The sequence below is a fragment of the Colossoma macropomum genome, unplaced genomic scaffold (assembly GCF_904425465.1).
Source record: "Colossoma macropomum unplaced genomic scaffold, Colossoma_macropomum, whole genome shotgun sequence".
NCBI lineage: Eukaryota > Metazoa > Chordata > Actinopteri > Characiformes > Serrasalmidae > Colossoma > Colossoma macropomum.
In genome coordinates, this window is record NW_023494787.1 from 42481159 (window position 1) to 42621731 (window position 140573).

The 140573-nt window shown below is 37.9% G+C and overlaps 1 protein-coding gene across 3 annotated transcripts; it reads right to left on the minus strand.

Moving 5' to 3' along the window:
• Nucleotides 1-4658: 4658 nt before the first annotated feature.
• gcgra (glucagon receptor a) lies at nt 4659-93536 on the minus strand. Of its 3 annotated transcripts, none has more exons than XM_036567426.1 (14): nt 93229-93536; nt 29080-29238; nt 27159-27255; nt 24976-25083; nt 23588-23691; nt 23083-23189; nt 21190-21355; nt 19282-19450; nt 17404-17464; nt 14075-14144; nt 11679-11767; nt 9919-10066; nt 7503-7544; nt 4659-5494 (listed from the first exon to the last, which is right to left on the minus strand). In XM_036567426.1, exons 2-14 carry the CDS (start codon nt 29131-29133, stop codon nt 5138-5140), a joined length of 1572 nt encoding a protein of 523 aa, XP_036423319.1. In that variant the 5' UTR covers nt 29134-29238; nt 93229-93536; the 3' UTR covers nt 4659-5137. The 3 variants fall into 3 exon arrangements, with proteins under 3 accessions (XP_036423319.1, XP_036423321.1, XP_036423320.1); XM_036567428.1 differs by having other exon boundaries at nt 19282-19441; nt 93229-93534; XM_036567427.1 differs by lacking the exon at nt 93229-93536 and adding an exon at nt 32126-32212 and having other exon boundaries at nt 5138-5494.
• Nucleotides 93537-140573: the final 47037 nt, after the last annotated feature.

The following is a 140573-nucleotide window of genomic DNA, read 5'->3' on the forward strand; positions in this document are numbered from 1 at the left end:
AACATTGTGCAAATAGTCCATCTGAGTCACATGCCAACTATTTTCATTGTCCTCATCCTCAGTTTGCTGATGAATGTGTATGTCCTGGTGCAACGAGGAGCAACAGCTGCTAGTTTCCATTAAAACACACAATATATGCGTTAGTACTGCATCCATGTGTTTGGACTGCAGTGGATCATTTGATATAAAGAAAAAATGTTTTGATCAACTTCATAGTGTCGTTTGTTCAGATGGTTCTTATCAACAGTTCTCAATCACCTGTACATTGCAAAAAAAAGACATCCTGGCAAGCGAAAGCATCGTAAATGTAGGGAATACACTTAGAGATGCATGATACCAGAACCATATCAGTATTGGCAGAAATTCTTATTAAAAAATAATTATCAGCATCGGACAGAAGTGTAAATTTGAATGATATGTAATGATATATTTATTGTATGGCAGAGAACCAATATATTTAGGTGACACTAAGCAACTGTGCTAAGACACTTGCATTAAATACTTTCTACCACCTTTGTAGCCCTATAGAAATAAATGTTTTATGCCATGCTAAATCAGGCAGATGTATCAGCACTACCTACCAATGGCATCAGCAGATATGTACATAAAAATATCAGAAACTGGTACTCTTTCCATATCAAGGAATTACTACAATATACAGACCCTTCTCTCATAGCATTGTAAGAATTATTAGATAATTCAAATCTTACTACAAGATAACTGTGATTGTGAAAAAAATTAAAAAGTAAAATGATCTGACACAGCTGTATGATCATTTTACTTCAAGAAATAGGTTTAATCATTTTATAATATTATTATAAAAATGTCATGATTGGAAATTTTAGATGTTGTGTACATTTAAAGTCAGAAATGACCTTTTTCACCTTGTCAACTAAAGCTATACTATGTAAGATTTGGGGATTTGGAGACATCTCTGGTGGAAATGTGTACTTGCACGTAAAGTTTGGAAGAATGTTGGTTGTGAAACTGATGGTTGCAGGCAATGTTGAAAGAGTATTTAAAGAGAACTTGGCAAAGGACGTGTCTTCCAAGGATGCAAGTTAATTATCTACTATTGTCATCAAATCTTTATCAGTATATTGTTGATTTTGCATTTGAAACCTAAACACTGAGCCAATTATATGTAAAGACGTATGATGTGGTCTGAAAACCCCCAGCGAAATCTGACCCGATGCCTCTGACTTTTAAGTTATTATTTCAGGCTTTACAGGGTGATTTGTAGCAGCATATTTTAGCATGTTTTCTCCTGACTCAGCTGATCCCGGTAATATTAAGCACAATTCATCAAATCATATCATTTAAATAACCAAACTGTTTTTCTGCGATCGTCCATCAAAATGTAATGAATTTGCTCGTCACCATGCACCAGCAGGCAAAGAAAAATAATATTAACCAATATTATCATGTTTCACTTTCTCCGCAGACCCCACCTATCCTATCACAAAGAGAAATCACTCAGCTAGCTCAGAGACCCTCTCCGATATTGTGTTCCACTCGGAAATAAGTAGAGAAGAACACGTTATGATTTCCCGCACATGTTGACTTTAAGATACTTTGCTTTGCCAAGATATCATTTTTTTGTAGCGTAAGGGGTCTCAAAGGCTCTGTACCTGCATTAGAAGTCTAACTAAGACATAAAAATAGAGAAAACTGCTAAAAGGAGTTGATTATGGCACTAATCAGCAGCTCACATGGCATCCTAAAGCAGAGTAGGAAGAGATAGTAGATGTAGGAGAATCTGTGAGGTGCCTCCAAGTGTGGAGGAACCTGATCTGGCATGATGCCCCACTAAGGCATTGAGTCAGGGCTTTTCCAGCTTTTACATATTTGTATATTCCATGTGTCTATTTTTACTTACAACGGCAACATGTTCTCAGAGAGAGACGCTTGTATGCCAGTTGGCACATCATTGTGATTTACAGTGACGCATTAAACGTAACTTGAGCTTGAGAGTTCATATTAACCAGACTGTTTAATAAAAGTGTGGCAAATTGATCACAAATGTATTGTTTTTTTAAATAGCAGCTGTGTGTTTGCATTTGTGTAAATGTACATGCATGTGTTTGAGTATTTATAACTGCATGGAATTCTTTTTGTATTAAAGGAGGATGTATCATTTTTATGCCTTCACACAAAGAAACAGATGGGCCAAAAATCTGCTGCGTATGATTTTCTACCTCAAGTGCAGCAAGGTCAGTTCTAGGTAGTAAACGTTAGCCGTTAACGTTTCATGGCAGGGCTGCACAATATATCATTTGTAAGGGTGGAACAATAAGCAAAACTGAAACATAAATCGGGCCAAAATTGTCAATTATAAGAGATAGGCACATTAATTAAAACTGCATATCACAAATATATTTTCAGTATAACTAGGACCGTTTCCAATTGCTTCAGAGGGGGGGCAACATAGCCTTAAAGATGTTTGACACCAGAGTATTTAGAAAAAAAAGAAAAATGTTCTCAGTGCTTGGTCTTTCACACCAGAGCTCATGGTCTGTCCTGATTTGTCCGCTCCTTTAACCCCTTAAAATCCCAGGTTTATTACATACTAAGGCTTATTATTCAGTAACTACAGGGCCAAGCTATTCTTAGATTATAGAAGTGTGTAATAAAACTTTGGAAACACTGGTGGGCTCAGGCCATTTAAGGGGTTAATGTGAAGGGGTTAATTTGAGCTTAAACAGTGCCTTTGAACTCCAGTTGGTTAGGAGTTTCCGTGTCTGTTGGAAAAAGTTGGAAAAATTTGCTGTTTATCATTTTTAGCAGAATGGGCTGTTACCTACTGTCTGCATCTTTGAATCAAGTTGACTAACAGAAATACACTTTGTTGTCATTACTACTCTTTATCCTTTTTGTTTTTTCCCATGTGTTTAATAGAATTACATTGCACTTGTTGGATGTTTTAAATGCATTAAAAAAATGCATCTGTTTTTTGTTTTCTGTAAAAGACTTGGTGTGAAAAGACCTTATGACACCTAAATACTGGACTATAATTAAGAAAGGAAAATACTACTTCTGATGGCCCTAATCCTTTATTGCAACACTGATCTTTGCAATACTGTTATCGCTGAAAGCTGCTCTATACAAATGATGCCTCTGTGCCCAACCACAGATGATCCAGTGTTTCTGGGTGATGCATCAAGGCATTTACATGAACCAACAAGTGAAAACCATTTTGGTCAATCTTTAACCACAAAAAGGATTCATTAATGTGTTGTTAAAATACTGCAAGGCACATCGCAATGTATAGCAATTTTACATGCCCATATCGTGCAGCCCTGCCTCATAGCAAAACATGTCAAAGACATGAGCCTGTAAACTGTCACACTTGAGGAAAATGAGATACCACGTAAGACTTTTGGCCATATGGAGTATCAGTTTTCACACATCTTGAAAGAAAGGCACTCTTTCTGAGCTGCTTGATCATACCACCCTGTAGTCAACAATCTGAGACCTCAACATCACCGGAAAACAACAACACAACACAATAAAAGAACAACAGCAAGAATTAAATCTTATGGGCTTCACAAATACCGAAATCTTTCGGACAGTAAGGACGACATTGAAGACAAAGCTAAAATTGAAGATAGCAGAGACGGTTCTTTAGATGATTCGAGTCCATAGACATGAGTTCATGCTCATAAATTACTTCTTCAAATCTTCAGGAATCATTTAAGCTTTTGTACTTGTGAGTCTTGGACTTCAGGACAATTGTAATGTCAGTGGGAGTCAAATGAAGCCTCTTCTGAAAATCACTGAGTGAATATCTTCTCTTGTCCCCTTGTGCTTTGGCATCTGCATCAAGAATTCAATCTAATTTCCTTTATTCTGGTCTGAGTGTAAGTGGTCGGTTAGGCCTGCAGTCTTCCATACCTAATAAACTGTTAACCATTAACAGTTTTAGTGAGGAAAGGTAAAATTCAGGTTTCTGTGTCATTTGAGGTTTCCCCTGTAGATTTTCTCTGTTAGGGTCTGGTCAGCACATTGCTGCGTCCAGATCCATGTGCCGAGTGCGTAGAACACACACAACAGGTTAAACTTAACACCTTTCCACATGAAATGAACAGCTGACCATAATGTCTTTCACGCTGAGCAGCAGAGGGGCCACAGAGCTCTCTCTCTCGCACTCACACTCACTCATGCATACAGTCATATACAAAAGTTTGAACACCCTCAGTTGAATTACATTTGTTTATTTTCTAAGAGTAATTTAGTTAATAACTTAAAATATGGCATTCGTTCTTTTGCATGCGACTATACACCAAGACTCACAGATAAACACATGAGCACAACACAGCACTATGCAAAAGTCAGAGACCCTTCATTTATTTAATTTCCAGTCAAAATAGCAATTAAGGACCAACACTGGAGTTCAAAAAGAACTTCCACTGTGAGAAGACAGCTCAACACTATGAGTCTGAAAGGATGTGTAGCTTTTAAGAATGTGTTACTGAGAAAAGAATGTAGACAAGAAAGAAGAAAATTTGCAAATCAAACAACAAAGGTGCTGGTGTTCTCAGAACAATGGACTGACCACCCCATAGTCCAGACCTCAACATAACTGAATGTGAGAAGCAGAAAATGCAACCAACTTCTAAGACTGAACTTTGGAAGTGTCGGAAAATATCCCTGCAGAATTCTCCTGAAGAGAATAGAAGCTGTAATAAATGCAAAAGGTGGACACACTAAATAGTAAATAAATTAATATTATATTGAGTTATTGAGGCTTCTGTGTCATTTTCTGTTACATACATGTTTTCCTAAAGCTGGAAAAATGAATACTTTGTACTTAAAGTCTGTTTTGACTGGAAATCAAATAAATGAAGGGTGGTCTCTGATTTTTGCTTAGTACTGTGTATATACTCATGCATACACACATACACTCTCAGACTCACACACCCAGAGAGTGGCCACAGAGGCACGTGCACACACATTTGCACGCATACATACACAATCATTCAGACTCCTAGTCACACACGCGACTGGGATTCAGACTCACAGTCACACACGTGACTGCTGCTCGGACGGCGGGCTCAGGACCGATCCAGACTGAGTGAGACTGGAGCGTGGGCCGGGCAGGAACCATCACTGCGATACTCACGCACGCTCCTCCTTCTCACAGGTTGCTCTCATCATTCCCCTGGGGTGCTTTGTAACACTGCACTCTATGAGCCAGCTCAGGGTCCTCTGGTGGGCCACTGTTAGTGGCGCCCTCGTGTGGCAGGGAGGTCAGGGGCACCCTCAGTTGGAGGTCCAGGCCGTTCTGGCAGCCGATGGCCAGCAGATGCTTCTCCTCAGGGCTGGAGAGCGGAGAGGCCAGATGGGCGATGTCTGGCAGCCTGGGCTTGGCCGAAGCATGGACAGGCATGCTGTTGGTGACCTGAGCCGTGTTGCTATAGGTGTGGCGATACTCCTCCTCAATGTCCTTCCCGAGCTTCCATCGCTTCCATCTCTTCAGGATCTCAGACTGCACCTGAACACAGTGAAGACAAAAGGTCAAAAGGAAAACTGTTCTGAGATAAAGCCAAAAAAGCTGTTACCACCGTACACATAAGAGAGAGCAAGGATCAGATGGTTAATAATAATAAACCAGGGTATGTGAGTGGTGTGGAGCGGGAGCAGAGCAGCAGATTTTGCCTGGAGCAAGGAGTGGCTTTTTGGAACGTCAGAGCAATGGTGTTCTGTCATGCTCCTAGATCGCACAGATACCACTACATTCCACGAGCATAAGCCTTTTATTTATTTATAGCTCTATAAATCTAACTCTTACTTTCGCCATGCTGTTGTATCTAGCATGCAGCAAGCTGTGAAGATAAATATAAGCAACTGTATGCAACTGGCTAAATCTGTAATGTTTGTTGCTCCTCAATTAATTAATTGATTAAATAACTGTTTTACTAGTATGGGACAGATACATTATTACAACTTAATTCTATTACACACTAAATTCTCTATAAACATTCTCATTTATCCAGCTGTAGATCAGAAATAACAGTGTGAAAACAGAGGGTATGTTGTACTATTGATTTATGAGGCTAAAACTCAAAAATGCTAAAAATCTGTTGAACTGTAATAGAAATTTCCTTTCTATTAACAGCTTCAGTATATCTCGAAAATCCACACTTACCTACAATAAACTGGGTGAAACAATCTTCCTCATTTTTGCTGTTTTTTTGTTTGTTTGTTTGTTTGTGTTTTTGTTGGCATCCTCATTTGAATATCAAGGTCAATCTCTTGTTTGAATACAGAGGTAAACACTTGTTGTTCTTACAGACCATGACCAAGTGAAAACTCTGAACATTGACATGGTGGGGTCCTCTGGAGGGATGACAGATTGCAAGATGCGTTGCTGTAGGCACTGTATCTAAAACGTTTCCTATCTAAAACTAGTCTTTATTATAATAATTACAATAATTATAATAATAATAATAATAATAATTAATAATTATAATTATAATAATTATAATAATATAATTATTATGGGCTCCTGTTTCTTCTGGGCTCAGTTTTCTGGTACAAAAAATGGAAAGTACTATTACTAATGTTGATTCAACATAAGTAAGCACATCATATATGGCTAATGTAAGTCTTAGAGATTCATGAAACGTCTAGATTGCCCTTGAGGTATTTATAATCACCTTTAGCAATGTTGTTAAATGTGTAAGAAAAAATACAACATTTTCAGTATGCTTTTTTTTTAACAACAGTGTACAGGTATGTAGCTGTCGATTTCATAAACTTTACATATTTTTTCATAGTACTTATACGGTTTATTAGTATATGATTATATTATCTCCAGTTGGTGATGTAAGAAAAGGAATTTTTTAAGACACTGATGCAGTGCTGTAAATAAACCCAAACTGTCGCAACACCCTCCTATGACCACTGTCACAAAATCTTTGTGTTTCGTTTTAGACACATTGTGTCTCCTTGAAAATTTGATGAGTTGCTGTCTAAATAAGAGTGCTTAGGCAATGCTGTATTCGCCTGCTATTGTGAGCATCTGCTAAATGTGTAATTGTTTACAACAGCTGTCAGGTCTGTTTTACTCGTCTTTACAGATTTAACCTGACATACGCTCACTTACCTCATAAAATGGATAGTATGACTAGTGTACGAACAGTCATAAGATGTGAACTTGTTTTAAAATTTTTAAAAAGCCTATTTGTATCAGTATGAGCCACAACAGCGTGCTAAATATTGTTTACTGTTATCTTTATTTCTGCTTCCTTTAAACTGCTACCCTTTTGTTACTGTTCTTGTTACTCCCTTTAAACATGCAATGCATCACCCAGAATTTAGGAGACAAAATCATACAATACAGTACAGTAAAAGAATACAATGGCTCAAAGCTAAACAACTTTACACCTGTATTGTGCTCAGCATAGCTGTATATACAGTAGAGCTGATCCCAGATGTGCATACTTCCCCGAAGATTCTTTACCCGCATAAACACTGATGTTAAAGAAAGCTAGACTCACCTCTTTGTTGACCAAGCAGTACAAGATGGCCACAAGCAGCCCCTGTGAACACATCAGAATGTGAATCAGTTGTCATCACTTGTGACCCATTCTCAGAGCTATGTTAGAGTCACTGCCAAACAACAGCTAAACACTGCACCAACTCAGGCTAGGACAGCTGAGGAACGACAAACCTGCACTGTCACTTAGCACTGTCAAGCTCAGCAGATGAGAGTTATGAAGTGTGTGTTGATGACTGTTTTGACAAATACAGCTAACAAAACAGACGGTTAATATTTTGTTTTGAGTTCAAAAGGTGAAGCTGGTAGATATGTGAATTTGTGAAGAGTCAAACACTGGGCACGTTCCTGTGCATGCAAGCTGAACGACTCGAACCATGATGAGGGAGCTAAGTGTGCACAGATGGACCCTTAACAGTCCAAATGATTCATTTTTCTGACATCTCTCTCACTCTTTCTCCCTCTCCATGTTGCTCTCCCTCTCTTTCTCCCTCCCTCGCTAATTCTCCCCGCTCCTCTCTCCCTCTGATTTGTTAGGCGAGCGAAGCTTCATCAGGACAATTCCTCTTACTCAGTGATGTGAGCTTGACGTGCTGCAGCTGTGCTCCATGTGAGTGTCACTATCAGTTTGTCATGGAATGAGTCAGCGAGATCGCGATGTCTGCTCTTTTACTGGAATTATTTGCGAAAATAAAAATAGTGACACATCCGTTCTTTATTCTTTATCTGGAGGTGCTGGCAACTGAGCTGCTCTAACTGCTTCTGGAGGAAGAGGCATTTGAACATGAACATGCCACTGATTCATGTGTTTGTGATTCATTTATATGATTAGAGCTTTAAATCTTTCAGCAGTGCTTACAGTGTGCCTGTTAGCACAATGCTTTGTATTTATTGTGTAGCTCTATATTGCTTTTGGTAACACTTTATAATAAGGGCCTTATAAATAGCAACTTAACCATTAATAAATACATAAATAATTATCATATAATTGTTATTTGTGCATTTATAAGTGCTACCATCTGAATTATTAACCATTTAGTTAGCGACATAAAAGTAATTAAAGCACTGTAAATGTTATTTCCAAAATGTAATATTTGTAATTTTGTAATACAATATATCTTTTAAAATACATCAAGCAGTCACAACTTTGTAATAGGGGCCTAATTAATGATTGCTAATGTTTTAAAAGAGTATATATAAACCCCTGGACATTAAGTCAAGTGTTTGCACCACAAAGTGGCAAGAAATAACTACTTAATCATTCAAAACTGTGTAAACAATTAATTAATCATTTTTATTAACTGTTTTTATGCAGCTAAGTTAATGCTTAGTGTTATATAATATATAAATGCTAAGCATTATATATAGTATTATGGATGCTTAGTTATCCACGAAACGCTTAGGATTATATACTATTATCAACGCTCAGTTATATAACTTATGAGTTATGAGCATCAAATAGCTAAGTCATTATTAATAAACTATAATAAATTATTAGGTTTCAACACTTCAGATGTGCTATTTATTGTATGTCACTTAATAAATGGCTACTAATTTGAATGATACCATTTAGTGATGCATATGTAACAATTATATAATCATTAACAGTAATTAACAAACTATTAGACATTTAATATGTTGCTGTTTATTAGGGCCTGTTATTACAAAGTGTTATAATTATGTATATTATAAAGTGTTTATATAAATGGCCCTGACTACTTTTATTACACACTTCTATAACTTAAAAATAACTCAGTCAGTTTGCAATCCATGTAGTTACTGTGCAATAACGAGGCTTAGAATATATAACAAGCTGTTGCAACAAAACCTCACATGTTTTTTCAACTTAACAGAAGAAGGAAAACATTCTTAATTTCTAGCAGAAGTTGTGTGCCAAAGTTTGGGAGACCCTGACAAATATCATGTTTTGGTGATTTTCTAAGTGAAAATAAGTTCTAAAATTAAAATATTAAAATATTAAACATAAAACTGCAAGGTTCTGTATGTGGGTTTGCATTTAGATTCCTCACTCTTATAACTCCATAACATACATATTAGTGTCTTCCGAGCTCCTGAATATCTGTAGTAGTATAGAGGTGTTAATATGTGTAGAGTAACTTGGGGGGAATAAGCCCCCAGGGCAAGAAGGCTCTGTTCTTATTTTCTGTCCTGATCAAATGATGGGTTCACATCTAATTTTGGTCTAATTAATTCAAGTTAATTAATCTAGACTGCTGCACCCCTGGGATTTATTCCCCTAGAAAATGTTTGTGGTCAGATACTCTAGTTTTTAATAATTGGACAATAGTGATCTATGCTTTTATATTATTTATCTTTACAGTAAATGGTCATTGTTGAGACTTCTTCCCCTATTTACTCCCTACATCCCAGAAGCCTTTAGGGTCTTCCAGACTGACCTGGAAGGAATTAAAGAAGAGGTCAATGAAGAGTTTGGTGAGGCGCAGGGATACAGCGCCGTTTGAGGTAGACTCATCAGTGACGAATGAAAACAGGACCTGATGAATGCCAAGCAGAGGGATCAGAGTGAGAGTGGACTTGGCAAGCCTGCAAAAAAAAAGACAAGAGGGATGAGACAGAACAATGAAAACTGGATAGAAATACATTGTTGCAAATATATTTGTGCCCAATTGACCTATCTATGGTCACAAAGACACTCTATCATAGCTACTGTTGCTCGGTTGGAAAAGCTTTACAAAACACTGGCAAAAATCTCATTTAACCAAATAAGAAACTGTAGCACACAACTATGTGAATTATTCACATTAAACCACTACAGTATTTGTTTCTACAGTATTTGAGTTGCTACATAATGTGGTTTATAATTCTGGTTACACTACCAAGCTGGACTGTGTTCTTGTAGCCAGGGGCATAGCTATGGGGGGGCCTGGGGGGGCCTAGATTTCTAACTGCTTCAAAAAAATCTCTTCCAGTGACATAAAAAATGTTACAAAATATAATTAGTCTTGAGCTTTTATAATAAAGAATGAAACCAAAGGTGCTGAGTTCTTGCATCATTGTGCTGTTTTTCCACCCTAAACAAATAAAAGTGACCTCCAAAGCTCTTCAATCACCATCCGCTTTCACCATGGCAGTACACCAATTCTGCAATTAAGCACTTTTTGTTGCACGCATGTGCTAGCCTGCTGGACCGTTTCTGCAGATAGTATGAACGTAGCTGAGTTGTGCTAGTTCCTAGCTAAGGCTACTACCAAAGTCTGAAAGTCAGTCCACTTGACGGCCATGGCTGCAACTCCCCTGGGCAGTTATTTTCAGTTATAAAAAGCCAGGCTCCTATCTCTTTGAATGGGGAGAGGCCTATCAACCTCAAACTAAGAGCAACATCAACGTCTGACAAAAACAGCATATATAGTTTGTAGCATACCTCCAAAATGAGGGGGAGCTTTTCCCACTAGCAGCTTAACCAGCTGTTTTTATTGAAGGGCAGGACTTTCTCCGGAAACAGAAACCGTGTTCAGCGCTACATTTCCCAATCATTTTCCAACCAGTGACCAGTCTCCTTCTCCTATGGTCTCTGCTACTACTCACCTAGTCAGCAAGGTCCGTAAGTAGTAAAGCTGACCACACTAAAGAAAATTATTTAAATACTATGAAAAAAGGATGAAAATAATTGCAGTTTTCAGCCATTCACCCCAGTATGATGCCAGTTATTACAGTAACCAGGCACATAAATGTGAGGTCAACAATCTTTGCTGTGTTTATAATTTGTTGCTGGTTGTGGAAGCTATAGTGAAGTAGGTTAGTTGGTAGTTGTTATCCTCACTACAGCTATTTTTCTGGAACATAATGCTCTTGCTAGCTGGCCCTCCAACCTGTAATCAGGCCCTCCTAAAATGAAATTCTGCCTCTGGTTGTAACAAATCAAAAGGAGGCAGGTTGGAAACAACAACAATAGCTTGATTACATGATGTGACTGCATCCAATCTATCCTAATGTGACCTTTCACACACATAATATATTTTATTTGAAGTTAAAAACAGCCTCTAAATTCTGATATTCAGCCCAAAACTGAGGGAAGCATTAGAACCTTTCATAAGGTTCAATGAGATGTTTGCCAAGTTTATCCAACCTCACAACAGTTGCTACAAAAGAATGGGGCATGGATAAGTCCATTGTTTCAGTGCATGAGAACACCCACCGGAACTTGTAGTCGGAATATCTCATTTGGTGAGCCCTCAGTTTTGACACCAGGATTTTAATGATGTGGATGAATATGAAGAAGTTGATCTGAGCAGAGAACAAAGCAGAATCAAGGTTGAACATCTCCATGGGTTGTTTAGCACTATAATGCCACATTAAAGATGATACAACTGTGCAGTCTGTCTCCTCACAGCATGTAGCAACAGTCCAGGGATCAAATGTTCAGTTGCAGAGGCATGAAGCAAGAGGGGAAAGTCAGTGGTGTTTCATTTAATAATGTTTGAAACAGCCAGGAACCAAAACATCTCTGACACTGCAAACGCTCAAACGCAGTCATTTCTGTCAGATAGCGGGCATTTCAGATCGGAGCAGCTGTGTGTGAAAGAGAACGAAATGTTTTTGCCAAATGCTGCTCCAACCCATTATCATTCAGAACCAAAACCGGCTCTAATGTGAGAGCGGTCATTATCTATAATGTAGTGAGCAACAAGAGTGAGCAGTAATTATGATGGAACATGGTTTAGGGACAATTCCTAGAAATCCTGTCCATTGAGGAATAAAAATCCATTAAAAATGACAGCGTTAAGATTTCCTGAGAACAGGTATTGGTTCAGATAATGGAGATCACTTTAATACTGGATGGTGTTCAAGCAGGGCTCTCAAACTTAGGGGCCACTAGCCAGGTGTTCTTCTCTAAGGGGGGTAAGTTGAAAAAATGCAAGTGTCCCAAGTTTAATTACATATACTCATTGAAATGCGTCTTGTTTATTAGCAGTCTTCTGTCACCACAATCCACTAATATATTAATAATGCAATGATAATAATAATAATAAAATTCATAATAATAATATTAATAAGAGAAAGAAGAAGAAGAAGAAGAAGAAGAAAAAGAAGAATAACTAATTGTGGTAGTTCTAGTAGTTGTAGCTGTAGTATAAATACATAGTATTTAATAGATGTGCTTAGTATTCAATTAAAGCATGTAAACGTATGTTAAACTGCAGAATTATATGGAATATATGTTATATGTTATTGTGATAGCACCTTTGTTTCGGTTAAACCGGAGTTGTTTTCCACTGTACTATGCAATTGTATTCTGTGTTGTCAGAGGACAGTGAATGAATCTGCAATCTCAGTGGGTTCATTTAACTCCACTCCTTTCTTAATTCTGAATGAATCCACACATACAGATTTGGCTAGTTTACAGTATAAATTAGGATAGTAGCTAAGTTAGTTATAACAAAGAGAGCTATATGCTCAAGTCTTTGTTTGAATGGTCCATCTTACATGTAGTGCTCTGTTTTTGCTTTAAACAATGTAAGCACCACCCTAAACTGTTTTTATAGCAAATGTTAGGTTACTAGTCATAGTCTCTAAATGTAATTCTCTGGAGTATATTCCCAGAATTAAAGCTATATAAGAAAATTATCTTCCACTAACTGAGCTGTAAGACATCACAGGAGTTTGCAGTGAGACTGCTTCAGCTGAGCTAAATGTGAGCTATCATATACAATGTAAATATTTAGCCACAGAAAAAAAATAAACAATGATATGAATTGTAAATGTTTGACAGACCAGATGTAAGAAGAAAGTTGTCCTGCAACCTGGTAATTAAGACCCATGTTTTAAAGCATTGCAAGAACTACATACAGTTGCATGCAAAAGTTTGGGTGCCCCTAGTCAAATTATGTTTTGTTGAAATTCACACATCTTCTACAGAGAACACACTTCTGTACATTTTAATGCACAGTTACTGTTTATTTGCTGAATTTTACATACTGCATAAAAATAAAACATAAAATGTGCCATTTAATACAACTGATATTAAAGATGTTGTGTTTTTTTCCCCTATATGCTGAAAATAAATAGTCACTAAAAATTGCAGAAAAATGGCATATTTAAGTTTGTTCACTGTAGATAATGTGTTAACTAATCACTAATTCACTTAGAAAATCAACAAAAATTTAATTTGACTGGGGGTGTTCAAACTTGCATACAACAGGTGTGGCACTGTTAACAATGCCAAAAAAGACCTGTTAGAAATATTTCACTTAACCCTTAGAAGTCACAGTTATCGCCAGTGACAACAAAAGCATGTACCCTTATGCACAGTACTTTTTGTCTTTTTTTTGTCAGGATTTATGTTATTTATAATTATATAAAATTACATTTAAATATAGCATAAGTAAGGACAGGAGAGGACACATTAAGAGAAAGGACATCAAAATCACAGAGACAGGAATGGAGTCAGAGCTCTGCTAAGAGAGGTGTTTAAGGGTGAGGATAAAGTGGCTTTATCCACTGGCCCAGACAGAGATCAGTGTGATCCATACAGGAAGCTGAAGGAGAGCATGTGATTAAAATAGAAGTTGAAAGAAGCAGAGAGGCTCTCACCAGCACTGCCAGCAGTATGGGGGAACGGATAATCCACCAGTACTCCATGTTTATGTTCTGCTCCCAGCACCTGGGGACAGACAGGAGTTGAGAGATTACCTGAACACAGTGCTACACATAGTATCTGACCACAACATTTACAGTTCCAGTTTTTTTTACTGCCTCTAAATCATCCAACTCTACTGGGGCATGAAGATGGCACAAGGTTTAAAAGGCATTAGCCCTTGCTCCATGTAGTGCACCACATATGGAGGCCATTTAGACTGTCTTTTACACACACTAGATCAGTAGTGTTTTCTTTGCAAGACTGAAAGCGCATGGCTGTATAGATAAGTTTTCTAGAGAGAGCCAGTCTACGGCTGAAGGCCACAGAGGAGAGAAGCCGAGGCCAGGCTCATCCAGAGGGATAAATGGATGTTTTATCAAAGCAGAAGTCCTGAGAGCAGACAGTTAGACTAATAGAGGAGGGGAGCTTGTCCTGGGATATGTGCTGTAGTTGCGGCAGGAGAGCAGATACGGGCAATGGGTTACCCATGGCAGAGGGAATGCAGCATGCCATTTACAGCCCTTACATAACAGCTGAAGGTGTTCCAGAATAGCATTAAGCTGGCTGGCTCCAGTCCTCTTTTATTTGATAGAGATGGATAAAACTCACTTTAGCACTTAAGGAGTGAGAGGTATCATACTGACAATGTATATTCTGGAAGCGCCCATACAGAATTTCTGGGCCGATAATAGTAACCAGTAATTCATACCTCATTAATTCATACCGATAATTTTAACTGGAAATTAATTCACAAGTTTACACTATAATCCATAATACAGTTGCTGATTATTTTTACTTAACTGTGACATTTATTGTAAAAAATTTTTTTATAAAAATATTTAACATTATTAAGCAGACACTGTTATTCAGAACTGCTAATTGTAAGTGAATGTAGCATTACACCGAATTCACACCAGATGCGACAGGTTAGCTTCATGTTAGCATAGCGTAGTGTATACACACTACCTGAGACTCATCTACATCTCTTAAACACTTCAGGTGGGAACGTTCGCTCTTTTTGTCCTTTTCTTTTTAGAAAATTAGAATAGTTTCATAGCAATTTTCAAACTTGATAGCACAGACAGCAGATTTGTTTTTTCCACTGTTCTTGTCAGATAAGCTTCCACACACCATTAGTACAGCACAGGAGCTGCTGGTCAACTATCAGGGTAACAGGATCTTCACAGTTTAGTAAATTATTATTTTAAATATAGTTTAGAAAGTGTGAGTGTGTGTTTTGACTGGTTCTCTATGCAGTTTACACTTCACTCATGCATGCAAATAAAAAAACAAGGCAAGTTGGGAGGGCTTGCATTTTGACAGAATTAAGACACGTCTAGCAGTGTGGATTGAAATACTAATTACAATGGAGGTGTATCTGTTCCATCAGGCAACTAAAAATGCCTCAGAAATTCTTCTGGCACAAACTGGCTGTTAGAGGTCTTACCTAAACAGTCTGATTTTTGTATAGCTGTGGTATTATCTACTATGCAATCCACAATCATTTCCAACTTGAGGCTCAGAGTTATCAAATGCCGTGAATGTTTGAGAGGAGGACAATGCCTAAACCTACTCCTCCTGCAATCTAAAGCCCTTTAAATTTCCATCTCTACCTTTTGTTTCCCACTAAGTTTTCCCAACCCACTACCAGTCCTACGTCTGTTCATCAAAAAGGTTGGAGTCTGTCCTTCTAGCTCAAAGCAGAAGTCGCTGAGCTCTCTCTCCCCTACAGCCATACAGTCTCTTCTCATATTACAACCATATGCTGGAAGCATGGTCCAAACTAGCAGACTATATTGTAATGAATGATATATATTTAAGATCTTGTTCATTTTAATCTGGAAAATCATGATAATACAATATAACATACTATGATAAGACAATATAACAAATAAATACATTCAGGACCAAACAAATCTATTGAACTGTCTTTATAAGTTTAAATGAAAGGAAATGACCTATGCATGTATTATCGCCTCTTATTCTAGTATTGGCTCCATAAAAACAATTATATTACATAATATACTGTCCACTGATGTTTTGTGCATGCCTACTATATGCCTTACTGACAGTAAGGAAAAGTGCACGTATTGTTGTGTGTAAAACTTTGGGAGCCCTCGGTGAAATGATGCTTTGCTGATTTTCTAATTAAAAATAAATGAACGCATCCTTTACATCCTAATTTGCACAGATCGTATTTTATGTTCTTTTTTTAATATGTTAAATTCAGCAAATAAACATAAACAGTGCATTTAAAAATAATTTGGCCATAGACACCTGAATTTTTGCATACAACTGTACATATTCTACCCTTAATGTCATGTAAAAGGGTAAAGCTTCTGATTTAGTGTATTTTAATACAGTGCTGTAGCCTGCTTCGTGTTATTTTTCCAAAATAATCTCTTCCACATCCCCAAACCCAAACCCTGGAACTGCTCCCATGCTTGCTTATATTGTACAGATATTTTAAAAACCTGTTTTTTTTTTTGTTCCTTTTTTTGGTGACTGATAGAGTAAAGGAATTATGATCTTTTAGAGTGGCCTGCTATAAATCACAGAATGCTCTTAAAGGAAACAGTGTCCATATGAAGAATGCTGCCATTCATCAGTGCCATTAATCAGAGCAGTGTACCTCTGGCATATTACATCATAAAATACCTGAAACTTATCCTTATTTATAATACTACTAAGTAGGCAGAGAGTGTGGCCATCGAGTGTAATTTACTTCTTGAAAACCATCCAAGAAGTAACAGAGACCATGTGATCTATGCATTGCAAGGCAGGGCTGCATCCACACAGCGTAGAGCATAGGCTACTGCATGGCTAGAAGAAAACATACCGCCATGTCTGAGTTGCTATTGTAAGAAGCGAGAACACGACACATTTTTTCCCAGCTACCACTTCAAAGGAAAGCAGCTCATCTGCGTAGCATCACTGTTTTTGGCAGCATGGTTGCAGTAGAGAACCTCGCATTCTCATTCCATGTTTGTCTCTTATGTACTTGATTTGTTATACAACAGATGCTCAAGAGACAGAGTAATCACCCTCTGCCTTTCGTCTGCTACTAGGAACGAAAACACGCCGGATATTGTATTAAACATGTTCGGCGTCTCTCTCTCAACAACTCTGACTGTGATATGTCATCATGCTCGCAACTTTAGACCTCGCAAATGTTATTTTAGCCAGAAAGCATGCAGAAAGCACAAAAAGCATTTGAGTAATTGGTGACATTCACACTGCCATGTTACAACAATCCTTGCTTGTTATGCACTGAGCAACTTACTCCTCATTCTCATAGAGGTATTTCACGATGATCCAGGGCAACACAAAGATCAGTGGCGCTCCTGTTGGAAAGAGAAAGAATGTGAATGAATGAGACAACAGAAACCGCAAAAACACCGTTTCACATCACACAAGATGGAAATAAATAAACTAATAAAATAATCTACCAGTATATGCAGGGAAAGTTAACTGAACTTGATAAAATGCATAGTAAGTTCATATGTAGTAAAGAGAACCCTTAATTTCCAGTCAGAACAGCCATTAAGCACAAGTTATTCATTTTTCAGCCACAGGAAAAAAGCATAAAACATAGATTAAACAGAGAATTACACAGAACTAGATATATAACTAGGTATAATATCAATTTTTCCACTATTTAGTTTGTCCACACTTTGACTTTATTAGAGCTTCCACTGAACAGCAGTGAACTCAACGTGATTGGCTGAGAGGACGTCTATGAGTGCAAGTATCTGTCAATAATGTAAATCTGACCAAAGCTTTTTAAGACATTTAAAGGCTGGAATTCCACAACTACTAGAGGTCATTTTAAACATTTGAATTGTACATGCTTTCTTATACCACAAAAGAGAAAAACTGAAAAATGAGAAATGTCAGAAACAATGAATGTAAATTGAGTATTATTTATTTATTAATCAATAAGCATGTTGTCCTGGATGACAGGTTATACAAATAATATTAACAGTGTTTTTCTATGAGAAAAGCAGTCTGTACTGTCTGACCCATCCTATTTTACCGTTATTGTTTTACTCTGTTCTGGGTTGTACTTTGTAAACCATTTGCTGGTTCTTTCCAGATATTTTGTGAGGTAAAGGGTATGAGACGTATAGGCTACTGAATAACTGCTGCTAAAAATGTCTGACTTAGACTGAAATAGGAGGACAAAAGAGCCCATGCAGACAAAATGCATTCTACCATTTTATTCTAGCCAAAAATGGACGAGGAGAAACTCATCAATGACGTGGAGAAAAGATCTGTATGACCCAGTTGAAAGGGGACACTTAACAGGGAAACTTGGAAGTTTCAGGTGATGTTTTTTTTTATTTGAAGTCAGCGACAAAAATTACATTTAAATGTGTTACAGAAGTGTTACCCATAGCAAGTTCAAGTCTCGTTTCCTGTGTAGACATCTAAAAATTTTGTGACATGATGCAAAACTTAATTTAGCAGCATTTATATGCAGCAATGGTTGCATATAGGCTAAAGTTATTTTTAATAGTAAAAAAAAAAATAATAGTGTAATAATAATAGTGTAAATAAACTTTCTTGATAATTGGTTTCTGTGTCATCATTGTCTCGAAATCTCACAATACATATCAATAGTGAAACTGTGGGTTAATCGCTATAATGCACTTAAGGTCATGCAACACCATGAGGTGCTGATCTTTGTATTCAGCCTTAAAGCCTGCAACTGCAGCACTCCAATGGCAATATCTCACAGTATAGCACTCCCTCTCGTGTATTACTGTATACTTCTTTCCAGGAGACTTGCAAGGACCTGCACGGATATTTTTCCACACCTCCGAAGTTCAAGTTGCATCTTCTAGTTCTCACAATTCAAGTAAACCCAAATACATTCAGTGAGGTTAAGGTCTGGACTCTGGGGTGGTCAGAGAGCAGCTTCTTCGTCTGATTTGTGAAATCTTTGTCTATTTCTTTTTCTCAGTAAGAGACAAAGCTCTCCTGAAAAATAAACAACTTGTACTTAATGGATGTTTTGACTGGAAATTTAACAAATAAAAGGGTGGTCTCTGACTTTTTCACAGGTGTATTCACAGACATAAAATGAATGGTGTTGAATTTTCCAGGTAGGAGAAGTGAAAGCTCCCAGCCTATGCACAGATAGATGCTGAGTCCTCACCCCAGCCTATGCACAGGTAGACGCTCAAGTAGTTCCCCTCAGTCAGAACCGTCACTGCCAGCAGGTTGTGCAGGTAAATGCCTTCCACCAGCAGCCAGTAGCTGTTAGCAATGATACTGTACTGCATCATCACCATGGCTATCCTGCAGCCGACGGCAGTCTGCAAAACCTAACATGTTAAGCGATATCAAGCTGCTTTATACATAAAACCTTATTTACAGTGGACATGATGCGACCCTTTTTACCACTTTTTACTCAACTGCTGACAAGATAGTATAGCAATATGATAAAAAGCAGAAAATCCATGAGTCTTCAGTAGATCAATAGTAGATAAACTCATTAACTCATGACCATACACTCTTAAAAAGAGTCAAAAAGGGTTCTTTGAAGAGATGTCACAAAGGAAAAGTCTCTAAAGAATCTTCCAATGGGCGGTAGAAAAAAGAACAATTTTTGTAAATGAAACCTTTGTGTTATATAAAGGTTACATAAAAAACTTTCCTAAAACTGTACATGCAAGGTGAGAACCAGGGCCTAATTTATTCTTAAACAAGCCAGATATATAAAATAAAAATATGATATGTTTTACAAACAAACTGATATATATATATATATATATATATATATATATATAACAAAATGTGTACAAATTAAGTCTAAAGTAGCATGCTGTGTCACCTCATGCTATGACATGTATGCACTTTCATTTTCAACTCCTGCTTGGGGGTGCAGTGATAGAAATGGTACTGATGTTGTTTATCACTCACACTACTTCTCTGATTGTTCATCCCTTAAAAGAGCTGTATTCATGCTTCCAGTCCATGTGTGTTTTTGATGGTCTTGAAAGAGATTTTTTTCTGTGATGTGCTGTTGTCCTACTCTGAAATGCTTAGCAAACGTCTCCTAGCTTTGGTTACTAGTTAAACTGGAATTTTGATTGGTCAATATCAAAAATAGAATTTGTAGTAGGTACATATAGTGGTGTACAGTAGTGTACATATTTTGTGAGTTTATTTTTATTTGTTCGGTTTTTATTAATGAGACTTTTATTTGGATGGGCTAATGACAAAAGTGACTAGGCTTACATTGTTGTTACATTGGTGTGTAGAGTCAGTACAACTTAGAAAATATAATTTTAATGGATTATGGTACAATTATGTTCCCTGACTAAAGGTACTGAGATGTACCTTTGAGGGTACCACCCCAGTGACAAGAGGTGTACTGCCCCAGTGACAGTTTAGTACCTTTATTTCTGAGAGCGTAGGCCAACTGGGCCCGATTATACTGCCGCCACTGGATTGTGACACAGATTTATTAACTACTCATGCAGAAGCTGTTGTTTAGGCCTGGGAAACCCACAAAAGAGGAGAAGAGAATGTTTGATGCTTAAAAGCCTTGTTAATATGTTACTTGTATGGTCTAATGTTATTGAAGATGCTTATGCTGATGCACTTTTTTTTACCCCAGGACCATTCCCCACCCCTTCGACCTGCCCCATTCATCACTACTCAGTGTTCTGAGACCTCATCATTTACAAATTAAGCCCTGCTGAGAACCATTTAGGAAGCTTCATTTTTAAGAGAGAGAAGCCAAGTTCTTTGACTGCTGACCTTAAACCACTACAACAATTCTAATAATATATCTAAACCTATAATTTATAGCAGTTTTACTCAAGTCCCTGTCTCAGACTGCAGAGATATGCCTGATTCTGCACAGCTCAGGACTCAAGCTCAACCAATTTGACCAGTTTGTAAGATAATTGCCAAGCCTTTCACAGGTTTCTTCAGTCTCAACACAGCACAGCAAGTTAAGTGAAAGTAAAGCTTCAAATTCTGCAGAACATTCTTGGACTGGTGCTGGAAAACATTATACTAAAATGTGCAATAGAAAAAACATCTGGGTTCTGACCTCGTTCTTGACGAGCCACTCCATCTCCAGGTCCGTGGTGATGCCAGGGTCAATGTTGAAACTTGGCCTCTCCAGCAAGGCGTCTTTGATGAGAATAGACGAGGCTCGCAGGATGAAGGACGCAAACAGGTTCATGTGAATGTTGTTCCTCATGCAGTGCAGCTTCCTACAAGTATGAAAGCAACAACGAACAAATGCTAGTGAACACTTGTGACTCGGAGACAATTAACAGCTAACAAAACGGTCTAAGAGAGAAGAAACTTGAGTAAAGATATAACATGGGGAGTATTACTCATTGATTACAGATTACTAAGAGCAAATAAACAATCCAAAATAAAACTGAAGGTGAAACTACAAAACAACATAGCCATTAGCTTTGCCATTACTTGCTTTCAAAACAAGTTTATGATAAAAAAATCCTCAAAAAGTCAGTGAACAGCTGTTAGAACAGGTGTAATATGTTCTCTCTTTTTGTTTTTGTAAGCAATCTGTCTTCTGCATTCTGTGCAAGTTGTAGTCTGTCTTTGTTATTTTAAGCTCCCAGTTAATAGTGTGTAACAATAGTCAGTGCAAGAGAAAATAAAAGCCTAAGTCAGCTTCCTAGTGCTATGCATTGAAAGGTATGATCTAATTTTGGCAATGTTTCTAATAAAAAATATATTTTTATCTTACATTACGTTGGTGAAATTATCAAAGTGACTTAAGGCTTCATTTGAGGAGCCAAACTTCCTTGTGCACAAACTACTTTCTCTTTTTCTGTGCTTGAACCCATAATCTTAGCGTCTTCTTTATATAATTTCAGGAAATCCATCCTATATCATTTCATATAAACCCCCCTAAAAATAATGCTTAAAGACCAGTTCTAGGTCAAACAATATTAGAGGTACCCAACAGTGCCCAGATACATATAATTGTATTTTAACTGAATAACTAAGGAAGTTGACCCATGTTCGCTGATTATATAGCACTGGCTGTAAATAAGAGGGAACCAAGAGCAGATCCTTGGGGTACACCACATAGAATGTCATGCCTAAGAAAAGCACTGTTACCAAGACTAAAAATGTTTTATCTTTCAGTTAAATATGTCATAAATCAATTGAAAATAGTACTAGAGAATATTCTTTTCAAGTCCATTTAGCGCTATATTACTTTCTATGGTGTCAAATGCAGCATCTAATAAAACAAGGACTGAAATGTTATTCTCATCAGCATTTAGTCTCAGATTACCTACACCAACTTTTGTGACCCCTTTTGGTCAAATAGATTATGTTTCTTGAGTAGCAGTCTAACTACTGGTTTAATTTGGAACAATGCCAGTTTCTGAAAAGCAGTTGCAGCAGCAATGTTTGATACAGTGCCAAATAGACCATCAACTACCAAACTATCATACTCAACCTTGTTTACTTTACTAAAAGCATGCAAGGTATTTATCAGCTCTACTACACTGTTAGAAATAAAGATACTGTGAAGGTACATTTCTTGTTCCTCAAGATACAAACAATGTAAATGTTTTCTCAAAGGTACAACAGTGGTTTTTAGGCCCAATTGTGTACCTTAAATAAGTTTTTTCCAATGGAAATAAATACATACTTGTACCTTTTCATAACCTAATATTTTAAAACAGAACACTAAAATAAAAAGCCTGGAGATGAGATGGGGTGTAAGAAGTCAATATATATCATGTCAATGGATTATGGTACAATTAATGTTCCCTGATCAAAAGTACTGAGATGTACCCTTGAGGGTACTACCCTAGTGACAAGAGGGGTACTGTCCCAGTGACAGCTTTGTTATTTTTTTCTGAGAGTGTATGGGACTGTTTCAGAAGTCATGATTATATGGCCCAAAGTCCACCACCAGTAGTCAGACTGAGTGTCAGAGTGTGACTGTTACCTGAAGGCCACCAAGATGCCCAGTGCCAGCACCAGCGCTCCAAGGGAGAGAGAGTAACCCACAGTGTACATGGCCCTGAACTTACTGAGGATCCTTCCATAGTGCTGCTGTAGACATACAAGCATGAAAGAACATTTTACAACACTGTTTTCTCTAGTATGTCCATCAGAGCTTTGATTCTGTGTTTTACTTAGAGTGGGTGATACAACAAAAATATAATATCACAATACCTCAAGAACTTTTTACGATATACAAAATGCTATGATACTTAGTTTCTCTGACATCTGGTAAGTTGGAACAAAAAAATACTGAAAAAATACTGCAAAAACCATGAATGATCTGTATTCAACATTTTACATTCTGCACCACTCTCAATCTAACTAAACAGAACTAATTATGCTCTTTTTATTCTGAAACATGCAGTCGGTCATTGTTCGTTACATTCGCCCAGCTCTAGTTTTATTATATCATCTGTACCCACCAATCAAACAATTCTCAGACATACCGTATCCCTCTGGTCTGGGTCATTTGGTTCACACTCACTAGTGTTCTTCTTCTTGGCCCACTGGCCATCTGCATCACACTCCAGATATACCAAGCCATGCTGAACTGTAATAAACATGCACACACGCGATTTTATGGCTACACTCTGTACGGATTCTCCACTACGTATCAGAAAATGCTATCTATGAAACTGAACAACAGTTTATTAGCTGAGCTGCATAAACATTCAGAATACTCCAAAGCAGCATTTCCCTACTCCACACTACTCAATATTTTCCACTTTAACATGCTAAACCTTGCAGAGATGTGGCTCTCCAGGACTGGAGTCTCCATCCCACAGCAGCATTTTTCCACACTCAGCACTAAACTACAGCCACAGTAGTTTATGTCCATGGTTGTTTTGGGAAATCCAAGTATTTCGTTAGCCATTCATGTCTGGCAACATGCAAATTCCGACATTTTCTCCAAAGACCTGCAGCAATAGACCTGATATGCTCTCTCAAAAGTATGCTACACAGTGTACTTGGCCTTGGACTTGCTAATGATCCTACCATAGAATTGCTCAAGGTGCACACTGTCCATCATATTCTCAGGACACCTTGCAGTCTTGCAATTTAAACTTACTGTTTAACAAGGTTTTGTATCTGCTAGTACTTTTATGCTAATATATTGAGTATATTTAGCTTCAACACTTCACACTTGGTGTCAAGAGCAGATTTTGTGTAGAATTTATGTAGCACAGGACATGCTGTGACCTCAACAATTTGTCAAAGCATTTAATCACACTAATATGAAACTAATAGGAACTGAGAGCGTTAAGCTCCACTAAACAGACCAGACTCAATTTTCATTCAAAAACAGCTCTGAAAGCTTTATATTTTAAGATGTTTTATATTTGAATATTAAATGTAATTTCAATGTGACTATTTTAATTTCCAAACAGCAACAGCTGTTCATCATTTTTAATCAAGGATTACTGGCTCTGTCATGTTCAAATGCATATGCATATCTTTTAATTGATGTTTATCACAATTGGCTATTTCTTTCTACATTAATACTGGGTTTTATCTCTTGCTTACCAGTTGGCAAAGGTTTGTGCTGATAAAGTCATGAGTAATGAGATTACTTTTTCCAGTAAGTAATGTAATCTCATTACAGTTTGAGAGGAGTCATTAGAAATTTGTGATGGATTCCATTTTGTGAAAAACTACCCCAACACTGTTCAACACTGTTCATAACATGTTAAGTTATTGTATATTTATAGGTAGAGGTAGATGTACCCAATCTTTTGATGAACAATGTACAAAGACACTGCCCCCCCAACACACACACACACACACACACATTCATTTTCCTTTACATCCCTCACTATGTGGTTTGGATTCTCACCTGTTCTATGCCAGGGCAGGTACCAGGGGCAGGGCACACTCACAGTGGTGTTGGGCAACCCATCTGGCCAGCAAGCGTATTTATCAAAAGTCCTATTACACACAAGACCTGGACAACAGAGCCATTCACAGATCAGAAGAGACAACAGAAAATATTTCAACATCAAAAATCCCCCATTATACCTCCCCCTCCATGGTTGCTCCACTGAACCAGAGCGAAGCAACAACATTACTATTTTCTCTCTACATGAGGTGTATCCAGGGGTGGATTACTGATGCACCCATTGAGGCTTCTGATTGACAGGATTATGGGTCTTGTGGTGTTAGGACCCCAAGAGTGGCTCAAATACTTGGGAAAATACATTGTAGATGAAAAGATTAGATGAACAAGTAACTAATGAATATGTACAAATGACTAAATAAATGAAATAAATTAAGAAATGTTTTCAATTTTCAGGCATGTTATCTGTTTTCAGTCGGATCGGATATTGCCTTTTGCCATTCAAATGGGATGTTAGTGTTTACTCTTCCATGTGTGTAAGACTACTTCTGTTTCTGCATTATGACTTGTTTTGGTGTAAAAGAACACAGAAATCTCCAAACTGTACAAATGTTTTCCAGTTTTACTCCAAATGGATAAATATAGAAATTTTATTACACATTATAGTTAAATGGACCTCCAACAAAGACTCTTGCGCCCAGGTCAAGAATCAGTTTTCTATTTTTTCTTTATATCCTAATGAACATAACTGTATCCTTTAGCCCTACATTTAAGTTATTCATTTGTTTTGCTATACTATTAAAATGTAATGAAATAAATATGTTTAATTACACAAAACTTTCTGCAATAAATATCATTTACACTCAATATACATTCTGTATCAACAGATTCAAGTTTGCATTACGTCTTTTTTCTGTTTGTTGACAAAAATTTGTTAAATGTAAAAAAAAAAAAATTCTTTCTGCAAAACAAGACTGTACACAGAAAGTTTGCATCAAATTTAATTCAGAAGAAAATATCTCCTCTTTTACTTACAAACTAGAACTTAAAATACTTGCTTACACTGGCTTGGGTCAGGTTGGGTTGGGCCCACAAATAACCTAAATTAGCTTAAAAGGATTGCTTAAATTATAGTGTAGCATCAGTTATAACATTATTAGATCACAGATAAATAAAATAAAAAATGACATAATATAATACATTACAATAATCATCTGGCCAAAATTAAGCTAAATTACAGGCATGAGATTAGGTTTGGGCATCATTTTTTCCAAACATGTCGGGCTCAGGCCAGGTTCATATTTCACGTTGAGGTTCTCACAGCCCACCTCCTACTTTTAACAGATTTTAAACTGCATTTCCTGCTTTAGTTTTTCTTTATTTATTCTTCCTCTCAATATTAATTTCCTTAAAATATTTTTTTGATCTGGCATTTGGCATCTGGCATGAATTTAGACCCAAAGGACCCACACTTGTGAGAAAATGAATGTGTGAAGAATAAAATAGTGTATTATAGAAAGTTTAGCCAAACTACAAACCTTTGAGATGTTGATCAAAAGTGGAATTTAAACTTAATTTTGGACAGTTGACTATTTTAGGGTATTATATTATTTTATATCATATATTTTTGTTTTTTATATTATGATATTTTATATTATGATAATGTTCGAACTGTTATAACTGCTGTGCTGTAATATTAGTTATCCTTTAAAGGCAATTTAAGTTAAATGTGGCTATCATCACAGGGCAAGTTCAGAGCAGTTTTGGGCAGAATTTTGCTGTACCCAGGTCAGTTTGGGATTCAAAACTTAATAATGTGGTTTCGTCAGAATTGGACAGAATTCTGTTGTACCCTGTGGTCGAGTCAGACTGTGACAAAACGACACTGCTTGTTATAATGAGCGACAAGTGAGAAATAATTCATATCAAATCACTCCATGCTTTTTTTAGTGCCAGCAACAAATGACTTTGAAGGTTTAAAGAAGACCCTCTAAGGGTTCAGAAGACCTGAGACCTTCTGTCTTGGCTCTAATCAGTGGGTGCTTTCATCATGGCCATAAAGGCTGTGGGGTGATATGTTGCTGCATGCAGTTGATGACCAGTCCTTCATACAAACAGCAATGAGACTTTGATCTGAACAGCGCTCACACTGCAGCTATGCACAGCTCAGTGGCTCTGCTCACCTGTGACCGGTGGTTCCCTGCTGTTGTTTTGGATGCATTCATTTTTGTACGTCATCCATCTTGCCATTAAAGTTTTCACGGACAAAGCAGAGGACGCCTACAAGAAAAGCAGCGATGACAACAGAATGATGAACACAAAATTTATTTAAGTCCTCAATAAACTTACACTTATTATCTTTAGTCCTAAGTTCAAGAAAACATTTTTCACAGATTCATAATACAGCAAATCCTATCGTAGGAATTATATCTTATCTAACAGTGTCTTATCTCAAGTCAGGAAATCTTAAACTATTCAATTAAGATTGAAAATCAATTGTTATGCCTGTTCCCAAGCAACCAAAGATGCGTGCAGCTGAGACATATACACCTAATCGAAATAAAGTAAACAAAACAGAAAAACAAAACCAAGTGTGATAAACCGGAAGTTCTAGCAACCTTTGTTGATAAAGCTATGAACACTGTGGTCACCCCACCCCATGCGCAAATTCCCCTTATTGTGAATGCAGTTAGACTCTGCGAAGTATCAAAGAGACTCGCCTGAAACATTCTTTATGTTACATCACCTTCAGTGTTGCTAAGCTCCAGATTGTGGACATTCTCCGAAGTAGTCCATGAGTTAGGATAAATGTATTGTTTTGGTTGTGGATCACAACTGCTGCACTAACACCATACTGCACGTAGACTTTTCATCATGTTACCTAAGTGAGTAGAAAAGGCTTTGTTTGGACTGCTCGATCTGCAGGGGCCTCACTGATTACACAGCCTCTAAACACTAAAGCTACTGCTTGCGCTCTTCTGCAAGGCTCACATGACTGTGATGACCACACAGAGGCAGGTGTGGGGGACATGCTACTCTGTACTGTGCTACCACTTTGTACTCTCCCTCATGCAAAAGCAAACAAAGCAAAAAAGTGTGAAAAACAGGTAAAATATTTGAGCACCAGAAAGAAATTTACACAGCCGTGTGATTATAATTTAACATAACCTTATTTTTAAAAATTGATACCAACACTGATAATGATTCTGGACCTATACTTTTTTCTATACCTTTTTTTTTATTTACAAACTGGAAGTGGGTGTGGCTTAAGTTGGAAATGAGTTTGAACTGCTGGAAGTGGATAAATTTTGTGCCTTTAACAGATTTCAGACTAATCAAGAAGCACTGACGTTAGAAGGGAATCCCACCGCAGTCATTCAGACTGTTTTGATGTGAAATGGTTCATTGTAGCAAAACTTACAAACTCAGTGGTGGTGAAAAGAAGCAGGAGTTGTGAAGTCTACAACGCAAACAAAGTCATTTTATTTACTATCCAAACCACCAGTGAATTCTATCACGTCTTGTAAGTTTATGTAATGTTGATAAAGGTAAAATAATGATTTTTTTGCCTTACAATATCCTGCATGTACCTCTCCACCATAAATAGATTTCAAAACACATTAATGGCCAAAACTTTGTGTAAATCTATCATAAAACAATGCATCAGATATCAGGCAGCATATTCATAATCACTTCATGTAAAACTTTATATGTGGGAGCTTTTAGAGGCATTAAACTTTAGCCGTCTGGTTCTTATCACCACCACTATGAATAATTCTTACTTTGTGAGTTTCTCTAGAATTATACATTTCACATCAAACCACTTTGAATGACTTTGTTTACATGAAAACCATTTATTTATGGACTTTTGAAAAATCAGTGGAATTCCCCTTTAATAAACATGCATGCAGAATGTATTTCAGGCAGCCAATCAGCAGTCCAAGAGACAGAGAACGAGAGGGGTAGATAGACAGTTAGAGAGAGAGAGAGAGAGAGACAGACAGACAGGCAGTTACAGAGAGTGAGAGAGAGAGCCACAGAGCTAGAGACAGAGTGAGAGAGAGACACAAGGAGAGAGAAAGTCAGACAGGAAGAAAGGCTGACCTGGATGCAGGAGGAGAGTATGAGCAGGCTGAGCAGGATGAACAGCTTGGACATCCCTCAGTTGTGCAGCTGCTGCTGGCGCTGGGACAGGGGGGCTGAGGGGGGAGGTGGAGCTCACCTCATAGGACACCTTTACCTGGGACCACCACACTGCCTGCACTGGACACACCACATACATCACACACAAACACGCACACACGCACAATCACTGAGGTTATATTTATACTCAAGACCTTCAGAGAAAGCCTAACGACTTATACACACTAAAAATACTTTCCACTTTTATTTCATAGACTAATCATGGTTGTTGTTTCTCATAAGGTTATGCAGTAATAGTTTTACCTCATTGTTAAGTTTTGGTTGCAAACAAAAGGGTTGTAAACTCCTGGTTAGGATTCCAGAAGTTTAACTGAAGGTCTGACGTATCAGATTAACCAGAAGCATTATTAGAAAGGGACTAATCACATTTTGATTTTCTAATGAGTGGGAACAATTTTGTGACAAAAAATAAAAGGCTTCCAGAAAGCCTAAATACATTACTCACTGTAAACACCAGCAGTAGCAAAACTCTTCGGTTTCGGTCAGAAAACAGCAGCTCTTTACGGAAAGATTCACTGCAAAACTGCTGTTTTCAAGGTTAAATATACGTTAATCTCTGCTACAAGCTCCAAATAAAACATGTGGAATGTCCTTTACAAGCTTCATCTATACATATTTAAATTAGAACTACCAAAAAATATGTGCACCACAACAGGCTTGGTGTTAACATATCAAATCCCACAATTACAGTAGTGTTATTTCTAATTTGACCAAGTTCGGGCATGTATGGTCTTTACTCAAGGCCTAGCAGTTTGCATAAATTAGCATTACTAATCAATTCCTATTACTACTATTATACTATTATTAGTATTATGAATTAGCATTACTACATCACTGTTTTACTCACTGACTAGAAGGTGTAGGAGCATTCAGAATGGTGAAAATACAGCACACATTGTTGCCACAATGATACAACCACACAAAGTGTTTCACACTGACTCTAAACAAATGCTCTCTGGTGTTGCCTCCCAGACTGAATAAGACCCACACAAAACAACCAGTTCATTACTGCTTATTCAGATGTCCAGCAGTGCCAATGCATGGGTCTAAATAAGGCCTTTACAGGTCACAGTTTGCTGACGGTGCCTGTCTGTTTATAAGAGTCTAGTGATTATGCTGGAGGCAGAGGAAGGAAGAGGACACACTTTGTCCCTGAGTGCACTGACTCCAGGCCAATTAGTGGAGAAGAACCCGGAGAGAGCACAAGAGACATAGCACTGCAGTACCAGCAAAAGAATCCTGTTTATACCAGCATAGAAAGAGATGATGTTCAAAGACAAGTGAAAAAAATGCATTTTTGTGTGTGCTTGTTCATTTTTATATATTTTCATACAATACTGTGTAAATATCAGAGACCATCCTTTTGGTTTTTTATATTCCAGTTAAAATGTTTTTTTTATGCAAGCTATTCAAATAAAAATTAGAAAACACGGCTGTAAGAAAAACATATTTTCTTTTTTTAATGAAAGAGATGAATGTAGTATGTAAACATTGTTAAATGTCCATGTCCATGAGGTCCATATATGGAAACTAAACAGCAAAAACAGTTTATTATTTGACTGATTCATTGTTTCTGTGATGTCATGAAAAACCAAAATATTTTGCCACATTAAAAGGATCATTTCAGTCTGAACTGTTTTTAAATGAGGCACAAAACAAGGCAGTTCATCAGAACAAAGATCATTTACATACATCAGTCTTAAAGACATAGTAACAAATACAGCCTGTTTAACCCTTATGTGATATTTGGGTCTGTGGGCCCCTTTTTAATGCTTACCAAAAGAAAAAATGGTGCAATTATTATTTCAACCCCAGACTCTTTGGCCTTTGGCCTTCCTGGACTTTTGGCTCATTTTCTTCGAGGAACATATAAAATAACAAATTTTCAATGACTTCAGACTGTTCACCCCCTACACATTTATATTACATATGTGGTGTTCAGGTGAACCCATGGGGAATAAAAGTGTTGAGGTGCTGTGTCCCTTCACTCTGTTCTCCTACATGGCCTGCTGTTAGTGTGTGTGTGTGTCTGTGTTTGTATATGTGTGCATGTTTGTGAGGGTGGACAACATGGGCAAACTGCTGACTGGCTACAGCTGCTAAAGGAGAACCCTACGCTGGCCACTTGTAATATTTTAAACATCTGGTATTTTTACATAAATTGTTATGGCTTTATTTATTTAAAAAACAATAATGCGATGGGTCCACCAGACCACTGAGTAACAAAAACAACAACACCACACAAGGGTTAATTCTAAGCGCTACCACTCATTTGGTACCTAAATACCCACATAAATGCCAGAAATGGACCACAAGGTCAAAAATAATATACAAGAAGAATATCGGATATGGGCCCTGCAAATAATCTTCTAATATTCTTATAACAATTTTAAAAAGAGATGTATTAGATATGTTGACTAGATTTAAGATGATTTCACTTGCCAAGACATTATTTTTTACAGTGTAGATGAGTGCAACACTCGGGAGCCCAATTTATTCAAAAATGTGCATCTGAGCGCCATGTTGTTTTTCCTAGAACCCTAGAATCACTAAACCCAACCTTGGTCAAGTTCTGTGATTAACTAAAATGCTCCAAAACATCCCTGCCAATTTCTTTGAAAACCTGAAGGAAGTCTCCCGAAAAGAATAGAAACTGTAATAAAGGTAAATAGTGGACAGTTTAAATACAGAAAAATTTTATATTATATTTAGTTGTTGAGGTTTTTCCTGAAGCTGACAAATTAATAATAACTTATAGTCTGTAACTTATCTTGGCCATTTTGACTGGTCTCTGATTTTTGCACAGTACTGTATTATGTATACATATAGGCACTTACAAATTATTACACATACTTGCTAACATATATTCAATACACATAGGACAATTCATCACACAGAGGTACTGCCATGTTGTATTCCGTTGCCATGTAAGCTGATGGTCACTCACCTGCACATTGATCCACAACGCCTGCATCCTGCTTCCTGTGAAGTCGGAGAACGGAACGAAATCTGAAACGTTTCTGCAAAAAACACCTTTACCATGAAAACATTTTTGGCTAAAACGTTTCAAATTCCATTCTGTTCCAGTCTCTGGGCAGGACGGGGCAATTGGAGCAGCTGAATTAAGTTGTTGTTTAATACAGTGATTAAAGACACATAAAACAAGGCTTTGAGTTGTTGAGGAAGTCGTAAATGAAGCTAATCCTGACGGCTTATCTATGGTATGTGGTGGTCATACTCATTAAAGTCTCAGTTCTATGAATGCACTGACATTAACAGTGCTGTGCTGCGATGAGGCAAGCTAGATCACAATCAGAAGTTAAAAAATACATGTCTGTGACAAAACTGCCCTTTCATTAATGACCACATAACGTTACCATGTGTGGTCTCTTGTTCTGTGGAACCATGTTCCTGAAAGGTTCCTCTACAGTTTTTTTTTCCTCTAATGTACCTGGTTCAGTTCCCAAGGGTAGTTAAAAGGGCAGTGAGGAGGTTTGGCCTTCATGTCCTTCACTTTTACTCCTGTTGGACAGACTTTTGGTTTCACGAATTGCAAAACCTGGCGTCATGAAATCCCTATCCTTTTGTGTGTGTCAGGGCTGGAGTGGAGCATGCCGGCTATAGATGACCACTACTTTTTGCACAGTACAATGTGAAATTATATTGTAGCGTCGACACAGAAGAAGATGCAGATGACATTGTGTGTACAGGTAAATGCTCTTTTATTTTGAAGTGGCGGCAAAATGCCCAGCCCAGCACTACCCCAACACAAAACACTGGGAGGGTGTAACGTGGGAGGGCACAACACACAAGGGTGGACATACTCACACTCAAAGCCCACTCTCCTTGGACACAATTCCATAAACAACAACATCCTTACTAATAGCAATGACAACAACAATAACAAGTGTCCTTTTTTAACCAGGAGTGTGGAGCATGCCGAGAGCCACTTTGCATGGCCACAACCCCTAAGCTTCCCACGCAGTGCGGAGCCTGTGGCAGACGCCACAGTATAATTACATTTGAATGGTAGAACAAAAGGAATAAATTTCTGTCCATACACACACAGCCCTAACCTAATGCACTAGCGGTACATGTCCACTGAACATACCACAAATAGCTTTCTCTGCTTCCTTCACCAGAGGCTCATCACATTAGGGGGTGTGTCTGTCAACACAGGATGTAAATAAACCTGTGAATCATCAAAAATGTATATTTGAAATAAATGGCTTTCTTATTCAAGTAGGCCACTCTCGCTTACTCGGTCCTAAAGAGAGACGCCTTGAAAATTCCTCATTTAATTATTGCCTTTTTACAATTGCCAGTTTCCATGGTTTAATTCAAAAGCATTCATCCAGATGGAACTATCTAGGCACATCCTCTTTGCGCATATACACTGATCAGGCATAACATTATGACCACCTCCTTGTTTCTACACTCATTGTCCATTTTATCAGCTCCACTTACTATATAGGTGCACTTTGTAGTTCTACAATTACAGACTGTAGTCCATCTATTTCTCTGCATACTTTGTTAGCCCCATTTTACCCTGTTCTTTAGTGGTCAGGACCCCCATGGACCCTCACAGAGCAGGTACTATTTGGGTGGCGGATCATTCTCAGCACTGTAGTGACACTGATGTGTTGATAGTGTGTTAGTGTGTGTTGCGCTGGTCTGAGGGGATCAGACACAGCAAAGTGCACCTATATAGTAAGTAGTGCTGATAAAATGGACAATGAGCGTAGAAACAAGAATTATAATGTTATGCCTGATTGGTGTATACAAATAAGTGAACATTCGCTTTTGTCATTACCAAATTTGAGCATAATTCAAAAATACTAGCCATGACACAGCTTTGAATAGTTGTTCACACATAAAATCTCACAGATTTTTTTTTTCATTAAAACACAAAAAAGCTCACTTAAAAAGATTAATTAACTGCAAAAAATAATTATTTTGGGGACCAACAGGACTGACAATCTCAAGACCAAAACTGGACATGAGTTCTATAACACTACTGCCAAGACAAAGTTCTAAACAGTTCTCATAGGTGCCTAAGACTCTTCCACTGCAGTGTACCTAATTACAAACTGAGTTACACAATGAATGAAATTACATTTGTGTATTTATTCTGTATCGAAAGATTCAGGTCTGCACTTCAGATTTTGTTCTGCGATGTCAATGACAAAAATGTAAAGGATAGGATTTGTTTCTGCAAAAACGAGACTGCATGCACAAGAATAACTTATCTAATTAAATGAAAACTAAAATCTGTCCTTTTCTATGTACAAACACAAATGTGGTATAGATTGAAAGATTAGCCAGAGTAGTAGAGCCAGATTAGTATCACTTCTGACTTCTGTTCTAACTGCAACTTCTAAGTGCAAGAGCAGGAAGTGCTCCTGTTTGGGCATGGAAGGTCCCTTTGAATCAGATAAGTTCTTCCACCCAGCCCTCACCAGAGCACACTACACTCCTTATCACAGTCCACGTTTACTATTAATATCTGTGACTAAAAAGGTAACTCCAGCAGTCCACCTGGCCAAGGCCTCACCTCAGCCTGGTATGTGTGCCAGGGAAATTAATGGCGATATGAGTACTCTCTCAGCAAACGGCATATGCCAACAGCGCGTGTTGACAGGCCTCTCCTGACTTTTTCATAAAACAAACATACATTCTACAATATACTGAGTGCTTTGATTGCAGGGCAGAGGAAACGGTGGACCATGCCAAAATTCACTGAATGAATGAAAAGTACAGTTCAGTTCTGTAAAGTTCAGATACAGTAATTTTACATTTATACAGATTATGCTTTGTTACCTACTATAGATAGTTAAGACTGTTGGTGTCAACTGTATTAGTAATCAAGTAATCTATAGATCATTTTCATCTAATCATTTTTTCAACCTAACAAAAAATGACTTATCTGAGCAATAACAAACCATGCATAGCTTTCAAAATTCCAAAATACTTTATTGAAAAAAAGATAACTACATAGCTTATAAAAAAGACTTTACTAAAAAAAATATACAGCACTGTATACAAGTCAGAGACCTTTCATATCATTTCCAAAATGGGCTTAAATGACAAGTTTCCTAATTTTTCAGTATCAGGAAAAAAAAGCAGCAAACATATTTAACAGCCAGAAGTCTCATAACTAAATATAGTATCACATTTTTCAGTATTTTGTATGTCCACCCTTTGTCTTTTCAGGAGACTTGCTTTTTTCAAAGAAATCCGCAGGGATATTTTTCCACACATCCAAAGTTCAGTCTTAGAAGTTTGTTTTATTTTCAGCTGCTCACGATCGAAGTAATCCCAAACACATTCAGTTCAGGTCTGGACTCTGGGGGGGTCAGTCCACTGTTCTGAGAACACCAGCAGTTTCTTTGATTTTCTCAGTTATTTCCTTTTTTCAGTAAGGGCTTCTCCACAGCTACACATCCTTTCAGATTCATAGTGTTGAGTTGTCTTCTCACAGTGGAAGGATGGACAGAAACACCTGTGGATTTTTTCAGATCTGAAGCAAGAGTGGAGCTTGATTTTCTCCTCTCTCTCAAAGATGAAAGCATTAAGTGCTGTTTATCTGATTGGGACAGTTTTGGTGGTTTACCAGGTAAACACACCCATATAGCCACATATTACGTGCTCAGACAGGCACACCTTGCACTAGAGGTGGGTGATTTGGCAAAAATGACAGCCTCACCTTACAGTCAAGCTTATTCAAGCTTGCCATCTGGCAATGATTAATCAGTCAGAGTGAGGCATTGCATAGTTTCTCTAAACAGAGGGAATAAGGTGAATCTTTAATCCCAAACTGTGATCACTGGCATGTTCACCTATAAACGAGGCTCATTCATAACCAGATTTACGAATACTGGTCAAGGACAGAGTCTTTTATGATGTAACACATAACTAGGGCTGTTACATATTGTAATTTGCTGCGCAATAGATTGACTCTTTCTGCATTTTAATCTACTCTTCTGAATTAATGACATGATTTCTCAGCACTGTCACAATTATTTTGATATTTGAAGAACAAAGTTAACAATTTCTAAGCTTTTATTTGTTTGTACCGAACCTACCATTTTGAGCAAGCAAACACACAAATAAGTATATGTTCCATGTCAGTCACCTTTTATACTACTCTGTTTCTGCCATGGCCAATATTGAGATACAGATTGACAAACAATATTTTGTGCAGCTCTACAAGTAACACAGAAACAAATAACTCATGAGGGCCCCTTCAGTTATAGACATCCATCCATCCATGATTCATAGAGATTGAAGAATCACAGTTTGCATACAAATCCACTTCACAGGAAATGTATCACTATGATATGCATACTATTTGGAAAAATAACACGTGGTGATAACTTACAATTGACACAGATCTGTTGCTAACTCAAGAAGAATAAATGGTAGTAATATTGCTGGTGCTTTAGAGATTATTAGCATAATTTTTTCTTTCTGAAACAGTCACATCACGGCTCAGATACACTGATGCTGGCTGATGCAGCACCTGAGGGCTTGCCTCAACACCGCATTCCAGCATCAGATGATCAGAGCTCAGTCTGCTGTTGAGGTAGTCGTGTGTGCCTGAAGAGAAATTTGTCAAAAAATAAAACAAAATAAATATATATTTATTATCTCTACAATTGTCTGCAGGATACAATTTAGACCATCACATAGACCACTGAACCCAATTAATCTAATCTGCTCATCAGCAACACAATCATCTCCAGCCTAAACAGAGAGAGAGAGAGAGAGAGAGAGAGAGAGAGAGAGAGAGAGAGAGAGAGAGAACTAGAAAGAGACAAGGAAAGAGAGAAAAAGGAAGAAAGGAAGACAGAATGAAAGAGAGAGATGAAGAGAATGTAAAAGAGAAAAAGAAAGAAAGAAAGAAAGAAAGAAAGAAAGAAAGAAAGAAAGAAGGTGGAATGACAGAGGAAGAAAGGGAGAAAGATAAAATGGAGAAAGAGGGAGAGAGGGAAAGAGAGACAGAATGAAAAAAGATGAACAGAAAGAACAACAGAAAGAAAGAAAGAAAGAAAGAAAGAAAGACAAAGAGAGAGAATGGAGAGGAGAGGGAAGGAGAGACAGAGAGAGAAAGAGAGCATACGAGAACTAGTAAGAGACAAGGAAAGAGAGAAATAGAGAAATGGAGAAAGAGAGAGAGAAGAAATAAGACTTTCAACCTCCTTTATTTAAGCATTAATAATTAAAGGATGTTACATCCTACAGTAAAGAGCTAATAGTTATATTAATAATAATGAGGATCCCCAAAGAAAATCCACCCATCCACAAAGATTCACCAATGAAATGATATCACACCCAGATCACTGCCAGATACAATACTTTCACCAGCACACCACTTTTTCTCAAAACAGGAAATGTTCTGAGTACTTTGATAAAAAACAAATTCAACTCTAATGCGCGATTCCACTAGAGCTCGAAACAGTTTCAAAACATCCACCTCCTGCCCTTCAGACATCGACCTGAAGGACTTCCACACTGATAACTTAGCTTGTCCCACTAAAAAGAAGAAAGGAGGAGAGAGGTAGAGAAAATGAAACAGAGACAAAGACAGAGAAAGAGGTGGAATGAGAAAGAAAGAAAAAGGGAGAAAGAGAAAGAGAGATAAGGAGAAAGAGAGAGAGAATGGAGAAGAGAGGGAGAGAAAGGGAGACAATGAAAGAGAGAGATGAAGAGAAAGTAAACGAAAGAAAAACAAAATAAAACCGACGAAAGAAAGAAAGAAAGAAAGAAAGAAAGAAAGAAAAGAGGTGGAATGACAGAGAAAGACAGAGGGAGGAAAAAGAATGGAGAAAGAGGGAAAGAGGGAAATAGAGAGGGCAAGAGCCAGAGAAAGAGAGAAACGGAGACAGAATGAAAAAGAGCAGTAGAAAGAGCAAAGAGAGAAAGAAAGAAAGGAAGTGAGAAAGAGAGATAGAAAGATAAAGAGAGAGAAATAGAAAGAGAGAGGGAGAGAAAGACAAAGATCCATAAAGAGAGACAGAGTGATAGACAAAGAAAAGAGAATGGAGAGGAGAGGGAGGGAGAGACAAAGAGAGAAAGAGAGTGTATGAGAGAACTTGAAAGAGACAAGGAGAGAGAGAAAAAGAGAAAAGGAGAAAAAGAACAGAATAAAGAAAGAAAGAAAGAAGTGGAATGACAAAGAAAGAAAGAGAGAGAAAAAAGAATGGAGAAAGGTAGTAAGAGATAGAGAGGGCAAGCGACAAAGAGAGAGGGAAACTGAGACAGAATGAAAAAGAGAAACAGAACAAAGAGAGAGAAATAGAAAGAGAGAGTTAGAGAAAGAGAGGGATGCATAAAAAGAGACAGAATGAGACACAAAGAGAAAGAATGGAGAGGAGAGGGAGGGAGAGAGAGAATGAGCACATGAGAACTAGACAGACAAGGAGAGAGAGAGAAAAAAGTAGAGAAAGAAAGAGAGAGAATTAAAAAGAGGAGAAGAGAGATAGAGAAAATGAAAGAGACAAAGATAAAGAAAGAGTTGGAATGAGAGAAAAATTAAAGGAGAGGGAGAGAGAGAGAGAGAGAGAGAGAGAGAGAGAGAGAGAGCGCTGCTAATACAGCACCTATTTAATCTAATCAGGATCATTGCCGGCTAAAAGAAGCTGATCTCGGTGTGTGCGGTGGCTTTTTGATTTAATTAGCGGAGCAGCAGAGGGCAAATGGTTCATGGAGCTTCTTCTGAAAAGGGCAGCGCAATCACAAGTGTATGGCTGCTCAGGCACAGGCTCACAGGCAGGAGGTGACTAGCGATACAAACAGCACAATTAGCGTTGCACATGAATTTCACACCTCGCAGTGTATTCCCACAACGTCTGTCAACACAAGTTTCTCACTGCACACGTGATACTGTGAAACAGAAGACCGAGAGGAACACGGATATGGGTATTAACACGGCTTCCTTCTCCTGTTGGGGCATTTGACTGGGATTTGACAAGTAAGCTTCTGACTAGATCTCTCTTTAACCTAATGCCATACCACCAAGAAATTCAGTGAAGGGCAAAGAGGGGTGGGTGTTGTTAGGCACAATGAAAAGTGGAGCAAGTAGCCCATTTTTATAAAACTGGCAAAATACATAGAAACAATGTCCAAAATTTGTTACAATAATTCATTATTACAGCGATGGCTGGTTTCAGTATTCGGGCGATGTCAGTAAAAAATTCTGGACTGAATATCAGGAGAAAATAAAAGTATGAATCCAATCCAATCCTTTACCACATCTAGCACAGAATTACTTACTGCTGCACAACTTGAAGAAAAGTGAAGTAAATTACATTAAAACCGCAGTAATCACATTATAATGCTCTGTGGTAACAGTAAGAGTGGGAGAGTAGAGTGTATTAGCAAGACGCAGTTTATAAACATAATATTCACAAAATATTTCATTTTAAAGCTCAGTAGTTAAACCTTTTCTTCCAGTAGGCATAGCATATGTGGCAGACTGAGGTTTGATTCCCCGCTTAGGTGAACACATCATGCTACATCAATAAGATGGGCAAGACTCTTATTGCTACATTTGCATACATCTGTAACATGATCAAAATTGTGAATCTTTCTGGGTAAGAGCACCGGCCAAATTTGTACATGTAAGCACTGTAATTTCTTGATACTAGGCTATGATTGCCAAGCAATGTGACGGTCAAAGCTTAATTTATAAAAAATAAAATATTAACGCAAAATGTATGTGTATATTAAGTATTTTTACAAAGGCTCCGACCATTTCTAAGCCTATAGGCTTCACAGGATTGTCATTCGCTAACAGTCTCTATCACGATCATCAATCAAGTTGGCGACTGACAATTTCTGATTATTTAAATGTCCTAAACATGCTGTCTGTGGCTTTGAGATGCTCAAAAGCACTTTGTCTTGCAATCAGTTTTCTTTTCTTCTTTTCTTGCAATCGAGTTTCCTCTTAATGTTTAATATTAGTCCGTCTCCTAAAGCAGCACTGATGCTGTCTGATGTTGTCTGGTTTTAGAACATACAGCCCAAGGTAGACAATGATAATAATAATACATACATACATACATACATCATCTAAACCGCTTATCCTTCTGGGTCGCGGTGGGGTGCTGGAGCCTATCCCAGCCGTCATTGGGCGGAAGGCAGGAATAATAATAATAATAATAATAATAATAATAATAATAATAATAAGTTTGATTTCTATAGTGCCTTTCTCATCTCTAGATCTTTTTCTCTTATCCATGCTCATGCTTGTTAAACTGATAAAGCTATACAACAGCCTTCCACACTTCCCTCATGAAACATGATTACATGAGTTATTAAAATGTTAAGACATAGCTACAGTAACAGTGATGTTTAGACTGCTTTAGTCAATTTATTATTTTAAACAAAAAACGATTTATAGGCGGTAAACATGTGACGTATTAAACCTATAGCAAAAAAACTACCAAACTATGGCAGGACATTCTGACAATGAACAAAGCTTCTGACCAGAAATCTTTTTTATGACCGGTTTAAGCAGGCAGGGCAGGTAATGATGTGTTACCACATAACCGGGCATGCTGAAACAGCCTCTGGAGAAAGGTGCCACAGATATTGATTAAAAATATCCTTAGTGTGCCAGCCTAAGGAGCAGTCTATAGTCAAAGCTTCTTTTTTCTGTGCACACTGAAAATACGCTTAGATCATATGCTGATGGAGCAAAAAAGGAACATTTATAATAACCACAATTAATGACATAATGATCCTGAAAGTGTCCAATTTGGCTAATTAGCTATCTTGATTGCCAGTTAGCTTACCGTATTGGCTACGAAATAATTTGCTGCACTGATCTGCACATGTACTCACAGAAATGTCTATATTAACAGAGAATCATGTGTAGAATCAAGTAAAGCTTCAGTTTTTCTCAGTCAAGTGTGAAAATAAGATCAACAACAGTCATTCTGTGGCCACTAGTATAAATTCTAATAGTGTTAGCTTCTTATAGCTTATGTCACCTTATGTCGAACTCATGAAAGATTCACTAAACTGTCATTCAGCTGCAAGTGTTCCCAAAGACAGTATTCCTCAGTGGGTTTTAATACTACTTATAGCAACTCTAAATTAATTGTGTACTTGGGTATGTTTGACATTACAGCCTCAAACATGTATAAAAATTTTACCGTTGTTGCCAATGTTTTGTCTTTTATGTTTGAATTTATTGTAAATTGTACCATATATCGAGTTGCTTCCATGCTGACTGAATGCAAGTTATCCACTCAGAACTATGGCCAACATGTTTACAAATATTCTAATTTGGTCCATTCTTTGGGACCATGAGCCAGATCTGATACTGGGCATGGCTGGGACTAAAACCTTTGGTACAGCCAACGGACAAACTTCAGGATGTCTGAACCAGTCCCTATATCTCAGCCATTTTAGTTTTGATGCCTCTTTCAAAATATGAACACTATTTTGACTTGCCAATGCACCACTAAATCCAGCCCAAAGCGTAATTACAGGAGATAATGATGATGTCCCTCAACGGAACAAAGCAGCGACAGGCAGAGAGTGCTTTGGTTAACCCACGGGTGCAGCATGACAGCCATTGACTACGTTCGCTCAAGGGCTCTCCTTTCTTTAGCGGCTGCTCATAACAGGGATGATAAGTGAGATCAGAAAGAAAACAAAGCTCTCCGCATCCAACCGCACAATGTGCCGCTGATATGGAGGGTCTATTCACTATTGCTTTTACAGGCCCGCACTATGGTTGACCCCAGCACGTACAGCTGGGTCATATGTAATTACATCTATTTATTTCTTGTATAGCACTGCCTTGAGTGACATGCTTGAGTTATGTCAAAAGCTGAGTGAACAACACTGGCTTAGTCCATCGATTCCTGCATAACAGTGACACTGGACAGATATTTTACAGAATGTATGAACTGAGACATGGGGGATGTGTGATCATACCACATAGGCCTGATTAGGGGCTACAAATGGACTAAATCTAGAATGGTAAAGTAGTATATTATTGTACTGTTTGTACTGAATGTAGGAGTGTCACAATCCAGTTTTTTTCATCCCCGATCCCAATCCAAGCTGTCCAGTACTGAGTATCTGCTGGTTGTCACATCTCAGCCGACACCCCTCCTGCTTTCGACGTTACTGGCCTACTGATCACTAGCTCCACCCCTCCTTCTCTAGCTTTCATACCTATAACTCATTATCTCTCCCCTTTAAAATTCCATCTACTTGGTGAAGTCTCTTGTTTCCTAGTCAAGTTTCTACTTATATTATGTCTAGTTAATTTTAATTCAGACCTCTGCCAGTTTGTTCAGTTTACGAGCCCATCTTCCCTTTAGTAGCCTGTTTGGCGAGTCTGAATCTGGACTGTGTTTTGGTTTATGGTTTAACCGTGTCTATAAAAACACCCTGCAAATACAAGTATCTACCTCATTCGTGACAGAGTTCAATACAGTTTTTATATTTTCATGCTAATACTGGTGCATGCCACTAAATTTACATTCATTAAAGTTAGTAAAATCAATCCAATTTAGGTAAGATACGCTACTTTAAACTGCTATATTAAAACCACTTCATGTTTATAAATGGTGTGATATACTGTGGTATAAGTCCAATATAATTCGGTTTTTTGGATACTTTTTTTAAATTACTATTTTATGTTGTCTTGAATTCACTTTTGTATTTCAATACAAAAATGCTATAACATGTGCAAAGTACTCCTTTCTAAGATGCACATCCACATTTTACCAGTAGCAAACCAGTACTATTAGAGCTAGGCCTTCAAATGGTGGCATAAATGTCAAACCTAATTTCTGCTAGTGTTCCTGTGAGGTTCTAGTTGTGTGTTAGTGCTAAGCTAACAGCAATTCGAATGAACATTTTTTGGCAATTTCAGATTAAACACAGACATTTGAAATCTTTAAAAGACATATCAACATGCATTTTACTTTGTAGCAGTGATTTCTTCAGTAAAGAGCCGTGGCATAGAGCTGGCATGTCACCTTATCCAGTTCTTACTACTTAATAAAGCCTAGTTAGACTTCTGCTCGTATTCAGTCATTGACACATCAAGAACTTTCAGAACTAGTGATCAATCTTATCCGAAAAGGGCTGCTGTTGCCACAGGTTTTCATTCCAATCAAGCAGAACTACACCTGATTTTACTTATTTACTTGATTAGCCTCAGTTTTCAAACAACTAATCACGTGTGCCCTGCTTTGCTGGAATAAATACCTGCAGCCACACAGCAACAGCAACTGTAGCAAACAGCAAAGTTAAGCTTACAGTTACAGGTGGGTGCAAGAGCTCATGGGAGAATGCAAATAAACTGCTGACCTTGCAAAGCTCAGGGTCACCAAAGTATGCTCCGTTTGGCTTTGATTGAGTCGTTCTCCCTGGAAAGGAATGACTGGGGAGATGCTAGTGAAAAATGCATGAGCCACAAGTTGTGGTACTTCAAAAAGAGATGCTGGATCAAACGCTTCATAAAATCGATTTAATAAATAGCTGTAGCTTAGACAGTTTAGTCTCGAAAGGATACGATGGGATAACAGCAATTCCTTCCTCGAGGCTGATGATGTGACCAGAAGGCTGTCGGTAGAGAGGTCTATGATCTGATTAGGAGGTGAAACAAAGTTCAGGGATGCTGAGTCTAATGTTCCAGCATGCTGTCCAAGTGGTTCTGCAGCTCAGAACGCTATGGAAAATGACTGAGAGTGCTGCTGCCGCTGACCTAACTGTCCTGATCTGACTCAGGATTGGCCTGGCTCAGTCTTCGCACTTTTTTCTCACTCACTGCTTTATTTTCAGGGCAGAAACTGGGGGATGTGCACCATCTCAAAAAGTATTTTTATAGGCTTCTTAAAGGAGCTGTGCAGTTTTGGAATATGTCAATTTCAAAATTCAAAATTCTTAAGTCTAAATATTTCGAAATGATTATTCAAATAGCACCAAGGTGGCACAAGTCGTGGCTTTAATGAAGCCTACAAGAAACACTGTCATGGTCTATCAAAATCATATGACTTGCAAGTTCTAAAATCTCTAATAGGCCTTTGGATATTGGCTGACAGCAATCATCTTAATATGAAAAAATCCCAGGGTGCAATGATACTATGGAGAAACTCTTCACGTTGAGTTTAGAGAACCTATTAAACTGCTCTACCAGCTCAAAAGCCTTGGTACTTTCTAGAGCGTCCTTCCTAGACCATTCAGGAAAATCCATTTCTCTCATGTATGTACATTTTGCAGGCTTCGATTACTTGCTGGTAATTCTGATCTATCTATATATTCATTCTCAAAATTACCTATAAAAATAATCATATTCACATTCCATAATTAACCCTGATTTTCACTTACTGCAGTTAAAAATATAAGCCTAGCTGCTTGTGCGCTGTATATTGCTCTGACAGAATCTGTGATCACAGCTGACATTCAAATATAGTTTTTATGAGACTTGTATAGTGTTCATGAGTCATGTATCTAGATAGTAACACTAATGAATTAAAATAATTGTTTAATTTCTCACCATCACGGTTTTCGTTTGTTGTTTTTATTTTTATTAGTTATTTTATTTGGCTGGTATGCCATTTTTTTATAATAAAAAGTTGTAGTGTGTGGAAGATTGGGGAGCTTTTGGAGCTACTAGCAAATGTGAATGCGAGGAGGACCACCCTGGAAGTGGCATGCGGCCTAAAAGGTCGCTGGGTAGAGTGAACTTCACCTCTGTGATAGACTACTCTGCCCGGGATCTCTGAGAACTCACCTATAATTCACCTTAACAAGCAGTTTTAAGGCTCTCAGCTTCTTGGTTTTAGCATTACCGTGAACAGAGACTAGTGGTAATCACTTAAGTATCAGTGTACTTATATATTTGAAATGATTCATCAAAGCTGTGCGTCTATGGTATGCACCTAGCACCTAGTGAATTCTTAGGCATCTTTGCTCTGTTCGCTTCAGTTGGCACGTGTAATGCAGGTTGTTTAGCTTTGAAGTGAGGTGATGTGAATGCCTAGCATGCTTGGCATTTGTTCTAAGCATTTTCGATATAATAGCAATAACTGTTATATTTAAATGCCTGTTAAATTGCTGGTGAAGTGTGTTGTTGTTTAGGTTACAATTTGGGTTACAATTTGTGTGAAAAAAAAGACAAAGCTCCCAAACACTAAATATAGAATCGAACACTAATGTACTAAACCAGTACTCGAGTATTCACATTATTCGAGCCAGCCCAAACAAGAGCTTAAAGCTGATAAGCAACAGGTGATAAAGTTTTCATCTTATTTCTGAGCTGTTGTTGGACCACATGCCTCCTCGCACTGCACATTTTACTGTGTTCCCTGCTCACTAGGCTTGATAATTAGCTAAATGATGAAGCACATTAAACCACAGAAAGCACAACACTATGCAGGACTTGGCTGTAGGCCCACAGCCAGACGCACTCCGTCACACAGGAGATACAAGACGAAATAATCATGGATCAAAAATAACAGAAAAACCTTAATTTGCTCCCAACAGCATCTATAAAGATGTTGTAATTTGTTTGCTGTACAAAAAGCTCTAGCTTAAAAAAAAAAACTATTAATATGTTGGTTAGAACAATACAGGAAGAACACAGGTTTGGTTCTTGACTTTGCAGTGAACTCTAGCCAATGTATGTACTATATGCTCACTGTAAATACTATGATTCCTTAAGGAGAGATCTGGAAATGGTTCAGCTAACACTCACACAAAATCACATTGTATTGTTTATTTATTTGTACTTGGGGCTGTGACCACTTATCAGCTTATTGGTAATTATTGGTAACAGCCTTGTATTTGATAAGTATAATTTATTGTTTTTTTTTCTTTTCATTTTTTTTCCATGTGCATTCTGTGCTTCATGATCTGAAACTCAAGTCCATTTACACACAATCATAGCCCATTCTGCTAAACTCACAGAGGAGCTCTTCATCTGTGTGATGGAGTTTGTGGCTCTGCTTCAGGTCAGAGTTCCAAGCATTACAAGGAGCAAACAAACCATAAGATCAACCATTACTTCTCATGTGAAAAACACTATTATTGTTATTGTGACAATGCTTTTTGACAATGTTTTTTTTTTCTTTGTAAGATTCCAAAACTCAAACGTAATACTGTAAGAAATTTGATAGTATACCTGTAGTTTTACACATTGAAAATAGTTATAATTATATATTATAATGGTTATAATCATTTATCAATCATTTTTATTTGCTTATCATCCCAGCCCTACACTGTCAGTCAAAGGTACAACACAGTCCTTAGGGTCCAAATGTGTACTTTAAATGAATTTTAAGGGTACATTTCTTTCACTTTCCCATGGCAAAGGGGTACATTTGTATATTTTCATAATCTAACTTTTTAAAAATAAAAATAAAAAGCCTGAAATCAGGTCAGTGTGTACGGAGTCAACGTAATTTAAAAACACAACAACAGAACATGATACGTTTTTATTCTCTCGCTAAATGTACTGAAGACTTGTGTGACTTCTGGGCTTTTTTGTTGATCACTGTGAATGTGGGAGAGATGGTGAGTCAGATGTGCATATTTAAAAAGGTGGTATGAATTTCCATGTATTTTCACAGGATCAGGATTTCTACTGTACTACATAATGGGCACTTTTCAGAGCTTTGCTCATTGCAGTCACACGGTTTGATAGTTCTCCGGAAAGTCAAAGGACACAAGCTAAGCAATATTGAGTCTGAAATTGATTGTGCATGGATGTGGACGACTCAGGACAAAGTGGGCTTAATTTCCTAATTCAAAACTATCCCTCTGTGAGGCTCTTCATAATAACACAGCAGGACTGTCACAGTCGATGTTAAAAATCAAAGAATCTTCTTATTCTTTTGAAGACTCTTCAATTTAATCAAACTAAACAATAAAATAGACTTAATTATCATCACGCAAGCACTGCTTCATCAAGAAGAGACATTTTAACTGATTATTTTTTACTGGACGTACGCCCTTGTAATGTGATCTTTACAGTGCTTGGCAAAAGTATGTTATTTCATTTTCAAACAAAACTGTAGTTAAGTAAAAGTTATTCAATCAAACAAAGTAAAAAACATATTTAACAGAAGCCTCAACAGCCACATATGATTTTTTTCCCTGTTCTTATCGTGTCCGCTTATTGTTTTTATTGCAGCTTCCAATATTTTAGGGAGACTTCCTTTCAGTTTTTCATTGAAAAATCCGCAGACATATTTTTTGCATACTTCCAAAGGTCAGTCTTAGATGTTGGTTACATTTTCTGCTTTTCACGCATTGTACAAAATACATTCAGTGATGTCAAGGTCTGGACTCTGGGGTAGACAGCTTCTTGTTCTGAAAACACCAGCAGCTTCTTTGTTTGATTTGCAAGATTTCTCCTTCTTGTCTGTTTCCTTTTCTCAGTAAGAGCTTTTTGACAGCTACACATCCTTTCAGATTCATAGTGTTGAGTTGTCTTCTCACAGTGGAAGGATGGACGGAAACACCTGTAGATTCTCTCAGAAGCAAGAGTGGAGCGTAATTTTCTCCTCTCTTTCAACAATGAAAGCTTTAAGTACTGTTGATCTGAAGAGGACAGTTTTGGTGGTCTACCAGGTCTTGCACGTTTTAGCAGTCTGTTTTTCTTTGTGTCTTTTAGTGCTTTTTTTTTTAATTTAGTTATGGAAATTGCAAATTTTTCTTTTTTTCCTTTTGACTTTTCCCTTCTTTATGCAAGTGGATTATTCTATCTAAAAATATCTAAAAATATCTTCTGAAAAATGAAATCATTTGTACTTAAGGCCCTTTTTGACTGGAAATCAAATGAATGAAGGGTGATCTTTGACTTTTCCCTAATACTCTATGTGGCTGAATCAGTTCAAAGTGAATGAGAGAACTCTTCACTTTTGATACCTTAGACTGAAGTGTGAGTGTGACTTTACTGTTCTGTCAGCTTGCCAGTGGGGCCTCATGCTTATCAGCACTTTAATACAGATAGACTGGCTTGTCAAGGTGAGTTGCGTAATCCAGAGAGCTACACGTACAACATAAATCAGTCAGGAGAGGCCCTCTCACAGTTATTAAACTGTGGTATTTTGCCATCAAACCAATCTATGTAAACAGCTTAATAATAGCAAATGAACATTACATTTTGGAGCAAAATCATGGCCACCATATCTTCATCTCAGAGTTGTGATTCAGACCATGTAGCAGGTATGGTGTATCAGGGGTGTATTTTTCAGAAAGACTGCTGGGTCATCGGGTCATTAATCTCAGCTCCATGCCAACAGAATGAAAAGCTGAATTCCTGATACTCACCTACTGGTCAGACGTGACTTTGCGAACTTCAAGGGCAGACTTTTTGTTGTTGTTTCCTCATCATTAGCCAAGTGTCAAATGTTCTTTCTTGAACTGGTTCATAAACACCCTTTTTTGTTTCTGAGGCTCAAACTGAGACAAAGACAAAATGGATCAGTGAGCCTCTGGGATTGATAGAAGAATGCAACCCATAATGCCTGGCTAATTATGTGGAAACTGTCTGGGGAACCTGCTGCTTCAAAATATAATAACAGTGCTGAGATCCTTTGACTTATATGACAGAGCTTTCACTTTTCTTCTTCATTAGTATGTGTGAAGAAAGTATCGGAGGAATCATCCAGATATAAATATACCTGGCAATGAGTACAGATGAGGCAATAGACTCGTTTCAGCAGACACTGTCTCACACTAACCTTATACACTGGAGAGGAAGCTGACATCTTGGGACCAAAGATAAAGACATTACCACGAAGATAATGTGAAGGCACTGTATGAGTCACAAGTTCCAAGTGACTGCGCACAGAGAGGGCATGTGAGACGGAGCCCTGACACTGTCATCCATTAAAACTTACAGTGCAAATGCTGTAAAGTAATAAGGAAAGAATGAATATAGAATTTCTGAGCCAATAACAACTAACAATACAGATACAAATAACCAACAATCTGACATTTTGTAAAATTTACTGTCTATCTACACATGAAGAGCAGTAAGTAGAGGAAGATTACATTTCTAATGGTTCAAATGAATCAGTTATATAGGAATGATACTGATAAATAAGTCATGGCAATGTATTGTATATTAATTATTAGACACTCTTATCCACAGCCAGTCACAATGGTACATAGGGATCTGAGCCTGAGACAGGTGAAAATGCTTCTATTTTGTATTCTTTTCTAATTTTAGTTTTTTTTTTGTTACAAATGATATTATCAGCATAACAGTTTGAGTGAAAGCTTTGCAATATTTACATTAATTTCAGAATTTCTTTGTATTTGGTATGTCCCACTTTGGCTTTAACCAAACAAGGCAGACCCCAAAAAGTGGCTATTTCAGCCATTTAATCTGCTCTTTGTCTTTTTACTAATGTGACTAACGTGTTGTTCATTTGATATGTAAAGAATGTGATCTAACAAAATTTTCTAGATTTTTTTTTTGTCTTACACTACAAGGAAGAATAAACAAGAAATATGCCTCACACACCAGTCACATTTTATCTACTGTAAAATACTACTGAGTCTTGAATATTGCTTGTTTATTTTACTTTTTTTTTACATTATTTGTTTTAAGATTTTCAAAATGATAAAACTTTCTTTCATTTATATTGGAACAACAATGATGCCTAGACTGTGGATCAAATCTCTGTTCTGCCAGGTGCTGGTATTGCTGTTATCCAGTATGTCATTTCACAAGATTATATCAAGTGGCCGCTAGTGACTATACGTACATCACTGTGTGTGCTAGCACAAACGAGGCACTACATTAATGTTGTTATTAAGTTATAATTATCAGCTGTAGTTGTTTAATTTCCTCATTTATCGGAAATAACGCATCAGCAACCAACATAATGTGCATTCCTGAAAAGAGTGCTTATAAGAAGTCTTTAAGAAGAAGTGCTTCTTTTTTTTTTACAAAGAAGTAGGATTCTGGGTAAATGGGAAAATGGATACTGTGGCAAGCTAATTTAACTTAATCACAGTAACTCTCTATTACGTTAATGTGATACAATTACAAAACGTCTTTTCAAAAAGTAAGGTTTTTAATATAATTCATTTTCATCTGTTTTTCTCATTTTTCCATTATAGCAGATATCTCTGTCTCTCTTGTGCTATTACTGTGCCACTCACTGAGCATTTGGAATTTGAACTTCTTGGAATGTGGCCTATTACACACTCAGAGAAATACACTAAACACCCAACTCTGCTGCACAGCCCAGCAGATGCTCACTCAGCTGCTCAATCACTTGGTTACAGAGAACAATATGTCTACATTGTCATGAGCCAACTACTGCACTGGAAATAGAGATTTCACTCTGTTGGTTAATTTGTGAGCTGCTCTGCTACACAACTACTAGAGGCCACCACATACTGAACGCATTGCGTCATGTCTAGCAGAATCATGAAGTAGGTAGTACAAAGTGCAGCTATACCACATAGCATATGTCAAAGTGAGAGTGTTTGTTTATACTCTCCTTATATGGATTTATTTCAATAAAACTTAAATCATCATTTAGAGAATGTATCAGATTTGGTATCAGCTAACTAACTCCTTACAAACTCATTGTTTTTCAGCTAAAAGATTCAAGGTCAAAAAAAGAAAAGGCTAGTAAGGTTAGCTGAGGTCAGCACTTGCTTTTTTTATTTTAAAGACCAACTAACTGCCTTTTGTGGTGTAAATTCCAAGCCACAAGTTACCTAGGATCGATTTCTGTGGTCTCGTCCTGGGTTTAATTTCATGCAGTAATAGGAAATTGCTGAGTGCTGTGCAGTGGCGCCCAGAGAAACCAAGCAGTGCTGGAAGTCACTGAGCGGCCAAACATCAGCTGCAGTGTGTGCACCTTCATTAAAAACAATGGTTTCAAATTTTTGGACTTACATGACAGAGCATGTCCGGTATGTGGTAGCTTTAAGAGTAAACAGATATCAGCTGTCAAGCACAGTCACCATAAGTGTGTTTTTGCATTGCAACTGTTGCTAGGTTAGACAATCACTATGTTCTCTCTCTAAACTAACTACTAACTTCTTTTAAACATTATTTCAGGTTTTTATGGCTGACTCTGAGTATTTACAGAGAAATTGACCAACAGCCAGTTCCACACTATGTGGGCTAAATGAACACATAAAACACACTAGCACATTTGTCCACCAGTCCTTTTTATTAGACAAAGTAACAGAATAAATGATACCAGTTTGTCTTTAATGGGCCAAACCGGCATTTTAAACTCTTGAAAGACATTCATTAAAAACAATTTGCTTATTTAAATTACACTGAAAGTAAGAAGCAACTGACTATTTAGCACAATGAGTCAAGCATAATTATGCTTCAGCAAATTGCTATAGGTGTAATGGCAGGGGCATTCAAACACAGTGTGAGTACACTTACTAATATAATTAATAGACCTATTGCTGAATGTTAGTTTGGAGTAAAAATCTGTGGATTCCAGTTTTGCCTGATTCCAAGCATGCATCCCTATATTGTGTTTTTTCTGTGTGCGACAGGCCACACAGGACAGATCATGTGAAGTTTTCTTTGTCAGCACAGTGGCATAATGTTGTTCCTGTTTCCAATCGGTATAGTTCAAATTAGCTACAACAACATAGTCTAGCTTGGTGACATTTTAACCTGAAAACTCAACATTATGTAGCAGCACTAAACAAATATCATAGCAACGTGATCTGAATCATTTAGGTATTTGGATGAAAATTTGTAAGGCTGATTTCAATGCAATGTTCTATGAAGCTTGTCCAGCCTGGTAACAGATGCTGTTGAATGTAATTGTGGGCAAAGCAATGATAAGTGCCTTCTTCATATAACCACATAGTATAGGTAGAACAGTATATACAGTATGATTAAAATAGATAAATTCTGAATGCCTCACTAGCATGAATACAAGAAATAATGTAAATACTGTGACACTTGAATTTGAAATCTTGCAGTTATACCTTTGTCTGCTACAATCCATTAAGGACCCTGAGGCAGTTGCCATCTGTACTTTCTAGCCTGCAGGCCTGTTAGCATGTCAGCCCCAGGTCCATAACTTTGCACAGGAGGAAGCGCCAGCAGCCCTGCTCTACTGAATGGATGTTCCACTGACTTAGTATTACACAACAGCCCGAGTGCTTGATTTCAGAGTATCTGTCTACATGCTTCTCTACAAACACATAATACATGTTTTACTAGTAATATACCAATACAACATCTCAAAAGCTGACATTCTTTATATCAGTTGATAATATAACAATAAAATGGCAATTTTGCTAGTAACACTAATCATTTTAACAACATACATTGTATCAACATTACATACAGCAGTTGAAGGGCAATACTAACAATTTTTCAAAATGCTGTTGAGATGTAAACAAATACTTTCAGAATGTTTTGATGTAGAAAAGGTTGTAAAAACTTGTAGAAAAACTTATCAGCTCATTTCTTTTCAGTGTTGATGAAAGGAGCTGGGGGCTGGTATGTCTACAGTGCAAATATAGCCATTTTATGTACTATATAAAATAACCAGTGCATTTACATGTATGTTATGTTGATAATGGTTAAACAGTGGTATATCCAAAAAGCTAAGTTTTCTTTGGGGACTATTTTATCTTACAATGCCATGCATGCACCTCTCTGCCATGAATGGCCTTTAAATAATAAGCTTTAATCCAAAATCTTATCTCAAAACTATTGTAAAGCAGTGTCTTACGCATTAGGCAGTGCAGTCGTAACTATTTTATGTAATAACATTGTGAGGAAGCTTTTAGTGGTTTTAAACTCTTTGGGCGTCGGGTTCCTATTACCAACACTGTGAACTCAGAAAGTTTTTTTGGAATGGCACATTCCACATCAAACCATTCTGAATGACACTGCTTTTAAAATCATTTCAATTACCCTTTAATTCTAAACACACACAATCTGATTGGTTGAAAAGAGCCTGGAAGCCACTTGAAAATGCTGAAAAACTGTGTCTATCTGTGTTATAACAGCATCTTTTGTTCTACCACACCCATATCATCAAATCTGACTAATGGCTGCTAAGTAAAAAGAATTAGTTACATTACTTTAAGCATCTACAACTTTTTTGGTGTAAAAAATTACCAGCATTAAAGAACACACCGTTGTTGTGCTCTGTTGCTTAATGTTCACTGAATTTCATTTCTACGAAACTTCCATTAGCTTGCGGCACTCTCTTAAACACAAGCTGCATTCCGTGTTTGTTAATGTCCTGAAGGAACAGTATCTACTAAAAAGCATTTGATTATTTATCCACACTTTCCATGTCTGTGCTCGGGTTCCAGCTATGCCATCACACTCTCAGCTCAGGGACGGAGAGGTTTGCTCAGTTCGTGTCTACATATCAATATTTATCTTGGTCTTTCCATTAACCTCATTATATTCCCACTCCTCTTGAAAGTAAATTATGAACAGCAAGTCTAACATGGATTTATGAAGTGAATATTCCGAAGAGTAAATGTGTTTGTGTGACAGTGAGCAAGCAAGTGAGTAGAAGAGGTGAGAGAAACAGAGATGGAGAGCACTCTGAAATTACGTTAAGTGGCTCTCATAAGCTTAACCATAAGCATCTGCCCACGAGCATCTGTAGCATATGGTCAGTTACCACAAACAGTGATGTTGACATGTAGTCCTGCGTAGGGCTGGGTATTTAAATTCAATGGTACTGACTAAATGACTTCAATACTACTGAATACTGAATGATTCCCTGTTATTCACTACTAATTTTCACTACCTAAGTAGTCTAGATTGCTGACTAGCTATTTGAATTGCATTCTGTAGGCATATTATTAATGTCAGTGCATTTTGAATTCAGTGAAGTGCTAACATAAATCTGCATTGTACAGTGTTGCCATACAACGATGACTTGACTACAATATAATTACAATATCATTTCTTCTACAGCTAATTAGTAGTGAGAGGTATCTACATCACAATATAACTACATTTTCTGATGGTTTCATATCAAGGCTCATGCTTACATCTAAAAAATGTCAGACAGAATGCTGTTATTTGGTAAATATTACAAGTCATTTACGCTATCAGTAACAGCTATTCAGCCAAAGATTCTCAGCTAGATGTGAACATGGCAGGCACTAACCCCAGGAGATTTGTCATTCTTTACGTATTTCTCACTAATGTCCACTCCCTCAACAAACTGGTGAGATGTTTGCATTTTCATGTTATTTTACTTAACAGTGACTGAAACATCCCAGACTACGTTCAGCTAAACAGAACAACCTTTGCATATGGTACACGCTTATCTAATCACATGCCTTCCTCCTTGCAGTCTGTACTTCTTTTTTCACACACAAATCACATGACAAAGCCCTTTCAAAGTTTGTGTATTATTCAATATCCATACACAATAAATTGCACACAATTATCTAATTAATGTAACAATTTAATTAGAGTTTCATCAATAAAAGCAGTCTCAATATCATGAGTTCAATAAAAATGATAACATATAATTGTTGCCATGTGGCAACAGCATATGAAAATTGCCATTTTCAGTAAGAAAAAAAAAACTTTTTTTCATGTGTATTTCACTGTGGCTGTCGAATGCTAAGAACATTTTTATGGGGCTGGAGGGAGAGCACTACATTTATTTGTCCATTCTGAGAGAGAGAAAGAGAGAGCTCTCCAAAAGTCAGATGAATACTCAAGGTACAAGGTGCTAGAGCAAACAGAGTTTGCTAATAAGGAAAAGGTGATTGAGGACACAGTGTCACTGATGTGACTGCTTCCATGAGGTGCTTCAGTCCAAAACCTTATATCTATTTGTATCTGCCACCACACTGCATACATAAATAAATATGTATATTTTATTGTTCAATATAGGTCTACAAAAACTAGTCAATTTATATTTAACTACAGTGATGCAGATTTGTTGTAACAGCATTCAGGAGCAGGAGCCATTACTGCTCATACATTTTACTCTACAGTCTATACATTTTACACACAACACTAGCCACATTTATATACATCCTAATAATCCGTTAATAATCCGACCAATAGCTCAATCAGAATAGACTTTTCCAACTGAGGCCATTCGAAATACAGTTTCTTTCCGATTGAACGAGGTGGGTAATCCTGCAAATAATCTGTTTAATAGAAGAATAATAGCCATGTAAACACCTGTGTCTGATTAAATTTTCAATCGGAACGTGTAAATACGTTTTGCGCATGTGCGTTGCGTCGTAGCGAAAGTTTATAACGTTTAACATGGTGGAGCAGAAACTGGTCTGCAGAGGAGACGAAGTTTATGCTTTGAGCTTTAAAAGACAGCGGCGGGATGGGCATCCAGCTTATGTATCTCAGAAGACGACGTCTTCCTCTCGGCCTTCTTTACAGGTGAAGTACGTTTTCCTGAGCCTGACATAATTTTGAAGTAAATAAAAACACAAGCGCGCCAACTGAAAACTCTCATTCTGACTGGACCTCATGTGATGTTCGCTGTCATGGTAAGGTTTATTCTAAGTGGTACTCCACGCATGTGCGTCATTTTGGATCAGATTACTTGTAGTACGCATGTAAACGATGATTTTCCATCAGATTGTTGAGTGGAGTGAGCATATAAATATAAATAAATAAATATAAATATATTTAAAATACAGTTGAGTTTATCATGCAGCCCTAGTGACTGTCCAAGGTGTGTTTCTGAAACGTGAACATAAGCATCATTAGCACCATTAATGAGGCTTTACACAATACCACAACAAATACTTGAGCTTGTTTTTTGCATGATAAATCAAGCCCTCATCTGGTGTAGCATGTGTTGTCTGGCAGTGTGTCCGTGTCCACTCTTTGATGTGCCCTGATTTGCCGCTGAGTGGGTAGGTCCGATGTAGTCACTCCACTGCAGCATCTCATTAAATCAGCGGGGCAACCCTCCTGTTTCGTGACTGACCGACTGAAAAAAAGACATCAGATGACCGCGCCAAGAGGTGACTGTGGCCTGTTGAGTAATAGTGGCTTGTCTACCACCCTGAATGACCAGAGTCTTAACAAAGACAAGATGAGGCTTAGGCATTCCACAGAACGCTCATTAAAATGGATTGGATTTTGGTTTCGTCAGAGCACATTAAACCCATCGTATAATTACTTTCACAGGTCAAGTAAGTCACAAGTCGCTTAAATTGCACCAGACTTATGCGGTAGAAGGCCGGGTTGAGCGGTTATGGTTGAATGAAGAGTAATTAGGGGGTATAATTACAAAGGAGTGACCTACACCAGGCTTACAAATGAAAGATGAACCCAAGGCAACAGAAAGTACGTCATCTCAGGTGTCTTTCCAAGTTGTCTCATTTGTCATCATTCACTCTGTTCTTTGACCTGTGCTAAAATTACATTAACTGAACATAAGCCTCATTTTGGACAGAATTAGTTTAACCTTGTGAGGCTGAGCAATGCCATTATAAATTGAGCAGTTCTGTAATTGTACTACCATGTGAATCAGTTGTGTGCTGATGTGGGAATCATGGGCTGATGCTGATATGCAATATTTTCCATGCACATCTACCAATGCTGTTACATGAACATTAATACGATGTAGAAGTTGGGACTAGATCTACTGAGATCAGCATTACAGAGAAATATGATACTTATTTTTTACAAGTATAGGATTACACATGCAGTAAAATGAATATAACACAGACATTTTAGCACAGAAGCCCAGCATCACCTAAACGTTAATGCTAACACATCATGAAATACTGGTTTGAAATATCAGTCAAATCCAAACATCTGACTCAACTTATTTTTAGCAATTATCCGCAAAAAACATCATCATGCATCCCTACTGTTGTGCATCTGGATTGTTTGGCCATGAATTATAACTCTTAAGCCCTTGAAAAAAATAATGACTGATTCATACAGGAGAAACATAACAGGCCTACTCTGGCAATAATTACATTTCTGGATCATTAAGACAATGAAAAGGAAGTGTCAAAAGCACTTTGATTTTTCATGTTAACTCTAACAGGCATTATGCACAGAAATGCAAATGCAAATGCACATTTTGCATTTGATTTAAATTATTAATTTATCTTTAATAATGCCACACTCACATTGGAAATGCAATTTTAAATACACAATTGAATAAGCATTTTCAAATTTGCATTTGAATTTTCAAATATGCACTTGAATTTGAACAATGTCCGGAATATGCTGCCATTATAAAAGGCCACTTTGTCAAAAGGTAGTTTATGACACAAAAAAAAACAAAAAACTTTGGCTTCGTTAGATCATGTTCTTTACATATCAAGTAAATGTGTGACGAGGATTAAGACATCATATTATTAAAGCAATGGTTCGGCGAAAGATGACATTTACACAATTTTACACTTACCGCAGATGTAGTCGATCAGCCAAGACATACTCAGTGTCCAAATTTTTCTTATTTGGTTTACATCTGGAGCTACAAAGCTAACATGGCTAACAAACACTAGAAGTAAACAGTCACTCAAGTCTTTTCTATAAACACATCCCCAAAACTTCTCTCAATCCGTTCAAACTATATCCAGGTCTCCATCAAGGTTGCACAGACTTGTCTATGTGGTTTAGGACACAGTATGACTTCCTGTGAACTATAGAAATTAATAAAACATCACTGTATAGCTGAACGCTGCAATCAGCCACCCTAGACAACAGGTGTTGTGAGATTCACGATTTCTGTTGTTCCTTTTCATAAATAACTGAATTTTGAACGTTTTAACTAAAGATTCATGTTTAAAAACAGAAACGCTGAAATCGCAAACCTAATCTAGCATCCATTTGCTTGCATGAAGGATGTGCACACAGGGGAGGCAGAATTTGTCACAACACTGTTTTAACAAGTCGTTGCCCCCAGCATTGAAGTACACATGAAGTCCTCATGAACTTAATGAAGACCTGGATGTGGTTTGAATGGGTTGAGAGAAATTCTGGGGAGATATCTATGGAAAAGATTTCAGCGTATGTTGACTTCTAGTATATATAGGCAACAATAGTCTCGTAGCTCCTTCCAACACTAAAGTAAAGAAGCAGAATTTGGAAATGCCAAATAAATAAAACAAACATGCCAAACTTGGTCCATCACCTACATCTAGGGTAAGTGGAGATTTGTGTAAATTTGATTCATTTGTGTAAATTTGACCATTTAACAGAAAAGAGAAATATCTACTTTTTAAAGCTAAGCGTGGTCCAGCAGGTCTGTAAATTGAGATTGTGTTTGAAAGAACCACTTTCAAAAGGAGGTTTGATTCTGGTTTTAGAATTGCTAAACAGTCTATTCAAAGTTGCAGTACAACGCTGAACACTTAACGAAGATTCTCCACTCCTGATACTAGCTGTACTTTACAAAAGTAATATTTTTGCAAGCCAGTGTATCTTCCCTGCCTCCACTAAAGTCTGATTTATTCATTCAGCACAGTATGCCTCTATTAACCGAAATGTTCCCTGAATTCCGCCTCTGGTTGCCTTGGATCCAACAGCTACTCAATTCCAGCTCTACCCAAGCCAGGGGCCACTTTATCCTCTCATACAAGACATCCACTGGTTATTCATGCCAAACAACAGAGCCTGATAATGAAAAGCAAAAGAAGAGGTTTAAAATGTCTGAGCCAAATGGTACTTGGGCTTAATACAAACCCTGGTCCACTTAACAGCTAACACCTAACATGCTCTTAGCAGGCAGCACTGGTGCTAAAATTGCAAGTATTACACAAGTATAATACTGTTGCACTAAAATAAAAAGTACACAATAATACTTCTATAAAGTATAAATCCCAATTAGTGGAAAAAACAGAAGCAGCATATAAAAGTTTTAATATTCAATTTGTAAAATTCACTTATTTCATTCATTTTCTTCACAATAATTCAGATTCCCCTCAAAGGGGAATCAAGTAGCATTTTTGTGCATCATTAAAAGAGACCCACATATGAACCCACACCAGAAGAAATTTGTGTATGGTTGCGGTCGCAAGCTGAGCCTACACCACATGACTTTTAGCCCTATTTGAACCCCGATTTGCCCTTTCTGACAAATATTCACAATCTGAAGCGATTCTCCAGGTTAGAAGCTCAGTCTTTAGCCTTTTGATCGAATTCCGGAGAGATCAGAGAGCTTCCAAAATTTTCAAATCAATTTTTGATCTTTACATCTCAAAATATTCATGAGTGCTGTAGTTTGAAACGTAATTTAACAAGTGATTCAGGCAACAGCCAATGAAAGCTAGAAGACAGAAAAAAGGTGAAGAGACGTGCATGCACGTCACTGTGTGAGCAGCAGACTGTGGAGAGAGAAGAGCTGCTTGTTGAACAAAAAGAGTAGTTCTCTATACAATAAGCCAGCCCTCAGGTTGTAGCAAAATATTTCTCCAGCTAACACTGTGACATCAGTTTCTCAACCCCATATTCATTCCCAGTTTGCGTTTGCACACAAACAGATCTGGTTCAGTTTGTGTCATGTGATAACAGAGCAGATTTTGAGTGTTTTTTTTATAGCTGAAACTCTTCATGTATCTTATACTCTTTCTCTGCCTAATCATGCACCTAGTGAGCACACCCTCACCAATCAGAAGAACTTTTGGGCATTTTGTGCATCTCAAGGCTCTTTGTTTACAAATATTTGGATTTGTTATGTGGTATTCAAACTACCTGATGGACTACAACTACCACAAATGCACTACAACTGAATGTGCTTCGCAGCTCGCATGACTACACAGATGAGATGGCTTGGGCAGCAGGGAAATGATGTGTGATATCGCATACAGTATAGTGAGAAAGCTCTTTCGCGCTTGCCTGCCTTAGTGTCAGATGTATGCACATGAGAGAGTGCAGTGGAAAATGTGCCTCAATGTGCTGACAATGTGTGCTCATAATGCATATGAAAATAAGGGCTACACCTAATCATGCAAATTGCACAAGGACTATCTACTATTTGTGCTAAGCATGTGAGGTGAAGGGTTAAAAAGGTTAAGCTTAAAAATAACAGAGAAAATCTAAATTCAGCGGGATTAATTTCATTTTCAGGTAGAATGTGTCCTATTTCCCCCAAAATCTGGTGCAAAAACCTTAGTACATCTGTTCCTGAGTCATCTGTTCTAACTCCTCTTTTGTAATCAGCGGAAGGTTTTTACCTGGTGACAGCTGCACACAAAGCTTCAGGAGTCACTGAGTTGAATAAGCACAGGCTAAATAAGCACGTGGGTCCTGTTTTCTCTGCAGTACAGTTAGTCTACACCTGCCTGTACCTGCAGCATCTGAGGAACAGCTGCTCACCACTAAGCACTCTCCTCTCTCACTTTCTCTTATACCTCTGACTTGACATTTAGAAATCTGGGATTTAGTGATGACAGGGTGCAGTATAGTCCAACCACATCTTTCTTGTAAAAGATTATCAAATAACATGGCCGGCCACGAGACCACCTATATCACTAGTACCCCAGCAGTTCAAGTACAAGTACTATTTTAAACAGACGCCACAATTAAGTCACATTAAGACAATTAAATGAATTCAAAGACATGATTTTTCAATATTAATTATTTCTCACAAGTAGACCCTAAACTTGTAATCAATACTACATTTGTGTTTGTAAGCAGAATAGGAGATATTTTACTATCCATTACATTTTTGCTAGCAGTGTCTCATTCCGATCCAGTCAACTGAGATCATTGCCAATCTAGGCGTACTCTATTTGGTCAAAAGTATATGGACACCCCACCTTATTATTGAGTTCAAGTGTTTCAGCCACACACATTGCTACTAAGTGTATAAAGTCAAGCACATAGCCATGCAAACTGCTTCTGGAAGTAACATCAACACAAGAACTGTGCAATGGGATCTTCATGAAATGGGTTTCAATGGCTGAGCAGCTACACACAAAAGTGGGAGAAAAACAAGCCAGTCTAGAAAACTACATATACTTAATTATATAAATGATTTTACTGTATAATTAATTAGGGATCAACAATAAACATTTAGAAATTGTGGAAACAGGGGCTAGATCTACCTGGATGTAAGCTATTTGATGTTACAAACACAATAAAATTAATAAAATACAAATATTTTAGCACAGTACCCCATCATCACCTAAACATCCTGCTCTTTAGGAAAACAGTGAATACATCATCAAATATCAAGTTGAAATATTGGTCAAAACTAAACATCTGTCTGATGCTGATATTTTTAAGCAAATATCCAGGAAGAACAATATGCTTTCAATGTCATCATGCATTTCTAGCAGTGAAGTATGAAGCAATCTTGCAAGGAGAACAATGATGATAATACTGTAGGCATTATAGTGATAATATACTTTAATATAGATAATTGAGACCGCTGCTTAGCTTGGTTGCTCATGTGATGAAGAATTCAATGCACAAGAACCCTGTTGAACTATGGCCTATATAACAGTCAACAACATGAAAGGCTCTTTTAAGGAGTGCACTGCAATTACCAAAAAGAAAAAATAAAGAAAAATAGAGACACTCAAGCATAATGAGCCTCGCTCACAAAAAAAGTCATGGAGTCCAAATCAATTTTCAAAAAACTCCAATTACTCATTGGGAAAATCTGCATGGCCTTTCGAAGAAAAAGGCCACCGATTTTTCAAAAGTTCACAACTCCTCAAGTGTATTTTAATGATTCCATGCTTTCTGTGCTCTACCACTTCCGGTACAATTAATGAAGGGCTCGATAACTGGTTGATGAGGATGATCATTGAACTGAGTAGGCCAATGGTAGCCATGAATGGGTACTAAGTAGTGCTATACCGTCCCTTTTCTGTTTGACTATAAGTGGAGAAATTTCCCTTCCTACCTCATGAACCTGTTCAACTGGAGTAGCTGAAATCAGTCTTCAATGCTACTAGCAGTGCTGCTGCTGTAACAGTGGGTCTGGGTTTGTGTCAGAAAAGATATTACACTGCTCCTGAGTGTTTGTTTTAAAGTAAATGCCACAGTAATCCCCTGCTCCACAGCACGATAAGGCTGGTGTTAATCATACTCGAGCTTGCTGCTGGGATTGTTGAGGAATAACTGAGGACAGGGGTCCAAGCACTCATCTCCTCAACAGTCTACCACATACTAGCTCTCAGCAGGAATGGAGTGTCATAAGAAACAAAAAAAAAAAACCTGAAACAAAAGGACATGGAAAATAGAATAACACTTCAGGTGTGAACAAGGTACATAACAGGCATGACGCAGATGTCTTTCCATAACATTTGGGCCCTTTCTGTTTAGCACGTCACATAACAGAGAGACCCATTACCCAGGAAGAGAGCAGCTTTTTTGGACATTCTGATTGAGAAAACAGCCAGAGCTTCATCAATATAATGATGGACAAGCCTGGCTTAAGAGAACAGACAGTGATTCCATCGATAAGGGACCACAGTGACAGTAGCAATATTGCAAACAGAAGCAATAACTCATCTAGATCTTTCTATTACTGTGTACGTCGGAAACATCCTGAGTGAAGCTACAGAGAATCTAATAAAGCATGAATGAAACTGATATATTTTACAGTTTATATATTCAAACATATCATTATGAGGCTCTACAATAGCTACATATATAGAATACACAGGAGAACTGTACTCACTAGTTGGCCCATACTACTGTGAAAGCCCTGAATATTAGGTGTAATGTAATGAAATTTCAAACAAGTTTTGGTCAGGAAAAGGTCAAAAATGGCACCAAAAAAAGGACTAAAGGACTACAATCCAAAAGAATTAAATAAGCCCCAATGACGTATCAGAATCTAACAATGGATTTAACACTTCTTTTCCTACTAAACTTCTATTATTTACTTCTACTATGTCTCCTCCTACTGAACTTCTATTACTTACGTATGTGCATTTACTATTGTTTATTATTTACTAATTCTTTTTCCAGAATTTTTAGCTCCTTCATTTAGTTTTATTTATTTATTTTATTTTATGTAACTATCACTGGAGTCTACCAAGATTGATTGATTGATTGATTGATTGATTGATTTATTTACTGGGGTTGGGTGATAGTGAGTTGGGAATGGAGGTTTTGAGGGTGTATACGTTATTGTGTATTCATGATGGTAATTTTTCCTATCAAAGAACAAAACTGTGAACAAACAATTGTTGAATACAAATGAAGCAGAAAGGAAAGTCCCTGTGAGCATGCTGACACCCTCTGTAGTCTGTAGTTCTGAGTGGCAAAGTGCAAAGTATAGCTAAAAAAATAATAGAATCCGTTGCCTTGAATTACAAACTGTTCTCTGTTGCCAAGGATGCTGGATTTTGTTGGCACATACTGTATCCTGCATACTGCAATAATAAAAGAGTTTATTTCATGTGAACTGTTTTTATTCATTGCTAATTTTGATTAATTTTATCAGTAATAGAAGTGTTCTCATAAACCTGCAGTGTTTTATGTTACATTGAAAGCATAAATGAATTTTCATTTTGATGCATCACTATTTAAAATGACTATGGCTGCCACTATGAATTATTTTGAGTAATTGTGACAGCTCTAAAATTACCATCAGCTATTTATCTCCACTACACTCACCCTCTATAATTTCCATTTCTTTTTTCTTTATCTGACCTTTCAGCTGACATCATAATCTAAGTGGTCTCTTTCATTTCTCTCTTCCATTTGCTGTTTCTTTCTCTGATCATTTTTTCTTGAGGCCTCTCTACCTCTCTCAATCACTCTGTCTCTGCTTTTCTGTTTCAGACAGTACTGCTCTCGGAGTGATATGCACTCCAAAGCCCTGCAGGATGCTCTCACGCATGCTTAAGTAAACAAATTTGCCTCAGGTTCCTTAACCTCTGCCATTATTTTGGGCAGTGTGGTCTCTGTTGTTGATGGAGAACAGAGCAGTCCAGGGTGAACCAATATGCTACTCCTAGAGATTATATTATGTGTCCTCAAGCAATGCACCCAGGACACAAATAAATCAATCAATTCTACTCAGAGCTTGAAAGATAAGCTATAGGAAAGCCCTTGCCTCCTTTACCATGAAGTTGAATCCACTTAAATGAATAGTTTGAAGATGTCTGTATGTCTAATAATGAATGCTAGTGACAGCAGAGCAATCGAACCACAACAACCTTATCTGTCCAGCCGTCAACATAATCCCTCCCACTATACAAATGGTTTCAAACAATAGTGAATGGGTAACGCCTTTAAACAAGGTGAGGGCACAACAAGAGAGCCCTCGATACATGGCCTATATTACTGCAAGCTGAGCTTTGAAATTTGGCTTGAGCTTGTGGGTACAGTGCCAAGCCGCATGAGCAATCACTCGTTCCAAACCAATCTATTTCTATTTCACTGTGTCTGACCTTTGGGCCCTTGTGTACTTTCAAACATTGTCTATGACAATCTGTTACAGCTCTTGTTGGACAGGCAAAAAATGAGCCTGTCCTACAGTGAGGGGGCCCAAACTCTTCAAACAGACAGCAGGAGGTTTCTTTATCCATTGTCACATGCACAGCGATCTATAAATTACGATTCAGCATGGTGAGGTGAATCTGCTGGAGGTGTGGAATCCTTGAAGGAATGTAAAAAAGTTTCTAGAGAAGGTCACTGAGCAGTCAGACCAGTCATTCATAAGAGGGAATCGGCTCTGCTGCAGTGTGCTTTAGTTTCTGCTTTTTTGTTGAAGAAGTAAAAACTTACTTTTTTACCTTTGTGTCTATTGTGTATGGAAGTGGAGGATTATCATGTTAGACTTAATGATATATAAAATTCATGTAAACAATAGGCTACAATGCTCGGTCTACTCAAACACTGTAGCTGTGGTGAACTGGACAGGTTTTTTAACAGGAGTTTAGTTTTGTGCAATGTAAAGCCTGCAGCTAATAACAAGACTAAACTAAAATTCTCTGCTAAAGACTCAACTTCTACTCACACCCCAGAGGCTAGTGACTGAACATCTTTGGCCCAAAGACATACTGAGCATAGCCTACTTAAGATCACAGGTTTGCCATCTAGCTCAGCTCACAGTATTTATAAATTTTTCACTTAAGGAATTCACTAAAAAAAAAAACTGAAACATGGAAAGTAAAGTATATGTTACATTGCATGGGTTACTTTAAAAATGAATTAATGTAATCTGACTACTTTTCATTCATCTTTAAATAAAGCAAAATGGAAAAATGCAGTATTTTATGACACTACATAATACATTATTAGGTAACCACCAAAACTATGTCAGCGGTGGAGTCATCAAGTCCCTGAGACATAGTTATAGTGACCGTCTAGCCTACTTCACTGTAGATTCCACTATCAGAAAGAAAAAAAAAAGGAAAGTTTAAACTGCTGACCTCACATTTAACATACGCAGCACACCATGGCACATAAAAGCTAATTATCCACAGTCCTACCTTCTACAGTACTAGCCATAGATGTTAAATGCAAAAGGTTAAAGAATGCAATCGTCGTTTTTTTACCCAGCCCTGTTACATGCAGGTCTTACAAGCTACAAATATCAGCTAAATTTATATAAGTCATGTTTAACGCAATGAATGTTCCACACTGTTAGCCTGGTGCTAATATACATAACACTCCAGAAACTAGGATTATTTTACTGGATTTTGGATCTGTGCCATCTTTGATTATTTTTATCCAAAAAGACCAGAGTTTGTAACAAGTTACACATTAATGCATTTTCTGATTTTTCACTTTGGTGATTTTCTTACTCACACCTGGCTCAGCCCATCTGTTAATTGCCAGGTGTGTTTGGGCATGGAAATCACCAAACTTTGCTGGATGCAGTCTCTGCAGGTCCAGAACTGGAGGTGGCTTTATTAGTTGAGTATCGGCAGGGCTGAAAGAGAGATTTAGGCTTTGCAAGACAAATTGGAAGTGGTACATTAGAACATCTGATGAAGCAACATAATCTCCTTTAGTGTTTCTACCCAGAATGGTTGTGTACCATTAACTGAATAGACCCCCCTCATAAAGAAAGGTAGTTTGGACTAGACCACTGGAAGTTCCTCCTTACCCTGGTAGTGTGTTTATGAAGGTCCATAAAGGCCTGCTTCACACAGCATGCATGGAGGGCACAGACGGCATGCAATGATGCAAAGCAGAGCGTTGTTCATGCATGAGGCATGAGAGAAGAGAGTAAAATAGCCCAAGACCTGTTTATTTTCATCTCTTCTAATTAGGACATACTCTTGAGCATAGCCTTACAGCCTGAGAAACCTGGGGAGGGGCCAGTTACTAAGCACTTATTCATGAGGAGAATCTCAGCATCTTGACACACAGGAAAATGACAGTGGGAAAAGTAGGAAACGTCAGTAGGAACACCTATAACATCTTATTGTAGAAACAAAGGCCTCTCTTCATTCTTGGCATTAACCGTCTAATGCAGAGGTCTTCAAATCAAGACCTTAAATCCATTTTCTGGTCATGGATTTTGTAATCAATGGTAGTTAACGGAACTGTTGATGTAACTGATTGACCACCTAGGTTGCAGTGCACTCCTCTGTTAATCAAAGTGAGTTTTTCCACTATAGGCAGTATGGCCTGGGTTTTGCTAGTTCTGAGTGTGGATAAGTAACTGTACCATGCTGCACCACACTCTGGCCGTTTATACTGGCCATGCGGCAAGCAGTATGCGGAGCACCATGGGTACCGCGTGACAGCTGTGAGAGCCTTAAAAACACGTAAATAATTGTTGTGTTGGGCTTGGGGGTGTGTATATTTGCTACTTATGTGTTAATGTGCTGGGCTGTGAGGCTGGTTGGTTGGGTTTAGTGTGTACCATATATGTGAGATGTGCGGTAGCAGGTGACCTACCCTGCTTCCTGGCTGTTAAGGTATCACTGAGCAGTGGTATTCCCTGCTGCTGTGTTAATAAAAGGGCACTCATTTATAACACTATGTTTCCCACTATGTTTCTTCTCTGCCAACGCCACAATATAACTAATGAATTTGCTATTTCACACGTAGACATGTTAATATGCTAAACCCCAGGTTTTTGCAGATCATTCCACGCAGAAGGAGCACTGTAACTAAAAGCAAAGCCCTGCCATATTCAGAATGTACTATCGAAGCGTCCAGCTGAATATGAATATTATAACGTAAATTATACCAAGACTTATTTGTTGATATGAATGCAGAAAAAATATAAAGGAAGCTGACCAATGATCACTTTATAGACAAAAAATATCCAATGAATTTGTCTTTGCACTGAAAGTGAAGGCCATCCAACCATTTCATAGTTCGCAGTGATAAGCTGAATATCTAGCGCTTGGTATTAATCTTAATGCTGAATGATAAACAGAGTCCAATGAATGTACTGTTGTCTTTGAAGTATACCTATAAAAATATCACCAGAATCTAAAATAGGTAAAAAAAAAGGTAGCTTCAGCTATTTTTTTGCGCCTGTCGAGTAAAGCAAAAACTGTTCTTAAAATAAAACTTCTTCTTCATCAATTGTTCAACATGCAATTTAAAAGTATTTATAAGATTAAACTAATTCTATTGGTCTGCCCAGCATTGTGTAAATTTATGGCAAAGATGATCTCTGCATCAAATTTTTAGAAAATAACATTTTGTTTTTTGATCATTAAGAACAAGCCTTAGAGCTAAGATTATGCTGAACAGTTACAAATGCTCCCTGTAAATATGAAAGAGCCTTTGCTGGTGCAGAAGCAGAAGAATAGATAATAATAGATAACTCAACTGCATAGAAATGCATATCAGCATTTAAACCAGATGTCATTAATGTATAATGTAAATAATCAGGGCCCCAAAAGGGAACCCTGTGGCACCCCAGTTCTAATAGCAAGCTTCTCGACAAAAATACACGCAGTACACGCTGACATCTGTTACTTAAATAATTTTTAAACCTTATGTGTCAAAACCTTTTGATACATCTATGAATAGTGTGCTGCATGATTTTCTATTATCAAGAGCATTTTTTTATGTCATTAAGTACTTTAGTGGTAGTTGTAATAGTGCTATGTTTTTTTTTTCAAAAACCAGACTGATAGTCAGACAAAAGATTATTACTATTTAAAAATTGCTTTAACTGATCACTAACTAGAGATTCCAGAATTTTAGCCAATACCAACAGCTTAGAAATTGGGCGACAATTGTCTAATTTAGATGGCTCACCATCTTTCAACAATGGCAACACAGTGCACGTCAATGTTATATGTACACTGCACATACAGTCAATATACTTGTGAAAGGGAATGCCATTTTTTCAAGTCAGAGTGCAAACAGATGCAGGTAGATGTTACCATGGCTGAAGTGGGGTTAATTAAGCGGCTAAAGTGCAGATTCAACACATATGGGCTTAGGTCCCACTCTCCACCTGCTCAGTGAGCATGCAGAAGTCTGGGAAATTAAGCATAACATTGACAGGACATGAACAGCTCCCCAGAGAATCCCCACTGCAGGTCACAGAGGTTAAACCACAGGACAGTCTTTTAAAATTTGATTTTCTAGAAGCAAGGTTGACAGGATCTAAATGTACAATGGTGTCTGCCTCAGGGGAGAAGCTCTAATATCGACTTCTAATATCAAGTCTTTCTTAGAAGCTTTGTGATCTAAGACTATGTGCAGAGCAAAAAGGACATTTAAGTGTCTTTAAGCTGAGCTACTGTTTAATTCAGAACGCAAAATATCTTAAACAGCAGAGAAAACACTTTTTGGCAGGCAGCAAAACCAAACCACTCAATAAGTTCAGGAACAGGGAGACATTTTTTACTGCGTCAGTTCTTGTCTTCTCTTCTACAGATCTGAGTCCCTGTAATCTATTACGATAAAATGGATAATTCCAGTTCTAAAATCTGAATTAGAGAACCACATTCAAAACATTTGCAAAATACTCAACATATATATGACAGTACACATTGAATTTTGTATTAAAAAGGGTTAATTATTAAAAACCATTTTGCTTTTAATAGAATAATCTTTAATGATAATAACCATAGTACTTAACAAACTACACTGCCTGGTAGAAGAATTGTTCACTGTAATAATTATTAATAATAAATAATTTCTTGAACATTAGTGCATTTTATCATATTAGCATATTGTTACTATGTTTCTTTTTTTGCATGAATTTACCCTACAAACCTCCAGTTCAAGAAATTTGAATATTTTTAAGATTTTGATTTAGGCTTCTGTTTTTTTTTCTCTATGCAATTGAAGTTTGAGGTGTTGAGAAACACTGCAGAGGGGGCAGCAAAGCACTGCTGTGTTTGTGTCTGACAGGGTTCAGGGTTCAGACAGCAGCAGGTGGGGCAGCGAGCAAGGTCACGGCCCTTTGTTTGTTTACACAGTAGTTCAGGGCAAGGGTCCAACCACAAGGGCCAAAACCACTCTGACATCAGCTGCACTCTCTCTGATGACGCAAGTCACAGTCATGTTTTTCAACCTAGCGCAGAGAGCTGCTCATGGAAACTCGATCGGGTAATGACCGGTTGTGCTCTGTGACAGCAGTACTTCAAGCCATGCAAAAGCTAAAAATTCAGGCTTTATGTCTGCTGGAGCGCAGCAGTAATTCATATAATTAGCAGTAATTCAAAGATAAAACTTTCATCTCAAGCTGTAGGTGAGTTAAGCTGTTCATGTATGGTTTATGTATATTTTAGCTAATGGGTTACATCGTATAAAATAGGGCAATCCAATGAACTGACATGATGTAAAAAGATTTCCTCTACTTAAGAAAAAAGTGTTTAATTCATGAAAGTATTTGTATGAAAGAAAATGAGAATCTTCATGCCAAACTTAGTCTCATAAGAAAACAAATTTCATTTAATACTGACTTCTTTTTAATGTAAAACATCCAGAAGATTCAACTGACCCATTAAGCTCTCTGTGCCATACACACATACAGACGAGTGACAAATTAAAGGAAAAACCTGACCTATGTGTAGATAAACATCATGAATGTTAATGCTTCCAGACATGCTATACTGCATGATACAGGTAAGCAATTATCATCCTACCACACTCTGTGGCATGTACAAAAATGCTGAGCAGGACCAGCTGACCTCCTTGGATCAAGATGGCAAGAGGAAAGGATCTTGTGACTTTAAAAGAAGGTTCATTATTGGGGCACAGATAGCAGGACCTTCAATCAAAAAGACTGGTTAGTGTTTCAATAGCAACAGTGACTAAAGTGACGCATGCATTTAGATTTATAAAAAAAGGCAACCAGTAAACAGGGTTAAAAAAGAGATTGGAAGTACAGCTGTTCCTCAGATTGACTAGCATGAAAATAATGTAATTTATATACTATATCGCAGTCATCAGATCTCAACCCAATTAAACACCTATGGGAGATTTGGGACGGGCGTGTTACACAGCGCTCTCCACTATCATCATCAAAACACCAACTGAGGGTGTGCACTGACACCTTACAAGAAATTTCATGTTGGTTTATCCTTTGTCACTTGTCTGTGTACACTCACCAGCCTCTTTAGTAGGAACACTTAACTTGTATCTGCACTCACTGCCCATCTCATCAGTTCTACTTACCCTATAGTTGCACTTTGTAATTCTACAATTACAGATGATCAAATTATCCCTGTTCAGTGGTGGTGCTGTGGGGATGCCGGCCGTTGATGAATGGAGCAAAGGGGGGCTAAGAAATGAAGAACAGATTAACCACAGTCTGTAACTGTAGAACTACAAAATGTGCCTATATGGTAAGTGGACCTGATAAACTGGACAATTAGTGCAGATACATATCGTCACTGTTGGAAAAAAAATCTCCAGAATTGCGACTTTTCAGGAGAAAGAAAAAATTTCAGAGCTTATAATGGGAATTAAAGGAGGAGTTAAGTCAAAATCACATCTGATCCCTGTTAGATGTGTGTTGGATGTTTATATATCAATAGATACAGTTTCAAAAAAATTTTGTTTCATTTTTCTCCAGCAGTGACTGGTTTGGAAAATAATATAATCAGAAGGATTTATCCTTTTGCATACACTAATTGACTTGTCAACATCAATTTCCTTATGTATTTGAATACTGGGCATGTCTTTCCACCTTGTTTACCCTACCGTCTGTGAGCTGTCGTTCTCCCCAGTCAACCACCCCTTTGAGTGTCCTGTTTTCAATATTTTGGTAACTCATCAAGTCTCAGTCAACGCTGATTTTTGTTTATTAAACTCAAGTGTTGAGGGAGCTGAGTTGCCATGTTCCTGCCTGCTGAGTGGGTTCTGTGGTGGCTGGACACTGCAGTGACTACTTCTGCAGTCTGAGCTGAACTGTCAGTGTCTAGCAAGATAGTCCAGAGTAGTATTAAGTTAAATTGTTTTTAAAATGTTTGTGCCATACAATATGAACTCCTTTTTTTTTTTTTCTTTATGAACGAAACTGGGTCCAACTTCCGTGGCAAGATTGTAAAGGCAGCGAATTTAAGATATTGTGACACACTTACCAAGCTCTTCATTAGGAACACCCATACTCATTCATGAAATTATCTAATCAGCCAATCGTGTGACAGCAGTGCTGTGCATAAAATCATGCAGATACAGGCCAGAAGCTTCAAGTAATGTTCACATCAACAATTAGAATGGGGGAAAAATGTGATCTCACTGATTTGGACAATGCCATGATTGTTGGTGCCAGACACCTGTACAACTGCTGATCTCCTCTGACATTCACGTACAACAGCCTCTAGAGTTTACTCAGATGTTGCAATAAATAAAAACATCTAGTGAGTGGCAGTTCTGCCAACAGAAACACTTTGTTGATGAGAGGTCAACAGAGAATGGCAGACTGGTACGAGCTAACAGAAAGGCTACAGTGACTCAGATAACCACTCTGTACAATTGTGTTGAGTAGAAACGCATCTCAGAATGCACAACACGTTGAACCTTGAGGCAGCTGGGCCACAACAACAGAAGATTACATCGGGTTCCACTTCTGTCAGCCAAGAACAAAAAGCTGAGGCTGCAGTGGGAAAGGCTCACCAAAACTGGACAGTTGAAGACTGGATAAACATAGCCTGGTCTGATGAATCTCAAAAAAGGCACAAAGATGGCAGAATGAAAATTTGGAACCACCGGCATGAATCCATCGACCCAACTTGCCTTGTGTCAACAGTCCAGGCTAATGGAGGTGGTGTAAAGGTGTGGAAAATATTTTCTGGGCACACCTTGGGCCCATTAAAACCAGTCAATCATTGCTTGAATGCCACAGCCTATTTAAGTATTGTTACTGACCATGTGCATCCCTTCATGGCCACTATTTACCCATCTTTTAATGGCTACTTCCAACATGATAATGCACCATGTCACAAAGCAAAAGTCGTCTCAAACTGGTTTCATGAACTTGACAAAGTTCTTTAGTGGCCTTCCCAGTCACCAGATCTGAATCCAATACAATTGGATCCCACTGAATGGGAGGATAAGCGGTTTAGATGATGTGTGTGTATGTGTGTGAATGGGATGTGGTCAGAATTACTTAACTGTATTGAGTTAGGACAACTATTACACATAAGTCCAACATACTGAATCATTTTAAGATCAACAAAATGAGTGGAGGTAGTACAATTTACTTAAGTGTATACAACAATAAACAGGAAATTATTTGATTAGGAAATTATTCATGGTAAAATGATTTTAATCAGTTCCCTCAAACAATTTAAATTTACTTCACCCATCAGCTTTTGTTGCAATATGAGGTGCATTGCTGTTGATTGTGGAAATGCTCCTATGAGAGCACAAATGGGTATTCATTTCCACTGAGATACAGAGACTTGTGCAAATTATGGCTATAAGTGGCACAGTACACCTGAAAATTGTATCGAATCCGATATTGATGATTTAGTTGTCATGAAATTTTAACATAATACAAAGGACAGATGGTCTTTGCAAATTCTTTAACATGGAGATATAAAGTTTTTATAAAGAGATATAAAACACACAAACAAATTGAGTATCACAGAACAATAAGCACAAAACAATACAATACACACCATAACCATCCTTTTAAATTCAGTATGAAAATTTTCTTTGATGTCTATAGGAAGCTTTTTTCTAAAGCAAGCCTGCAGAATATAAAAAAGTATTCTTTCCTGATTATGTCTTAAACCTAAACGGGATAAAATGTGTGAAGCTTCCTTGCATATAATGAACATAAGTGCCTCTAACCATAGAAAAGTAGTTTGTTAAGTACTTTGGGGCTCTATTATTACAGTTTTATAAATCTTAACATATGCAACTCTCCCTTCCACTGTTAACCAATTCACCTACCTAAAGTAAATAAATTCTAAACATGTACGTGGGTGTAATTTTAAAACAACCCTTAAGAATTTATTTTGAGCATTTTGTAATTTGTTCTTCAGTTTCTGAGTTAAACTAGTATACCATGAGGTGACTGCATAATCAAAGTGACTCTGAACTAGAGCTCCAACCAACACTTACAAAGCTGACATGTTCAAAAAAGCAGCTTTTCTAGCTTTTTTGAAAGAAACACCTTTACCTGATAGAGAACCATCTAATTCACAGCCAAGATAAGTTTACACCTGTTTTTGTGGTAATGATATGTTCCCCTACTTTTACAATTAACCCTGATGATTTACCTAGCTTTTTTTATAACAAAAAAAACTCTGATTTTCCAAGATGTAGAGATAATCTATTATCTGATAATCATTTGCTTGCATTTTGAAGTTCTGCACTAAGGATATATTCAACAATTGCTTTATCCTTATGAGACACTAAAAGAGCAGAATCATCTGCATATAAGAAGATGCTACATGTACAGACTGATTTTAGATCAGTGACATGTAATGAAAAAAATAAGGGTCCCAAAATTAGTATTATGCATATGGCAGCTGAAGTTAAAGCAGGGGTGGAAAAACACTCAGTGTGCAGTGTCTGTGATCTGGGCTTTCAGGCTTCCCCTCGAGTGAGTGCTGTAGAGCACCACTTAACACCCTAACAAACACCACTTCATCCTGACTGAGGCTGGCACACTTAGAAAAAGTCTCATAGCTGATCTCACCCAAGGACATAGGTCAGGTCAAATTACTGCAGTTTCGTACAGTACGGTAATACAAGGCACAATCGTCAACAAACGTTCAAAAAATTAAAAAAAATCGCCTTGGGTCCACATGTAGTTCCCTGTAGTTTCTAATTGAAAGCCTTCACCAGGGGTTTATTCCCTGCCCCCTGTGCTGGTATACCAAAAAAGGTAGTTTTAAAAGAAGAAAACTCCACTACACTTGCCTAGCACTGTAAATCACTCTCGGTGAGAGCATCGGCCAAATACTTAAATGCAGTGTTTGCTGACATATCTGTATATTTAATGTACAGTACTATTTTGTCGCTGGATGGCTGCAAGACAAAATCATATACGTGTTAGTGTAAGTGAATATGTGGTGATATCAATAAATAGTACCATATTTGTAGCATTACCTTCATTGGCAATGTTAGGTAAACTAGCCAGTGAACTGTGTGGACTGTGTGCGGAATTATGCAGTCATCATTATGATTTGTTTTAACAGCTTTTGCATTCATGCATTTAGTAAATGCTAACCTTAGTAATACTGCCAAACACTGAAGTTATTGTCATATTGTGTAGCTTAAAGGGTCCATATCCTACATTTTTGTAATTTTTTTTCCCCTAAAGCCCACTTATGGCATGTGTTTGGGTTTATGTTACTAGCAGGGTGGGGTAGTAATGAAATATATGTAACGGTGTTACCTAATTAGAATACAAAAAAGTAACTATTTAGTTACATTTACAGCAACAGTTACAGAATACAGAAATCAGACTACAGTTACATTAGAAAATCAGGGTGATTATCAGTAGGATAATCACACATACACGCAAACTCACCGCCTCTTGTCAAAATTTGCAGTAAATGTCACATGAGTCATTCAGATTTGAAGAGTTTCTGAATTTGGGGAAGAAGAGGGTGGAGGAGGGTCCGGTTGCCAGGTGAGATTACTGAAGAATCCCTCACAAGGTTTTATTCAGCCAATAGAAATGTTACTAAGTAAAACTGATTTTATTGGCAGAACTGAGATCTGCATCACTTTCCCAAAGATATTTACAGGCATTTAACTCTGGTATTACATACTGCCACAGTAAACTAATCTGATGTGGCAGTAAACTCTTTATTTGTGGTTGTTAGTATGTAAAATTCTACAGATGACTGGACATAAATCAAACTTTCCATTGCATGAGTTGATATTAACTAACAGTTCAGAAAACATGAAAACAAAGTATCTCATGAGTCTCATGAGCAGTGAGGTTGGTTTCATTTTCACATGTTTAGTTTCTTTAAACAACAGCTTTTGAATGATGGGCAACATTTTAATATGTGTAAATTATCATTATTTGTAACTAAGTCAATCAGCTCCCAATCATGCCTTTTTAAACTCATAGTACACAGTGATTTCTGTGGGCTGCTGAATACACTGAAAGCTGAGAGAGCATCTATAAATTACAGTCATTTAAGTCTAAGTACAATGCACTAATATGAAACCATATGAACAAGTGGGAGCCTTTTAGCAGATAAAACACAAATGATGTTCAATCAGAGTTTTGAGAATGGCCTCCACTTCTAATTACTGTTGCCGAGGTGTCTCAAAAGAAGATTTCTACCTGATTGGTCATTTGACTTTGGTATAGTAAGCAACAGATTTTTAACAAATGAGGCAAAATAAGAAAAGCAGTGTAGTTTTTAACTATTTATCAGTTGCATGTTGAACTCAATGAACTGGATCATTCTACAGCAATTACTCATTTGCCTGTGTTTTAGTATCAGAGCTTTTAGACTCCAAAAATCTTCTTTTTCCTGTTAAAATCACTTAAATTTTCTCCTGAGGAGCTGAGCCTTGATTTCTGAACTTGTCAATGTTGTCACTGCTAATGAGTGTACATTAGACATGTTAACTTAAACAAGTTGTACTGTACAAATTTGTCATCTTCTTGTTTGAAATATTTCTATGTACTTAAGTCACCTATAATCTATCATTCTGTTTCATAAACCGGTGCAGTTTTCCTGTTTACCTTGTGATACTTTAAATTCTTGTTGAAATGAACTTTCTCTTGTCTTTATTTAGTTATATGACTTTAAAAAGACAAGTAATCCAAAAGTATGGAAGGAAAACTATGTTACTTTAATACAGTAATCTTTTGAATTAGGTTACAATTAGATTTTTTAATAGGTAATCAGTAATTTTTAATAATACATTTTTAATGTAACATTGCCAAACTTGGTAACTAGTCATAATTATTTTTTTTTTACATAACTATTTTTATAGTTGGATATTTTTTATAAACAGGATGTTTTTAATGCTGCTCCTTTAAGACTGACCTCTGATTGGCTGCCCTGTGTTTATGGCTCATTCAAAAATCAGTCCAGGCTGAAACACTCCTCATAACAGAAATGGATGGGGCTAGACTGCTGTAGTCTGAATAAAGGGCTATTTGTAAATGAATTGGTCTTCATGACATCACAAGAACAATGAATTCAGAAAAAGTCATTTTTGCAGCTTAGTTCTCATATATGGACTGTGTGCAGAGTTTTTTTGCATACTACACCAAACTCTATTATTTCAAAAAAGTTAGTAAAGTTTGTTTTCCTATGAAATGGGCGCTTTAATGTTAATGTTTTTGTTTTTGTTTGTTTTCCCAGCATATATAATCTGATAAAGAAAATGTCAGTGTGAGATAACACATGGAACAGATGAATAGATTTTTTGTCCACAAATGTTTACTTTTGTAGCAACAGCTGCTTGGTTAACCCATTTGAAATTAAATGCACACTCTAAGTTTAGGTATTTTGAGTTATGTGCAGTTCCTCACAACCTTGAACGTCCTATCTTCCTCACAGGAATGGAAGAACAGCCAAGCAACGCCAAGAAATGTTCCAGCTAAATGGGCTTTTGCGTGGCTTGCACAGCAGAGCTGAGAATTGTCATTCAAGCATGTTAACATACTCAAAAATGACAGTCAGTGGTTGGAAAATATGCAGCATGAGGATTTGTGCTGTAGCACAAGGCATATGTCGGCTTTCGCCCTTGGATTAGTGAAGGTGCCAAATGAAATTGGAGAGATTGCACTAGGAACTGGATCTAAACAAACTGGGTAAATAAACAAAATTGTCACAAAAACAACAGAGGATTCTGGGTAATATCAGGGGTTTTCAAGTATTCTCTGAGTTACATTGAGTGTGTGTATGTGTGTGTGTGTGTGTGTTGACTACAGCATATTCAGAGGTGTAAAGAGTACTGAAAATCCCTGCTCAAGTACAAGTACTGTTACTGTAGTGATAATTTACTCAAGTACAAGTAAAAGTATTAGTAAATAAAATTACTCAAGTAAGAGTAAATAAGTAGTTCATTAAAAAACTACTTAAGTACTGAGTTACTTTTCATATTTCTGCTATTTTCACAACCTGAAAATATTTCTGAGCTGACTCTGCTACATCATTGGAAATAATCTGTACAGAAAAACACTAAAGCAAAAGTTCTGAGAGCTGAGACTGATCACAGCTCGCTCAGCTACTGAATATTTACACACCTTTCTGTGAACTGTGTAAGGAACAAGGTTTACAGTAAACTGCATGCATTTCATGGTTAGATGATTATATAAGATGTCTTAGTTTATCTGTTTCCAGTAAAGTATTTTAGAGTCCCTGAAAGACTGTGCAGAGGCTGTTACTGTTCAATTAAGTTCATTTAAGAGAAAAAAACTGAGTCAAAATTATGAGTAAACTGCTTAATTAATAATGTAATTTTAGTGAGAGTCTGCTGCTCATCGGCTCCCTGGACACTAGCTTACGTTAATAGGTGTGAACCTGATATCTGTTCTACCATCAAAATCAGCAGCAACATCAGCAACTTACCCAGCTTTGATTTTTACTGTAATATATTTCACTAATCATGCTGATCACTTCATACAGAATCAGACATTATTACTGCATTTCACAGTTAAACAGCTACACAGTCTCTCACAGTTAAAGACAAACACCAAGGCAGAAAGAGACAGAGAGAGAGAGAGAGAGAGACAGACAGAGAGAGAGAAAGAGAAAGAGGGAGAGAGAGAGAGGAAGAGACAGAGAGAGATAGAGAGACAGACAGAGAGAGAGAGAAAGGGACAGAATCACTGTGCAGTGTTGATGAAGAGCCTGTATTAGACTAGATTTCTTGTCTCACAGCCGTAAACGACCGTTTATCTCCAAAACAGCAGCTAAACTAGGCTGTATAAATGGGTAAACTGTAGTCTGTAAGCGATTAAGTAGCTGACAGACACTTGTAATAAGATGTACGCAACAGATTTCCAGTGTAATAAACAGGAGCATTATAAAAGAAAGAAGAAAATTGTAAACACATTACCTGTTTAGCTCAGGTCAGCCAGCTTGGCTAACGCTCCGTCAGGCTGGAGTCGAGTTGTAAGAGCGGATCTCAGCAGGTTTCGTGTTTGGTCGCTCATAATAGCGCTGTTTTCTTTAGTTCATGTTAAATGAATACAGATGACCATTTGGACGCTGTCTGTTCCTCGTGTGTTTTGGTCAAGTTTTCCTCCGTCCTTCTCCACTAAACTGGACATCTCTGTAGTGTTTTTCCTGCCGGCGATGCGGTTTTTAATTGGTGAATCTTTTAAATTTAACCGCCCTTCGTTCGTATTGGTGTCTGAGCTGATGCGCTCATAATTTATTTTTACTCTGTAACATTACGAAAATTAAAGCAGCGAAGTAAAAGTATTTCATTAAAAATGAACTCAAGTAAGAGTAAAATGTACTATGATTTAATTCTACTCAAAAAAAGTACTGTTACAGGGAAAACTGTACTCAATTACAGTAACGAGAAAAAATGTAATTTGTTATTTACAACTCTGAGCATATTGAATCCAGAGCTGTGATCATATTTGTTTGCGCAAACCTCAGGTACCGTACTGGACCCCTGATCTGTACACTGCATGACAAGACTGGATACATCAGTTAGACTCTAAAAAAGTAGAACAAGTTCAACATCTTTTATCCTCAAAAAGACAAAACCTAATCCTGAACTCCTATATGCCTCTTCTGCTTTCATCTTTCAGTTTGTCAGCTACAGACTTGGCAAAGAACTACAAATACAATATAGTGGGCTCACTTTTTAACCATCTCCTGCCACTATGTAATTAGCACAGTAATGTTATTCTTTAAAATAAAAAAGCTGTTTTATGCCACATGCATTCAATAGAACATTATTTTTAAATACAGCAGCGTAAAAGTATACCAAGACAGAACATTTGTTAGAGAAGAGAGCTAAAAGAACGATATACCAACATTATTTTACCTGCACAAACAATTCTGATACGCTAGACCCACTTAATACTGTTCTTAGTTCAATCTGTATCTTTCATAATATTTGCTTACAGGAAATCTCCCATTAAGCAGTGATCACTATAACATCTTAGTTTTACTATGTGGAGAAATGCTATCTGTGAAAATGTGCCAAACAATCTTGAAAAAAATAAAAATCCTCACAGCAACACCAGGATTCAAAGTAAGGACTTCAGCAGCATCCAAAATATTAAAGAAAGCACACAGAAAAAAATATTCTGGAGGCTCAGTGGGGTCAAGAAATATTGATTTTAGAAAAATCTTCATATCTGCAACTCAAAGGATGTGTACTATTGATTTGAAGCCATCAAGCATAGCACTGATGACAGCGGTCACATGACCTTGGGCAAGATGCATTCATGCCAGTTCTTGAAGATGGCAGCTAGAGTGAGAACCCAACAGTGTCATTCACATGCAAATTGCTTTCAGGCACACCAAAGATTTCACATACTGAGTTCTTCCACTGTGGATGACTCAGTCCTGTTCTACTCCTATTTAGTCTAAACAGCAAGCAGAAAGACTCACAATGAAAACAATTAAGTCAGACCTTGTGTGATTTCACAAAACAAGTATCACTGTTTACGTAACACATTGCATCTTGAGTTGGATGGAGTAATATAAAACAAAAACTACAAATAAAGGACAACATGAAATGAACCATTGCAGGTGGGTTAATATGCCGGTTCATTTGGTATACTGGATGAAAGTCTTCGTAAGGTTTGTGTTTTGTCTTAAGTTATCGCAATGTAAGCATGAAAAAATATGGAGAAATAAGGAAGGAACACCTAGTTATTGTGTGTTAGCCTGCGGCACTGCCTCTGTCTGTCAGCTGTATCAGATGACACTGTGGTCTCGGGGCCTGGTCCTCACAACAGGCCGCTTTCAAATTCGAGCCATGTCTCACAATCGTCGACCCCAAAATGTCTGCTCACTATGACGGCTTAAGGTAGCAATAAAATTGACCAATAAATTGGCTGTTTGGTCAAGTTGGCACACATAGATCTGTTTCTTCACAGCATATTAAGCACAAATCTTTTACGACTTGTGTCACGGACAGAGGACGCCTCCTCTGTCTGCTCCCTTTCTCCTGCAGTCAGTTGAGTCCATGGGCTGTCTAGAGGACTCCAACTCCCATGAGTCAGTGGGTGATCACATGACTCTTCAACCATCACCATCTACCAATCAACATTCATTCCAGCGCTCCTCCTCACCAGAATTCTAATCATCACCCCTGTTTGTCATTTAATTTAATAAGTCAGTTAGTATAAAAGCCTTGTCTTTTTATCTGAATCTAACTTTGTAACAACTTGAATACTAAATCTGTCCACCCTCACAGATCAAGCCAAGATATTAAAGTCAAGCAATGCTATTTCCTCTCTCTTGGATAAGCTGCAGGTCCTAAATATGTTATTCAAATACACAGATTATGATCAGTACAGTCTCAGTTTGTGTAATCTGTTAGACTGTGATTTCGTTCTGTAGTTGGCTTACATGTTCAATAGTCTAGAGCGCAAATTGTGTGTGTGTGTGTGTGTGTATGTATGTATGTATATATAGCTAGATAGATATAAGCACAATAGTAACACACACACACACACACACACATATATATATATATATATATATATATGTGTATGTATATATATATATATACACATATATATGTGTATATATATATATATATATATATATATATGTGTGTGTGTGTGTGTGTGTGTTACTATTGTGCTTATATCTATCTGATATGATATATATTTATATATATCATATCAGATAACGAAACAGTTACCGTGATATACATTTTTACTAGATTATTATTAGATTACTAAATTAATTTAAGACAAAAACACATGCAGAGAATTGTAATGAAGAATCAACAGTAAAGTTTGTGCACTTTCTCTCCTAAAAAGAAGCAAAGGAAACTATCCGGGACTGACAATCTAATAAAGAATGAATACCGCTTTCAGCGGTTCCAATGGTGACCAATAATATTTCTACACAACAGAGGAAGAAGCTCACTGTACCAAGTCATAACTCACATATATAGAATGAAGACTACAAAAATGCAAATATAGCACTGGGAAACAGCACTTTTGCACATAAATAAACAATGAAACACCTCTAGATTGGTATTCAGGGGAAAAGCGCTTAGTAAGCGATGTGACAAACCCAATTTTACTTGATCTGACAAACAAACCAGACAGAGCAGTCCAAGCAGCTTCTAAAATAACTGCCTGTGACCTCCTGTAGCATCAGTCACTTCCAATTATGCGGCCTGCTTAAACCGAAATGCTGTTAAGGGTTTTTTAGTAATTATACCCACCCTGCTTTTCCTTTGTTTTTGCCTCTTCCTTCCGAAAGAAGGCAGAGGTATATATAAAACTAGCAGTGGCGGAAAAAGCACTTATTCGGAGGCCAACTGGCTATGACTTAATTCTACTCTAAAGTTAATATAATATATGACATATATAATACATATTATTCTACAAATTATAATTCCCCAACAACTAGAATGAAATCTTTTGCTGGATGAGATGTGTATTTGTCCAGTGTATGCAATGTGTATATGCTTGTTATCTGTGTTTATTATTATTGTACCTGATCTATTGTATTTCTGTGCCTCTGATGAGATTACAGCACACTCCTAACAACCCTTCAGGGGCTGGTTATGGTAATAAAGTTGACTTGACTTGAAGCACATCACTAAATGTGGCTGGAAAAGTCATGTCCTTTCCAGTTATCTCCTAATGGTGACTGGACCAGGCAGACTGCGTTCATGACCTAAGAGACCTAAGAGACCGTCTGCTGCCCTGCAGGACGAAAGACTCTAAGATAATATAATTTACAGGTAGGTAGAAGAGCATGTGTGTTAGAGGGGGATTTGTTAAACAGGTGAAACCACATCTAAGTGCACGCACACTGTTTCGTGTACTTTCACAGATTTAATAAACTCAGAGCTAATCCATTTAACACAGCTTGTGTAGAAAAGGGGGCTTAATTGTGCTATAAAACTCAAGCTTGTAAAAACAGAGCAGTCAATGCTAATTCGATAAGCTGCTGATAAGTGTTTCCTACAACTCCCAGGCTGTGATTCCGCTCTTAGCACTACATGTAAGTGCACAACACACAGGACAAAAGAGACAAGAGCACATATGTGCAACACACACAGGCACAGTGTATAAGTGCTATTGCACGTGTGACTGTGGATGACTGATGTCATAAAGTGCTTGTTAAGCCTCATGACTCATGTATGATCTTTGGGCACAAGCCGAAGGCAACTACCTGCTCTTACATAGCGCAGTAAACAAGTCAGAGACCATCTTAATTTCCAGTCAAAATCAACGTTTAGTAGAAGTTCTTCATGTTTCAGCGTGGAGAAAAGCACAAAACATATTTAACAGGAAGGCTCAACAACTAAATAATACATATTTTTTCAGTATTTAGTGTGTTCACTCTTTGCCTTTATTTTAACTTCTGTTCTTTCCAGGAGACTTGCTTTCAGTTTTCTGCAACTCATGATCCAAATAGTCTCAATTACAAATTTAAAAAACCTAAAACCATAAAACCTTACTCCACATCTCAGATGTCCAGTTTCAGTGTTGTAGCCCAAACTTTCCTCTTTTTTGTCTATTTCCTTTTCTCAGTAAGAGCTTCTTGATAGCTACACATCCTTTCAGTTCCATAGTGTTGAGTTGTCTTCTCACAGTGGAAGGATGGACAAGAAACACCTGTGGATTTTTCAGATCTGAAGCAAGAGGGGAGCTTGTTTGTGTCCTCTCTCTCAAAGAAGAATGCTTTAACAACTTAACAACTGAGTTTATCTGATGGAGACAGTTTTGGTGGTCTCTCAGGTCTTTCACAGTTGTTAGGGGTCCCATTTTCTCTACAATTTTAAGAATGTTTTAACTCAAGTTTACTTATCTTCCTTTGACTTTCACCTTCCTTATGCAAGTGGAGTATCTCATATCTAATATCCTCAGAAATGTCTTCTTTAGCCATTTAAGATGCACATGAGAAAGAAATTTGAAGGCAGTTAAGGAGAATTTTGGTGGTTGCTTGTTTAAATGTTAGTGTCTCTTTGAAGGGGAACATAATGTCAGTGATTCCTTTGAGAACAGGTTTTGTTAAGAGGACCAGTTGGTTTTAAGATTGGAAGGATGGAATGGTTAAAGTGGCAGTATGTGCACAAAAGTTAAGAGTGAAAAAACTAAATACTGGTAGATTTGATATTACACTTGGTGACCTTCAGGAGGCTTGTGTGTAATTTCCGTTTTTTGTCTAACACTGAAAAATGAATAACTTCATAGCAGTTTCAACTGGCAATTAAATCACCTGAGATATGCCAGTTTTAAACCAATTTGCAATAAAACAACCTAATAGTTTTATATGTATGACATGGTGCTGATGAAGAAGAGAGTGTTTAGGGTCATAAAAAAGAGCAATACAAAAATATATGAAACTTACATGAAAGGCGTGAGGTTAAAACAGGCAGCCACTTCCTCTGTGTGTGTATATCTGCGTGCGTGCATAAAAGCATGTGGACAGGCCATTAACCCCTATCATCCCTATGGCATCTCCACTCTAAGAATAGTTGAGGTGCAGCTATTGATAAAAAGCTATTCTTAGTACGTGAGTCTGCACAATCTAGTTTTCTGGTTTTCGACCCTCAGCCTCTGTGCCTCCTGAACCAGGACAGCAAGGTTGAGACGGATACGGTTTGCATCTCCCATCATCATACTGTGAAGCTGAAATACTGTGGCCAGCTTTGTCTCTTGTTACATCATATTATCATTGTACACCAGTTAATTCTAGCCACACAATCTGCCTGGTTGAAACGAGTCTTACAAGTACTGTTTTTACAGGTATTTTTTTTCCTGATCACCAGCTGCAGAGTAACACCAACAATTGCTTTGCTCTAAACCGCTGGATTTGTTTTGTTGGTGGAATAAATTGCCAATAAAAACATATCGGAACTGATGTAATAAAACTTCATATCTTCAAAATGGTGGAGTGCAAAAATATCATGGAAACGGAAGCTAGATATATGGAATTTATAGTACATTAGATTGGAAGGAGAAGGAGCAAGCATGGTCTTCCTCCCAAATGTCATTTAATGTATTTTGGGACATTAAAGTACAAAAATAAAAAGGCCATTTCTATTGTCCCATTCCTCATGAAATGTACGTTTTGAAATGATGTAAAAGAGGCTCTGAGATTTTGAAATGACAGTGATGATATACTGGAGACAATGTTAGGTTTTCTCTGCTTTACTTTTCCTTTACTTTTCAGAACTGTTGTATTAAAATATAGAACTATTGGATTGTGTTTCATGAATAACATTATGGAGGTAATTTGGTCATAAACAAAAGGTCACTACACACTGGACACACCATAGTATGCACAGCGTCACGTAGCCAGGCCCGGATCCTCAATTTATGGTCCCCTGGGCACCTATGGTACCGGCTTTTTGGTTGGTCCCCTGGGCATCTATGGTACCGGCTTTTTGGTTGGTCAGTGATTTTGTTATGACATCACAGAAAGTTAAACAAGGCCTATGCAGCACCACAATGGCAGCATATTAACCGCAGCACATTTTGAGTTTAACCAATTGAGACAAAACAATAGCAAGATTTTGCACATATTAATGAGAATACAGCTTAACATAAACCCAACAACCAGTGCAACACTTCCCTATACAGCATGTATCCATTCTTGACAAGCAAAACATTAACCCCAATGAAGACGACATAAATTATAATCAGACAGCTGAAATGTGCATAAAGACAGAAAAAGCAGCAAACTTAAAAACCCAAACTGTCAAGCACCCTAGCTAAGACATACTGCCATGGCAGGCATGGAAAAGTTTTTTTTTCCATTTTTATCTTACCCTGATGACGCAATTCACTGCCAACCAAGACAAATCAACTTTTTAACTCACGTGGTTGACATTTTCTATTTAGCTTTGGAAATAGGCATCTTCTACTCTGACGAAGTTTCAGATCTGCTTTTACAGATTTCACAGGCACATCTATTGAATACCTGGAGCTTCATATTCAAGGTACATTCACAAAAACACTAGCTTGATGCTAAAAACCTGAAAGCTTGAGTGAGATCATGAAGGATAGTGTAACGGTTACTAAGTGATTGGTGGAGAAAAATAAACTGACATTTAGAAAAGATGTTGAGAGCATCAGATTATGATCAGCCATAACACAAAACTACACTGTGTCCTAGCAGCAAACTGGCATTCAAATGTAGTATTGCATCACAGCACAAGGCCTGCAGGATCTCTACACCAGAAATGTCAAGTGTGTGACCACAAGTGTGTAAACAAACCATAGACATCTCAAAAGATAACTGCTTTATTGACAGCACTGTCCAGCTGTGGTTTCAGGGCATGTATTTAATAGAGTTTGTAACAGGTTACGTTTTGTTCCCACAATTAACATCAGTAGATTAAATAATACAGTTAAAATAGCGTTAAACTGCTGTGGTGTTGGGTAGCTCGGTTATGCTAACTTATATCAACTTAGCTAACGTAACTAGTTATCTAACACAAAACAGGTCTTACACAAAAATGGTTTTGACCTCTATCTTCCAGCACCCTGGCTGCTTCTCTCCAAACATATGTTTATTGGAAAGGTTGTAGAGATTCCTCTCTTCTCCACTTCATGAAAAATTTTCTTCTCATCCGTTTTAAGGTGGAATTGCGGAGCAAAGCAACGCAACAAAACAGAAATGGGTCATTCATCAAAAAGCGATGCGCAGCTTGTGTAGACATCTTCAGTGATTATAGTGAAAACGTTTTGGTTTTGTTGTTGTCGCTCATGTCGCTTGCTGTTAGGACACAGTATTAGTTCATTTTTCCTGCTGTACCATTCCCACCATGAGTCAAAACAGCTGTTTAGACTTTTTCATAATTGCATGCGAGGGGGGCCCTAATGGCTCAGGCCCCTGGGCATGTGCCCATAAAACCCATTGGATGATCCAAATCTTTATCCATACCACCACACTAAATATAACTACCACCTCTACTTGTGTCCGCCCCACTATGTAGGCTACTGTGTCTTGCTTCTGAGTATGTGCAGGTGGAGCAAACAACTCTATCAGGGTCTCTGTGTGGGTGGGAAAGGTGTATTGGATATACAGTACAGCTCCTTCTTTTTCAGTATAAAAGTTTCAGTCAAGAACCAAAACAGTTTGTGTTCATCACAGCAAAACAACAAAGTCTTTCAAAGAACAGAAAAGCTATGAAACTAAAGAAAAGAAGAAAACTATGAGACTATAACCACTAAAACTGTACTGATCTACACTTCAAGAGAGATACACATAAACGTGTCTGGGGTGAGATGCAAAGAAGGGCTTCATGGGTAAGTGTAGCTCAATATGCAATAATATCTGACTGCAGAGCCGCAGAGCCACAGTTTCACGCCAGCAGTTTCACTTCAGCAGGTTCAAGCCAGTGGCATTCAGTGCATGCGTCGAGACTTCTTGGTTTTTCTTAGCCAGTTTTAGGCTAATCAATATTCCAGTAATTTTATGTGGGTTTCCAATATATTTATGATAAATTTGCATTGGGCCAATGTAATATTTAAAGCTTTAAGCTAAAACAAACTTTGGTTTGAACACATATAGAGATTCATAGGGTAAATATTACAAGAACTACAGTTTATGCGGCCTGGGTAAACTAAAGGTTTATGTAGACATATAGCTCAATTAACTTACCCTTAATACAGGGCTTTATGTGTACACTTACATTACATGTGCAGGAATAAATCTTTTCCTTTAGCAGGCTTCAACTGAGCATAATATTAAGCTTTAGGCTAAAACAAATTTTAGTTTTTGAATGTATCCCTGCTTAAAAAAAACCCACAGAAACCATTAAGCATTTCTTTTTGTTTCTGATGGTTTTTGTAATGTGTTTTGGTTTCACGGTTTAACCGGTTAGCAATGGTTGATATGGTTCATATATTGGTAACAATATCCCTTCCTGAATGGTAATATGCATGGCGACACATAAAACCAGCACAAACAGACACTGTTTACATCAGAGACGTTACAGATGAGGAGACCAGCCACTGGTTCAAATATGAATGGGAAAGCTCCTAACACTCAACTTTCCTTTTGTTTACATGGCACAATCGTGCTGTCCTACTGCACATGCATTTCACTGGCCTAAATCGTTGGAGTGAAACTGCAGGTGTAAATCTGCAGCTCTGCAGTCAGACCCTTCTCCACATATGCTCACAGAGGCCTTGACGTGCACACCACCATAATCTCAATTATGCATCATGTGAATCTGTGGAGCTTTGTGTCGAGCAAATGCTGATTGGCTGTTTCATAGCATTGGAAGCAGGACGAAACCTAAACAATACTCAACCCCAACCAGAACGCACACAAAATCAAACAGAGCACTTTGTGGCAGGTGGCAGAAGAACTGTGACCTTACAAACATACATATGACCATTATTTAAAATGTTACAAAAAACAGTAAAGTGAGTATTTATTCAGCGGAAGAGCGAGAGAAAAACAACAAGAATTTCTTTATTTTTTTGTACATTTTGGTTCGGACACCGCGCACTAGTGCACACATCAACATTACTCTCAAGTATGCTGGCAGACAGCTATGCAACCATCAGTGCACAACGCCCGCAGTTACACAGAAGTATAATCAGCCTTAAAAAATAAGCAGTTTACTCTCTGTGTTAGTAAGATTCAAATAATCATAATTTTTTCATCCTAATCTCTATCTGTCGCACCTATAGCATACATTCGATTATAACAAATCATTTTGATCTGAAATTTTTGGAAAGTTTCACTGTGCTAAAAATAGAAAATTGTTGACTCAAAACACACTTATAATAGGTGATGAAGCTGAAGCTGTGTTTTTTCTATTGTAAGTGAAATTACTGTTCACTGTAATCAACAATGAAATAAAGATATAGCATATGAAGATTAGGCTAAAATACACCAGAGTATTCTTCTAAATCTAGCTCATAGCGTTTTATAAATTCTTTGTTAGTGCTTTAAAGTAACAAATGTGAAACATATTGTATGGTTACAAGGAAACGGATGCCATCGGGACTTGCTATTCTCAATGCAGTTTTGATTACCCCAGCTCATAACCTTTAAATGTTTCTGATGTAACGCAACTGTCATAATAGGTACCACACAGGTGAGGTACTTCTATTAAGATGTGCTATGAGTATTTTTCCTCTTGGAGCTAGCCACTTAAAACCATGATATGCACCAATGCAAGCAGAGCCAAGAATTTAAAAATGACTTAGTTTACATAGCATGAGATTTAATGAGGCCAGCAGGGCATTTGAGAGAAGTTCCCCAAGAGAATTCTTCGGAAGGAATAGCCGCCAGATTTGTTTGTGTCATACTTCAGTAACATCACTAGCCTCTTAAGAATGTCTGCATGTTTTACATATGCATAACGGAGCACTTCAAGTGCTACTTTATAGCCTGAAAGTACTTTTTTGTGTATGAGTCACTCAGTAAAGCAGAGAGTGTGAGGGTTATTATTACATATCCTAGCAGTCTAGAATACCTGTTTCTCTCTCCTGCTACTTTTCTAGGAACTGCATGTGAACTACACAGAATTTATGGGATCTTCAGTACTATTAACTGATGTGATACAGCACCGTGATGAACATTGGGCTGGCTGGCTTTTATTGTTAACAAAGCTTTCCAAATAAAATATTTTCATTCAGAAAGCTTTTTCCTTCCGTGCCATGACATAATTCAGAGTAAAAATAGGGGAAAAGGAGGGTCTCTGAGCTAGCGAGTATTTTTGCTCAGTGTTTGAAGGTGGTCGTGGGAGAAGGAGGTGAAACATGAAATTATTGGTTAATATTATTTTTCCCTGGTGTTTTCCCAAGTGGCGCATCATCAAGAAACTGCTTTAAAAAATGCCGCAGCCATACATGGCCGGGAGTCCAAGAGAGCATCACTGGCCTGGGTCTCTCTATGTGAGTAGGATGTCGCAAGCCTCCACTCTACAGTTTAACGAAAAAGTAAAGCCGAATTCAATTATAAACATGACTATAACTCTCAAAGCACCCCTAACTCCCAAGCACAGAAAAAACCCAGTCATCCGTCATAGTTCAGAGTTAATAAATACTTATAAATGAAAACAGCAAGAGACATGCGCAAGTTAACAGTGTGATGTCAGCATTTGTGTTATACCCATCTATACAAAAATACTGAAAACAGAGTTTTCAAGAATTTCCAACTTTCAGTGAATGAATAAGCATTTTCATGTGGACAGGAGACTAAAATACAGAGGAAACTTCTCAAAAATATCTGGATGTGTGTGGACAGGGCCTCAGTGTGATGCTAGCCAACACATCGCAATTAGCATTCTCGTTAAAGCATGTTGATCCAGTGACATCGTGTTAGCAGCAGTTCAAAAAGATGCGCTTCACAAGTCTCAGAGGAACCATGTGCAAGCCTTCACCCTCCTAACTCGGTGGCATTGTATGATGGGGAGATATAACAATGACTATGACTAAACTGAGCAAATATACTGGGTAAAAATCTGATATTCCTCACCTGCTGGTGTATGGTGATGGAAGAGTACAAAAACCAAGAATTCAGTCTTTTAAATGGTAAATGGGACATAAACTAACGAGGTAAAAAAATCATTTTAATGTCAGGTAGACTGTAAGGAACTCATTTTGGCACGCTGCATTCAGTTCAGGAACTGCACTGGCAGGCTAAACCCACTACATTCCGTAAACATGCCCAAATCTAAATCTACATCCATCATCCATACATACTTTCATTTCAGCACCACAGATCTGCCACCTTACAGCAAGCTCTGATAAAAGTGACACTTTCTTTTGATTTGACGAGGCTACCAACTCATCCGTGATGATTTTCACACCTATATTAATACTATATGTATTTGGACGTATCTACAATATCAATGAATGTGTGGAAAGAAATATACAGGCAAGCAGAAAAGACTATGTAGCAGCTACACTCCGTGCACGAAGATCCCACACACCCACTGTGAATTCTCTGGACAATTACCTGCTCTATTCACAAATGGGTTCACTCGGACATTACCAGACTTTGTACTACAGGGCTGGCAGGGTAAAGCCCAGGTAATGTCCGATACAACCAATTTGGACATTTGCATTCATACATACAGCTCCTCTGAGTAACGTCTGAACAATTTCTGGGTCATTGTGCATGTCTGAAAGGGGCATTAGAAAGACCATTATTCATCCCAGAGCTGTTTCTTCACAGTTGGACGTGAATAGGGTAATATAGGTCAATTTCTTTTAAATTGAGATCATTAAGCCTTAATGATTATACCTCTGAGTCATACAGAAAAGGAAAAGGGAATGTGAACAGGGTGCGATTGAGTGAGTGAGCAGCATCTGACAAAATTAGGGAAATAATTAAGCTTCATACTGGGCTAATCCATCATAATGTCACTTGACCAGCAGCCCACGTTTTCATGAAGACTTTCATGAAAGCTTGTTTTGTTAAGCCACACAATGAAAACAAGGCTTGTGCTAATTTCAAAGCGAATGTCAATCATGCTTCATTTTATGATTCCCCATTAGAACTCATTTGATTGTGACAGAGATCGTGTCTAAACACTCTCTAACAGAGCTTTCAGTAATTTTTGTTGGTATATGACATTTAATACTTAAGACTTTTGTTACACTTGTTGCCTACAACTTACAGCAAAGCAGTATGAGTTAAAGGAATGGGAAAATCCCCTCTTTTGCAAACACAAATAACTATGCATGTGTTTCTAACCAAGAGAATTCATGCTGGAATTCAAGAAAAGGCATTTGTTACTGAGTCATCATGGTATGTGTAGACTAGAGATGGGTGATATGGCAAAATTATACTACCACTATACCTCAAGATATTTTCATGATACTCAATGTGCGTCATGGTATTTCATTTGTAAACTGGAGCCGAAAAAATAACAGGTGGTGCCACATTTAAAAATATAAATATAGTTTAAAAAACTATGAATTTGTTTAATTTGATGTAACATTTCACACACTGCACTGCACCCACTCCAATTAAACAGGAATATCTTTGCTCTGTTTGTAATGAAACATGCAGTTAAGTGTTATAAAAGCACTATATCCACAATATGCTCAGAAAAACACACACAATATGGCAAAACTGATCACGATAACAATTAAAATCGTCTTATTGTCCACCCCAATACTGGATGAAACCTTAGCACACAATAAATCCACAACATGTTTAGAAAAGCATACAGTGACATAATGTGGAAAAATGTATCGAGATAACGTTAAATATCGTCATACTACCCACCCTCAAAGCATACTGGAAGAAATTTTACTACCACAAAACACTGCACCAGAGCAATCTTCCTAAAATGACTTAAAAATGTATAAAAAGTTGCCATTGAGCTCAGAAGTCTAGTGAAGTCCAGTTTAAAAGGAAGGAAAAAATTCAACCAAGAAATCTGACCATTAAGAACAGCTAGAATCTAACGGTTTACCGTGACGAGTGACTGTCAGCGTTCCACGCGCTGAGAGCATCTCGCGTGCTCTTTTTAAATTTTAACAGTCGTTCAAATTAAACGGTTTAATAAAATATAAATGAGAGACTTCAGCTCATCGCATTATCCCACCTGTTTTCCGACAAAACCCCGCCTCCTACGCTAGGATTGGCTGGTAGGATTCGTTTCCTGCGCTATTATTGGCTGGTACTGCTCGTTCCTATTATTGGCTACTATGTTACACTGCGAGACATTCAGTGTCAAAGCGATATAAAGTCTGGAAACAGCGTAGAAAATGTTCCAGCGTAGAACATTGAAAGCCACCTCTCCAAATTCTCCCAAAATGTAGCCAAAAATGACTTTTTGGCCCGACGCCTTCTGGTAAAATTGGTGTACACAAATAGAGACTAATCCAACAGCAAAATCAATATTCTGAGGGTTAAAATGACAAACTCAAATAACTGTGAGCGTGAATTAGTAGCCAGTGACGGGAGGCGAAACTGGGCGGAAAACGGGTGGAGAGAAAACAGCGTGATCTCCACGCGTAATGAAGATCAGTCCATAGCTCTCAGCACGAAACGTTCATTTAAACTCAGTCAAAACCTGCTGTAAAGTTGAAGCCTAAATCAGAAGCGGTGGCCTTTATTTAAGGATAAAGTAGGAACACAACAGGAACCTGTGCGATAAATTAAGGTCAAGATTCAGCCTCAGTGCAAAAATCAATGATAACCCAAAGACTGATTGGTGAAATGAGCGCTGCCTGCTGTGTTCTGCTGTTGGAGCTGTAAACTGAAAGTTTTCGTCTACACCAGTTTGTACAGCAAGTTACTGACTTATTTGCTTCCACAGACCACAACACTGAGCACAACATCGTAGCCAAAGATTTTATTTATATTCACTGTAGCCTTACTCAGGTATAGCCATTTATAACTGCCTAACTGATACAACCGCCCACCAACGGTCTCAAAACAGAGTTTGTGTTTCATTCTTTTGTTAAATTCTTTTTATTTTTTGACAGATCTTCTTGTTGAATCATTCATTTGACCAAAATGGACGGAAACACTCCAAAACGACTGGCTCTAACAGTTGTTTTCCCCGTTACTCCAGTAGCCACATCAGCTAAGGTGAAACTCAAACACACTCCAACACAGACAAACCATAAAACCCAAAGAACCAAAAACGAAGAAAGACAAAAGCAGTGAATATAAGCAGTAAAACCGTTGAACTACCTCAGAGGGGGTTTCAGTCCTCTCGCCACAGCGGTTCATCTTCCGAGCAGGCAAGTTCAAAAGCGAGCTGTACTCTAATCCACTTCTGAAGAGGAACGCGATGAATCCGTATGAAGACGAGGTTTTAAACCGTGTTTTCCTCTCTTCTCTCTGTTTTTTAGCTGAAGTGGTTCAGGCTTACGCGCGAGCAAAGTCTCGCCACACCGGCGCGCGCTCGGAAGAGTTCAGAGTGAAGCGCGAGACCCGCGAGTGCGCTATTAGGATCCCTCTGACGTCACAGATATTAAATAAAGAACGAAACTTGGGATAATAATAAAATAGCATTATCACCAACTGTGACTTTGGAATAAATGAATATTTTTTTAATAGATTATAACCGCGCTCTGTAGCCTAAAACACCCAAATTTCACCTACAGCACTGAATGGACACTGTTAATGCCTGCGGTGCCGAATGAACCCATATGGGCACAAACAATTCCAATGTCAAATGAAGCACCTGAAGTGTTCATATGAAGGACACACCCCTGTATTCTATCCACCCTCATAAATGCCCACTTATGACATTTGTATTTTTTATGTACCAACAATTTTCTGCATGATCATTTTCCAAGCTCTCTTTATTCCTCAGAATTAAAAAGGCTGTCTTTGCTGCTGTGTCTTCTTGACAATAAAGTATGTGGACACCTGACCCTTACACTTATATGAGCTTGTTGGACATCCCATTCCAAAACCATGGGCATTAATGTGGCACTTTATGTGGCTATAGCAGCCTCTACTCTTTTTGGGAAGGCTTTTGAAGTGTGTCTGTGGGAATTTGTGCTCAGTCAGTCGAAAGAGCAATTGTGAGGTCAGGCACTGATGTTGCATGAGAAGGTCTGGCTCGCAACTGATGGTCATCCTGGTCAGGGCTCTGTGCAGGTGATCTTTGGCTTGCGTGCAGCTGCTCAACTATGGAAACCGAAGCGCCCAACACACAGTTCTCTTGCTGATGTTGCTTCCAGAAGCAGTTTGGAACTCTGTAGTGAGTGAAAGGCATTTTTATGCACTTCAGCACTCAGTGGCCTCACTCTGTAAGTTTGCGTGGTTTGCCACTTCATGCCTGATATGTTGTTGCTCCTAGACGTTTCCATTTCACAATAATAACACTCACAGTTGACCGGGGCAGATCTAGCAGGACAGAAATTTCACAAACTGACTTCCGGCAAAGGTGGCATCATATGACTGTGCCACGTTTAAAGTCCCTAAGCTCATCAGTACCACCCATTCTGCTGCCAGTGTTTGTCTATGGAGATTGCATGGCTATGTGCCTGAGTTTATACACCTGTAAGCAATGAGTGTGGCTGAAACACCTGAACTCAATCATTTGGAGGGGTGTCCACATACTTTTGGGCATATAGTGTATGTAAATGATCTCTCTATTGGACCTCATTCAAAAAGCAGTTGGGCCAAAACACTTCACATAATATGAGTGTCAACTGGCGGAGCTAAACTGCTGTAGCCTGGATAGGCAGATGTCTATAAATATGTAGTCACAAAAACAATACATTCAAAACAGGTGGTAATGCAGCTTAGTTTCCATGGACTGTATGGACTGAGGAGTGAATGAAAGACCATTAGGTACAAGTTATTAATTTTTCAGCATCAGGAAAAAAAAACAGAAAATATCTAATTAGCAGAAAATTCAACAGAAGACTCAACGACTATAAATAATATAAAATTATTCAGTATTTAGTGTGTCCAATCGTTGCCTTTATTACAGCTTCCGTTCTTTTCAGGAGACTTGCTTTCAGTTTCTCAGCAAAATCTCCTGAGATATTTTTCCACACCTTCAAAGTTCAGTCTCCGAGGTTGGTTGCATTTTCTGCTTTTCATGATCCAAGCAATCTCATACACACAATGTTAAAAATTAGCATTAAAATTACACAGCTTTTCTTTAATTAATTTACTGAACTCAAACTTCTTAGTTAAGTCAAAGATTCTCAATTTTTTTGTTCTGCTTCTCAGTTGGGTGAATAATATAGAAATAGCTTTTCTGCTAACTGAGTCCCCCACTAGCTGGAACTCTTTCCATCACACAATCCTATCAGACATTTTCTTCTCCTGGGTGCTCACTTGTGGAAGGCTATGGCATCGTTGAGGTTCAAACTCACAGTCATCTCTTGGGATGATGGCTTAGTCCATTGCTCCACTCGAGAAGACCTGAAGTTCACATTTCATGTCCATGAATGGTTAATACATAGTAGAAAATATTCATTGTTTGTGGTGCAACTATTTAATAATTTGCCCCAACAAACAGAGATTGTGAGTTTGATGCCCAGCATTGCCACAGCTGTCCATATCTGGAAACCCAAGAGAAGAAAATGAATGATGTGACTGTGTGATGGAGTGAAAAACACTAATTCTATTTTGTTTACCTAACTGAGACACAGAAATAGAAGAGGGAGTTTGGAGAACTTTTGACTCAACTAAGAAGTTTGAGTTGGTTAAACTCTGGCTAACCCATGAAAAGCAGTGTAATCAGTTGAACTGATGAGTAAATAAATATGTTGAGCTGACCTCATTTTTTACAGTGCATCCAATGATGTTGAGGTCTGGACTCTGGGGTGGTCAGTCCATTGCTCCGAAAACACCAGGAGCTTCTTTACTTGATTTGCAAATTTTCTTCTTTATGTGTAGTTTTGTCTATTTTCTTTTCTCTTGACAGCTACACATCTTTTCAGACCCATAGCACTGAGTTGTCGTCTTACAATGGAAGGATGGACAGAAGCACCTGTGGATGTTTCAGATCTGTGACAAGAGTGGAGCTTGATTTTCTCTCAAAGATGAAAGCTTTAAGTACTGCTTATCTGATGGGGACTGCCTGTGGCTGTTAGGAGTCCCACTTTCTCTGTATCTTTTAGTAATTTTTTGAAAACCTGTTTTTATCACATACTTTCCTTTGATGTTCACCTTCATTATGCAAGTGGATTATCTTATATTTATTCTGCTCGGAAATTCACTTGAAAAATGAATAACTTGAACTTAATGGCTGTTTTGACTAGAAATTAAATAAATGAAAGGTAGTCTCTGACTTTTACACAGTACTGTCCATCAGACTGTGTTATTTAAAAAAAGTAAAGGAAATTTGGTGGGTCCTTTAAGCATAGGTGCAGATAAGTAAAGTAAGAATGAATTCAACGCTGAGCATTTTGATGTGTACATTCTTTTCCATATACAGGCAAAAACATTGAATGTTTGTCCCGAGTAAACACAATAATATTGAATTAACCCCCAACACTATAGATCTGCTTGTGTAACAGTTTATGTACCAGACTCTTCTTTACCGAAATAGGTGTGGAGTCTGCATTTTGAATGTACACAGTTAGAACAGCGGGCCTTCATGATGGAGTGCAGAGTATATCTAACACATAGCTGTTGGATTAGGAGATTAACACTCTCCATTTACATGTAGTAAACAAAAGTAGTCCAGAATATGTGGGCAGTGTTTTAGGACTAATACAGTGCACAGTACATCCCTATGCCTTTTACAGAACACTGAGTTCATGCCACAACCTGAATGTTCCTGCTCTGAATCTTAAAAGCCCAATCATGGATTTTTAGAATAAGAAGTAGAAGATCCAGCAAATCTCCAAAAACACCAAAGGTGGGAGCATGCTGTGTTGAATGCAGTCACTAAGAAAACACTAACTTGAGAACAAAATTTCTGTGAATTTGTCTGACAGCAGGTGGACGAGTGGTGTGCGGAAAGCAACACAGAAAGCACTTCAAGAATCAGTGGGAATACAGACACTGTAGCACAGCCTCCTGAGTATTGGAGCAAGTGGAAAACTAGGAAAAATCTTGCTTAGATTAAACGTCTCTTTTACAGGAATGTCCTAGCCAAGATTGGTAGCTACACATGTAGTTAGTTAACAAATAATAGGTAAAAATTACTCTGCACCAACAGGCTACATATATATCAGCTCAGTGGTTAATCTAAATATTTCTATCAATGACAAGCTGCCTGCTTCCTGGCTGGGTCAGCTAGTGCTGAGTGGTGGTTCTCCCTTGCTGCCTGTTCAGTAAAACAGCATTCACCTTCAAAGTGCAATTTTTCCCATGTGTTATTCTACTATAAATAATTGACAAAATGAATTTGACAAAAATGTAGATTTCTTTGGGCAGTGACAATACATTATATATATATATATATATATATATATATATATATATATTAATCTATATATATAAAGGACATCATTGGTTAATCTAAATATTTCTACCAATGACAATAATATATATGTGTGTGTGTGTGTGTGTGTGTGTCACTGTCCAAAGAAAACCACACATACGTTTTCCCTTTTCTCTATGTTCTATGTTTCTTTAATTAACATAATTAATATATTAGTTGTAAAATCTTATCCGATGTTCATTTTGCACTTGTGTTTTTGTTTTGCTACATGGTGTCAGCCAGAGGAGGAGGACTTCCCTTTTTTGAGTTTTGGTTCCTCTAAGGTTTCTTCCTCTTGCTCTGGAGTTTTTCCTTGACACTGTTGCCACTGGCTTGCTCAGGGGGCTTGAACTCAGATTTTCTGTAAAGCTGCTTTGTGACAATGTAAAAAGCATTACAAATAAATTTGACTTTGATTTGGACAACATTGCTCCCTAACGTCCGCACAAAATCAGCTGTAGTATCCATTACCAATCAGGGCTCATCAGGGTGGCCTGGAAGGTCTGATTAAGTTCTGTGTGTGTAGAAAGGCAGGGAGGTCTACCAGTGTACCAGTGGTCTAAACATTTCCCTATAGAGTGAACATTGCCACAGCAACTTTAACTTAACTGATGGAGTTGACTTGATTGTTATGGTTTCCCTTATACATACAGTGTTACAGGGCATATGATGTTATGGAAAAAGCAAAAAAAGTATTTTTCTTATGATTTATTGCATAGTTGAATAACGGAGTGGTGCGCATGGACAAAAAAGGCCTAAGCCAAGTAGAGACATGTAAGCATTATAGTCTAACTGAGGAAGCTTCCCCAACTGACAAAGCACAATTTCAGTAGCACCACCCAAAGAAAAATAGAATCTACACAGTTTTCCCCTTACCTCAGATGTATTTTATCAGCCAAGACATTCTGAGTGTGCATATTTTGTTTCGCTAGTTTAAAGCTGGAGCTATGAGGCTAATGTAGCTAACAAACACTAGAAGTCCGTAGTCACCCAACCTGCTTAAACCACATCCAGGTCTTCATTAAGGTCATACAGACTTGTCAGTGTGGTTTAGTGCACAAAACTTCAACAGGTGTTGTGCCGCTGCATTTCCATTCATGTGCATGCGCGACGTATGGACACTACAGATTAGATACACTGTTTCTGTTGTCTCTTTCTATATGTAACTGTTGAACTAAAAATAAATGATTATACATAGCAACAACAGAAATTGCAATCTAGAGTCTGTCTGTATAACGTGCATGAACGTGAAAGGTAGTTTTATTCTGCAGTGGAGTCCTGTTGTTTTTCAGTTCAGTTCTGTTTTTCACTTAATTTTTATAGTTCACAGTAAGTCATACTGTGTTCTAAACAGGTCTGTACAACATTAATGAAGACCTGGATTCAGTCTGAGCAGGTTCAGGGAAGTTTTAGGGATGTATTTGAAAAGATGTGCGTGACTATTGACTTCTACTGTTTTTAGCAACTTTATATTCATAGCTCCAGCGCGCAACTGAAAAAACACCAAACAAATTCAGATACAAAACATGTCTTGGTGGATTTACTGGGGTAAGTGGAAAATTGTGGACATTTGATTTTTCATAAAACTATTACTTTAACGGTGATTGCAATCTTGCCCGAACCAAAAAACATGGGTCAAAATGACCTTCTCAGTGAATCATTAGAGATTAGCTTGCATGATACTGATGTATGTTTTAAATTTTCTTACTAGTCTCTCTTACAAGAAGAAACAGAGTCTGATGAATGCACCCATTTATAAAGGCTTATCTCTTTTGGAATCTTTGCTTATGGTTTGTTGTTTCTCAGTAGAAGTTCATTTGTATTGTTTGCTCTTTGTAAAAAAACTCTGATATAATTTGATTAATCATGAAGTAATTCCCAGATTACACAATTACTAATATAATTGCTAGTGACAGCCCTGGTCTGACAGAACTAAATAGACTGTCCAGCTTCCAGCAATCCATATGTTTACATATCAGTTCCATTTTAAGGGGACACTAAGGGTGTTGGTGACTGTGTTGGGGTTACATGGCCTGAACCCAAGGCGTCTGTCACTGACTCCCAATGAAGTGCCAAGTTGACGTAAATACAGAAATACAGCAGTCACAGGTCAGTGAAGATGAATGTGTTAACACTACAGCTGTACTGTTTTTCCTCTAGAGGTGAAAGGAAAGGCCAATGCATCAAGTTAACTTGCATAATGAGAGTAAACGGAGTAAACAATCACATTATAGCCTGCAGGGTCTGTATGGCAGCCCTGCTGAAAAAGGACCATCAGAAAACATTAGGATTAAAACCTAATAGTTTTGCTTTCTAATGGGAATTAGCTTAATGGTTTCCAAAAGAGACCACTAGTTTCCTGTAGAACACCTTTAGGTCCCATTAAGAAACGTGCATTTAGAATCAGCCACTGGTCACCTGTTCAACTATAAGAATCCTTTACATTTTGATATCAACCCATCAAGAAACCAAAACACATTACAAAACCATCAGGAAGCAACAGACACACTTAGTGATTTCTGTAGGTTTTCCTCAGCAGGGAGGCAATACGCGTCTTGTATGCTGTTCTAAATGATTTTTTTTATTATGGATGATGGATGATATAAAACATAGAAAATGCACTAGCAACAGGCAGTTTGTCAAAAGTTCAAAGCGTATTTTTCCTCCAAAATCTCCGCTTTACCTGTGAACTTTGTCCCTCTGCGCAGTTCACTGGCCTCATGTGCAGATAAGCCAGAGTGAGTCAATACAAGACACAGACTTTTACTCAAAACAGCTGCCTCATCCCAGGAGGAAAACTGCTGAGGCCATTTTTTTCCCTGAATTTACAAAGTTGCACATCTTTGCATCAACATTACTAGAACTTTTATTAGCTGTTCATTTGAAGGGCCCATATCCTTCATGTTTCTTGCATTTTATGTTTTCCTTTGAGGTCTATTTATGTTGTTTATATGTTATTATGTACTGTATTGTGTTGATTCATTTTTACATCACATTTTCCAACCTCTCTTCTCTCTCTTATTCATTGGAACTAAACAGGATGTTGTCACTGTGCCTTTAAGACTGATATATGTAAATGACTTGTCTTTGGCTTTCCTGTATTGTGCCTCATTCAAAAAGCCCTGAGAGGTGAAACACTCATTATATCTTCAGCGTGAATGGGAGCGTCTAAACTGATGGAGGCAGAATAGGCAGATAAATGTAAATGAGTTGTTTTATTATGACATTGCAACAATAAAGAATTCAAAATGGCTGTTTTTGCAGCTTAGTTTTCATGGATTCTATGGTCTGGGGGGGTTAACAGGACATTTCGAAACTTCAGCAATGTTTTCATCCTACATGTTCCTTTAGTCCAAAAAAAGCCAGGGGACTTTGGTTTTCCATGATTTGGTCCCTTTTATGTAACTTTGCCATTGTCTGCTGTAAAACCTTAAGCTCTACATAAACCTTTCACCTCTTGAGAGAAAAAGGGTGACCTCAACGTATCTTAGGCCATGCATTTCTTCTTTATCACTTGCATTGCACCATCAGGAAAAGAAGCAAATATATGCTACACAAATGACAGAAGGCAATGGATGTTACCTCCCGTGCCTGGGCCTCTAACTGAACTTCGTCCAGCATGGTCAGCAACTGAGACTGAGTATTCCCTGCAGTGGAGCTCCTCACTAGTCCATCTGTCTCAGCTCCCACGACAAACCTGCAGTCAGAAACACTCTTAAAAATAAAGGTTCCTAAATGGTTCTTGGCCTGAATGTATGGTTCTAAGATAAACATTTTATTAGCAGAGAACCTTTACATTATGTAAATGTTCTTTAGGCTCTTTCGTTCTGTTATCATTTACAGTTTATTAAACAAACATCCTTGAAAAAGGTTTTTAAAGGGAAATTCCACTGATTTTTCAAAATATCTACATAACTAATTGGCAGAGATTACAACAAAGACATTTAGAGTGGTCTGGCGTGAAAAGCCTCATTGTAGAGAAAATGACTCAGTGTCTTTACAGCTGTGGTGATAGGAACCGGGGGCTACATTACAGAAACTTCTTAACTCTGAAATCTTATCTGCTTAGTCACCATGACAACTTCACTTAAGATGGAATTTAGTACAGAAGCTATTACAGAACAAAAGTTCATAATCCTATCCTAACTCAAGATAGGAAAACAGCATTACAGAAACATCCTAACTAGACAAAATTTCCTAAATTCTGTCCTAAATTTAAAACAACACCAGAGGTGTCGTAACTTCTGTTTTAACCGTCTGTTTCTATTGGTTTATGACTAGTGACTGGCTAACTAACTCGATTATTTTACGTTTCAGTTGTGCGCGTGTGGTCGGTTGCTAGGTCCCAGGCATGAGAGTTGATTGTCGACAAGTTAAGCAAGTTAAGATTTCATAACTTTAGATAAGAAGCTGTGAGATAAGATTCCTACACTAAGATAAGATTTTCTTCTGTAATACAAACTTGTGAAAAACCTTATCCTGACTTGTCAGATCTTAAGTTAAGACTGTCACGCTTCCTGGTTCTCATTCAGACTTTCATTCCATTGCGGACTCCACTTCCCAGAATCCCTCAGTTTGTCACGTGACTCCACCAACCAATCACAAGACTGCCAGCAGATCTGTATTGATTAGCATCACTTGTGTTTCCATGTATACAAGCCTGTTTGTTTGACCCCTTGCTTTTTTTTATATCTGACTCTGTTATTGTCTTTGCCCATGCATTGTTTTGTTAAGCTGATTTCTGACCTGGTCTGGTGTTAACCTTGTTATTTCAGTTAGTTCTCCTTTTAATTAACCTTATGGTTTATCTATTATCTGCGAGTGTGTGATTTGTCAACCCAGCATTACAAGGACAAAAAGATAAGAAGTTTGTAATATGTAATTCAAAGCTGTAATATGGCCCCTGGGGTCTACGACACAAATATAGCCATTTTATTTGCCAGAAAAAATAAATCTGCTGAGTTTTATAGGTAATGTTGATGACAGTAAAACAATAGTAAATTTAAAAAATATATGTTTTCTTTAGGTACTGTTATGCCTGACAACAGCCTGCATGTACCTCTCCACCATGAATGGATTTTAAATATTATGTTTTAAGGCAAAAACCTCAGGCAGTGTATTCATAACTATTTTATGTAATAGGTTTCTGTCAGGTAGCTTTTAGAGGCATCAAACACTTTGGACGTCTGGTTACTATCACCACCACCGTGAACAATTCTGTTCTCTACAATGGAGCATTTCACACCAAACCAGTTTGAATGTATTTTTTTTACCTCTTAACTATTCAAATAGGCAAATGTTTTGAAAAAAATATATGTATCTCCCCTTTAAGAGAAGCAAAAGTGGTTCTTTTACTGTCCCAAAAAACAATTTTTGTCACCTTTATTGCTGAGTGATGTATTGAATGTACTTGACTCCATTGTGTACAGCATTTCCACATGAATGAAATGTTACATCAACATGGTTCAATCTTTCAGTTTACTTTTGATAATTAATTATGTTGATGTAATATATTTTCTTCACACTGACAGTTTGTGCACATTTAATTCAAGCAAATTCAGGGCATCATTGTTCAGCGGATGAAGGCACAGTTAGTGGATGGAAATAAAACTAGAAGCATGAAAACAGACACAAATATCGATCGACCCCTTTCATGCTAAATGCCAGATGGAACTCTTCATCTATACGGTACTTTTCCCATGAAAATGGCAAACCCCAAAAGGCTCTTTAGGAGAATTAATCTAAGGGAGCTGACAGTCTGACATATGGGCTGCGTTGCACAACCTAACTTTGCATCATAGAGAGCAAAAACTGCACTGCGTCTAGTTCCACAGACTGAAGCTGCGGTCCAGAGTGAGGTCAGCGAATTGCATAAGCCCCATCAACTCTTTGCAGTTTGGAGGTGGAGAAACAGCTATGAAAGGAGAACTGGATAAATTAGACAAATACAATGTCCTGTAAAAAACAACATGGTCAACAGTTGCTTTAGGTCACAGCCATTCAGCAGGCTGAGAAGATTAGCCGTTTCATGAAAAGGCTTCCTTATTGTTTGGGGGCGGTGTGTTGAAACAGCTGCCACACTTAATTACTTAAATTGTCATTTTCCAAGACACTAATTAATTGCCTAGAGATTAAATGAGTTGGACCGATGCCCCCTGTAATTTGTTATAGACACAGGACAAGTAGTACAAGTCCCTTGGCAGCGGCCCTTAATGTTCAGGACATGAGATCCTCATCAAAGTCTGTTTCCATCCTGACGTACTGTATAGTAGTGCAAGCATGTCATTGATGCGACATTGCCTAACTGAAACAGGAATAATGTTCAGCAGATCCTCAGCAAAAAGGCACAGGTGCACACAGTTATCCGATGAACAAATAAAAGGTCTTCTGTCATGCTGAGAAAACCATTTGTCATCAGTGCTCGTGATAACATCCCGTCCTATGTCTACTCACCAAACATTGATTTCAAAGGCCCTCATTTACTCACTCAATGTCCTGGTACATGTGCTCATCCACAGACAAAGGTGTGGAGTGGCTACTTAACTAAGAGTGTACATAACATTATGTCCATATAGAACACTTAGCTGCCCTCAGATGACTTTAGATCTCACACAAGATTAAATTAACCCCCCTACTGTTATCCTCAACCATTACCTCTGTCCACTATGTATTCTGAGCTGCGTAATCTCTTGCCTTGAATTTATATAACCATGTTTGAGATCATATAATGATAATAAGTTTTAGTTATTTATCTTTCTCAAACAAACCCAAGGACGCTTTACAGAAGTAACAAAATGCATAATCAACAACAAATAAAACAACCCACAGTACACTCACTCACACACACAGAGTTTCCCAATTGGCGGTAGCGTCGCTCATACAGCTGAACACCACTGGTTCAGGCAGCCTCATAGCTGCAGTGTAACGTCATGCAAGCAGCCTGCCCTGGCAGCGACATAGCTACTAGATAGCATTGCTCAAACAGTCAGCCCAGACAGCCATGTAGCTACAACATAGAATTGCTTAAACAATAGATCCAGACAGCCACAAAGCTACAATATAGCATTGTTTAAACAGCCAGCCCAGGCAGCCACGTAGCTACAATATAGCGGTACTTAAACAGCTGGGCCAGGCAGCAACATAGCTACTAGATAGCGTCTCTCAAACAGTCGGCCCAGACAGCCATGTAGCTACAACTTAAAATTGCTTAAACATCCGACCCAAACGGCCACATAGCTAAGATATAGCAGTGCTTAAACAGCTGGCCCAGGCAGTGAAGTAGCTATGATATGACATTGCTTAAACAGCTGGCCCAGGCAGTGATGTAGCTTTGATATGACATTGCTTAAACAGCTGGCCCGGGCAGTGATGGAACTATGTTATAATATTGCTTAAACAGCTGGCCCAGGCAGCCATGTAGCTGCCATGTAGCATCACGCAAGCAGCCAGCTTAGGGTGCCACATAGCTACGATATAGCATAGTTCAAACTGCTGGCCCAGGAAGCCACGTAGCTGTGATGTAATGGCCGGCCTAAGCAGATTTGTAGCTGCAATATGTTGTCGAACAAGCGGCTAGTCCAGGCAGCCATGTAGCTCCGATGTAGCAAGGCTCAAGTAGCCAACCCAAGCAGCCTTGCAATTATGGTGTAGTGTCACTCATACAATCATCCCAAGAAGCCTCTGAACGACAGGGGAAAGTCACTCTTGGCCGCTATCTTGGTGAATTTAATGGCAAACTCCTTCGCCAGCAGGAAAACATTAAAACATATATAGAAATAATACGAAACAAACAAAACCGAGGTAAGGCAGCAGCCATATTACACTGCACTAGAACACATATGCACATAGGAATTTCTGTGGAATTTCTTTCTTAGGAAACGCTCACCTTTTCACCTTTGAAGGTTAGTATAAAGGAGCCTTTAAATTGCATTAATATCATAATGTTCATATCATACTGTGAGATGTTCACGCAAAAGACAGATTGTGTCAAGTGGTGTAAAAAAAAAAGTTACCACACCAAATTCTCAAAAGGTTTTCCATGAAGCAGATGCATAAACAAGGTTGCCAATGGAATACAAGTATTAGGGATATATAGTTAGAATATAAAATGTAGGTATCCGAATTGACTAGGGATGCACTGCTATGGGAATTCTGAACCGCAACCGATTTGACTCAGATATTCAGTCCAAGTTACATTGTGAAAATGCAGTATTATTGTTACTTTTTACATTTTTAAGAGAATACCTTTAAACTGAGCTGAACAGTCTCTTCAGTAGCGGATATGTTCACCAGTGATAAGCTGAGCATCTGTGTTGTGCTGGACTCATGCATATGTTTTTGTTTGACGCTAAAAAAAATAAATGAAGGGACTTAGAAGATGGATGGATGGATGATTTAAGAAATTATAAAAGAAATAAAGAACAGAAAAGACTGTTCACAGTGGTGTTGATAAGAACCAGATGTCTGAAGAGTTTAATGCTCCTAAAACTGCCTCACAGAGAGTTATTAAATGAAATGCTTACCAATATGCTGTCTGATGTCTGAGACATTGTTGTTCAAAGGTTTAAGATAAGCCTATGGCTTTTCTAAAGCCATATGTGTTCTTTAATGGCAGAGAGGTACCATGCAGGGCTTTGGAAGGCAAAATAATCCCCAAAGAAAATTTCATTTTTCATCAATGTTACATATAAAAACATTCAGACAACACATGTAGGTTCACTGGTGGTTTTGGATAGTAAATAAAATGGCTCTATTTGGGGTTTAGATATTACAGCCTCTGGTTCCTATCACCGTCACTGTATAGACATCCAGTATGTTTCTGCTGAATGAACCATTTCACATCAAACTGCTCTGAATGACTTCTCAACTGTTAATTTAATTAAACTGTTAGAAATTAATTTCAAAAATGGTAGAATTCCTGAGTAGAAACTCTTTTTTAAGAGAGACTAATAACAAACATTTAAAGTGCCAACGAGTAGCAGCAAGGAACAGTGTGAATTATGTACAAATGTTTTTCATTAGCCTTTTCAATATGTATTCTAAATGGGTTCTGAATATGTTTTTAAGTATTATATATTGTAACAGAATATGTTACTGAATACAATTAAGACAGTATATTCAAAGTTCAGACCAATTTATTTTACAGTATTCTGCCCAATATTGTGCATAAGGCTCCCAAAATGAAGCACCCGAATCCAGCAAGTTTGGCAACACTCTACAGGTAGAATCATAGGTTCCAGTATAATTGTGCTTAAAACTCAGAGACATGCATTCAGAGCTGATAAAGAACTGTGAATAAGATAACACCTATGTATAGAAAGTTTACAAAGCAGCAACCTTTTTGCCAGTAGAGGGGGCTATTGTGCCAAATCTGTAGTCAATTCTTTATGAAGAAAAAATGTCAAATTCTTAAAACTTATAATTATATTACTTAATTATAAGTGCTGTCCATGAGTACATGGCTTCACTGTGATCAGCTTGAGTACAGTTTAGCATGGTTGTATTCTACAAAACGGAGCCCAATATGACTTTAGAGCCAAACTCTAGGCCTGTGTTTTCACTCAGAACCTTTCTTTATGCTTTGAGCTCTAGTTTCTTATGTGGGAGGTTCACAAAAGGAGTCCTCTGACTTTAAAAAGTAATTGGAAGCCAACATTGTTGTTTATAAGCTGTATTGTTGTTTCTTGAGTCTCTGCCAGCAACCTGAGAGGTGAGATATCTGTCAAGTGCCAGATGTTGGCAGCAGATCAGAACGTCCACCTCAATAGGACATTCTTGGAATTTTTTTGGTTAGTTCCTCACAGGCTTTCAAATATGTTGATAATTACAGTGCTGTGTTCAAATATTGCAACCAGGATGACAAAACTGCCATGAGAGCAAACACATAGTGTGACACTTGTATTTCTAATGTGTCTGTGCTTTAATTGAACTATTTCAGCCATGATTGTCACAATTTTAAAGAAAAATACATACTTTGAAATATCCTGAAATGAAAGGTGGCAACACATTTTCTCTTATTTCTGCCTATTCTGCTGGAGTCAGGCAAGGATGGAAATTTAGATTTTTTGCCCATATTTTTTAAGGGCACTGTACACAGACAAAAAGCAAAATTCAAAATAAAGTACACTATTCAACAGGTCTTGTTATTGTCAGAGAACATTTTCATGTTCCTAGAAGTACAACAAGCAGCAGTGCGATGAGCTCCCTATGTGAATGTTCAGTTCAAGTTGGTTACATTTTCTGCTAAAAATGACAAATTTAGACTCATCAGTCTGTAAAACCTTACTCCACATCACAGATGTCCAGGTGTGTTCATGTTCCAGTGCAAGTTTGCTTCTTTTTTTGCCAATTTCCTTTTCTCAGAAAGGGCTTCTTTACAGCTCTACATCATTTCAGACCCATAGTGTTGAATTGTCTTCTCACAGTTGAAGGATGGACAGAAACACTTGTGTTCAAAAGCTGATAAATTTGCTTTTATTCAACATTGCTCATTTGTCTTTAACATGTCCACCATGTCACACAAAATATTAAGAGAATACAGATATTTATTAACTTTTTTGCAGTATTCACAGAATCTCTCATAATTAACTGTTAACGTTAGAAGGTCTAAACTTAACAAGCAGTCTGGAGGCATGTTTAGTCTGAATATTGCACCCCATCACATTCCTCTCTGACACAGGTTCAATATAATGATATTGTCAAAAATATAAAACTGGTTACTAAGATGGAATAATCGTTTTTCAGTAAGAGCAATAGGTAACTGAAACTTTGCAGGCCAAAAAACCTGTCAATATTCTATGTTAATTTTCCATTAAACACACTATATGGACAAAAGTATTAGGACACACCTCTTAATCATTGAATTCTGGTGTTTCCATGAGTCTCATTGCTACAGTTGTGTAAAATCAAGCGCTTGGACATGCAGTCTGCCTTTACAAACATTTGTGAAAGAATGGATCGTTCTAAAGTGCTAAATGAATTAGAGCGTGGTGCTGTAATACGATGGAACCATAGCAATAAGTCAGTTTGTGAAATTTATTCCCTCCTAGATATTCCATGATCAGCTGTGAGTGGTATTATTGAAAAGTGGAAGCATTTAGGAACCACAGCAATTCAGCCACGAAAAAAGTTACAGAGCAGGTCGCCGAGTGCTGAGGCTCATAGTGCATAAAAGTTGCCAACGCTCTGCTGACTCAATAACTGCAGAGTTCTAAACCTCCTCTGGCATCAACATAAGCACAAAAACTATGCAGCGGGAGCTTCATGGCATGGGTTTCCATGGCTGAGCAGCTGCATGCAAGCCTTACAACTGCCACTGGAGCAGTGGAAACATATTCTGTGGAGAGATGAATCATGCTTCTCTATCTGGTAGTCTGATGGACAAGTCTGGGTTTGGTGAATGCCAGGAGAACATTACCTGCCTGACTGCATTGTGCCACCTGTAAAGTTTGGTGGAGGAGGGATGATGCTATGGGGTTGTTTTTCAGGGGTTGGTCTAGACCCCTTAGTTCCAGTGATGGTTCATAAAGGCATGGTATGTTTGATGTGGAAGGACTTGACAGGCCCTCACAGAACACTGACCTTAACTCCATCGATTCATCTAGATGAACTAGAACGGAGATTGTGAGCCAGGCCCTCTCGTCCAACATCAGTGTCTGACCTCACAAATGCTCTTCTGGATGAATTCCCACAGACACACTCCAAAGTCTTGTAGAAAGCTTCCCAGAAGAGTGGAAGCTGTTATAGCTGCAAAGGGGAACCAACTCTATATTAATGCCTATGGATTTAGAAAGGGATGTCATAAAAGCTCCTGTAGGTATAATGTGTAGGTGTCCCAGTACTTTTGTCTATATAGTGTACGTTTCCTGCTTTTTTTCTGACAATGAAAAAAGAATAACTTAATGAATAACTTAATAAAAGTGTGGTCTCTGATTTTTTAACAATGCTATATATAATCAACCTATTTTAATATCAATGCTTTTCCAAATGTATGAAACTTCCATGTCGCTCAATTTTATTGGCCAAACGATATATCTGTCAGGCCATAGTTGCAGTTCACTGGACCGGCAGCAGAAGTGTCAGGCATTTGTAGAGTAATTATTCTGTTTTCCAAGCACCGTTGCCCTCTCAGCATCCACCGTCTTTCAGCTGTCACTACCAGTTTGGTGGGCTTTCTTATGCTGTCCCAGCAAATGAATGCAATAACTTTTTTTCTGTAATCCTAGAGCTCTGATATGCAAAACAGAGACTGCCTTCTGTTATTTCATATCAGTTTTTAGAAAGTGATACAAAAGTTCTTTTTGTTTGGTCGGCTTTGGTGGTGAGATCAGACGACGTTTGACTAGAGAGAAACAAAGAGAGAGGGAATTGGGCTGGCTGATGATTAATGAGAGCAAGGATAAAACCATTACCATTTGTCTGGATTACAGAGATATTAGATTAAAGCTGCCCAGCTGTCACTCGCAAATCACGACAATACCTCTAGCAGGCTGCTTGAAATGGACAAATTAAGATTCAAACTATTGATGCCAAGGTGCTGTGTATGCTGCTGCTGTACATCATTACCCTGTATAAAGTTCTGAGGTGTTGAGAATAGTTTGATTATCAGTCTCAGCCTATGAATGATGATTGAATGCATGTGGCATATCAGATTAGCTTACCTGAAGCAATTGCTCCTGACTGCTTGACTGCATCATGTTCTCTCACTGTAACCCTTTTTATCACAGCATAGTTGCCACTAGAGACAGTAAACATTATATTCACACCCTTCAACCTGTATAAATGCACCAATACCATATAGAACAATTGAGCCTAAACACATTTAAATACACATATTAAAGGCACTTAGAAAGAGAGAGAGACAGAGACAGTGCAAAGTCAGGCTATGTTCTGAGATAAGCTGACAAAATTAAAAATCTGATGATTAATGAGAGCAAGGATAAAACCATTACCATTTGTCAGGTATAGTCTTCAGGCTGTGATCGAGAAGTAAATGTATCTTTGTTAAGGCATGTTTAAGTAATACTCTCAAGACACAGCAACTTTCATGTTTTCCTGCAATCAGCCTGAACAATGATCTAATTACAGCACAACATCTTTTTAAATTCCTCCCACGTGAGATTATATGTTTTGTTCATGTACAGCATGAGCGTAACAAAAGAATTTCTTGTGAATTAATATAATGGCGCTTATACACCACCACCTGCAGTCTAATCACAGCACTTTTTAAGCTAATAAGACTAAACAAAAGAAAGTGAAAAATAAATCCGAGCTGACAGAATTATTCGTTCATGGGGAACCTGTAGTCTAAGCTACTCATATCAGGGCCTTATAAACCCATATACCTCCAAAATTGCAACAAAAGCATATTATGTAAAGGTAAACCATGTGGGGTGACACCTATGTATGTAGCTAACAACTGTCAGGTTTGATAGATGTCTAAAACTACTATTTTATTACATTAGGCCTACATACCTGTAGCATATGTTAAATGATCAGAATTAACTTAATTTAAAAAATCTTTAACCGGTTTAGGAGCATTGTGTTACAAGGGTTCATATTTTAGCCTAACTATGTATGCTAGATTTGTCATGTTTTGCCAGTGATTTCAAATATGTCTTTGGAATGTTATTGTGGCTTTTAGTTTCAGGTTTATGTGTCTCTCTCTCCATTCAAAGATACAGGAGTCTGGTTTAGTCTGAAGGAAATAACTGCATGCTGTTGCCATGATGGCCTATGAATGAACACATGTAGAACACAAAAATGGAAATGGAAATAATTTTATTATTCTATTCCATTAATAAGCAGTGGGGAACTGTGACTATTAAAGAAAAGCCTTCAGTTCAGGTCATAAATGTCAAAACCCCATCAAAAATGAGGAAAAAACATTTCTGTGATAATGCTAATTTCTCCAAGCGCCCCTAGGAGATTCTAGTAATTTGTTAGCTATGCTAACAGTGACTTGTGTATCATTTTTGGCCGATCCAGATTACACATAAACATTTGCAGCTTGTAAAAGACATGGCATATGCTTTGTTTGAAGCTTGTAACATACATATATTTTACCATGTGTGTAGTAGTTTTCTTTCAGTAAATATTTTTGGCATAGAGCTGCTGCTGCTGCTGCTGTTTTCCATTTCTAACAACTGACCAAAACTTGGTTAGACTACCTCTTAAATTTGTGGTCTTTAACTTATCTAGGACATCCAGATGACCTAGAGTGATGTTTTTTTTCACAAAATTGGTCTCACTCATTGTAAATCACAACGTAATTGGTTGATTCCAATGTCAGTTCCTAATTATGTTAGTGTTAATTTGACACATTTAGGCCTCTACGCTCATGAGAGCGGCGCACTCCCATGGCAGCCACCACAGTATTAGTACAGTACATGCAGAGTTTTAATACAACAAGCTTAATGAAGATGAAGACACAACAAGCATGAATGAGGATGAAGCCAGAATGGATAGAAGATGAATGAAGGAAGATGAGGATAAAATGAATAGAAACTAACTAAAAATTACAGATATATTCCACAGACATCATTAGGCTTTCTCACACATTCAGAATGGATTTCGCATTGCTGTGGAGATGGTTATTGTTGATTTGTTTCAGTGGAGTAACAATAAGAGGCCAGTGAAGTGTGAAGTATTTGATTGTGTGCTTTTATTATATCAAAATAAATGAGAAAACATCATTGATGAGATCACATTACTGATGGAGAGGAACAGAATATAAGTCATCAGACTTTGCATTCAAGAATTAATCTTTCTCTTCTAATAATCTCAATACTTTTTTCCATTTCGTTTTTGCTTTTTAGGGGAAAGATTTGGCTAGACTAGAGGACTAGAATACTTTATAGAATTACTGGACTTGAAATTAAAGTGAATAGTGTCTCTGAATATGCACATGCTTGACCTGAGTGGAGAGATACTCAGATAAGCACAGAGCATTAGCACTGCTATGGCATTCTCTCTCTTGCCTACAGGGCAGTTGCGCCAGGCTGGCATTATAAACATGCCCGATAGGCCTGTGGGCATGACTAGGCTTCACTTAACAAACTCAGCCAAGGCTGAGCAATGGTCATGCTCACTGGCGTGCACTCGGTTTCATGGTTGGGACGCTGATCAAGAGGTGCTGACAGACGCACCGGGAAGCTATGACGACAATTCTCACCCTTCTCTCTCCACAATGACAGAGAATTCAGTAATTGGTTTGCCCCTCATTGGAGAAAGAGAAGAGGGAACGTGATAGACGTGTAATACACACAGCCAATCTCACCTGCTGTCAACAGGGTCAAATGAAAGACTCCAGCAACTGACCCAGATTAAAAGGTTAGTGTCAACATACAGTGGTAATCGGGGGGGCAGGGTCACGAGCAATTTACAGCCATTAAAGATGGTGCAGATCCACCCAGGCACTAACTTTCACAGCAGGGGCCTGAAGAAAAAAAAGCTATTTTCTGCTTTGACAGGAAGCTCTCAGACGGCGGAGTGTGTATAATCAGTTTGAGAGGCGAGGCAGGTGTTTACGTTGGGAGACAGCTGAAAGACAATGGGATCCCATCATGCCTGGTGGCTGAGGTCCTGGCCCTGGCCCCTGTCCCCACGAGTAAAAATAAAAATAACCCCCGGCTCCAGAACACGTCGCCAGGCATCAGTCATAACCTGCCAGTGACTCTCCCATTCTCGCTCATTCTCTCTTTCTCCCACACACACACGCACACACACACACACACTCTCTTTCTCTTTCCCTCTCCCACTCTCTCTCTCATTCTGGGTGTCTCTCTCCCACACCCTCTCATTCTCTCCCTCTCTCTTTCTCTCCCATGCTCTCTTACTCCCTCTCTCTCTCCCATTCTGTCTCTCTCTATCTCTCTCTCTCTTTACCATACTTTCCCATCATCAGCATTCAAACATCTTACACTATAGAACTTGTACTTTCAGGATATTAAAGGGACCAAATTCTACATTTTTATTGGATTACATTGTGCCTTACTAAAAATGCAGAAGTGTGGAACAAACTACTGAGTTTAATTAAAACGTTCAAAGAAGTCAGTTTAAAACAACCTTCAGCCACTACTTTTACAGGTGCGGATTCTTTGGAAGGCGGCAGCAATCCCTTTCCTTGCCAACTGTCAGGAAAAGCACAACATTTAATTGCTTTAATTGTTTAATCTTTCACTCCAATAACTCTGCTACAGACTGTCTGCAGGAACAACACTCCATATCACTTCAGTGTGAATGAGTGGCCAATCTGCTGTAGGCTAAAAGGTTGGTCATATGTAAATGTAGTCATGCTTGTGACATCACAATCGTGATGGGGCCTGTTTTTGCTGCTTGGACTGGACGGGCTGTCAAATGACTGGTTTGTTTTGAAACCTTAACATTGTTTATATAGTATGGAAAAGAATGAAAAGAAAAAAAGGAAAATTAGATTTTTCATGATATGTAAACATTGCGATAGATAGAAATGTTCTCTCATCTATGTGCAGTCCATCCAGTTTAATGCGATACAAGACTCCATTTTCTTAACAGCGTTACTATTATTTCAAATGCTTTATTGATCCAGTTTTTGAAGAAAAGCTGTTTTGGGCTTTCATTTGTGTACTTTTTGCAATCTGCCTTATGAAGAGATGAAAATATGTGCTTCAGTGTAGACTTATCTATGTGCGCTTTTTTCTGACTTGGTCCTCAGAGGCCTCAGATGCATCCGTGTTTTTCTGTCCCTGGAGGAAAGCCAGGCCTCTCTTGACAAATAGCCAGTGTAAGTGCTATAGTCTTGTTGGACTATTTGAGCTGAATGGAAAGTGGCTTGAAGAGCCAGTAAGGCTCCAAAGTTGTTGGTGCAGTTTGTAAAAGCTCATTCTTAATGCACATACTTCACTCAGATTACAGCGCATCGGAAACTCTTTCTTCTGAACCGAGAACACCATTGCTTTATTTAATTCCAAATGCCTTGGTGCTTTATATTTGTTGGGAAAAAAGACATAAGAGATGAAAAAAACAACAAAAAAGAAGAAAAACAGCACAGATTAAAGCATTCATCCAGTCTGTAAATAGGGGCTAAAGAGTCACACATTTCTTTAAGAGAAAAAGAAAAAGAGTTTTCATCTATATGGTGCGTTCTGGAACTTTTGCCTATAATGTTGGTTCAGTCTTGCAGGGAAAATGTATGAGGGAAATTATTTTATGTTGTTTCAGGAGCCGCTCCTGGCAATATCTGCAAATATCAAATAAATGGCGTCTCGCTTCCCGGGCAGAGCATCTCGCCACAGGCAAAGGCATGAACTCGCGGTTCATTCCAGGCTTTTTTGTTTTTTCCAAAAAGTTTGCTGCCTTTTTCATATCTGATTATACAATGCCCAGCGCAACATTATTGGCTTCAGTGACACAATATGATGATCAGCCAAGAGAACAATTATTACTACAATTAAAATAACCAGTCTTAACAATTCCATTCTTAGGAGGCCTTCACACAATGGATTTTTAAACATGAGGCACGCTTATTAGAGGGCGGATTAATGCATTTGATTGACAAGTAGGTAAAAACAACTGAGCCCTTGCAACATTTTTTTCATTCCCTTGCAATTCACCCTGGACAGGTCACCAGTCCATTGTAGGGCAGGCAAACAGACAGACATATACATTCACACTTTGGGGCAATTTAGCATGTCCATTCGGACTGACCGCATATCTTTGGACTGTGGGAGGAAACCTACACAGAAACAGGGAGAACATGTAAACTCCACACAGACAGGACTCAGGACACCTGGCTGGGAATCAAACCCAGGCCCTTCTTGCTGTGAGGTGACAGCGCTACCCACTGTGTCACCTCGCCACCCTTCAAGATTGTAAGTTGGAACTTGGAAAATAACAGTCTCATTTATAAAAAAAATTATAAATAATGTTCTCTGCATTTGTGTACACATAATTTATAAAACCATGATCATGAATCATGTACTGTAAAGCCAGTAGCACACTGGCACTGCCATTTTGAAACATCAGGTTAGAAACTCATATTAATTTATACACATTTTCACATCAAACTTATTTTATAAATCACTACAATGTTAAAAATGAAAGTAAGCTCAACTTAACAGTACAATGTAACTGACTGCACAGCTTTTTAACAAATTAACTTTTTTTTAACAAATTTGAGGACACTCAAAATTCAAAAAGTCAAAAGTTCTCTTAATGTTCTAGTTCTGCTTCTCGGTTGGGTAAATAATATAGAAATAGTTTTTCTTTTAACACAGTTCCCCCACTAGCTGGAACTCTTTCCATCACACAATCCCATCAGACCTCTCCTCTTGGGTGCTAGCCTATGGATGGCTATGGTGTCGATGGGGTTCAAACTCACAGTTGCTTTTTGGGATGATGGCTTAGTCTATCCATCAGGAGATTGTGAGTTTGACGCCCAGCATTGATACATCTATATCTTTTGTTTACCTAACTGAGACACAGAACTAGAAAAGGGAGCTGAGAGAACTTTTGACTCAGCTAGGAAGTTTGAGTTGGGTGAACTCTAGTGTTCTCAAGTTGAGTTCAACTCATGAAAAGCAGTGTAATTAGTTACTATAATTTTAAACTGAGCTGACTTCTCATTTTTCACAGTGCACTTAAAAGTGAACGTTCACTGACTATTCAAATCCATCCTCAAGAACCTTTTATAAATGACCCTGTTATTTAAAGTGTCTGCCTGCTGTATTCAGCTACACAGTGAAGTTTTGTTTATTTTTATAGTTCACAGTAAGTCATACTGTGTGCTAAACCACATAAGCAAGTCTGTGTGACCTTAATGAAGACCTGGTTGTGGTTTGAGCAGGTTGAGAGATGTTGTGTGGATGTATTTACAGAAAACATTTAGGTGACTATTGACTTCTAGTGTTTGCTTGTAACGTTAGCCTTGTAGCTCTAATTTTAAAGAAGATCTTTTGGACAGCAAACATTTCTTGGCTGATTGAAAAGAAATGCAATTGAGTGAGTTGTCTGAATGCCACCTTGTTCTGTTTAATTCTCTATTTTCATCTAATACAATAAGCATTGATTATGTGTGGATTTCATTTGATCTCTGCTGTTGCACTTACTCAGTTTCTATTGTTTACCACAAGCTCTATTTATGATTATGATGTGTGATATATGCAACATGACTGAGTTGCTACATTCTTATTAAGCCACCCCCACATACACCACATGCACACTGGACTGTGCGGTAATGGAAGCAATTACCTGCTGTGGATGATAAATGAAATGAAAATATAAAGAGGTGATTATTGATGTCTATGTAATTTATATTCAATGGCAACAAATTGGTCCCATTGCTGCCTTTTATAATAGCGTAAATTTCATTTCTACCTATATGTAGAAGTAATGAATTGTATAACTGCAAAATTAACAGGCCTACGGAATTTATTGCGGAACACTACACTGTACTGAGGTCTTTGTAATCATACAATTCTCTTTGTTCAGGTACAGCCAATAACTGTCCCTGGACTGGCTAACACAAACAGAAAGCCCAGTTAAAATCTGCACTGCAAATTTTAATGGTTGCAGACTTGAGCCGTTTTTTATTATTTGAAGGTCTCTACTGCTGCAGTACCTAAAACTGGCCTGAGAGTGAGTCCTCTTTGGGAATTTAAGCTTTGACAGACAAATTAAACACACAGAATGAGTAAAAAAATTTCATTTCGTCCAACATAATTCATCTTCTTCAGACAACACGTGGTTAGAACAAGTTTCAGCAAGAGAGAACATGACTCCTGGAACCATTTGTGTCTAAATTTGGCCCTGCACCTTCGAGTTATGTTAGTATCGGTGCAGTGGGTGAAACATAGATACTGTGTTAACATCCATCAAGCTCAGAGGTTCTCTAGGCGCCTGGGTCCTTTGCCACAGATCAAACAGTCTTGACCACAATGGATGAACAAAGGTTTTATATCTCCAATCATGAGATACAACATGTTGTGGAAACATCCCAAGACTAGTCATTCAGCAGTGACTGCATCTCAGCACACCTCAGAAAAGCTGTGGTTGCCCAGTATGCTTAGCTTTGAACTACCCAGAGTGACTGACTTCTTGAGATATATATTCAATATGCTTTCTATAGACTAACATATGATATATCTAGCATTATATTGTGTAAAGTAAATGAAAAATCAGCAGGTAGATTAGGCTGTGTCTCATTAACTCTATGAGCAGCATTTTATCTTTACCATTATCTGGGGTTTTAGAGGCCTTTTTGATGTATGTATGCAGTAAACAGGACAGAGAAGCACCTGAGAGAGAGAGAGAGAGAGAGAGAGAGAGAGAGAAGAGAGAGAAAGTGGGAGAGAGAGAATGAGAGAGAGGGGGAGAGAGAGAGAGTAAGAGAGAGTGGGAGAGAAAGAGAGTAAGAGAGTGTGGGAGAGAGAGAGAGAGAGGGAGAGAATGAGAGAGCGTGGGAGAGGTGATGTAAAACAGGTGAAATAAATCATTAGCATTTAAAACAATATGAAACTATCAATTTATTTTGTAGATACGTTTCAACATGTATTTTCAGCTGAAATATATTGGTAAATACAGTTGAATAATTAAATAAGTAAAAATAAACAGTGTAACTGGAGTCAAATCATTTGATAGAACAGTAATAGCACTTTATGGAAGAATTGAGGGATGGAAAATAAACAAATGAAAGTAAAACATACACAACCGAAATTATGAGTAAAATAAAAACTGGCAGATTAGACATTAGCCGTTGGTGTAAGACACATATTCTGCACTGAATCTAATCAAAATGAAATTGAGCTGATTTTATAAAGTGAGATTATATCAAAATTAACAAATGTTCAGTTAGTATTTTGAACAAAAGACAAACTATGAATCCCAAACCATAAGTGGATTTGCTATGACAACTTAACACACTCCTTTATGGTATCCTTGAGGTCCTCAAGGCTGAAGCTTAAGCATTAGCTAGAAAACTAAGTCAGCAGAGTTTCATAAAATTAAATTTTTTATCAACATTAACAGATCCTCAGCTAATATTTTAAGCAGAAAACAAATAATGTATCCTAAAACATGGGTTTGCCATGACAAATAAACATGTTTCTTTATAGTGTAGATCCTCAAGGCTGAAGCATTAGCATTAGCTAGAAAAGAGGTGCTAAGCTAGCCTAGTTAGTTGTGCTAGCCTTAGCTGATAGTTGAAAGTGCTAAGTAAAAGCAATAAGCCACTAGGGTAGCCACAGCCGAATTTTGTACCTTAACTTTTGCTTATTTCTCTGAAGAAAATATTTAACAGTGTAGGCTCACCAACAGCAGCAGCTTAGGCTCAGAAAATGCTATGTTTAATGATTATACCTGAAATCAGCTAACAAACACCCATAGTCTCTGCAAATGGTAAAAATACAAGGTTATAGCAAAGCAGTGCGTAATAGGATATTAAAAGCAACTATTTAATGATTAAAAAAGCCCTTTGAGTATCAGACAAGGACAAGTTTGAGGTTCTACCTGTTGTAAAAATATTACACAGTTTTGTGTGTTTGTGTGTGTTGGGGAGGGGGGGGTTTGAGTGCCTGTGTCCCCACCTCTAGCCGAGAGAAGAAGCTACACAAGAGGCTTCACTGAGTGACAGCTTGTAATTCTGTCCCACACTGGATCTGCTCTAATCACAATGCAACATTCTCAGACTAAATGGAGCTTCTCTTCCAGCTGGCGTCAGGCAGGTGTCTGAGGGCCAAAGCATTGAAGTTCACAGCAGCCTCTCATGTTAGTGGGGGATGCCGCACAATGCTGCCTGACAAGCAGCTGATGGAAGTTCCTCAGCAGTGCCAAGTACTGGACATCTAAAAACACCACAGGCTTACTGTATTCTCTGTACTCTAGTTTCTTATGAGTGAGCACACATACAAGGCCTTTAAAGCCAAGCACAGCATACTTTTTTTAAAAGTATTAGACCACTTGATTCCAAGATTTACAATGACAGAGTGAACAAAGCTATAAACACTCTTCGGTAGGCCACATCTTTTGCTCAGATAGAAGGAACTAGCATATTGTCACTACCTTGTATTTTTGTTGTTTTTTTACATTTGAAAACACCTTTTTTAATTTGCTACTCTTTGCCTTGTGTTCAAATGTCATTATGAATGGACCAGAATGATTTGTCCAAAATTATTTGGAAAAAAATATTGCTCCACTAACTTCCATTTAAAGTTATGGACATTTTTCCCTTCTCCTGTAAAGTTACCATTTTGGAGATACAAGGTTTTTTCATGACAATGATAATGTATATATTTTAGGTACCCTCTACACTGCTGTGAAAAAGTATTTGCCCCAACACGATTTCTTCTATTTTTGCTAATTTGTTTCATTTAAATGTTTCAGCTCATTCAACAAATTTTAATATAAAATAAAGACATTAAGAGTAAACACAAAATGCAGCTTTTAAATAATTCCATTTATTGAAGCTAATAGTAATTGCCCCCTTAAACCTAATAACTGGTTGTGCCACCCTCAGCAGTAACAACTGCAATCAAACGTTTGTAATAACTTGCGATGAGTCTTTTACATCGCTGTGGAGGAATTTTGGCCCACTCTGTTCTGCAGAATTGTTTTAGTTCAGCTACACTGGAGGGTTTTTGAGCATGAACTGCCCATTTAAAGTCTTGCCACAGCATCTCAGTGGGATACAAGTAAGGACTTTGACTCGGCCACTCCAAAACCTTAATTTTGTTTCTTTTGAGACATTCAGAAGTGGACTTACTTGTGTGCTTCGCATCACTGTCCTGCTGCATAACTCAACTGTGCTTGAGCTTTTTTTTGTGATTACAAAATCCTGGACTGAAAACTAGATGCTTGCATGAGTCATGTCTTGAGTCTTTCTTTTAGTTTAGTCTTCTTTCATAATAGAAAAAACTCCAGTATGCATGCTAGCAAGCTACCTTAATAGCTAGTGCACAAGGGTGGATTTAATGATTCTGGAGCCCTAGGCAAAAGATTGGAATTGAGCCCCATGGATGCCCATTTTAAAAATAGTCGAGACTCTAGGCTCCCAAGTTGCATCTACACTGCAAAAAAATGATATCTCAGCAAGTGAAATTATCTTAAATTTATCTAATTTTAGTTATCAAATTTTTCTTATTGTGCTTAAGTAATTGTATTAATTACCTCACTATACTGACAGATTATTTTAAGAAATGCTTGAAACATGCAAAATCATTGGCCAATATAGAGAGATTACATTTTCCAGAAAGTAGCAAGTAATATAATGTCTTTGCAGTTTGAGAGAAATAATTAGTAACTTGTAATGGATTACTTTTTTGAGTAATTAACCATCACTGAAGCTGTCTATACTAATATTAACTCTAGCATTATGTTCAGTCTGCTGAGCCTGTGCAGCACTCTGTTCTGTTAGCTTTGGGAGTTCAGCGACAAACTTTTTCCTTTCCTCACTGTTTTTAATTTCTCTGCTGGAATATGAAGACTTTATTTGATTTTTCCTCTCAACACCCAGAAAATCACATGGAAGAAGTGCATCTCCAAAATGTAGATCATCATTTAATTGCCTTGTTCAAACCAGACTGTCTTAATTCAGTTGAGTCATGATGTAACAACATGGAATAATCCATCATAATCATGACGGTTGTGGACTGAATTGCAATTATTGAAAACAGTTGCAAGAAACAGTTTTTTTTAACGTATATATACTTGGAATAAGTTATTTAATATCAATCCATACAATATACTAAATTTCTATTTTTGTGGGGCCCTTGGCTCATGGGGGCCCTGGGCAGCTGCCTATCTTTGCCTGTTGCAAAGACCACCCCTGCTGGTCCAGCTGAGGTTATTACAATTCAAAGGAATGTGATCTGTAACTTACTAAAACTTTAGATAGATTAGCTGATAAATTCAGCAAAATTGGCTAGTGTGCCAGCTAGCATGTGGTACATACTTGTCATCCAAACCACAGACTTAAGTTGCTTTGCCTCTTTCTTTTCAACACTACATTCACTGCATGTTGTGTTTCATCCTGTCTGTTCTGTGAAGCGCTATCTAACCTGATGCCACCGCGAGCTATGGAAGAATGGCATTGCAGTAATGACTGAGCATGACATGTAAGTTTTATTAATTTACTGTATTAAGTTTAGCAGTGCTAGTTGCTTTTGATCATGTTTTTTTCTCAGGTTCAAATTTTACCCATCTTTAGTGTCAAGTCTGAGTCAAGTCGTGAGTCAGGCAAGGGCAAGTTCAACGTCCTCTGACCGAGTCAAGCAACACATCTGCTATATTCCTATATGAGGGGTATATATGAGATATACTGGCCACTTTATCAGAAACCCCTCCCTTGTAGCTCCAACCTGTTGATGAACAATTGCAGACTGTAGCCCACCTGTTGATGCACATTTTATGTTGGTTGTTTTCTGGCCCTTCATGAGTGGTCAGTTTCTGATCACAGAGCCTCTCTTTGCTGTATTTTTTGAGTCTCTCAATCAAACAGTGACAGGTGATGTGTGCAAAAAGCCCACCACAGCAACACTGCAGTGTCTGATCACTTGTACCAGCACCACACACTGTCATGTTAGTTCCACTGCTGTGTTGAGAATGGACCACTATCCAAATAATATCTAGTCAACAGTGGTCCTGTGGTCAGAAACTGACCAATCGTGGGTGGGATAAAGGGCAGTAAATTGTGGAGCAACAGATGGGCTACAGACTGTGACAGTAAATTAAAGAAGTGCACCCATACGGTAGTTTTATCTGATAAAACGGCCAATGAGGTGTAGGAACAAAGTTGATGTACCTAATGAACCAGCGACTCAATGTATATGTGTAGCAAAAATATGCAAATAGTTGCAAAAAACTGCAACACCCTTTAAGGCAATGGCACGAAACAGTGCAGATATTACATAAGGAGCACAAAGTAATGCAGTCTGGAGAGGAGAGTAAGACCCACAAAGCCTGAAGGAAGTAAAAGTCATAATGCCCATGATTTTACACCTATGCATTTTACAGCTACTGCATAGGCCTCTGCCCCTCTTCTCTAAACAACCACAGCTATTCTCACTCTGATCCTCTCTCTACTTCTTTCACTCTCTCTCTCGCTCTCTGTCTCCCTTCACCTCATTGCTCATTTTGTTTTTTTCTCAGCAATCCACCAACAAAAAAACAGGCAGAATGCTGAGTGTTAATGGCCACACAGAGAGCAGTTTCTTATGTCTTATTGCGCCATTATAACAACTGGAAAAGCCTTTTGTGTTAGGCGTCTGGACATAGTATGTCTATAATGAGAAAGGCTAATTGAATTTTGCATCAAGGCATCTACACCATATAATGGAACTGATGTAAGCAAAATAGCTTTTTACTTATCATTACAACATTCATTACCACATTTCTCTGCCTTTTAAGGACATCTTGTGAGTCTATTAGTATTGGGGTATTAGTGAAATAGTTTTAAAACAGTATTCTACATGGAACTCTTCCAAATCACAAAGAGAGAGAGAGAGAGAGGGAGGATGTCTTTGTCTCCATATACTCATGACACATAAAGAAAAACAAGAGCTGGCCCAAATAACTTCAACAGTCAAATATTTGCTACATTGGTATTCATTTCTCACTTTAGTATTTGGGAGTTTTTATCTTTTTAAGCCACATAAACTTAGGCCTAAACACTTTTCATCAGTAAAGGCCTTTAAGAAGAACAATTTGTGTTATCACTAGTGTACACAAAATTTGTGTGAAGATGCTGGTATACTATAAAGACACAACGAGTTTAAACTTGTTTATAGTTCTGGCAGTGGAACATGCCAGAAGAGGTACAGGAGTTTTTGAGTTTTTGTTCTGACAGCAGCAATCAATATATATACATACACACACACACACACATTATATATATATATATATATATATATATATATATATATATATATATATATATATATCAGTGCAAACAATAAAACCTCGTAAAATGGTAACTTCACAGGAGAAGGAAAAAACATACTTAACTTTTAATGTAAGTCAATGGAACCATATTTTTTGTGCAAGTAAATTTGGCCATTCCTTCTGGTCCATTCATCATGAAATTTACACACAACGTAAAGGGCATTTTCAAATTATGTCAAAAACTGAAAAACGACAAAAGTGGAGATTCGAGGTTTTGTTCATAGAATTTGTCTTTTAGCCGGTTACAAAACACTTTGAGCTGCATTATGTGTATAAAAAAGAGGCTATATATAGAGCTATATATGTGCTTATTATTATTAGTCATTATCATTATGCAAATCACATCATGCCAATTTGTGCCCACTGGCTTCACTTCCACTAGGAAAAGACTAATGTGCTAACCACATTAGCATGCTTGATCAAACTATCCTTTTAAATTAGATACTGGTCATTGTACCTGAATGGCAGTGGTGGTCCAGTCCCAGTAGAACAAACATGACCACCTGACCTGCTCTACCTTAAACTGGCTCGATGGGGCCACGGAACCACTCACCTACAGTAATGACTACTGATAACAACAGCCCTGATTGTTTATATTTTAGGGGCCAGGGTGCATGGAAAACAATTTCTGTATAACGGCCACCTTCCATCGACTAATGAGACGCCGCATATTGGGGTGGTAATGACCGAATTTCTGACGTCACAGCCTTCTGGCCCCGGTCTGATCAAATTGGAGCTGTGGGGCCATTTTTATTATTGTTAAGATTACACTGTCCCCTGAGTTATTATCAGCAACCAGAATATGCATTCAGATATGGATGTGATGTTCTCTTCCTCATGGATCACAGTAATTTCCTCCCCATAGTTGCCAGCTACAACTGGCCCCTGGGGCAAAATCAGGAAGCAAGCAAAAATGAACGAAATTGCCTCCTAACAAGTGTGAATACAAACATCACGCAATGTGCTGCTGTATTTAATGAACTGGGGTCAGGCTCTCCGCACGCATGTTTCACAGCCTGCCTCCAAAGGCCAATGTTGGGCAAGTCACGTATGTGCTGCCGTCACCATGGTAGCGTGGTGCAGGGCAAAATGCAGTTCAGTTAATTTGCTGTATCCTTCTATATGTACTGTGCAGACTGTATTCCTTTAACCCCTAGAAAACTAGAGTTATTATTGTCTTTTACATTACATGATTATTTAAATGCAATTAGACAGTGGTGGTGGCATTAGAGAAGGCATAATGAATTCTGTAAAATCTGAAAAAAAAAGGTCTGTAAATTTTTGTTTATTTTAATTTAAATATGATCATCATACTCAGTGTGATTAAACTCTGCAGGTACTGTAGTAATACTCTTATTTCATTACTTTTTCACTGGAAACAAAAGCGTTAAACTCTTGAAAATATCCAATCACACCTTTTCATCTGTGGCATCTGCTTAGATATAGTCTCTCATTGGTTAGGACTTCAGGAACTGGACTGCAGGCCTAACATGTAACAACATGACACTGACATGACACTGATGTTTTGAAGTACAATAAGTAGGAGCAATTAAATGAAACAAAGGCCCCCTAGAACTTCTGGGAGTTCTAGGTTCATCACTGACTGTGAGTACAAGTGGTAGAGTGACCATGGGTTTTAGTCAGTTGTTACAAATGGAAACACTGGCAGCTTTCTACCGGGGCTCTTTACTGAAGGAGTCACAGTAAAACTGCTACAAGGCAAAATATGTTATTATGTCTGTTACAAGCTTCAAATAAAACATGGAATGTCTTTTACAATCTTCAAATATCCATGTTTAATCTAATCCAGCAAAAGTGAATGGGAATTGCAGTTAGCTTAGCACTAACATACTACTAGAATCCCACAGGGATGCTAACAGAAATTAGCATCATAATAGATGCACATCTGTGAAAGCATCAGTAACACTGTTTTAAAGTAACTTGTTTTAAAGTAACTTTAAAGTAACACATACTGTCTTTTAGACGCTGTATTTCTGATTAAGTCTGATTAAGCTCACATTAAGACATGTATAAAAGAAGAATGCCAAAACATCTTGCTTTCAAGACTGGATCAGTTTTTGTCTTTGGTTCCCAAACATTTCTGTGTTGTTAAAAGGAAATGGGATGTAATACAGTGGTAAACACGCTCCTGTCCCAACGTCGTCATCATCATCATCGTCATCTAAGCCACCTGTCCTCCTGGGTCACTGGGGGTGGTGGAGCCTATCCCAGCGGTCATTGGGTGGAAGGCAGGAAACACCCTGGACAGGTTGCCAGTCCATCACAGGGCTCCTGTCCCAACTTGCAGGCTTCAAATTGGGAATGTAGTAGACTGTAATGGAGTGTCTAAGTTCATAAGGTAAAATATAAAATGTATTTTTGTACAGTTTTCAATTGAATACAGGTCAAACATTATTTAATAAACACTGCTTTCTGTTTTTATTAGCATTTCACATACTGTTTCCACTTTTTTTGGAATTGGGGTTATATTTATAAAACCAAAAGTGGTAAGAATCAAAAGTTAAAATCTACATTTTCCACAGGATTTCTCCACATAATGAGCTACTAGTGAGAATTAATTCAAGAGCATTTCTTAATTAAGGCCATTTCCTGCCAAATGTCTTCACTGTTCCTGTACTTATGATGTTTGTGTGGTTTTATGAAACAAAAATGGTCATGTAATTCATTTTCCAATTGAATTAAACAGGCTTTTTTTTACTATGCCTTCAAAACTGACATATCTAAATGACCTCTGTTCTGATTGGCTGACCTGTACTCAAAAAGCAACAACACTCCTTGTAACGTTGGAACAAATGGGTGGAGCTAAACTGCTCATGCTTTTCATGACATCAAAAAAAAGTTTTTTTTCTACTTAATTACCCTATGTGGACCATACGGGCTGGGGAGTTTTCATTACATGGACATTTTTAACAAGAATAAGAAGAGGCGTTTTGCATATATGCCCGTAGCCTGATAAGTCCTTATTCCAAAGTTCTTCAGTCAGTCTGACTCTCCCTTCCAGGCCTTTAGAGCATTATATAACATCAGACCCACCGTCGGCTCCCCCTGCACACTGGCTGTTTCTCATCGCTTCAGGAAACTCTGCCCTTTCTCTGCATTGTGGAAATGTTCCCGAGGACTGGGATATACACTTCCACAGAGTTTACACAAAAACACACACACTGGCCACACACATAGACCAGGCCACTCGCCCCATGAGAAAGTATTCTTAGAACAGGAGGTCTGCAAGTCATGTCTGCAAGCAGACCCTCCAAGGACCAGATCTACAGAGGTAGCTGAAGTACATCTGGACTTTTGAGTTATTTTTTTCTCATATAATCTCACTAGAAATGCACCCTAAAATGATGCTTTCCTTTTCAGTCTGAGAAATAGCTGCAGGAGAAGACCTGGAGTCTTCTTCAAGGAAAATGCTCTTTCCTGAAACAGCAAAAGGAATTCACTCACAGGGCAAAATGAGACCCGTCATCAAAAGGCAGACATAACACAAAGAGAGTGAACACTTCAACCACGCTAATTACACTCCAAAAGGACGTGAAATAGCACAACCAAAATGTTCACACATCTCAACATTAAAACACCAACATCTAACACATCAAACCTTTGATTAGTTTAGTTCTTCAGTCAGACTAACTGAACAACTAAACTAATCAAAGGCTGCGGAGAGCTGCATGGCATTCTGGGAGTCCTCTACATGCTCCTCTCCGCTCTCCAATCGGACCCAAACCTTAAGTCCAGTGGCAGCACTACAATATACGTACAGTATACAGTAAAATTTTCTTTGTCTATTTTATTTCCAGTTAAAACAGCCATTAGGTACAAGTTAGTCGAAGTCAAAGAAAAATAAGAGAAAAAAACTTTTTTATTTCAAAACTGGAGTTCAAAAATTGATTAAAAGATACAGAGAAAATGGGATTCCTAACAAACATTCAAGACCTAGCAGACCACCAAAACTGTCCCCATGAGATAAACAGAGGAGAATATCAAGCTCCACTCTTGATTCAGATCTGAAAAAATCCACAGGTGTTTCTGTCCATCCTTCCATGACGAATCAGCTTCTCTATCTGGCAGTCTGATGGACGAGTCTTGGTTTGGTGAATACCAGGAGAACGTTACCTGCCTGACTGCATTGTGCCAACTGTAAAATTTGGTGGAGGAGGGATGATACTATGGGGTTGTCAAATGCTTTTCTGGATAAATGGGAAAAAATTCCCACAGACACTCCCCAAAATCTTGTAGAAAGCTTCCCAGAAGAGTGGAAGCTGTTATAGCTGCAAAGGGGGACCAACTCCATATAAATGCCTATGGATTTAGAATGGGATGTCATGAAAGCTGTAGGTGTAATATGTAGGTGTCCCAATACTTTTGTTGATATAGAGTATAATGTGAAAGTTCAAACATTTGCATATGACTTTATTGTTGCTCTTGTATCTATAAAAATAAAATTTTACAGGAGAGGGAGACCCATCCATTGTCATTAAGTCAAGATTCTGTTGGTCTATTATTCTATACATTTGTAATAAAATATTCATACAATGTAAAGGTGTTTTCAAATGATGTGAAAATAAAAGTGGGGGGAAAAATCACAAGGTTTTCATGACAGTGACAATATACTCCTCAGCATCATTACAAACATTTACCTTGTACTTTACTCTAGCTCTACTGACCTTATTGGCCCACTGTTAGGTGCACAGTTACAGACTGTAGCCCATCCCCTCTGATAAATTCCTCAGTTATCATTGCTCAGTTTCTGACCACAGAACCACAGTTCACCAAATATTATTTGTGAGGTGGATCATTCTCAGCACAGCAGTGATACTGACATGGTAGTGGCATGGTTGTTCATGTACAAGTGTATCAGACACACTGGAGTTGCTGGAGCTTTTACACACATCAGTGTCACTGCTAGGCTGAGAGTGCACGCCACGCAAAATATCTAGCCAAGAGCAGCTCTGTGGTCAGGAACTGACCACTGACAACAGTTAGATAAACAATACCAATGTCCATCATATAAGTAATATATATCATAGAAACTTTTTGTAAACCATAATAAAAGTGTATTAAAGATATCAGGCTGATATGAAAGTGAGAGATAAGAGAAGGAAGATGGGCCAAGAGGGGAGAAAAATTGATGTGCTGAGCAAATGTGATTGACAGGTAACCTTCAGGGGCTGTGCTAAAATTTCATTTGGGTTTCCATTAGCAGCAAAATGATCCATCAAACAACAATGCAGAAAACATAATATTGTGTTTTTCCTCTGAAAGAAGACATTAGTTTTATTGTTTCTTTAGACCATTAAGGGTAAGTCTGGAGGTTTTGAGATTAGAATGTTGCATTATGGAAAGGATGGAAAATGTTATCAGACTAAAATCTTACTGTACCATTTTGTGATGAAATGCAGGTTTGTCATAGTGTAAAAAAATCTTCAGCTTTCAGTTTGCATTTTGAATGCATTGTTTTAGGCCTTGGGTCCCTTTCTATAACTATTGTAAATAAAATAATCTGATTAATAATTTGAATAATTTGTATGTATTAATCTTACTTTATGTAACATTTTTTATATTTCCTTTCTTATTCAATCTTTATTTATGTTTATTTTCACATTTCTCTAAGGCACTTTGAGTTGCATTTAGACCAGTGGTGAACAGTGGTGACTATGACACTAAATATCAAAACTATGAAGAAAAAATCCACCCAACTGCAATCCCTATAGGAGTCTAATAGTTTTTTAGTGGCAAGCTAACACTGATTCGCATCTGACAAGGTTGAAGTCAGATTCTTATTCGAAATTTCCATTACACCTTAAACACTACGGCAGTTACATACTTGCTCTATTGGAAGAAACCTGGAAAGAACCTGGAATGAACACTGTATCAAAATGCTGTTTACTGACCTCAGCTCTGCCTTCAATATCATCATCCCGTCCAGACCGGTCTCCAAACTGAACACTCTTGGAATAAGTTGCACACTGTGCAACTAGATTTTGGACTTCCTCATCTTCAAATCACAGTCTGTCCACAAGGCTGTGTCTCATGGTCAATACACTGTACACCTACTGCATCACAACACCATCATCAAGTTTGCCAATGACACAATAAGCAACAACATCACTGACGATGACGAGGAACTGCATAAGGAGGAAGGGTGGTGCACCGCCAACTACCTCTCCCTCAGCATTAGCAAAACAAGTAGATTGTTGACTTCAGGAGGGGGAGCAGAGTGCACGCACCACTGAGCATCGAGGGGACGATGGTGGAAAGGGTGAGCAGTCTTGAGGATCTCACCTGGTCTCTGAACATCTCACACATTGTCAAAAAGGCCCATCAACACCTCCACTTCCTCCGAGAGTCAACCTGCCAGCAGCACCTCTGCAACCTCTACAGTTCCAATATGGAGAGCATCCTGACAGGCTGCATCACGGTCTGGTATAAAGTGTCTTTAAACGTAACGCCTTGCTGAGGGTGGTGAAAATTGCCCAGCACATCACTGCAGCTGCCCTGCCACCCATACACGACATCTACAACGAGAGATGTCAGAGGAAAGCTATCAAAATGTCCTCTGATCCCACACACCTCAGCCACTCCCTGTTTCAACCTCTGCCTTCCAGACGGAGGTACCGGAACATCCAAGCCAGAACCACCAGATTCAAGAACAGTTTTTTCCCCACAAGCTCTTAAACTGGTCACACCATCAACAACAGTCAGAACATGAATACGCACACTTTGAACTGTTACTGATCTAAATCCCGATGCTTCTAGTTTACTCAGCATATCTACACATTGAGCTCACTAGCTTAGTGGACTGTATGCATATTGCACTTTAACTGGAACGCCCTGTACTTTAACATTTAAGCTGTAAACCATGCGCTTGAACACTAAGCGGCTAATGCTCATTTACCTGCATTGTACACTTTGTAAATATAACACCTGTGATGCTGTCTACAAACACTTACTATAATTTGCACACCAGACCTGGTTCACCTCAACATACTGTACACTTCCATTTAAATACACATTATAAACACCTAAGGTGTAAATCGACTACATATTTACTATAGTTTATTTGTTATAGCAAAGTAACTGTAGTACGCACTCTAAACTCTACCTCTGCCTTCTGACCTACAGCTCATGCACAAATCTGTATTCGCTATCTATGCACCTATTGTCTTTGTGCGTTTGTGCCTATTGTCTTTGAACTACTGTCTTTTTTTATCCATTTTTTAAATTACTGCACTGGAGAAGTAGCCTAACAGTGTTTTGATATTCTGCTTTTTTTTTTCAACACTGTAGTTGAGGTCATTCCTACCAACACCTCCCTTTCACTCATCAGGGGTTTATGACCCCCTTTATTATTTATTTATTTTTTCAAGACAGTAATAATGGACATGGCATTTAGTACTGCCAAAATAAAAACTATTAAAAGTAGTGCACAAACCCCAGTCCCAAGCGTACAGGACAATAGTGTTATTTGCTACACTATAGCAGTCAGAATCAGTCCACTGTCCCAGATAAGTCTGTTTAACCTTTACTCCATAGAACCCTACTCTTTACATTACAACTCGGTTTGGCTTGAAAGAAAATAAGAAAATACAAAGATCTCCAAATCAAACACAAAAAAACTGTTACAATAAATACAGAATAGAATATTGCATATTAATAAGGCCATATTTTCCAGTGTTGCTATAAGTGGACATAAACACAAACACACACGCTATCTAAGCCGCTTATCCTTCTGTGTCACGGGGATTGCTGGAGTCTATCCCAGCGGTCACTGGGCAGAAGACAGGAAACACCCTGGACAGGTCGCCAGTCCATTACAGGGCACAGTCAGCTTAGTGCTAACATATTTCTAGAATCCCATAGGGGCACTAGCAGAAATTAGCATTATTGTTGAGGTGTATTTTTACTTCGTTTCTTGACTGGGCTTTGACTTTTATGGTCAAAATAAAATCTTGGTTCTAACAGTAACAGTTTGCAGCTGGGTCTCAGAGAGGCTCTGAGCTAGCTAAAAATTTTCACATAATGATGAGGGGGTAGTGGTAGGGGGAGGTAAAACACAATATTATTGGCTCAAATTTTTCCCTGTGTGCTGCACATGCTTGGTGACGTAATCAAAACCCAGAAGACTTTGCATAATAAGGCTGATCCAGATCTTTACACTAATCCCTCTCCATTCTTATTCCTTCAACATTATTAGCAGAATGCCATAAGAACTGGGTACATCTCTGACTGTTAAAGCAATACTTTGCCCAAAAATGGCAAGAGTGCCAGTTAACACAATACAAATGAATCAAGCTGTTTTGAAATCACTGTTCTTCACCAGCTTTCAATCACTGTTAGCCACTTCAGTGTTTTTGTGCGACGTGTTTCATTAAAGAGTAGTTTACATTGGTGTGAGAAATGCACTGAATCTGCCAGCACTCTTTTCTGCATGTATCTCACCGTTTTACTCCATCTTTTATTCCCTGCTCACTCATTTCTATAGGATGCTTGTTAAAAAGACGGATGTGCCTCTGTAGAAAGTTGCTGAGTCCAATTTGTGTCCAAATCGAGTAATTTAACAGAGCTTTGTTGCCTGTTCAGCCATGAGGTTCCCATTAGGCATTTTCCTTTTTGAGAAATGGTGTTTGCTCAAAGGGAAATGCTTTGCCACTGTGATACATCACGTTTACTTTAGAGCAGACGTGTTTGCAGACTATCTGTGTTTCAGTGTGAGTACCCAGATAGCAAGAAGATAGTGGGCCACTGTTGGCTCACTGATGACAAAGCTGGCGGCCCACTGGCTTTGTGCTCAGCATTTACCGGGCGGCTTACCGGTGATTAAGCAGAACATTATACAAAATGCCACTTTTCAGCACTCATTTTCCAATCACAGTCCAATTTACTTATTTTTTCTTCATTTCTTTCCAATCGTTATCTTTTGTAAATTAGTTTAGCACATATGTTTAACAGTAATAGCACAAAGCCGGTTATACAGCTGTAGCACATCTACTACAACAACAGTGTCAGCAACAACATTTTCAACAAAATCATTTTACATTAGGCCTAGTCATTTTGTCCCTCAATTGTTTGCAATATTTGTCTGAGTTTATTTTCCAAAAATAAAAGGCTAAGTGAATTTAAAATCTGTTTAAAGAGTTAAAAAAAAATCAAAAATAGTTACACCTTGTATGCAGGACCTTAATCTAGGTGGTCCGAGAGTGGACCATTATGCAGTGGCATAAAGTCAACAGGGCTGATACGCTTATACATTGTTAAAAAGTAACTACTATTTTAAAATTTTAAACAAAACACACAATTCCTGACCCCACATTTGAGTGCCTTGTTACTACAACATGGTTAAATGGCTAAGTACATAGTCTTACCATTTGCAGACCTTTCCTACAATGTTAACTAGCTCGCTAATTAGGTAAGTGCAGCCTACACTAGGAACTAGCACATCTCAGCTAAGTTCTCACCATCTGCAGAAACAGTTGAGCACAGTAATGCTGTGTTTACTTGTTGGTGTTGAAAAAAAAACACATAATATTATATCACCAAGCATCAAATGCAGTCCTGCTGTAAATCAATAGAGAATTGCAATAGTGGTCACTATTAAAAGTTAGCAGAACACAGAGTGCTAACCTAATCATGGACACAGGAAGATGTTTCAAGCTGGGGAAGCTGAAATTTTAAGCAGCGTATATGTGATGTAACCGATGACATCATGTAAAATGACTGCCCTTTTTAATTTGATTGCTTACTTATTGATTTATTTTGTTAATTAACATCAAACACAATGTGTCATGCAGTGCTATAACGAGGAAAGAGATGACAATAGATACATATAATTGACGTCAAATTGCTAACTCACATCATCTCTCTGCTCTCTTGTTCTGGACAAAGTTTATTCAATTAGTCTATACAATTTATGCGGTCAGTCATATACAATAAGATTGTTGATATGTGGTGCAGTAATCGATTGTATCACACCCACAGTTACGCCGTGAGATTTAACACTGAACCGCACACAGAGCAGGAGATATAATGGTAGATGATTATTATTTTTAAGTTTAAAAAACAATAGGCTTTTTCAGACTCCAAACTGGCCTCTAACTCTGCATAGATTTTCTGTGTTTGTAGTTCAACCTGTGTGTTTCTTGCCAATGCACTCCCAAAAGTGAGATAAATATGTTGTTCATTTAAACAAAGCAGGGCTACTGCAGATTTTGAAAATATAAAAATACAACCTCCACTCTAAAACAATCATATCTTGTTTTACAGTGCTCAAATTACTATAAAGTTCAGAACATTTTATTATTATTTTTGCAGTTTTAACAGTTTCAGTGCTAAGATCAGGGAGTGCTGTGGTACCCTCAGCACCCCTCACTTCCTGCGTCCCTGAACATAATGATATACACACAGAAGTGTGACACAGCATAATCAGAAAAAATGGTATTGGTGGGATGTCTTCTGCATGATATGTCCAAAACTACCCAGACACTCTTTCTAATGAGTAAGTTCAGCTACTTTAAGATGAACCCATTGCTGACACATGCGTTCACACAGCTTGTACACTCTCCTTTGAAAAGCACTGCCAATAAAATCTGACATTTTGAAGCAGCCTCACATGAGCCTAAAGTTACCATGCTCTGTGCCAAGTGTCCTGAAACCCCCCAGCATTGTGCTGTGTTCTCTGGAGTGATGGAGCACCATCCCTACCTTTGGGATGAGCTGGAGTGGGATTTGTGATGCAGAACTGATCATCCAACATCAGTAGTTGACCTCACTAATGGATATTTGTGGATGGATGCAATTAATTATGTTCCAACATCTAGTGTAAAGCCTTCCCAGAAGAGTAGATGCTGTTACTGCAGCATAGGGGGACAAACTCCACATTAATACTCTTGATTAATATTAATAACCATTTCAGAAGCAATGCTGGATGAGCAGGTGTCTACAAACTTTTGGACATATAGTGTATGTGTCATAAGCGTACTTTCTCATAGAAAGTGATATTACTAACTGTATTTTCATGTATCCCCTGCAGGTCAGTTTGCTCCTCCTGCCACTCTGGCTATTCCATTGATCAGCTTAAGTGGACCATTGCAGCAAAGGGGGCCAAAGAAGCACATAGAGAACATCTTTTTGGCTCTCGTGCCAACATTCTATAATCTTACAGCTTAAATTCTGCTGAAAATAAAGCATCATTAATCAGCTCAGCTCTGATGCGCAGCCAGAACAGACTTGCACTTTTAACCTGCAGAATGCAGCTACAGCAACACCACACAGGCTTCATGCCGCAATTACTGTTTATTGCCTGGACTCTACAGGGCAGAAGTCAACAGGCTTAATGGAGCTTCCTGAGAGCAGGGCTGTGCCGTGCTGGCCACACTTCTGTCCAGTGAAAGCTTTCCTAGCAGAGGTCATGTTAGTCATCATGGTGTCATGTTTCGTACTCATTTTTCTGTTTACATCTCTGTTGGGTCAAGAGGGTGTACAGCACTTGAGAATTCCTCCCAGTCTAGTGTTTTTTCCCTTATAAAGCTTTTTAATGATAATCAGGAATGTAATCATCCTGTTTTGCAAAATATTTCATATTCACATTGCTATGTTTTCCCAGTAACTGTGAAGGGTGTAGCACAGACACCCTTGTTAAATGGGTTCCGCTTCATTCCCCACCCTTCCTCAGAGGCTCTATTATGATGGCGTGGTTTCTGATGCTGTGTTAACATGCAGATACCTACTAATTCATTTCATTAGTAGCCTTTGTTTATCTGACTCTACATCAGTAACAATGGTAATTTTCGTTCTTATGGGGTTTGTAATGTCATGTTAGCACAGAGCTAACAGGGGTGCACATGACAATTTTATGGCAGCTGTGCTTCAAAAAAGATTTGAAGCTTATAAAAGACATTCCATATATTTCAGCATCCCCCCATAAAATAGCTCACACGGTCCACCAAGCCAAACCCACTAACCACCTTGTTTGGATGAGATACAAACATTAATATGTAACTGACAGGCTAACGTTTACTTCATAGCTTGTGATTATTATGCGCTATGGACTCATTTTTTAACCATTGATTTTTAATGTGATATAGCAATGTGTGGCAGAGGTGGCCTGGCTTGTGTTGGAGTATCTAGCTAGCTCTAGACTTCTAGCATCTAAGTTAGTCACAGCAGGCTTTAATCACTGTCTTGCCTTGAGGCCTTCAGTAGTATTGAAGTAAGCGGCTGTGTTGTGGTCCACAACATTGTCGCCTATATGCCTGCCAATTAAAAAAAAAATTACAGTAAATAAATATGTAGTGCTATTTTGAAAACTCACTGCCTGAATATTATATTTCAGCAAAGATGAAAGCTGAAGACTATGAACAGAGCTGCAAATAGTTTTAAAAGGACATCCATTGCCTACGGACTCGCCATGCTAAACAACATACAGTTACACAAACAACATAATGAATTTATTCTTATAACACAGCACATATACACACTTACAATAAGTACACTGTTTGCTTTGGAGGTGAGGTCTCAGTGTTTTCGAGGATAGTTGTGTTCCCTGGAACGCTACACTAGGAGCACTGGTTTGGCAGCCTACATCATTTGTAAGCGGGAGCTGATAAGATGTACTCTGAAATACAAACGTGCAAAGAGTCAAACTTCAGTTCTTAAACAAAACTGATTTTAACAGATTGTCTAGATGTTTTATCAAATTACAATCATTTCCACTTCAGTGGTGAAGTTAGCTAGAAGGAGTGAGTTACCCTTAGGAAAGGATATCTCTAAGCAACCGAACTAGTTAAATGAGGAAAATATTATATTCATAAATGTATATATATGACAGCTCTCCCAAACGTCTCAGTTTTCAAGATGGAACTGTCTTTGTATGGCCTCTCTTTAAAGTAAATGATGTGAAAGAATGCTAAGAGGAGTGTTTTTTAAGACCCATATATTTTGATTTGAAAAATTGAAAAATTTATTTGTTTGGTTTGTTTTGTGTTGCTTGGTGCCACTGGACATTGTAATGCCTTGATGTTGATTCTATGCTCAAAAGAATTTACCTGACAAAAGGACATCTTACACTGTAGGTTTATATGACCACACAGGTTTTTTTTTCAGTCAGACACAGGCAGGAAAATAAAATTAACCTCTGTGTAAAGAAGCTAAATCATCATACCATTTAGTTAGCTATGCTGGTTAAGTTACTTGGAGCTTGCTAGTAGCTAACGTTACCTATACTAGCTGCTAGTTTTTGATCTCGACAACAACACAAAGTAAATTAAAGTTGTTAGCTCACTATGACACTTTCAACTGAAGATAATATGGCATCAACCATAAAAAAGTGGATAAGATCACAGCGTGGTTAGCTACTTACAGGTTGCTGTTGGGGTTGTGATGCTAATAAGGTTGGAACTGCCCCTCTCTTCAGTCTCTTCACTGCTCGATATTGTCCAAGGTCTGAGAATCTGCCCAGGGTGAAATGTGCAGAGCAAAGTAACAACATTAAAGTAGTCCAGGATGCTGTTAAATATGAACAGAAACCATGCCTGTTGACCGTCAGTTCCTCGGGAAAGAGCCATTTTTGTTGTTGTTGCTCCTTGTTTTGTTCTTCACAATATCTGCAGAACTGTTGAAATTTCAGCTGTGCAGGCCTGGGCTAGAACTGGGCTGGTGTAGGTAAATTTTGAGTCAATAAATAAATATTAATGAGTCAAGACTGTTACGTAATGGTTTTGGACAGGGTGGTATTTTGTTTTTAAAATTGAGTCTGCTGCCTCGACTAAGGCCTCATCTCCCCATGTGTTTCACAATATGACTCACCCAGAATGATGCTATGTTAGCAGCTTCTCCTTCGAACTGGGCTTTGTGAAGACTGGCTGCTGGTCAATTAATTAAATTTAATTCTTTCACTTTTTTCCTAAGTTCACTTTTTAACTGTGGATTTGTCATTGTTTCTGTGTAAAGTTCAAAAATGCCTCTCAGTGTTCCCCTTCTTTGGAAGTACAATGGCTTTTTGGCAAGTGGTAAGTTTTTAGTTTGGTGCTAGGTCTCACTCATCTTCTGAAAGAGTGAGAGTTACAAAAGGAAAAACGCATATATATAGAGCTATAAGAACTGCCTAACGATAAATGAAAACCTCCTATATTACTAGAGGGCAGACGCACAGCAATGCTTTGGCAAGCTGAGGGGTAAGCATGGTAACAAGCAGCAAATTAAAGAGCAGTAGGACAGTTGCCACATTTCACATCAGCCATTAAGTTGACCTGCCCATCAACATAAGCAGTAAGAAAGTGTTAAAATTTTGACAGCCTGTTTGAAGGAGTTGCGATCAACCAACGTGCACTGTGCGATCAACTGATCAATCGCAATCGATGTATTGGGCTCCCCTAGTTTAGGATTTTGGAAATGGCTCTACCGTCCTCTTTTGCAGGATTTGAATTTGAGGGAGAAGACAATAGTGTTTGCGGTTCACAGTATATCAGTTCAATGTACCAAACTCTCCTTATTCAACTATGCCAATGTAAATACAGTTTTCCATTTATTTGCAAAAAAGGATTTTTCTTGTTTCCTGAAATATTACTTTGAGGTGGTTTTACTGAAATATGGTGTTAAACAAAGACATGAAACTCGTGGTGTTTCATTTTTGTTGTTTTGTCAACCAATAAAAACTAGTAGGAACTTATATTCTCTTCTATTATTCTCTTTTATTCTATTCTATTCTGTTCTATTATATTTGTCATATTGTATCCAGCCATATTCTATTCTATTGTTTGTCATATTGTATCCAGCCATATTCTATTCTATTCTATTTGTCACATTGTATCCAGCCATATTCTATTCTATTGTTTGTCATATTTTATCCAGCCATATTCTATTCTGTTCTACTGTCAATGTGTTTTTTGCTTCTTTCCTAGTTATACTGTGAAGTTGAATGTACTGGTTGGTGAGTTAAATGGCTCAAATTTAAGGCAATTTCGTGCTCGAACAGAAGCATCTCAACCTGACTCATTGGCTCATTAACCCACAAATCCAACCCCAAATTAATCCAGATGAACCCTCTTGCTTAGTGTATTTAAAGAGAGCAGAGCAATAACAGCTTATTTGTGTGATGAGTGTGTGATAATGCCAACGTTACAGAAAGAAAGATGCAGATAAGGTAAACAGCTCTGCCTTTCTGCTTTTATTAAAAATGTTATTACTCAGATATCAAAATGGATTCAGTATTTTAGGGCATTCAGACTTCAAAGGTACAGTCTGATAATGAAACTGGCTAACTTTAGCCTAAAATGGTCATGTTTTTGTATATAGAAAGGGCAGGGGCTGCTTTGTAGTGTCAGTTTTAAAATAGATTTCAGTCTCCAGGCCACACAAGACTCAGTCTGATGTAAGAATGCAGTGAAAACAGCATGGCTGTGAGAAAGACAACAGCGAGCGTGTTTTATCACTCGCTAAGAGAACAGCCCCATTAAATGTGCCAGTTTTTTTACCTTTTCACCGCTTTGTATGACGCATCGTATTGGTGGGAAAACATGATGGATGAAGATCTGATGAACAGGGTGATGACATTTCAACAGGACTCACTTTCAAAATATGCTGCATACCTCAATAAAGAGACAGGCAGTGTTAAGGAGAACAAACAAATAGAACAATATTATTGAGGTTCTCAAAGGCATGTGGGTCATTCTACCATTGCGAATATGAACGTTGATATGTAATTCAAGTGTAAAACATAGACTCATATATATTAAACATCAGTAGAAGTACCTCCGCTGACAGTAACAGCACTGACAAAATGACCACAATCTAAACTTCCAAAATGTAGTGAACTGTCACTTCAGTTTCAAAGTTTAGAAAATGACAAATATTGCATGTTATTTCAATTTTAAAATTAATGTTTCATGAGTAACCCCACCGACAATCTTTTTGTGACACGAAGCTGTATTTAAGCTGTATTTTATCCAAATTTAGCGGAAATATAAAAAGAGATTTTCCAAAAGGTCTTGTCTGAGTACTTCTACCTTTGAGGAGTAATTCAGTTGTTTTATGTTTCTGTAACACCACTGACAAAAAAAATCTTGTGACCACAATAGTGATCAAAATAAAATTAGATTTTATCTGTGAAGTCATTGGTGCAACATGCTGTCTTCCAGCACAACATGATCAAAAATCACTGAAACAAAAATTCACAAAGAAGAATTATCATAGTTTTTTGTTGGTTAATTTTGGAATAGAACAAAGAGTGCACAGACACCAACTTTCTGTGGTTAGTTCTTTTTTTAAGCTCATTTTCAAGGCTTTGAAGTTGGGGGAAACCATGTGGCACCATTTGAATGACCCATATTTCCCTGTCACATAATTGGAGCAAAGCTCAGCCATCTAGTAAAGCAAGGTGTTCTATTCATCACACATGCTTTTAATGGAAAGGAGGGCAGATTAACCTGTTTACTTTTCACTATCATGATTAAAGGTGGCCAATATAGCAAAAATGTAACATCATGATGCTAATTACATCATTACATATTTCTATGATTCATAATACATTACATGAATACATATTTCATTTATTAGGGAGTTTGCAAACAAGATGGCACAAAAAGCAGTTCCACATTTTAAAAGGCTATGGAAAAAGTAGGACGCAGGTGTGCCAGATTGTGTCCATAGTTTCCAGACCCCCCAAAAAAATTCCAGAACTTGCCAAAATGCATGAAAAGCACCCCCGCCCCCCCAAAAAAATAGAAACATAAAAACAGGTTTACATTTCTACCATAATATTAATTAGTACAGCATTTAAACCTACATTACATCAATTGAGGCAGTAGTGGCTTAGTGGTTAGGGCTCAAAGCGATTTATCAGAGGGTCTGCTAAGATGCCATTGAGCAAAGCACTTAAGCCTCTCTGCTCCAGGGGTGTCTGACCTCAGCTTTCTAAGCAGGGATATGTGAAGAAAAAGAATTTCATTGTAGTGTACAGGTAAAATGACAGCAAATGTACTTATAAACTGTGCTGGGTATGTTAACAAGAGAAAATACGAGTTGTTGCTAGATGGCACTTTCAGTCATTTATTGTCACTGGTGCAGCACATTCCATGATCCCATGCAGTCAAAAAGGTGAATAAATCACAATAATATAACAAGCAACAAAAGAAGCTCTCTCTCATATATACTTTTCAAATCTGATTACCTTTATTGGCTACTCAGATCACACGCCATTCTATTCTCTATT

Coding starts and splice junctions, on each gene's coding strand:
- gcgra (XM_036567426.1), bottom strand. CDS start 29,133: ATGTCCAAGCTGTTCATCCTGCTCAGCCTGCTCATACTCTCCTCCTGC. Junction 23,190..23,587: donor ACCCAGACCAGAGGGATACG/GTATGTCTGAGA, acceptor GTATGTCTACAG/CAGCACTATGGAAGGATCCT. Junction 19,451..21,189: donor AGTGGCTCGTCAAGAACGAG/GTCAGAACCCAG, acceptor TTAACATGTTAG/GTTTTGCAGACTGCCGTCGG.